We start from the raw sequence: 144,179 nt of genomic DNA on the forward strand, positions 1-144,179 counted from the left end.
GAGAATCCGAGAAACCCAGTATTACTGGTTTGTCCTTGTGCCTCAGGCTCTAACATGACTCTGCACAGCACCATTACTGATCGTGTCTTTATTTACAAATGTGATTATTTTGTACCTCATGGATTTTTGTATTAATTTTAATTTTAAAATACTGCATTAAATAAACATTTACCTTGCTCACTGAGTTTTTTTGGCACATACTGCAGATGGTTGTAATGCGGTGGTTGTAGAACCAAGGCTGTTGGATCCCCTGTCTGTGAGCTCCAGCCTCCCCTAACCTTTACCAGCTTTAGACAAATTTTAAAAATCTCAAAATTTGCCAAAGTGTTGCAAACGTTTTGCCCAAATTAAAAAGTGAAATATTTGTATTCCTAAAATATGATACCAATTATGGACCTCTCTCAAGAGAAAGAATCAAATTTCCCTGAGGGTGGGCGAGAGAGAAACCCATTAGCTCCCTCAGAGATGGAAGAATTTCCCATAAGCCTCTGCTGCTGAGGTTGGAAAACAGCCTGGGGATCTGGGTGTGCCCCTGAATTGGCAACATATGAAGTCTTTTACATTTAACATTTTACCTCTTAAAAATTTTGCAACTGTTTAAGTCCGTTTGATTATATGTTTCCCTTTAACATAAAAATTACAATTATTTAATTTGTAAATCCTAAAGTAAAACATGGATGCTTAAAAAAGCTCTTCCTTGTCTTGCCACACGGCCTCCCTTCACCCCCTCCCAAATCTCTTTGTGGTATGCGATGTTTTTATCTTTTTTAAAAATTTAAACAATTTATTTTATTTTTTCTTTTAGGAGGACTCAGCTCACAGTGGCCTATATGGGGATCGAATTGGCAACCTCGGTGTTATGAGCACCAGGCTCTAACCAACTGAGCTAACCGCCCACCCCGATGTCTTTTATCTTTTAACTTTCAGAAAATATCCGCAAACCATAGGTTAATTAAATGGAAGCAGGAGACTTTGGTCAGCTTCAGGCACAGCCCACCCAGCTGATATTTCTCGAGAGAAAAATGTCCCAAAAATGTCCCGATGGATTGGGGCTTAGATTGAGCCCTTGGGAGTAGCATGAGGATGCTGTTTAAATGCTTAGATTTCGGAACCAAGTTGGACCTGACCGGGTGAGGATCCCAGCCTTTCCCCAGCCTGTTTCCCAGTGTGTGAAATACAATAGGGAAGTGCCACCTTAATAGGGAACGTGAGAATTACATAAGGATACCTGTGCAAGCGATAACCTATTATAACCAGGGAGGCATAGAACGTCATTTGGGGGCTGGAAGGATTTGAAAAGCTCCCCCAAAATGGATACTTCCCGGCAGGGGCCATCGCACTAAGTTGCACGTGCTCAGCTCTTTGCAAAAACCGTTCTCCCAGAAACTCTTATTTTGTGCCTCTCAGTAGTCCTGTGAAGCCAGGCTAGAGTCCACAACATTCTCTCCATAGATCCGGGGAGAATCGCCCGAGTTTGCCTTGTCCGCAGATCATTAAATTGGAAACGGGCTCGGATCTAGTCAGGAAAATCTAGGAGGAAAAGAATTTCCTCTCTAGGGCAAGCGATGCTCTGGCCGCCAGCAAGCAGGAAACGCTGCGGGCTGCCAGACTCGAGGCCGCACGCGACGCCCCACCCCCGGCACAAGCCCCGGATGGGGAAGTGGCGCGGACACCGAGAGGAGGCGGAGGCCGGGCCAGAGAGGCCCGGAGCGGGTGGGCGGGAAAGGGGCGGGGCCCCGGGGCGGAGCCACTGGAGCCGCGCGGGTTCTCAGGTGAGCGCTCCTCGCTTGGGGCTGGCTGGTCGGCGCGTAGAGCTCCGGCACCAAAGCGGCACGGCCTGTGGGGGCGTAGGCAGGGCGTCCGGAGGAGGCGCGGGGGACCCAGCGAGGGTCCGGCCCTCGGGGCCCCGGCCTGAAGCGGGAAGGGGCTCCGGAGCTGCGGGTGAGTGGAGCTGCCAGCCGGGGCCCGGGTTTGGGGAACAGGAGGGAGGGGGCCCTGCCTGTGGTTCGAGTCCTGGCCCCACCCCCAACCCGCTGTGTGACCTTAGGGAGACAGGGTTCTTTACCTCTCTGAGCCTCAGGAACCTCAGCTGTGAAGTGCGATTCGAGGGGAGGAACCGCTGAGAGTTCGTGCATGAACCCTTGCCTTCCTCCCGTTTATACTCTGTTTGCTCAGGTTATTGACGGCGAAACGTCAACAGTGGGAGTGCCTCTCAGTGTCTGAGTGACCTTGGGCAAGTCTCGTACTCTGGCCCCCGCTTTCCTCATCTACAGAATGAGTGTACTTACCTCTTAACATCTCTTTGTGATTTGAGTGTTATTGGCTTAGACAGAGGCAAGGTGATGAGCGCCCCATTCACTACAAGCTTTCCCTTTAGGGGTGTCGATAGAGAGAGTGTCTTCTTGGAGGCTGGACTGGACCCTGGCCTGAATTCCCCTTAGTTCCCCAGATTCTGTGGTTCTAGTTGTTCTCCATCACTCCTTGTACTTGGAGGAGTGATTTCCTCCAAGGGGTGATGCTGAACAAAACCAGCTGAACAAAATCAGTATTTTCACTAGCCTGGAATCAAAGAGCAGTTGTAAGGAAAAGTCTGAGTTCCAGCCTTTTTATTTGTGTTTCAGTGGCAGGGACACAAGATGACTTCTCTCCCCCAAGCCTGGAACAGCTGAAGGAAACAACAGAACAAGATGAGAACAACAAAAGTCTACAAACTGGTCATCCACAAGAAGGGCTTTGGGGGCAGTGGTCAGTATCGACCGGTCTTTGGGGGTTGTGTAAGTTGGCTGAGGTTCTGGTGTGTCCAGTGCTTTGAAAATTAGACACTGACTTTATGTGACAATCGAGGCAACTTAACTGAGTGAAGCAGCAAGTTGAATACAGTAGCTGGAGGACAATATTATTGGATAGCACAAACCTCTTCTAAAAGCGTTTGCACTCTGACTTTTAAGGAACGTTATGAATATTGTCAATTTACTACCTACCCTTCATTTGTATTTCTTAATTATATATTTACTATATATGTTCCATAAAATTCCAGTCTGACACTGGGTTGGCAGGAAAAAAACTTACGTTCAGTGAGAAACAGCAGATGTGCGTAAGGCAGTTAGGATTAAAGCATGAACCTTTGTGTGGCTCCGCGACGTAGTGAGAAGGGGCAGGAGTAGTGTGCTGTCCTGCACTAAATCAGAATCCAGAGTATCAGCTCTGCCTCTAATTTTCCCTGTGACTTGGGGCAAGCCCCTAGTGTATCGTATCTACAAATTCAAGCCCTTTAAAATAGTTTCTCTGTTTCTCTTAGCACCTTGAGTCTATAAATGTGCGGAATAGGATGATAGTAACATGATTTTATTTCTTTTTTGTAAATGAATCATTTCCCCTTCTGTCCTAACAACCTTCCTTGTTTCAGAAATTGGAATTAACAACACGCGTCTTTTTGAAATTGTATTTTAGTGTGCATTTGCTCCAAAAGCAAGGATTGCCCGAAAGTGAAAACAATAGTTTTATAGCATACGGTGTTGTATGGATCAAGTTAGATGATGTATGTATTTAGCAGAGCACCAGGTTCGTTAGTGCTGCTCAATAAATGTAGCCATTTGTAATGACCAGGATGAGGATATACTAGGCATTGCTATATTTAAAACAATTTCTGCTAAAATGTACAATCTGTGGTTAATGCTGTACTTGGTATGCAGTTGATGGTGCCTAAACGTTCGTGGAGTAGAATTGAATAGACCGCAGAAATAACTTTGGCAGACGGAAGGATACAAAGATACAGCATATGCGGTGCATATACAATGTATCCAATTCTGCTTTTTCATGTGCACAAGACAAAGGTAGCGATGCTGTGCCCAGTCTCCAGAACTATGAATGAAAACACGTCCAACAAATATTAGCTGCATACCTGTGCCAAACATAAAGGTTACGAATATGACATGGTCTCTTGTCTCTAAGGGGCTTTCAGCTTGATGAGATAGATGTGCAAAAAAGGAAATGATAACATGAAGCAGAACAGAATACATGCTTGGAGCTTGATTCAGAGTATGGAAATTAGGGGAAGGCTTCACAGAGGATTTGGCATAAAACTATCAGTGGGAACCATAGACCAAAGAATTTTTTTTTCCCTAGGCTGAATTTTTGTTTTGATTGTATTTGAAACCTGTATATGCTTATTTGTCATGGTTTTAGCATAATTAAAGACCATGTCTTTCCCCCCAAATTAAAATAGAAATCACTCCATTTGTATGGTTCTGACTCAGTATGTTATATTTGAAAGAGCTCTCCACCCTCATTGAGGAGCAGGGGTAAATAAACAGATGAAACTATGTCCTCTCAACATTTTAAGGGTCTCTTTGGACCCTAATGTGAACTGGTATCTGAAGTTTTTTTCCTGATCAAGTGCTGCCCTTCAAAGTCCAGACTTTAATTTTTGATTTCATTTGGCTTGATTTTTGTGACATATGAGAGATGGTGGACTTTAGGTAGAAGGAACTCTGGACTAGTCATCAGTCCTAGCTTTGCTGTTACTAGCTGTCTGCCTTTCGGCAGGTTGCTTTATAGTCTAGGTTATTTCCTCGTTTCTGCTAGATCCAAAGATTTGTGAGAATCACAATCAGACAATATTTTGGGTAATTTTGGATAAACATAAGGGATTGTACTGTACACCAACCTGATGGGGTTATGAGGATTTACTGTGAGGCCATACTTGCTTGAGATTGCTGAATTTCTTGCAGATGATGAGCTGGTAATGAACCCCAAAGTCTTTCCTCACATCAAACTTGGAGACATTGTGGAGATTGCTCACCCCAACGATGAATACAGGTTAGTGTCAGACTAGGCTCAAGGGAATTAACTGGGTGATATTTTGCCTAAGGGGCTTGAATGGCAAGACAGCTTTTTGCCTTCAGATAAAAATGCTCCCTCCTGCCCTCTGGATTTGATAAACCAATAATCTTTTAAACAGTGGTCCATTCTTTCTGTTTTTAAAGCTGAGATGACAACTCTGAAAAATCTGGGACGTTTATCCATTTCCTTGAGCACAAGTGCAGAGTTTCTTTGTTTCTAAGGGAACTTTCTTCCATTGTCTTACTGCAGGTTACAATATGTCCAGAATGATCTCTCTGCCTTTTGTGGGGGGTGCAGAAAGCTAGTTAGTTACTGCTTAGAGCATCCCATCTCTTAGTGGCTTCTTTTTTTTCTTTCCAGCCCTCTGCTCTTGCAGGTCAAGTCACTTAAGGAAGATTTACAGAAAGGTAAGAATTCCATTGCTTTTCTCAAGATTTGTATACTTCACTGTCACAGAAACTGCAAGAAACCTTTCTCTACAATCTCAGGGAATGAGGGCACAGTATTTCTCTTCTTATCAAATTATGCTCCCTCTTAGAAAAATGGGCAGATATCAAAACTGCCAAGGAATCTCATGTGTCATCATCTGATACTGAAGAAACTAGAGTCAGGAGGAAAATTAATCCGAAGAGGTGAAGCTTTAAACTTAACTATAATGATAATAATAATAATAATAATAATAATAATAATAATAGTAATGGTAATAATAATAATAATGTCAGCAAAGCATACTTTCTTAAATATTATGTTTTTGCACAAAATATTTGTTAAGTGCCTACTCTGGATGAGGCTGGGAAAGAAACATGTTGATAGTTAATTACAACACATGCAAGGCACTGTCCTGAAAGTGTTTTGTAATCTGTTTATCTTCCCACCAACTCTTGAGGGAGGTGAATTGGCTTGCCTGAAGTCAGTGAGTGGAGGAGCCAGTGGTGATTCTGCGTACTTATTCTGGATGCGAGTCCTTTCTTTTTTCTTCTAATGACTTTACCATGTTGATCAAAGAATTAAAATGTTAATGGTAGTAAATAAGGTAATGCCCTAAATAGTACTTAAAGCAAAATAAACCTTCTAATTTACTCTAAAGGATTTGGTGTCAATTACTTTTTTATATTTCAACTTGATAGGAAACCATTCTATAAAACCCGAATCCTAAGAGTGTCCTTTCTACCCTCCCCGCCTCCCTCTCCTACCACCTGTTGTGTTTCTTATTTACCAGATTTAAAGGCTCATTGAGAAGTTTCTTTCTTCACCACCACCACCACTTTATTTTAAATAAGAAAGGATCTCTTCCTCTCTTCTTCTGAATTTTCACAGCTCTTGGACCTTTTCTTCTTCTTTTTTTTTTTTTTAAATTGGGGAACAGTGTATTTTTCCAGGATGTCAAGTTGTTGTTTTTTCAATCTAGTTGTAAGGGGCGCAGCTCAGCTCCAAATCAAATCGTTTTCCGTCTCGCTGTGGAGGGCGCAGCTTACTGGCCGATGTGGGACTCAAACCGGCGACCTTTGTGTTATGAGCACCGCACTCCAACCACTGAGCCAACCGGCTGGCCCATTTGACCTTTTTTTATGTTGCTTCTTAAATTTTGTATTTTCTCTCTGTGTCCTATTTCTGTCTCTCTTTCATTTTTTAATTGTTTGGGCTCAGGTAGAGGCAGAGAACGTGCCTTGTCCATGGCAAAGGGTCAATTGTGTTGCTTGTTGAATGTCTGAGTATTTATAGATTAGAATGTATTTACCTGCATTTTTGCAGAACGTATTATCTGATCCAGAATTCTTCTCTGTTCCAGAAACTATCAGTGTGGACCAGACCGTGACCCAAGTGTTCCGTCTAAGACCTTACCAAGATGTCTATGTGAATGTGGTAGATCCAAAGGTGTGACTTTGTTCTGGACTTGAGTGTCTTTTGGAGATGATTAGCACCCTTCCTCAAGTTTAGGTCTCTAAGGAAACAGTGAGTTACTTAAGTATAGTGTTAGAATATTAAATATGTGGTCATGTGTAGGTCATTTATTTTATAGGGAGTACCGTGTTTCCCCGAAAATAAGACCTAGCTGGACTATCAACTCATAAGACCGGGTCTTATATTAATTTTTGCTTCAAAAGACGCATTAGAGCTGATTGTCCGGCTAGGTCTTATTTTTGGGGAAACAGGGTGTGTAGGTTACATCTAAAACCCTCTTCACTTTTTTAAAAGCTTGTCCTAAAAAGATTTTGTGTATATCTATATATCTATGTATTTATATATCTATACATATATATGTATATATTTGTGTGAAGCTAAATGTAAAATTTCTGTTAAAATACTAAAATTTCTTTATTCTCATTTTTCTTGTAGATGATGCTATTATAGGTAAAAAATCATTGTCTAAAAGATATTATTGACATTATGGAGGGAAATAAAGACTAAAACACAGAATCAGTCCTGTGGTACTTTTTGAACTTAACCATGATACAGCTGCTGTAGCATCTATTACAGACTTACCATTTGTACTCGAAAGCCTTCTTGGGCAGGATAAAATTCTATTTGTCTGGGTTCTGCTATTGAATGGTCTTCCAGTAGTTCTTTTTTGCTAAAAGGTTTGTCCATAATGAGTGGGCATTATCCTATGACTATAAAGTGTGTAGAGAGATGTATTTGATTATCCCTTTCAGGATGTGACCCTTGACCTAGTGGAATTAACCTTTAAGGATCAGTATATTGGCCGTGGGGATATGTGGCGACTAAAGAAAAGTTTGGTAAGATATGATTTTGAAAAAGTCTGTTTTCCATTATATTAATAATCCTGTTCATCTTAAAAATGAGAAGAGCTAGTAGGGAGGAGTTTAAAATAATTCCAAATTCCAGCACCACAATCATTGTAAACACTTTGTGTATCTTCTTCCATTCTCTTTTTATAATTTTTTTGAGCTTTTTTTTTTTTTCTTGGCTTGGTGATTGTTGGTGATTTTTACTCTGCATTTTTAGTTTGAATATGAAATTATAATATTATTTTATATTTGAATGGGACTTTAGTTTTCAGATTTTCACTTGATCTCATTTGCCCCTCACATCTCCTTGTGGACAGGTATTTATTACCCCTAATTTATAGATGTGAAAACTGAGATTGAGAAGGTAAGTGATTAGACAAGACTGGAAAGGTAATAAGCAGTTGACACTGGGCTAGAATCCAGATATTGTCTCTTCCAAATTAGACTGCTTTTGCTGTACCCTCTTTCCATTTTCCTTATTTATTTACTTTTAATGAACATTTTCCACTTAAAATGATAAGTTCATCAGAACTGTGAGCTGGCGCTGAAAATTCTCCTTATTGGACTTTCTTAAGTATTGTAAAACAAAAAATTATAGGTAGAATTTCCAAACAGGATATTTTCAGAAAAAAAGTATCTTCGCTCATTTTTGGTGGTGGGAGGAGGATTCCATTTTCTAAAATGAGAGAGAAAATGAGAAATAAATGTTCTATATTTTAAATGAGTACATAAATGGAGATATATATGCAAACATATGTGAAGATAAGTATATTGGTGAAGCCAGGCACTTATCCACCTGATTTTTACCATTGTCTACACTTGCCAAACTCTTAAGAACTTACTGTTATACCTGTTATATGGAGTCAATCTGTTACTTCCACGTTAATTGAACTTCAGGTTGTTACAAGAGATTAGGAAGCCAGGGCAGTTTCTTTGTGACCGTTTATAGCCTTGATGTGTTGTTGAATCTCTCTCTCTCTTCCCTTAGGTCAGCACATGTGCCTATGTCACACAGAAGGTGGAATTTGCTGGCATCAGGTAGCTAGTACATCACTTTTGACTCACCTGCTACGTAGTAAATGGGTGTAGGATCTAATGCCGTCAGTGGGCTACAGACAGCATTTGAGGGGTATGAATGTCCATATAATCAAATGCCCAGTAGCTTAAAATGTTAGATTGTTGTCGCTAAAACAAACCAGAAAACCCCAAAGTACATTAGAGTAGTTTTAAGATGAGTGGGAGTTGCTGAAGCCTCCTGGTATTTTGTAGACTCAATAGTTTTAGAACTGTAAACTGCTTTGTTTATTTTTTAAGATTTTTATGAAACTATAACTTACATGTAGTATTATATTAGTTTCTGGTGTACACAGCCGTTATTCAATACTTCTGTGTCTAAAGAAGTGATCACCATAAGTCCAGCAACCATCTGACAGTATACCATGTTATCACAACATTATTGACTATATTTCCTATGATGTATGGTATATCCCCATGACTTACTTGTTTTATACCTGGAAATTTATAACTCTTATTCCTCTTCACATTTCCCCACTTTTTGATTTTTCAATTACAGTTGACATTTAATATTATTTATGTTAATTTCAGGTATGTTGCATAGTGGTTAGACATTTATATAATTTGAGAAATGATCCCCCTACCTGACGAGTCTAGTACCCACCTGGCACTATATATATTCCCTACTATATTCCGTATGCTCATAACTATTTTCTAACTACCAATTTGTGTTTCTTAATGCCTTCACCTTTTTCACCCTGCCCCAACCCCACTCCTAACTATCACCCTGATAGATCTAGTACCCATCTGACACTATACATAGATATTATAATATTATTGACTATATTCCTTATGCTATACCCTACATCCCTATGACTACTTTGTAACAACCGATTTGTACTTCTTAATCCCTTCCCCTTTTTCATCCACGCCCAACTCCCTCCCATTTGGCAACCGTCAAAATGATCTGAAGTGAGTCTCTTGTAGGCAGCATATGTAAGGGTCTTGTTTTCTTATCCATTCAGTCACTATGTTTTTTGATTGGAACATTTAATCCATGTACATTGAAAGTAATTATTGATAGATATGTAGTTATTTCCATTTTATTCATATTTTTTTAAAGATTTTATTGGGGAAGGGGAACAGGGCTTTATTGGGGAACAGTGTGTACTTCCAGGACTTTTTTCCAAGTCAAGTTGTTGTCCTTTCAGTCTTAGTTGTGGAGGGTGCCATTCAGCTTCAAGTTGTTGTCCTTTCAGTCTTAGCTGTGGAGGGCGCAGCTCAGCTCCAGGTCCAGTTGCCCTTGCTAGTTGCAGGTGGCGCAGCCCACCATCCCTTGCTGGAGTCGAACCGACAACCTTGTGGTTGAGAGACCGGGCTCCAACCAACTGAGCCATCCAGGAGCTCAGCTGCAGCTCAGCAGCAGCTCAGCTCAAGGTGCTGTATTCAATCTTAGTTGCAGGGGGCGCTGCCCACCATCCCTTTCGGTACTCGAGGAATTCAACTGGCAACTTTTTGGTTGAGAGCCCACTGGCCCATGTGGGAATCGAACCGGCAGCCTTCGGAAGTTAGGAGCATGGAGCTCTAACTGCCTGAGCCACTGAGCCAGCCCATTTTATTCATATTTTTTACCTTTTTTTTCCCCCTCATCTTAAAGAAGTCCCTCTAAGATTCTGTGTAATACTGGCTTAGTGGTGATGAATTCCTTTGGCTTTTTCTTGTCTGAGAGGCTCTTTTTCTGTCCTTTGATTCTAAATGATACCGTGTTTCCCCGAAAATAACACCTAGTCAGACAATCAGCTCTAATGCGTATTTTGGAGCAAAAATGAATAAAAGACTTGGTCTTATTTTGCTATAATACCGGGTCTAGTATAACATAATACAACATAATATAATATAATATAATATAATATAATATAATATAATATAATACTGGATTTTATATAATATAACATAAGACCCGGTCTTATATTCATTTTTGTTCCAAAAGACGCATTAGAGCTGATTGTCCGGCTAGGTCTTATTTTTGAGGAAACAAGGTAACTTTGCTGGTTAGAGTAATCTTGGTTGTAGTCCTGGCTTTTTATCACTTTGACTATTTCGTGCCAACCCCTCTGGTCTGGGAAATAGCTTTAAATTAACATTTAATCAAACCTCATTTTACAAATTGAGGAACAGGATTGGAGACATAAAATGACTAGCACAATAGTTCCTGATTTGCTGCCTTTTAAACTGCATTTCACTGTTCTTCATTAATAAAATTATTTGTGCGTGTCAGTTTGTGAAGAAGAGAGAAAAAGGGACTTTTGGAAACTCCCTTTAAATTAAAAAAGCATAACATCCACATAGTAAAGCCTTTAATACAGAGGTATATAGTGAAATATAAATCCTTCTCCTTAGAAGAAACTGTGTCTTTCCTGAAATTTGCTGTATACGTACAGTCATATTTGCATCTGGTTGACTCACCTTTAAAGATGCTAAGATTGACCAGTGTGTTTCAGTGATGCAGTCTGGTCTCCCATTCTGAAGTTCCCCATCAACTTTTCACCTAGTGAGCCTTTCACCTAATCATCCATTGATGATTGTTGCAAGATGATGATTTTCTAGTTCAGTCATTCCTTGTACTTTTATTAGCCAGAGTCCTTTTGAAAAGAATTTTCACCAGCAACTAACATTAGTTGGTTAGTCTGATCTACTTGATTATCAAAGAAAGGATGAAGGATTCACTTTCTCCAAAACAGGATGTTTTAAAAGTTGGAGAATCAAATTTTTTTGAAAAATCTTAGCAATAAAAGCACAGCCTGAAAAGTGACTAAAGTCTCAAGCGCAACAAGAAATGTGCCCTAGATATAAGCTAGTCTTATATAAGCCTTCTGATATAAGCTAGTCTCTCAGAGGTGGTGGGCCAGGAAACCTATGGGGGACTCCTTCAGTGCCAGTGATGAGCAGGGTGATGTTGGGCCGGTGGAGAGTCTCTGAGTCTATTCATCTGCATGAAATCGTTGGTTTAGAATCTTTCTCTGTAGAGGACCAGATAGTAAATATTTTAGAATTTGGGCCTCATGGGTTTCAGTCTGTGTTGTGAAGTATTTGCTTTTTTCCAACCATTTTTAAATGTAAAACTTGTTCTTAAGGCGGTACAAAAACAGGAGATGGGCTGGATTTGGCCTGCAACTGTCTTTTGCTGGGTCCTGGTTTAGAAGCCTCAGATTCCCTTCATTCGTAAATTCCTTGTTTCTCTGTGTAAATGTCCTCATATACATGGTGCTAGACATAGAAATGAAAACGCTGGCATAAAGGCAGTTTTAGACTTTTAAAGATCTGTCCTAATATTTTGCTCATTCATGGCTAAATGTAAACCACAAAGTCTTCTACCATTTTTTCCAGAAGATTTCTTTATAGTCTTCCTACACTGAATCAAAAGTCACTTCTACCTAGATAAGGCACGGAAAAGAAAAAATGATGCTCTGGGCCTCATATGACACTAAAAGTATAGTCATTATTTGTATAAAGTCATAATAAATTATTAAAGAATTTCTCTGTAGTTTAGCCTTTTTACCCTGGTAATTTAGTCAGTAATTAAGGATACATGAGAGTGTTTTATTACCTTGAGAACCTGCATTGTTTTTATTTTTTAAGATAAACATTTTGATTTTCTCTGAGCAAATTTCTAATGTATTCTTTAAAATGTTACAAAATGAGCATTTAAAATAAAATTTAAGAAAATTTTAAAAGAAGAATATTGCACCTAAATCTTATCTCCTAACAATTAGCATTTTGCTGTTTTAAAATATTGAACTTTGTTATGAAGAGATCTCTTTTTCCCAGATATAGTTTTTTTTTTTTAATTAAAGTTTATTGGGGGTGACAATTGTAAGTAAAGTTACATAGATTTCAGATGTACAAGTCTGTATTACATCATCTATATCTCACATTGTGTGTTCACCACCCAGAGTCAGTTCTTTTTCCATCACCATATATTGGACCCCGTTTACCCTGTTCTGGAGTCCCCCCCACAACTTACCCTCTGGTAACCCCTAAACTATTGTCTATGTCTATGAGTTTTTGTTCCTTCATTTGTTTGTCTTGTTCTTTTGTTGTTTCCAGTTTCAGATATAGTTTGTGGGACTGCTTGCTAGCTATGGTTTCTTTTTTTACTTAAAAAAACCTTTTTTTTCTGACTCATACACCAAAGGGAACAACACTGAATTGTTTCTGACCCCGACTTCTCAGCTCTCCAGAGGGAGACACAGCTGTGTGAAGTTACACTTAAAACCCTTTCAGTTGAGGGGTTTTCCTGCTAGTTCCCACTGCAGAGGATCTCCTGGGATCCTCCCTGATTTGAATTCTGATTCTATGGTGGCCATTCTCTTCAAATGGTTCCCTGATCATAGAATTGATATAGTTAGGTGCCACTTTTCTGCACATGCTATCTACCAGGCAATATGCTAAGTATGTTTATATACAATGTTTGCTCATTGTGGAGAATTTGAAAAACAGAAGAAGCAGGAATCAAATATTACTACTCAGAAGCAACCATGGTTAACATTTTGACATAGTTCTGTCAAAATGTTGTCTTTTCCCTTTTGACATGAGACCATATAATACGTACAATTTTATTTCCTGCTGAAAACAAAACCCAAAACTCTGATTTTAAAAAATACGTATTTATTCTAGAAAATTTGGATACTACAGAGCGTATAAAGAAGGAAATTTACGATATAAAGAAGGTATGGTATATAAGCCAACTACCATCAGATAACTACTATTAAATTTTGGTGTGACCTTCCAATATTTTATTTGCATACATACATGTATCTTTATTTAGGTGATGATACTGTGTGTACTGTTCTGTATCCTTTTCCACTTAAAAGCATATAAACATTTCTGGCGAAAACTTCCGGTAAACATTATTTAAATGGTTCTATGATATTCTGTTCTGTGGATACACTGTAATTTACTTAACTGGTCTGCCCTTACTGGCCATTTAGGTTGTTCAAAGATGTGTAATGCAATGACAGTACAGTGACCATACTTTGCATTTATTTAAACTTTTTATTCACAAAATAAAACTTAGATGTAAAGGATAGTAGAGATCACTGAACCCCAACAGGTCATTTGATGAAAAGGGAGGGCAGGTGACCTGCGGGAGATCCTAACCAGAGGCTAGTGCCCTCAGGTCCACTTCATTCTGGTCGAGGGCTTCTGCCTTTGTAGGGAAGCCACATTTGCTCCTGGGTTGTGTCCTGGGGGAAAGTGGATTTGGCATTTGCATCTGCCTGTGGAATTTCTCTGTTGAACCAGTAGAAAAGAGAAGAGATGCTGCCTCAGGGTGTTCTCAGTTCCTGTTTGAGTAAGGGCTTATTTAGGCTTAGCATCTCGTTTCTCTCTCTCTCATTAAAAAACCATTTCCATAGGAATAATAACTTGTGCAGTTTACCAAGTCCTCTCATTTACAATCTTTCATTGGGTCCTCCCAGAGGTCTAGATGATGGATAGGGCAAGGTTCTTAACCACATTTACGGAATTTTTCAAAAACCTGAGGCTTAAAAAGATTATGACTTGACCTCCACAGGGAGTGGAGGCACAAGAATCTAAGCCCAAATTTTGTAATACCATTTTGTCTATGAATACTAGTAGAAGGTGGTTGAGTGAGTGCACTGTCAATGAGCTTGTTTTAGAGGTTTGGTTAATTTGGGGTTCAGTAGCTTGTATGCAGGATACTTCCTGATAATAGATTTCATAGATCATGGGCACATTCAGTCCTTCCTTATGATGTGAAAGAAACAGAAGTCTGTGCTCAAGTCAGGCTTGCTGCAGTTGTCCACTCACAGACACACTTGGGCAAAGGAATAACAAGAGGCACTCTTCTTGGTGAAAGCAGAGCTAGAACCCTGAGAAGCATATTTGAAAAACACAGGCTTGGTCCAACCTTCTTTATTTTCCAGATGGGAGGGAGGCCCAGGGAGGCTAATTGATTGTCCAGCGTTTCCCAGGTAGCCTGAGCTGTGACTCATGGTACACAGCGTTTTCCTTGCTTTTATTTTGTCTTTTCCTCTTTATTTTTTTTAACGAGAACTGATTATTTAGGGCTAGGCAGGCAACTGTATTGGAGTTGGTAGAAGAGAAAGGCTTGCTTAATTGGTTGAAAGATGATTACAAGGTCCTTGGGTAGTAACAGCTATCACTTCTTCTCTGGGATAACATTTTGTGCTGCTATTTTCCTATTGTTATTGTTCTTGCTTATACAAATAGCAACTAGTGATCTTACCTGATTTTTTTTTTGCTGGGGGTATAACAGGGTCAGAAAGATTATGGCCTGCAAGCTAGACACTACATCTGTAGTGTCTCCTGCCCCAGCACTGCCCTGAGAAGCTTCCCTGAATTACCTAGTTTAATTCTCAAAACAGCTCTATAAAGTAGGTGTCATTATCTCATTTTTTTAGATAAGGACACTGAGTTATTTCCCCAAGGCCATTTAACTAGTCAGTGGCACTCAGAACTGAGATAGCTGCCTAGACTAATTTCAATCCAGATTGGTCAGCTCTGAAGGCCATGCTGTTTGTATCATCCATTTCACACCTTAAAAAGTTACAGAGTAGAAAACATCAAGCCCTCCAAATGCAATAGCAAGTTGCCACGAAAATTATTCAGGAGAATGGCCTCCATTGAATAGAGAGACCCTATCCCTTCATGCCTCCTGACTGCCTGTCTTCTAATCCTGATATTAAGGTGGATTTTATTTCTTTTGAAACTCGTTGTATCAAAGCTGGTATTAGCAAAATTGTTCCTGAGTACTTCTTAACTGGTTTTGTAACGTGGACTCTTTTAAGATTTGCCAAAAGCTATAATTCTCTACCCAGAAAAATTTGCATCATTTCAGAAGGTTCATGGGTTCTCTGAAGCCCTTCTTTGGAGCTGCATGGACTCCCCAGATTAAGAGCTCCCATTGTACACAATCGATATGCTTTAAGAATTCTTGATGTTGTATAATCTGTTCATGGTGCTGTCTGTGGAAGTCTATACCTGGCCAGGTCATTGGGGTATAAGTAAGAGAGTAGAGTAAGTACCTTGAAGTCACCCGTTTCTTCATGGTGTATGTAAGACTTGTAAATTGTGTATGTATTTCCTTTTAGGGCACAGGCTGGTGAGCTGTGGGTCAAGAATGAGAAGGTTATGTGTGGTTATATCAGTGAAGATACCAGGGTAAGACTGATAAAATGCTTTGTGGTTTTGTTTCCCCATACCATTATGTCTAAGTCCTAAAATCTGAAACAAAACAGACACAAGCAAAAACTTGATAATCTCATGATGGCTACTGTCTGTCTGCCCAAGTGGGCTATATTGTAATATTATCAGGGACCCCTGAAATGCTAATATTTTATAGTTGGAATTCTCTAGTTTGGGGATGATCTTGATTTTCTTCTTCTGAAGCAGGTCTGTTTAATATCAGACACAGATGTAATGTCAAGTGTGCAGACTTATGTGCCCGCTAATACATAGCAAAAGTTAGACTCAGTAGTAGATTGCATTGGAATCTCTGTTGCTCTCCATTCCTGTTGGAAAAATCCAAACTGAACAGCTGTGAATATTCCCCATGCTGGTGAAACCATCCACCTATTTTCCCTTGTTCTCATCCCCCTGCCTCCCTGGAGAGCAGTGTTTCTCAAATGGGGATAATAGTTCACCAGGAATTTTTTTGCCAGTATCTGGAGACATTTTTGGTTGTCACAACTGGGGTTGTGCGGAGGATGCTGCTAAACATGCTTCAATGTATAGGACAGCCAATAAAGAATTATCTGGCTCCAAATGACAGTAATGTTGTGGGGGGCTGTCTTGTGCATTGTGGGATGTTTAGCAGCATCCATGGCTTCTACCCACTAAAGGCCAGTAACACCCTCCAGCGCCCTGCTCATGAGAACCAGAAACGTCTCCAGACATCACCAGATGTCCCCTGAGGGAGCACAGTTGCTCCTATTGAGAACCAACGCCCCTAGAGGTAACCATACCTAATTTTTTTTTTGTAATTTCCTTGTTTACATAGTGGATATATATATATTAATATTAATATATATTATATAATATATTATATTATATTAACTATATTAATCACATTAATATATTATATCATATATATTGATTAGTGTATAATATAATGTATATTAACCTAAATAGCATATTATTTGTTTTGCTTAGTTCGAACTTTATTAAAGTGGAATAAAAATGTATGTAGTCCTTTTTTTTTTTAAGCTAGCCTGTTTGTACTAAATACTCTCTCTCTCTCTCTCTCTCTCTCTCTATATATATATATGTATATATATATATATATATATAAAATAATTTTTTTTTTTGAGGAATTTTGGGGAACACTGTATTTCTCCAGGGCCCATCAGTTCCTAGTCGTCCTTCAGTCTAGTTGTGGAGGGCGCAGCTCAGCTCCAAGTCCCGTCGCCATTTTGAATCCTTAGTTGCAGGGGGTGCAGCCCACCATCTCATGTGGGACTTAAACTGGTAACCTTGTTGTTGAGAGCTCGCGCTCTAACCAGCAGAGCCATACGGCCGCCCCTCGGCAGCTCAGCAGCAGCTTGTTGTCTTCAGTCTAGTTGTGGAGGGTACAGCTCACTGGCCCATGTGGGAATCGAACCGGCAACCCTGTTGTTCTGAGCTCGCGCGCTCCAACCTACTGAGCCATCCAGACGCCCCTCAATACTATATTTTTAATCTATAATTAGGAGTATGTCGGCTGGGTCATAGGTTCCACTTTGTAAGATAATGCCAAATTATTTTTCAAATTCTTTGTGTCAGTTTATATACTCCTAGTAGTAATATATATAAAGTCTCTTGGTCTCTTACAGTTTTTCACTTTTCCCAATACTTGGTCTTAAATTTTCAAAGTTTTTGCAACTCCAGTGGGCATAAATTGGTATTTTATAGTGATCTTAATTTGCTTTTCCCCAGTTTTCTAGAAATTCAGTCTTAAGCATGATTTACAGAGACCATGATCGTTTTGTGTATGCTTACCCCTTCAACCTCATTCATTCCTTTATTTAACAGATAATTTGGAAGCACCTCTTATGTGTCAGCTACTGTGCTTTTTTTTTTTTTTTTTTTTTTTGGATTTAGTACAGAACAGTATCAGTGAACAACCTTCATTCTAGAGGGGATTCAAAGAGGGGGAATCCCCATTCCTCGGGCCTCCATGGGTGAACAGTGCAGACCAGATCCCTCCTGGTCAGGAGTTTATAACCTAGTGAGGAGACAGATGTAACTAGACATCCAGTCCATGAATGTAATTACAGATTATGATGAGTACTTCAAAGGAAATTAACTGGGTAATGAGAAGGACTAACTGAGAGTGGTTGCCTTAGTAAACAAATGGGCTAAGTTAAAAATTCTGAGGAAAACAGGACATTGAGATAGACAATAACAGGAGACCCTTCTTTACAAAGATGGGCAGTAAAGGCTTCTGTGAGAAGGTGCCAGAAAGGTGAGAAACTTAGCAAGCGTATGGAAGTTGAAGCAACAAGTGTTTCAGGCAGAGGAAACAATTGCAAGAGGCCAGTGTGACGAGCACAGGAGAGGAGCAGGGAGAATATTAGTGAGGAGGTAGTCAGGTTCCCGCCAGTTCACACAGGGCCTTGGGGGCCATCTGTTCTAAGGACAGTTCGAATCCATTGAAGGATTTTAAGAGGGGGTGTGATACATGAAGTATGCTTTTTAAAGAGCACTTAATCATTTAGTTGGATTTTGTTGAACAAAAAACCCAAAGTAACAGTGGCAAATTGGTGCTTAAAGGTTAACTTTCATAGGTAGTCAATTCATGGCTGGTATCTCTGTCACAATTATTGGTGATTTAAGGCTCCTCTGTCTTCCTGTCTGGCCATCCTCAGGACTGGGCTTCCCTGATACAGCGAGAGCTGCTGTTACCACATCCATATTCCAGGCAGAGGAGGTAGAAAGGGAAGAAAGACAGGAGGGGCGCATCCTCCAGCCAAGTCAGCTTCCTTTAAGGATACAACACTTCCATTTACATCTTTCTGGCCAGAATTTAGTCACGTGCAGCTGCTCACAGACTGGGAAGTGTCTTTTTTTGGGTCTCTGGCCTCCCAGAATAGACAGCTTCCTGTTTTATAGGAAGAAAGGGCATTGGATAGGCATCCACAGGACTTGCTGTAGTCCCTCTGGCTCTGGTGTAGCGAGTTGGTTGTAGGGGCTAGAACAGAAGCAGAGACGAGTTAGGGAATTAACAGAAGTGGCATGGACTGGAGTGGGAGCTGTAACAATGGAGAGATGTGGGCAGATTTGAGCTACATTTTGGGTTAGAGTCCACAGAATTTACTGATAGATTAGATGTGAGGAGTGAAAGAAAGAGAAGAATTGAGCAGCTGGGTAGATAGATGTATCTTTTATGAAATGGGGAAGACTGGAGAGGAGACTTTTTGGGGAAATTAACAAGCTCAATTTGCGAGATGCCCGTTGGACACCTGAGTAGAGAAATCAGGGGTGGCAGTTGAGTCTGGAGCTCATTTTGTCACTTCTCCCATATATCGCCCCCACCATGTCCTCACCTTGGGAACCATTCGCTGTTCCTCAAACATGACGCAGTCTCTCTCACCTCCGTGTCTTTGCACAGGCTGCTCTTTCCTACTTGGGAAAGACCCTGCCTTCCCCTTTTCCCAAGCCACTCATCATCCTTCAGTGCTAGTCTCCGGTTTTCATGCTTCTGGAAAGCCTTTCTGGTTCCATCAGGCTGGAAGTGTACCCTGGACGTGTGCATATGTTGGCACATATCACACTGTGCTAGATGTTTGCTTGCATGCCTGCCAGCAGACGGCAGACACTTTGTCGGCAAGGAATTTATCTTTTGCCTCTCTGTTTCCAAGTTCTCTGGCATGGCTCCTGGTACTTAGCAGTCTTTCACATGTTTGTCGAATGAAATTTTAGACCTGCTTTCCTCACTCAATAATTCATGATCTGATTAGGAAAATAAGAGTTTAGTGTATGGAAAGAAATGAGCACTACAAAGTTTAATTAATGGCACAGGGTCCTCTTACTTTAGATAAACTTTATAACCAGTTCAATTACCTGGTTTTCTAGCCCACAAAAGATTAGAAGTAGCGAACATAACAGGAAAGAATATAGATGTCTACAACTTATTTTTATATAGAAAAAATAAGGCGGATTGATTGATACGTAAAGGGATGGCTAGGTGGCCATAGGTAAATGATAAAGCCAGTATCAGTCATTGTAGGATTTAGGTGGTGAGTGTGTGGGTGGGTGTTTGCTTTATGATTTTCTTCAACTCTTTCGTATGTTTGAAAACTTTCCTAATAAAATAATAAAAAGAACCCCCAATTTTAAATTAAGAATGGCGATATAAATTGTATTCTACAGATATAGCTGTATTTCTACATAAAAAATACAATAGAAAAAGTTCTAACCAGCATTATCGAGAATTTTTCAAGGTATCTTTGAAAAGCATTCAAATAAAGTAAATGATTGATTCACTTAAAAAAGAAGAAAGGCAAACAGCCCAATTGAAAATTGAGCAAATAGTTTGAATAGATATTTTTTCCAAAGAAGATATACAAATGGTCGGTCGATAAACACATGAAAGGATGCTCACTATCATCCATCATTAGGGAAATGTAAATCAAAACCACAATGAGATACCCACCTGAAACCCACTAGGATGGCAATAATAGAAATGAAATTTTTTAAAAAGAAAACTAACAAGTGTTGGAGAGGATGTGGAGAAATTGGAACCCGCATACACCCCTAATAGGAATGTAAAATGGTGCAGCCACTGCGGGACAGTTTGCTAATTCCTCAAAAGGTTAAATACAGAATTACCAAATGACCCAGCGATTCCACTCTTACATAGCACCATTATTCAAACTAGCCAAAAAGTAGAAACAACCCAAGATGTCCATCAGCTGATGAACAGATAAACATAATGTGGTATAGCCATACAGTGGACTGCTATTCAATAAAAAAAGAATGAAGTGATTCATGCAACACCATGGATGAACCTTGAAAACATGCTAAGTGAAAGAAACTAGTTACAAAAGACCACATGTTGTATGGATTCCATTTATGTGACGTTTTCATAGTAGACAGATCCATAGAAAGTCAATTAGTGCTTGCCATAAGAGAGGGTAGTAGGGAGTAACTGCTAATGCATATGGTGTTTCTTTTTGGAGTGATGAAAACGTTCTGGAATTAGATAGTAGTGATGGTTGCGTAACATTGTGCGTGAACTAAAAACCACTGAATTCATTAAAAATGGTGAATATTATGTGAATTTTATCTTTAAAAAAATCTGGACAAAATGAAAAAGAAAAAACCATTAGAAGGGTAATTTGAATATAACAATAATTGACACTTTTACAGTTTCAAAGTGAAGGACACATTTAAAATTCTAACCAGCGTCAAATGGAATTTTTTATAGTATCTCTGAAAGACATACTATACAGTAAATGATTTATATCTTATACAGTAAATGATTTAAAAAATGTAAAACAGACATAATAAAATATCACTGTATATATTTGTGTACACACACTTTATATATATGGAGTGTGTTAACCAGATCTAGAAAAGTATCTTTTAAATCAACTTAATAAAAAAAGTTTCCATACAATAAAACACATCCATTGTATGTGTATAGTTCCAATTTTGACAAATGTATATACCACAATCAAGTATAGGATATTTCCATCATCTCAGAAAATTCGTTCATGCCCCTTTGCTGTCAGAACCTGTCATACACAGTGGCAACCATTGATCGGCTTCTATCTCTAGAATTATTTTCCCTAAAAAGGTATTTTTTCAACAATAACTTCTTTAATTATAAGAGCATTGCACATTTATTCTAAATCATTTAGACTGTATATATTTCTGTTTGTTTCTTTGAAATATTTTGAAATTTAAAAGGTAAACGAAAAAAAGCAAAATCATTCATAATGCCCAGAGATGATTACAGTTAATATTTTGAAAGGTATATTTTCTCTGAGTTTTTGTGTTTCTGAGTGTTAGAGAGGGAGAGTGAATTTATCGAGTGTTGTCCGTTATATGCCAGAGACTATGGAAAGCCCTGGAAAGTGCATGGTGAATGTGCTTCTGTCTTTTAAGGAGCGAAGTCTCCAGTGAACTAATGGAGTGTCAGAGATTTACATTTTGCTTTCCCACCAAACATCTTTAGAGCTTGTGGAGGAGGGAAGTATGGGTAAGGAGCTTTGTGGTAAAGCACACAGGTCCAGAGAAACACTTACATTTTTCCTGCAAGCAGTCTGGGTATGGAGCTAGGGTACGATGTGAATTATTTATTAGACCCAGCAACTCACCAACTGTCATCAGCCTTAGCCCAAGTTCTACTTCCATAATGATGTTTCGTTGGCCTTCCCACGTAGATTTGCTGCCCCTTCTCCAATGTTTCTTATAAGAAGCTTCATGGAATGTTTATATATATTGCGGTACTTTGCAACCTTTACCCTCTACTATAAACTCATAGAGGGCAGGGACAGGATTTTCTCATGGCCAATGATGCCAGGGATTAAGCTTACCTTTAGCAGTCCCATGTCACAATTCCATCATTGCTCCTTTTGGTGGCGTTGGTGGTAAAACAACATAAAATTTGTCATCTTAACCATTTTTAAGTGCGCAGTTCCATAGTATTAAGTGTGCAGTTCCATAGGAGTGAAACAAATCTCCAGAACTGAAACTACATAGTGTTGCTGTTTTAATGCAATGATGTTTTTGTTTATTTCAGGTGGTGTTCCGTTCTACGTCGGCTATGGTTTACATATTTATTCAGATGAGCTGTGAAATGTGGGATTTTGATATTTATGGTACTGTTCCTAACTGCTGGTTGTAACTGCTAATGGGGAGAAGTTTCCGATTTCTCTTACGTTGTCATTTGCAGTAAGCTCTTGATGTTCTCTAAAGATGTGTCCTGAGATTTTTACAAATCCTCAAATGCTAAAACAAATATTTTACATATTTTACATATATAGTGAATTACATGAAATATAGTAAAATATTAATGAAAAATCTGAATTCTCAAATCTTTAATTCTATAATTCCAGGATCAAAAGTCATGGAGAGAGTGACTTTGTGGCCAGGAAACAACACTTTTTTTTTTTTTTTTAACATTTAATGAATGTTTATTAGGACCAGGCACTTTACTAAGATTATGTATATAATCTCATATAATTCTTAAAACAATTATTCTTGCAATCTCCTCTGTGTTCGTTCCATTTTGCTGTTGCAACACATTAGCACAAGCTATTGGCTTAAGACAATACTCATTTATTATCTTACATTCCTCAAAGTCAGAGGGGAAACAACACTTTTTCTGGTCTCTTTCATTTCTCGTCCTGTCGTTCACAGAAATCAAGTTTATCTCATTTTATTAAAATTACACAATAAGCGGAGAACAATAAAGCTGCTATGAGGCTGTAGGTACTGTGTCCAACACACCAGCCTCATGGTGCATGCAATTCACATTTGTGTTTATCAAAATTATAAATTAATTTTTATTGTGGTTCATCAAGCTCACTCAAAAACAGCAGGAACTGAAAATGGTAATTTAGTGAATGTCCAGGGTCTACCAAATCATCTAATAAACTGTAAGCATCATTATGAGAGTAATCATATTTAGAAGTTAGGTGGTTCTCTCATATTGAAGATACACCATATTTTTCAATCATCAAAGCTTTTTCAATCTTGCATTTTACCTTGAAGCCATGGCTTCTTACTGAGTGAGGTCAATATTAAATTTTGCTCCATAGAAAAATCTAGGTTGAAACCACTTTTATACATCTGGCTTTTGTGATCTTCTTTTGGGATATAGCAGAACCCACTTTCTCTGACTGTATTGAGAGACGGAATTGTAAGTAAGAAAGAAAGACAATCCTCGTCCTCTTATTGTTTCTTTTCAGGGGATCTGTATTTTGAGAAAGCTGTGAATGGTTTCCTTGCTGATCTCTTTACCAAGTGGAAGGTACGTTTCTTCTTATGCACTAAATCTCACCGAGTAAACATTATTCAATCCAGATTTTTGAAAAATGCACTATTTCTATTAAGCTGCATTTAAAATCTTAGCTAAAGCCTAAATTGATGAGACTCTAGATTTAAATTCCTTTAATCACCTCAACATGGTAAAAGGCATTTATGAAAAACCCATAGTTAATATCATACTTAATGATGAAAGACTGAAAACTTTCCCTCTTAAGATCAGGAAAAGGATAAAGATGCCTGCTTTCACTAGTATTCACCGTTGTACTGGAAGTTCTCACGAGGCCAGGAAAAGAAATAGAAGGCATCCATACTGTAAAAGAAGTAAACCTATATTAAAGCTAATAAATGAATTCAGGACAGTTGTAGGATAATGAATCAGCACACAAAATCAGCAGTGAGCAAGCAAACAGGAAATTTAAAAATAAGAAATTAAATTTTTAAAAAAGGGAAGTAAAAAAGAATTCCATTTACAAGAACATCGGAGAGAATAAAATACTTCTAATGCTTTACCGAAGGCGGTGTAAGACTTGTACACTAAAATCTCCAAACTTTGCTGAAAGAGATTAACAGAGGCCTAAATAAATGAAAAATAATCCATGTTCATAGATTGGAAGGCTTAATGTTGTTAAAATGGCAGTACTACCCAAGGTAAACTATAGCTCAATATAGTCCCTATCAAAATCCCGGTGGCCTTTTTTTGTTTACAGAAATGGGAAAGCTGATTCTAAAATTTATACGGGATAAATTGCAAGGGATCATGAATAGCCAAGACAGTTTTGGAAAAAAAAAGAACAAAGTTGAAGGACTGTCACTTCCTAATTTCAAAACTTATGACAAAGTCAAAGTAGCCAAAACTGTGGTACTGGAATAAAGATGGACGTATAATAGATCAATGGAACAGAGTTAAGAGTACAGAAATCAACCCATATATCTGTGCCCAGTTGATTTTAGATAAGGATGTCAAGTCCATTCAATGAGGGAAAGAATAGTCTCTTCAACAGTTGTTCTGAGATAACTGAATATCCATATGCAAAAGAATGAATTTGAACCCTCACCTCCTAGCATATAAAATAATTAACTCAAAATGAATCAAAGACCTATATATGAGAGCTAAAACCATAACACTCTGAAAACATAAGGGAAATCTTTGTAACATTGGATTTGGCAAGGGTTTCTTAGATATAACACCAAAAACGAGCATCCAAAGAAAAATAGATAAATTGAATAAACTCCATTAAAATTAAAAACTTTTGTGCATCAAAGGACACTGTCAAAAAAGTGAAAAGACATCACGCAGAATAGGAGGAAATATTTGCCAATTATCTATCTGGTAAGAGTCTAGTGTCCAGAATATATAAAGAACTTTTACAACTCACAACATGGATGAACCTTGAAAACATTATGCCAAGTGAGAGAAGCCAGACATAACACCATATATTATAAGATTCTGTTTATATGAATGTTCAGGATAGGCAAATCTATACAGACAAAAAATAGGGTAGTGGCTGCCAGGGGCTAGGGATGGGGAGTGACTGCTTAATCAATATGGGGTTTCCTTTTGGAAGGGTAAAAATGTTCTGGAACTAGATAGTGGTGGTCGTTGCACAACACTGTTAATGTACTGACACTAATGGCAATATTTATGTTGTATTTACCACAATTTTTAAAAAAACATCAAAACTTATTCTAATCAATTATCCTACCCTGATTTCACAAGGGGACATCATCCTCATCAAGAAGTGTTTAAGGTCACATAGGTAGTGGAAAAGAGCATGAGTTTGGATTAAAACAGATGGGTTTGAAATTATGGTTCTGCTCCAATTAGCTTTTCTAATCTTGGAGAGGTATTCAGTCTCTCTGAGTCTCTCTTATCTGCAAAATGGAGATAATAGTTCCTACCTCACAAGGTGTTTTATATTATCTGCACATAATTCTCAATAGGATCTAGGTCTCAATAGAACCTAAGTCTCATTCTCTTTCCTCAGCAATATAGATGCATATCCTTTAGCTCTTTAGGTTAGAAAAATAGAAATACTATATGTGCCCTCTGAACTTGCAGACCTGCTGGGGAGATTGGATATACCTATTTGAAACAACAGCTAGCCATACATTTTAGGGGTTGGAATTTTATTTACTTTTGAATTTGGACTTGGAAAGTTGACGAAGATGTGGATGGCTGGAAAGGAAGACAGAGAGGGTATTTCAGATGAAGAGAAGTGTACGGGCGAAAGGATGAAAATGGGCATGAGAGTGGGGGTGCGGGTCTTAGGCGACTCCACAGAGGTTTTATGAGGGGAATGAGCAAATAATAAGATTGGGTTAAAAGGATAGGGTCAGGTCAAGCCAGGCAGTTTGGATTTGATTTGATAAGTGGGAACTATTAAAGATTCTTAAGTAGGGGTGTCAATGTGAGTAAGGCTGGGGAGAATTTGAGGAAGAGCCGCCCAATGGTCAGGAGCCATTTGGTGAAGGCTTCTGTAGTCACGGCTTAAGGATGGTTAGGCTTTTGTGTCTTCCTGCGTAAGGGGTCTGAGGGGAACACAAACAGCAGGGGCTGTGGGAAGCCAGGCTTTCGAGGTGGGCTGATTAATGGTCCCCTTGGACCACCTCATGGCCATTTCAGTGTTGGCTCCACGAAAATCTCCATTTCAGGTCTGGCTCTGTGAAATTAGATGTAGGGACAAGATATGGCACAAGCCCAGTCATTGGTTTACAAGACTTTGTTCTTAGGATTTGTTTATTTTTTAAAATCGTGAACTTGGTTGTAAAGCAAGAACTTGAAAATGAATTAAAATAACTTTCTGTAAACACTTGATTTAATGAAGATTGGTGAAAGTTACTTATTTATATATGCTATTGAATAATCTAACGCTGACACGGTGGCTAGCAGGATCAAGCATGGGAATATATGAGTTTGTCTCTCAGCCCAAAATAGTGTGGTGGTGGTGGAGGTAAGAGCAGTAGTTAACGTTTATTGTGTATTTTGACATAGCAGGATTGTGGTGTTTTACCCATATTATCTCACTTAATTCTCTCCTCCCTATTACATAGGTAGGGAAAGTACAGCTCTAAGAGATTAGGTAACTTACCTATGATCAACAGCCTATAAAAGCAGAATAAGGATTCTAATACTGTTCCATCCACTCATCCAGAGCTAGCCTGAGATCGTAATCCCTGTCCTGTCTATGTTTCTGTAATCCCAGGCCATGTCACCACTGTTGTTTATTGTCTCCTCCATCAGTCATGAGTTGAGAGGCTCATATGCCCACACCAGCCTCTTTTTTTTATTGGAGATTATTGGGGAACAGTGTGTTTTTCCAGGACCCATCAGCTCGAAGTCAAGTCGTTGTCCTTCAATCTAGTAGTGGAGGGCGCAGCCATTTTCAATTTTAGTAGTAAGGGGCACAGCCCACCATCCCATGCAGGAATCAAACCGGCAACTTGTTGTTGAGAGCTCACGCTCTAACCAACTGAGCCATCCGGCCGACCCACCACACCAGCCTCTTATAAGGATTTTTTCCTCTACATCACTTACACCAAAATCAGATAAAGATGCCGAGTTTGGAGCACTGGGAGTCCAATAAATTAGGTGACTAATGAAGGTCTTTTTCATAGCACTCTGCTTTTGGTACTGTGGCTTGTATTTAGGAATTCCTGCCATGAAAGAAGATAGTGTGTCATACAATGTGCAGTATGTTGTGTGGCTTATTTGATGAATGCTGAATTGTGTAGTCAGTAAGTACTGTATGAGTGGGTTAGAGATGGGGTTGGTCAGTATAGGCTGTTGTCTCAAAGACCCAGGAGGAACTGAAATGGAGTTTGCTGGCTCACTGGTGCAAGCCGAATTGCATGCCATCAGTAAACACCTGCTTCCAGAACATTGATCTCTAGACTCCATGGAAGTGTTTATTCTCACTAGTTTTCATCTCAGTCCAAAGGTAATTCATTGCAGCGGCTGTGACTCCTGCATCTCAAGCAGATTCTAGTCCTCATCCTGTGACATTGATAGGATGTGGGTGTGTCTTTGATTGTTACACCTACCACCATCAGTTCTGTTCATTCCCTGAACCACAGTTCTGAAGAAATGATAAAACACTGTGAAGCAGCTACAAATACCATGATCCTCTGACACTGGGCTGGTCTATTTCATGCCAAATCAAGAGCCGGGAGACTGGGGCCCATACCTTTTGGTGATTTGCTGTTTTCACTTGCCCCATTCCTGGGACTTTAGGTAACTTGTCCAAGGTCACGTAGTGGTAAGTTTCAGAGCCAGGACTCAATCCAGGTCTGACTCCCAGCAGTGCAGTGTCCACTGCATTATGCGACCTGTGATTACCTGATGTTATCCAATACTGTACTGCCATGAAGCCTCCTAGAACTGAGAATATTATGTTCATGCTGGGCTGCTTCATGGTGAAGTAAATGGAATAAACTTAAGTCCTCTTTTTCTCTACTCATGCCTAGGAGAAGAACTGTAGTCATGAAGTGACAGTGGTCCTATTTTCTAGAACTTTCTATGATGCAAAATCTGTTGGTAAGTCTTTCTCCTAGTTATTTTTTGTTAAGCTTCTCACACCCTTATCCCCATCCATTCCTTATTCTTTCCCTTTGCACTGTTCTGTTATGAGGACTGAACTCAACAGAAAATAGCACAGTGTATGCAAGAAGTCTGTGGGATGTGATTCATCATAACACCAACTTAATAGATATATAATTATATTCATTCATTCATTCATATGATGCAAATGTTCAGTCCAGAAGAGGGAACAGAGAAACTGTGAGTTTCTCTTTTCAATCTACATACTTTGTTTTCTCTATTTCAGATGAATTTCCTGAAGTAAACCGACCCTCAATTCGACAGGATCACAAGGGGCGATTCTATGAAGACTTTTATAAGTATGTTTTGGGTGCTTCACTATGCCGCTTACCCCCACTTTTTTCGGTTGTTTCTTTCCTAACTTAAAAAAAATGACCATAATTTTACATTTACAGAGAAGTTACAGAGATAATTCAGAGATCCCATATACCTGTCACCCAGTTTCCCCTGTTAACCTTTCATAACCAAGGTACATTTGTCAAAACTGCAAGAACAGCATTGGTACTTTACTATTCACTAAAGTTCAGACTTTTCGCAGATTTCACGAGTTTTTCCACTTACGCATTTTTTTTTTTTGATTCCAGGAATTTGTCTAGGCTACCACATTGAATTTAGATTTTGCAAACTTTTTATTGTGAAAAATTTCAATCTTGCAGGAAAGAAAAATAATATACCCAACATTTGGATTTAACAGCGGCTATCATGCCATATTTGCTTCATCTGTTTTTTTGGCTAAATTTTGTTTTAGAGTAAATTACAGATATTATGGTATTTTGTTCCTGTGCATATCTAAAGAATAAGGGCATTTTCATATGTAATCACAATATAACCACATAAGTTTTTATTTTCAATCTCTGTGACTGTTGATGTGATTACATTTCTTTGTTAATGTTTGTTAAATGCATTTGACTTTATAGCTTATTATTGCATGATAAATTCTCCTAACTTTGGCAATCCCACCTTATCCTTTCCTTAAAACCCTGTAGTAGGGTTTCCAGGCGGGAATTCCTGTCCATTCTCAGGAATTTTTTTCGCTTTCTTGTTCCCAGATCCCGAGCTATAAACTGTTTTTTGTTCTCCACAATGAATCGTTTCCACAAAGTGATGGCTGATACTACCAACCACCTGGGTTCAAGGAGCTGATTTTCCCGATTTCCCAACCAACTTTTCTAGGGATTCGGGAACTGAAAAGTGAAAACAATTCCCCGAGAACGGGCGGGAATTCCCGTCTGGAAACCCTACCTGTAAGGGACCTGACGTCCTGTACGCAATAGTTGTTCGATAACTATTTATGATAATACTTCTTTCAGAGTGGTGGTACAAAATGAGAGGAGAGAAGAGTGGACTTCACTCCTTGTGACCATTAAAAAACTCTTCATCCAGTATCCAGTGTTGGTTCGACTGGAACAGGCAGGTACTGCATCCATGTGATAGAAGGTACAGCAGGGAAAGGTTTAGGATGCAGGCTAGGAGATAGAGAGGTTCATGTTGTGTCTCCTCCAGCGCCGTGTATAGTTAGTTTCTGCTTCCGGTCAGGTTTCTATTTCTGGGCAGGTCCCATTATTCTTTATGTGTACAATAAAGTTCAATAATGTCCCTACCTCAGGGTGGGAGGCCCTATGGAGCCAGACACCTTCCACTTGTTTTTTAAGAGTTCATCTTTCATGAGATGTTTTTTCTTCTTTTGTGTCTTTTGCTTCAGAGGGCTTTCCTCAAGGAAACAATTCTACCTCAGCACAAGGAAACTACCTAGAGGCCATTAATCTGTCATTCAATGGTAAGGACGCCAGCCACAGTGATTAGGCATCCTGCTTACCTCATGGCTATGAACTTCTCTTTACTAATGTCCAAAAACCCAGATGATGTCCCCACCCCCCTATCCACCCAAATTAATTGAAAGCAATAACTTTTATTATTATTATTATTAGTTTCAGGTATACAAAACAATGTAATAGTTAGACATTTACACCTCTCACAAAGTGACAACCCTCCTCCCCAAACCTACCACCCCTCTGACATCACACACAGCCCCCATGGTTCCACTAACCCCATGCCCTGCGCTACACTCCACATTCCATGAGTTTGTATATGTATGTTAAGCCACATTCGACACTCATCACGATTCAGCTTCAGCTTCAGGTGCATACCGCAGCGGTTAGGCCCCTACACCGTCCATGAAGTGGTCTCCCCAATAAGACAAGTGTCCATCAGATACCCTACAGAATCTTTACACCGGTACTGATTATACTCCCCAAACTGTCCTTCATGTCCCCGTGGCAATTTTGTGGTTAACGATTGTTCCTTCTAATCCCCTCACCCTCTCCCCCATCCCCACCCCACTCCCATCTAGCAGCCCTCAGTTTTTTCTCTATATCTCTGAGACTGTGAAGGCAATAACTTCTTATGGTCAACATTTAGCTATTAGGTCTTCTGTGGGGAAATTAACTTGCTATTCTCATCTGCTTCTCCTGGGAACCTAAGAGGAAAGAGCTGGAGGGATCTTCTTTGGCCTCTTTGTTGTACTAAACTATGTTCTTACTATTTTTTGCCCCATCCCTCTACTGTTTCTAGGTAATTTTTTTTTCAATCTACTTTTTTCATTTTGGAATTATACAAGTGACACATGTGCCTAGAATTCAAGAAATGGAGACGTATATGAAGTAAAAATGAATATCTCCCTTCTCCCTCCACTGTTAGAATCCTTCTAAGAGGGACCGTTTTTAAGAATGTGGTGCAATTTCTTCCGAATGTTTGTCCCTGCATTTATGTGTTGGCTGAGATACTACTTTGTTTGCAAATCACAGGAATCTACTGAATTCATTTAAACAGAAAGGAAAATTTACTCTTGAGGATGCAGGGTCTCAGTGGGTCAGCCAGGAAAGATGTGAACACCATGCTGAGGGAGGTGGGGACGAGGATGGCTCTGGGGACCGCAGCTGCAGGAATTCTTAGAGCTGTGTTCATCTCCTAGTAGCCCCGTCTCTGCGCTGTTTAGAATTCCACATTCCTGGCGGAGAGCATATCATCAGCTCAGCACCGGTTAGGCCTCTGTCCTGCCCTGGCCAGTGCCTGGAAGTGATGATGAGTGGTCCCTTCACTGTGTGTGTCACCTTCCCATGTGTCTGTACTCAGGTGCTAGAGATTCTACAGCACGGAGTCTTTTGTTAGTAAATCTTTCTGTCATATTTGAATGTTGCTGATTTTCCAAAGTAAGAATTATAGGCCAGAAACAAAATTAACTTGTCCAATTTACAAAGTCATCAAAGATTGTGGTCTCCTAAGTACTGTCTGAAATTAATATTTGATTCTTACAAGTTGCAACACAGATTCATTTATGGGTGGAAATTAATTACATGAGATTTGCGCATTTGAGGCTCCACGAGGCAAGTATCGATGGAGAGAGATTAACAAAGGTGACAGTGACATAGTCTTGTGATCAAGCAGTTCTTAGTGTAGAGGGGGAAAGACAAACATGCACACCACTAACTAGAAAACAGGTCAGAATGTGGCAATTGCTGTAATCGAAATGTGGATCAAATCCTCCGAGAGCGTGGAGACGCTTGCCAGTGGCTGGTTTCTGAAAAGCTGTAACATCTTCATTAGAAGACTTTATGCTTTTGTTCAAGTGTTTGACAAGCACTACATCAACCGCAACTTTGACCGAACTGGGCAGATGTCCGTGGTGATCACACCTGGGGTGGGTGTGTTTGAAGTAGACCGGCTACTCATGATCTTGACCAAGCAGCGGATGATAGATAACGGTAATGCTCCCGGTCCATGCTGTCCCCGAACTTACCTGAGGGTACAGCCTGGCTTACGCTTGGAACTCTGAGCTTCCCCTGGCTCTGTGCATGGGGATACGGGGATGTGAATAATGTTAGGTGGTAAAAGAGTCACCTAAGATCATTCAAAAAAAGGAGTTCCATGGTCAACTCTGTTTGGGAAATGCTGGATTGTTACACACCTAGGCCCATTCCGTAACGGCAGCTTTTACTGTGTTAGTGTATCTTGATTATCTCTAAGGGGCACAGCTGGTACTGAGTTTCCCAAACATATTTGACACTGGAGAACCCTTTGTGTGTGTGTGTGTGGTGGCGGAGGTGTCAAGGAATCAGTGTCCATCAGCCCATCTTGGGAAGTACCAGCAAATCATCTAGTCCAGACCTCCTTCGGTGATGTGCCATGTTTTCCCAACTCGCATCCCCAAACCCCCATTTAATTTGTGTTTCAACAACAAATGGAGTTGGGAAAGTAAATCCTGATTGCCAATAAAGAAGCTCTGTTTAGTGATGTGGATTGTTTTGCTCTTTACCGAGATGGCAAGGTTTCTCTTCTGGCCTTGACTCTTCAGTCATGGAGGCCTGGTTGTCTTTTTGACAAATCATGACCTGCAAGGCAGTCAGACGCTTATTATCAGGCACTGAATAATGGCAGGTGTGATGGGACTTAGGAAAGAGAAAACATAAAATACATCTATTTATTTCTTTGCTGCCTAGGCAGCACTGTGGAAGTTATAAATCGTAGGATGGTAGTAAGTTGGCCTTGCCTCAGACCCTGACCCAATGAAATAACATCAAAAATAGAAGGAGCACTTATTTCTGCCTCTCCCTTCTTACTCACCCCCGAACTACTTTTGTCTTTTCTGTTTTTAGGAATTGGTGTCGACTTGGTATGCATGGGGGAGCAGCCATTACATGCTGTCCCATTGTTCAAGGTAATTAGATTTTAGATTGCTTACTGAAGTCCTGCTTCTAGCACCAGGGTGATATTGAGAATAGTGAAAAACAGGAGCAGTCCCATGTCCTACTTGTTTTTTTGTTTGTTTGCATTTTTATTTTCAACATTTTGTATTAGAGTTGTTTAATTGCAAACTGAAATAGAAAAAACACATAGCATAACATAAAATACAGCATGACATACAATGGTATGATCAAACAATATGGTGAATGTTTAAATAAAAGGTATGATCAAACAATATGGTGAATTTTTAAATTTAAAAAAGTTACTTGATTACAATAAAAGACATATTGCCATTAATCCCCCTCAAAATACTCACCCTTCAAACACACTTACCCCATCGTTCTTGCCACTTTCTGAAGCAGTTCTGGAAGTCCTCTTTCATGAATGTCTTTAATGTGCTGTTGTGGCTGCCTCGATGTCCTGAATCATTTTGACTTTGGGGAAGAGCCAGAAGTTGCAAGGTGCCAGATCCAGTGAATAAGGTGGATGAGGACACACCATAATGTTTTTATTTGACAGAAATTGCCATATACCAGAAGTAGTGTGTGACACAGAGCGTTGTCATGGTGGAGGATGATTTACAGCACATTTTAAAACACACCTTCTCTCAACCATAGCTTACACGTGACTGACTGCACCGAACAAGTTGAAACTTGTCACACACTGTTACTAAGGTTTGTCACGCTGCTTCCCATATTGAAGATCCCTACTTTTCTGTTTGATGGCACTTGGCAGCAGCATTCACTGTATTTTATTTGCCCAGATCACAACAGAAAGGCTCTGTGTCACATTGCTTCCGGTATGGCAATTTCTGTCAGATAAAAACATTACAGAGTGTTCACATCCACCTTATTCACTGGATCTGGCACCGTGCGACTTATGGCTCTTCCTCAAAGTCAAAATGAGCATGAAAGGTAAACATTTTGACTCTATTCAGGGCATCGAGGCAGCCATGACTGCAACTAAAGATACTCATGAAAGAGAACTTCCAGAACTGCTTTAGAAAGTATCAAGAACGATGGGGTAAGTGTTTAAAGTGAGGGGGAGTATTTTGTGGGGGATTAATGGCAGTGTGTCTTTTACTGTAATAAATTTTTTTAATTTAAACATTCACTGTATGTTTTGATCACACCTTGTATATATGGTCTTCACAATAACGTTTTTTGACATTCAGTTTTATTTTATATTAGTTTCAGGTGTGCAGTATACTGGTTAGACATTTATATAATTTAAGAAGCGATCCCTCTAACTAGTCTAGTACCCACCCGGCACTATACATAATTATTACCATAATATTGACTATATTTCTCATGCTTTACATCCCCATGACTATTTTTAACTATCACTTTGTACTTCTTAATCCTTTCACCTTCTTTACCCAGTCCCCAAACCCCCCTCCCATCTATCACCCAATAAATCTAGTACCCATCTGACACCATACATATTTATTACAATATTATTGACTATATTCCTTATGCTGTACCCTACATCCCCATGATTACTTTGTAATAAGCAATTTGTACTATTTAATACCCCTTTTTCACACAGCCCCACAACCCCCTCCCATCTGGCAACCATCAGAATGTTCTCTGATCTATGAGTTTGTTTCTGGTCTGCTTTTTTGTTTATTTTGTTCTTTAGATTGTACATGTAAGTGAGATCATACAGCATTTTATCTTTATCTGTCTGACTTATTTCACTTAGCATAATGCTTTCTAGGTCCATCAATGTTGATGCACTGCTTGTTTTTTAGCTGATCTGTGCCTGGCTTTTACCCTTTCAGCTGCATAATAGGAGTGTTCCTCGCGATTCTTGTCTGGGTGATGACTATAATATTCCTCACTGGATAAACCACAGGTGGGTGTGATCATGACTCATAGTAGATGATAAGAATTTTGAGTAAGTTTCTTGCCATTTTCTCTTCAAATCGGTTCCATTTTTACTATCAGATCTTTTGTCAAGAAAATATATAAACCAAAATTCCAACATTTGCTTAAAGCTTCTCTACATATAATGCGGTAGCAGTAACATGAGAACAGTCTCTGATGAAAAAACTAAATAAAATTTTGAAGGACTTATTTTCTGCTATTCCCAACTCTTACCATTCCCCCCACCCACAGACTATTATCAGACCAGCATCGTGCCTGGTCTCCTCCATTTGTAGAAAAATCCCCATGCCTCTTCTTCACATGGGACGAGGCCTCAGAGTTCCTGCGATTCTAGCTCAGGGATGGTGTCTCTCGTGCCTCTGCCAGTGCCACTACCCTCCCTATCCCTGTCCTCATCCTTTGGAACAACTACAATAATCTTATCAGTGTGTGTATTTCTAGTCTCTCTCCTTCAGTCCATCCTCTAGACCAGGGTTCCTCAACCTTGACACTACTGATATTTTGGCTAGGTCATTCTTTGTTGTGGGGGCGGGGGGGCTGTCCTGTGCACTGTAGGATGTTGAGCAGCATCCCTGGTCTCTCCCCACTACATGCCAGCAGTACACAGTCGCAGTTGGAACAACCAAAAATGTTTGCAGAAACAGTGGCTAAGTGAATCTGCCCATCAGAAAGGCTGGAGAAAGTTAAACTGTTTCTTTGAAGCACTGCTGGTGGAGCTCAGACCTCTGGAAACTATAAGAACTACATGTCCTCAAATAAACTGGCCAAAAGTGAAAAGACGGGCTATTTTAATGTTTTATGATTTTTTAAAATGATTGCAGGTTTATGGAGAATGCAGGCGAAACCATTGGAAATGAGGCAGGGAAATCATTTAGACTAAAAAAAAAATCTTTTTGAATGTCTGCAGTCATTGCCGCATGTCCCCTGGTTGGCAAAATGCCCTCCCCGCCCATTGAGAATCACTTCTTTACAGCAGACCTTTTGTTTTCTCTTAAAAAAATTATTTTTTCTTCAGCAACAGGGCCTTTAAAAGTCTTACTTGGAACCAAGCATATAAAAGCAAAAAGTATTATTGTTCTTCTGTGTCCTCACATAGCAGGTCCTTATGTAGCTCCAAGGCATCCTGGGAGTCTGGGAGCGGTGTCTGTCAAACACTGCTGTACCTGGTTGCCAGAGTCATTTTTGTGAAAACCCAATCCTATGGCTCTTTTCCTCCGATGTCTCATGCCAGCTTGGTAAAGATTTAAGTGTTTGACACCTGAGGCCTTCTCTCTCCCCACTTGCCCTCTTTCATTCTATGTGGCAGACACCCACATCTCACTCTTGCTTCTGAGCCTTTCTACCTAGAGGGCTTCTCCATCTATCCTTTCCCTCTCAGATGCCTATTTATCTTCTAACAAACAACCTCAGCATCTCTCTTCTGTGAGTTCTGCTGCTGCCCTGAAAGCCAATAGCCGCTTACATTTTAGTACTTCCAGAACTCTCTACCCTTCTCTGGGTTGTCTGTCGTAAGACAGGACTCATGAGGGGCAGAAGACCACTTGGCTCATGCCTCAAGCGCAACAGAACCTTCAACATCGGCTCCTGTTTAGTTGCAAGTGCAGGAGACCAGCTGGAAAATTCATCCTAAATGTTGGTTTCAGCCTGTAATATTTTCCTTATCTTTGTTATGGGCCACATTGCCCTTGCTGGTTAGTTGTAATTATTCATAAGTGAAGAACCAGTTTCATGAGCAAGGAATGGTCCTTTGGCTGGCTCATAAGGGTAGATTGGTCACACTGTAATTACCCTGTTCTGAGTATGCCTTGCTCTTCTCAGGGAGCCCAGTGAGATGCTCTCTGGCTGGTCATCCATGTTATTCATTTACATGTATATATATGTATATGTGGTTATTTAATGATGCTCAATTTTGTACGCTGTCATAGTATTGCCTGACGAAGTTACTTTAGAACAAGTGACTGCCTCATGATATGCCTTCAGAATCTTCCTGAACGAAGATTCTGTTTATGTTATTGTTATTTTAAAAACTTGGTTCAGGTAAAATAGGAAATATTTTGAACTTACTGCTTCTTCACTTCAGAGACAAATGTATCTTCTTTTTTTTTGTCAGCCCTCCTAATTATTTTTGGATTTGTTATGTTAAATAGACACTCAGATTCTTTTTTTTTTTTTTTTTAAGATTTTATTGGGGAAGGGGAACAGGACTTTATTGGGGAACAGTGTGTACTTCCAGGACTTTTTTCCAAGTCAAGTTGTTGTCCTTTTCAGTCTTAGCTGTGAAGGGCGCAGCTCAGCTCCAGGTCCAGTTGCCGTTGCTAGTTGCAGGGGGCACAGCCCACCACCCCTTGCGGGAGTCGAAACCGGCAACCTTGTGGTTGAGAGGCCGCACTCCAACCAACTGAGCCATCCGGGAGCTCAGCGGAAGCTCAGCTCAAGGTGCCGTGTTCAATTTTAGTTGCAGGGGACGGAGCCCACCATCCCTTGAGGGAGTCGAGGAATTGAGCTGGCAACCTTGTGGTTGAGAGCCCACTGGCCCGTGTGGGAATCGAACCGGCAGGGCCGGCCCCTACACTCAGATTCTTTTGTCAATAAGAATATAGCTGCTGTTTAATTATATGTTATATATTCCATGGTTTTACGTTTAGGAAATAATTAGGGGACGAAGGAGCTAGAGCATGCACAAAATTGTATAGGAATTTAACTATTGCAATTTCCTCAAAGTTTACTTCATATTAACTTGAAAGTGTGCTGATTTATCACTTTATTTTTTATCCTAAATTGGCTCTCTGATGCCAATTAAGATGGAGGTTGGAAACATGGGTGAGACTCAGGATCTGAGAGCTGGGAGGGCAGAGGCGTGCTTTTCACATCTTACGAGCCTTGTTTGCATTGCGAGCCTTGTTTGCTTGAGCCACTCGTGGCCTGAGGAGGATAGCTGCTCACAAGGGCCATTGTTCTCATTCTGTCAGCAAAGCCTCTTCTGAAGCGGGCAAAATGTTCCCACTGAGCATAATTAAATTGTCTTCAGTGAGAACTTATTACTCCCAAAATATTACTGGTTAACAATGAAAATGATTCAAAAAGTAAATTAATACTAGATCCATAAGAATTCTAAACCTGAGATTTGGGGGATATGACAGAATATAACTGGAATCTGTCTTGGAGATCATAGAGAGCATCTAACCACATTGTACAGGTGAGGAACATAAGTTCCAGAGAGGTTAAGTGGCTTGCCTAGGGTTGAACAGCTAGTTCATGGCAAAGCTGCAGCAATTGGTATGAACCATTTGAAATTATGATATTAGACTGTTTTTCACCTTCAAACAGCAATTTCATACGGTTCAATCTAATAGAAACCCATTCTTCTGGCTATGTCACTTTGCCACTCAGATCTTTTACAATTAATGTCTCGAAAGAGAGGAGCCTCCTCTACCTGGTACTTTCCTTGGTAGCACTCTGAGAGGCCGAGTCCCAGGGGCTGGTTGGACTCCAGGTCTCAGTGCGGCAGTATTCTTATGTTCTTTCGCACTTAATGTGTCACTAGGATTGCCCCACACCTCACTGGTTACTATTGACAGACACTGCCGTTTTTCCCCCCCTTATGATCAGAGTTATGATGGAAGGTGGGGATTGGTCAATATTCAAAACATTTTTAGCACAAATTAATTGTAGATTGAAAAAAGGAATTCAGAGATACCTAAGGAATAGAAAACGGTTCACAGCCTCTGTTCACTCATTCATTCAACATACCCAGGGCAAGGTTGGTTCTCCATTTTTCTTGTGTGCCTGTCATGGCTGCAGTAAGGTATGATTTTCAGAGGGATTTGGACTTAATGGTTTCTGCCATCGTTTCTCGAATGCCACCTTTTTCTTTTCTTGCGTGATTTGTTCTTGCTTAGTAAGTGCTGATCAATCAAGGAATGATAAGGACCTCCCTTGGTCCCCCAGTATCATGCCAAGTATCTAGGTGAAAAGTATTGTGATGTAAATAGATTTATCTCTGCCATAAGGAGGAGATTCTAATCCAGTTAGGAATCAGGACTGGCATGAAACAATTTATGGGGGAAAAAAGAATAGAACACAATTGAAAACATAATAAAAAAAGGAAGCATAATTAATGTTTTATAGTGTTACAAAAGAAGTTAGAATTAAAGACCAGTGAAGCCTGAGATAAAGGCATTCACGAGAGAGCTGATCCATGGCTGGGATTTCAACTGTTGAGGTTTAAAATGAAAGGGGTTTAGGTTAATAACCTTGTGTGTTTCCTTTACAGCTTCTACACATCCAAAAGCCAGCTCTTTTGTAACAGTTTTACCCCACGGATAAAACTGGCAGGAAAGAAGGTAGGTGTCACCAATCAGCAGAGCCTTCAGACACTGTCACATACCCATGTGGTTAATTTGGTCCTGAGATCCTCTCTTCCCCTGCAGGGTGATTAAATGAGTTTAAGAAACTGTCTAAGAACTTTATGATTTTCCATGTTAAATAAATAACAAGGCAAACCCCCCAGATATAAGAAATACCTTTGGCAAAAATATGACAAAGAACTACTTTAAGTTCTTTAATAATAAAAGATCTATTTTTACTATGATGTGATTGGTTTGTTCAGATACTGAGACCTCTTAGATAGTGATAGGAACAAACACATGGACACGTTGCAGCAAAGTGGAAATACGATAAAAAGGTCACATCTTAGCAGTACTTAAAGAATGGCAAATTCAAACAAGCATGGGGATTCAGTTTTTGCTTACCAAACAAATTTCAGACTCATTACTAATTATATCAAATGCAGGAAATAAGTGTGGCGAAATTGGTGCTTGAGTACCTGGTTGGTATTCAATACTTAACAGAAAGCAATTCAACCATGTGTATCAAGAGCAGTGTAGACGGTCATGCCATTTGACCAGATAATTACATTTTTGGCCATGTGGCCTAAGGAAATAATTGAGGATATTGAATATGAATAGATCTTGGTCTAGTTTTATTCCTAATAGTGACAAGTTGAAAATAATAGGGAAATGGCTAAATAAACCATGAAATATCCACTTGATAAGAAACGTTTGCAGCCAATAGAAATGCTACTTTTAAGAATCGGAAAAGGCCTTTTTAATGTTATATGAAGATAAAAATGGGCTGTTAGGTATATCAGCCCCACACTAGGGTGCTCTCACCCATCTGCCTATTTCTAGCAGAGCTGAACTCTGAAAGTTGCCCATTGTGACTGTTATGTTAGTAGTTTCAGGGCCACTTCTTCCCTCTTTGGCGGTGTGTGGCTAATGTTATTATTTGAATAGGGAAAATATTAATTTAGTGGAATAGGCCATGTCAAGTAGAGGAGTGCTGGGAGAATGGGACTCTGCCCAGAAAGGTCCTTCTCTTGCTTTCTGAAGTTTATGCCATCACCACAATCATTCTTGGCAACGTGGGACGTGGAAGATCGTCTGCAACATGATCATTTGGAAAGTTAAAATGTTATGAAAGGTTAAAGGGGCCTGAAAAGGATTTATTTTATTAGAAAACAGTAATTCTTCTCTCTACCGTCATACTCCATTTCGGCAAATTGGGCGATGTGTCTAGTGCTCGGCTCTTACAGGTGTAGGCAGACAGGTGAGCTCACCATAGTGAAGCGAAGGAAGCATACAGGGTTAGGGGTCAGGTGGAACCTAGTCATGGTAGGACACACACCACCAGTGGATTGGCCAAGAGTCTGAAGAGCTGGGCTTGGACTTTGGCTCTGCCACCTAGTAATTGTGTGACTTTGAGCAAGTCCCTATTCTTTCTAAAATTGAATATCCTCACCTGTGAAGTAGGGTCCTTGCCCCCACTGGATAGAGTTGTGAGAGTGAACAAGATGTGAGGTGGGAAATAAAGGACGTAGCAGGGCTTGACACCATGCTAGGTAGATGTCTGGTGTTAGCTCCTGTTTTTCCACTCGTTACAGTGAGGGGTAAGATACGGTCTCTGCCCTGGGGAGCAGCTGCTTGCATTATTGTGCCTTGTGATAAGTTCTATTCCAGCAGAGAAGGGAATGATTGATTCTCTAACATTTCATTTTACAGCCTGCCTCTGAGAAAGCAAAAAATGGCCGTGATACGTGTGAGTATTTTTCTCCTTTCATCTTTCTTTGCCAAGAGTCAGTTAACTCATGGCAACAAGATTATGTGAGGCTGCATAAAAAGTTCACAGCCAAGTTGGGAGACCTCAGTTTTTCTTGTGTGATCTTTGAAAGGTCCCTTAACCACCTTGTAAAGTTTTGTCTTGTCAACTGCAGAATGGATAATGATAAAACCTTGTTTTCTTTCTCATACGTAGGTCAATGGTAGGGGTCAGATAGAAAGTTTCAAAGCCCTAAGCATACATATTAAGATCATATTTTAAAAGTGGGATTACAGAAGGATAAACTACTGCCATCACCTTGGCTTTACTGAGTGCTCTATACTATTTCTACTTCCTTTGACGTATATGTCATTAAATCTCAACCCGATGAAGGGTTATTATCTCATTTTTTTCAGGGGAGATGACGACAATCACCTGTGCTTTGCAGAGTTTGAGGAAGACCCTCTGAAGACATCTGGTTGAAGTGTGTTTTGATGACAATTTGTATTTATGTATTTCAGCTCTTGGGACGCCGAAAGAATCTGAGAATGCCCTTCCCATCCAAGTAGATTATGATGCCTACGACGCTCAAGTGTTCAGGCTGCCAGGCCCATCCCGGGCTCAGCGCCTCGCCACCTGCAGGTTTCCTGCCACATTCATTTTGGGGTGCATATAAAATTTGCTTAAGGAAAATCTGAGGTCATGAGAGCAACATTGAGAATGTTTTCAATTAAAATTAGCCAAATGGAAGCTATACCATGTAGATCATTAGAGATTCTGTTCTCAGATTCTCTGGATCAGCCATTTTGTTGGCTATGTTTGCTATGAAGTATTGTCCTCAAATAAAGGAGAGCGCTCTGCTTTTTCTAGCCAAGAGAAGCAATTCACAGTTACCGGAATCTTCTGGAATCACTGGGCTATCACTAATGTATATAGGTCCTAGGGCTCAGAGTTTATTTTAGGTTTATTATTCCCAAAGGGCAAGAGAATTTTGTTTTCCTTTCATTCCTGCTTGTTAGATTTGCTCCATGGTGTTTTGGTCATATAGTAATTGTGACATAGCCAGGTTTACCAATATATTCATTTCTGGGTTTTGTATAAGAAAGCTCTACCCCAAAGTTAGAGATATATATATTTTCTTCCAATACTTTATAGTCTTGGATGTTATGCTTAGTTCATTACATAGAAATTTGTTATTAATGTGTGAAACAATTCTAGTTTATTTTTTTCCTAGTTGACCAAATTTACCAGATTTCTTAAATATGCAAGTTTATCTAAGCACAACTGATTGAAACAATATTCTGTCTCTTCACATTGTGACAAATAAGCTCATAATGGCTACGTGATCGTTTTCTGTCCTTTTCCCTCATCCCATCCTAATGTTTCGTCTTGACACATGTTTGTAATGTTTGGAGCTCAGAATAAGTACTATTAACAGCAGCTCCGGTACACAGACTCTGCTAAGGGGCTCAGGAGTGTTGATCTTAAAATGCTTTCATAGTTCGAGATTCTTGGTTTTCTTTTTTCTAATCAAAGATGACAAGACCTGGTGTTTTAGACACCCAGGTTGTGTGTTGAGGGCCCAGACCATGTCTCAATCGGTGCTTTGTCCCTGGGGCAGGGTTGAGCCTATACTGTGCTCAAATATTTACTGTTGAAATAATGAACATGTATTCAGCCTTTGGGATCTATTTTCAGGCTCTATTTAAGCTCCCACTTAAAACAAACTCCTTCCAGGTGGAAAGAGAACAGCTGTGATGTGAGAAGGGCAACCCTATCGGTAGTTGCTGACTCTTTCATTCTGGATTTTTCCTACCCATTGGGCTTCTCGCCTTCTAATCCTTCTTCCTACTGCTTTCAGAAGTTTTCCGCTAAGGGAGTTTTGTATTTTAATGAGGATGTACTCTTTTTTAAACTTTTATTATGGAAATGTGCAAGTATGTTCAAATAGAGAGACCAGTGTAATGAATAGTTATCAGTGTGTTGTCAGTTTTATTTCATCACTTCCCAAACATTTTATATATTTTTATTTAATTGTTTAGATTTTTAAAAATTTATTTTCAGTTGTACAAAAACAGCATAGTGATTAGACATTTACACACCTCACAAAGTGATAACCTCAACAAGTGTACTAACCCTAACACTGTACATAGCTATTACAATACCATTGACTACATTCTCTGTGCTGTACGTTACATCCCATGATTATACATATATTTTTAAATTATAGTTGAAATTAAATGTTATTTTATATTAGTTTCAGGTGTACAGTGTAGTGGTTAGGTATTTATATAATTTAAGAAATGACCCCCTGCCCCAGTAAGTCAGGTACCCATCTGATACTATGCAGTTTTTACACTATGATTGATTGTATTCCCCATACTGTATTTCACATCCCCATGACTATTTTGTGATTACCAATTTGAACTTACTAATCCTTTTACCTTTCTTACCCATCTCCCCAACCCCACTTCCTTCTAGCAACCATCAGTTTGTGCTCTGTACCTATGAGTCTATTTCTGTTTTGTTTGTTCATTTATTCTGTTCTTTAGATTCCACCTATAAGTGGAATCATATGGTATTTGTCTTTCTCCATCTGACTTGTTTCACTAAGCAAAATACCCTCTAGGTCCATCCATGTTGTTGAAAATGGTAAGATTTCATTCTCTTTTATGGCAGAATAATATTCCATTGTATACATGTACCACATCTTCTTTATCCAATCGTCTATTGATGGACATTTTGGTTGTTTCCATATCTTAGCTATTGTGAATAGTGCTGCAGTAAACATAGGAGTGCATATATCATTTTGAATTAGTGTTTTGGAATAGAATTGCTGGGCCATTTGGAGTAGAATTGCTGGGCCATACGATAGTTCTATTTTTAATTTTTTGAGGACCTTCCATACTATTTTCTATAGTGGCTGCACCAATTTGCAATCCCAACAGTGCACAAGGGTTTCCTTTTCTCCGCATCCTCGCCAGTACTTGTGTGTTGATTTATTGATGATGGCCATTCTGACAGGTGTGAGGTAATATCTCATTGTGGTTTTTATTTGCAATTCTCTGATGATTAGTGACATTGAGCATCTTTTCACGTCTGTTGGCCATGTGTGTGTCCTCTTGTCTCTAACAAATAAGAATTTTTTAAAAATCCCATTATCACGTTACCCTATTACTGGTAACGAAATTAACACTAATTCCTTAATATCTTCTGATACCCAGGCCATATTCAGATTTCCCAATTGTTTCAAAAATGTGTTTTTCCAGTTGTTTTGTTTGAACTGGGGTCTAAAGAAGATGCATATGTTGCATTTGTTTGTAATGTCTTTTTTCAATGAGTGGTGAACGTCTTGCTTTCTTCATTTGACTGATTGTTTCCTTATAAAGTTTAACGTGTCCTCTGTACTCTGAATTTCCTGTAAACTGGCAATTATCTCTAGAGGTTTGATTAGATTTAGGTTTGGTTGTTGTTACAAGAAGACTCTTCAGATGGCACTTTGTACTTTCTCTTGCTTCATGTCATAGCATGTCTGGTTACCTCATTTTCAGTGATGTGAGATTTATCGCTGGGGTCAGACCATTGCAATCGTTTCTTTACAGCTATTATCCCAGGACTTCAGCCATTTGAGAACTGTCCATCATTTCTCCCCTTTTTTACAAGCTGCTCAGGCCAAAGTACCTCCTATATTATTTCCCACTCATAGATCTTTTGGGGGATTTTTGTTAATCGGTTTCCCAAGTAGCTTGGGCTGGTGACGGGTTTTATAGTTTTGACTCTAGGTGGGGCAGTGTCCCTTACTTGGTGGTAACTTGTCCCTCTCCGGTCAGGTCTGTGCGAGAAAGGGAAAGTCACAGTCGAAAGAGTGCCAGCTCCTGTGACGTCTCATCCAGCCCTTCAATGCCCAACCGTGTGCTGCCCAGTGAGGATGTGAGGAGCCAGGCTTCTGATGACAGCTCCCTGGGCAGGAGTGCCAACATCCTGATGATCCCACACCCCCACCTGCACCAGTATGAAGTCAGCAGCTCCTTGGGCTACACCAGCACTCGAGGTCAGACAGCTGAAGCGTGGGCGGGGGGCACAGCTGATCAGAGCGGGGCACAACTTCTTGTAGTAAGGGATGGGGGTGTGTAGCCAGGTGTGGAGTGTAAGTCCCACATTTTACTTATTTCTATGCCAGTGTAATGAATACGAATCGCCTTAGCTGTATATATTACACTAGTTTTGTCTGTACCCTTTCTTCCCCTGTCGTATAACTACATACCTTTCCATATGTTAATGTAGAGCTTTTCTTAGGTCCAGGGTCAAAGGTGTTTGCTTATTTCCTTATCATTTACATTTGTGCTATTCTTAAAACAGCCTCTGTCCTATATTCCACTATAAGATTTCTCCTGGAGTTACCTGTTTACCTGGCTTGCACTAAGGAGCACAGGTGCTGCTTTTCCTGTGTCTTATCTTTCCCATCCAACAGCACCTACAATTAGATTGTACAGGCCCCTCCTGACTTTTTAAGCTTTTTATTTTGAAATAATTGTGGATATATGGGAAATCGTGAAAAATATACAGGGAGGTCCTGTGTACCTTTTGCTTATTTTCCCCAGTGGTGACCTCCTAACTCGAGTACAGTATCAAAACCAGGAAAATGACATAGGTAAAATCCACAGAACTTATTTAGGTTTCATCAGTTTTTATGCAGTCTGTGTGTGTGTGTGTGTGTGTGTGTGTGTATGTATGTGTGTATGTGCAGTTTTATCACATGTATAGATTTCTGTAGCCACTACCACAGTTAAAATCCAGAATTATTTCATCACAGCCAGGCTCCCTTGTGCCACACCCTCCCACTAATTACTCCTCCATAATTTCGTTATTTCAAGAATGTTATCTAAATGGAAGCATAACCCTCCTGACTTGATCACTGACTTAGGAATGTTATGTATACACAACTGCCTTCTGTTGCCTGGGAAGGATTCCCAAAGGGCAGAGAGTGTTTTCCATGACCCAGCACGTTGAAGTGACAGCCATTGGCAGGGCCTCAGGACAGAGGAGCAGGGCATCCGTTAGGTACCATACACACTGTGCCAAGGACCTAGGAAAATTTTTGACTGCTGAGAGAAAGGTTTTTTGTTTGTTTTTTTTTTACTGGTTCAAAGTATAGAAAGGAAATTCTGAAAGAGAAAGGAACAGATATTTAATTACATGACTGTAGTAAACCATCTATGTTACTTAAATTAATTAGAGTTAGTATTCAAAAGAATTTTAAGACATATGGGAATTTCTAGGTTAGCTTTTTCCCACCTTCTGGGAATTTCTAAGTTTACATGATGGTTACTCCCATTTTGCTGAAAATATTCTTAGAAGGGTCTGTCTCAAAAGCTGAATTAAACTAAACAATCCTTTAAAAATCTTTAAAAGCCAGATCTCTGCGGAGATAATGTTGATCTTAATCCAAGTAGCTTTGAAAACAGTTTTCTTAAAACTCATCTGAATAGTAGAGTTGATTTCAATTTGGGAGTTTATTAGGACAGCCGATAAGCAATTAACTGGAATATTATAAGGCAATAACATCTATAGGCCTTTAGTTTCCTGTTTTTTTAGGAATTCTCACCCACCTACCCACTCAGTGTAACATAGGAAACATACCTCCTTTCCTCTACATATATTTTTGACCCACTTTGTCTCTCGTCCTGTTTTTCATCCCTTTCAAAGTATGTACTCATATATTTTAATTGGGTTTTCTCCTTTTATTTCCATGATAACAAACTAGACCACATTCTTTTTTATTTGGTACACTGGAGCATCAATTCAGTAATTTACAATGAAAAATACAGCTTTCATGGAGATCTGAATGTTCTATTCTTGCATGTAAATCAGCTTGAGGAATTAAATATTACTACATATGACATTCTTGTTGGACAGATGATGGAGGACAAGACAGAGTCCTTGATGCCATGGAATTTGCATCTGCTGGACCCACAGCCTAGGTGGTAACTTAGTGAACATGGGATGTGCACAAGGGGAGTTGGTTGTGAATTTTAGCTCTTTTATCCACGCAGGTTAGCAGGCTGCCTCCACCTCCATAATATGGACCTGTCTGCCATTGGACGGGTCAGGTCAAGTCTAACTGCCATGTCATTGCTGTGCCTGGTCAAGGCTGGATACATTTCCTTATTCTTTTCTCCCAGGATTTTTTTTTTTTTAACAACAAAAACATTTGATTGCTTACTTATATTCCAGGACACTGAGTCAGTGGGACGGGTTTCTGATCCACCCGGTCATTCAGGGTCCCAGACTTCTTTCATCCTGGGATGCCATGATCATCAACACTGGTCTCCAAAGTGGCCACAGCAGGGGAAAAGGAGTGGACATCATATGCAGAGATATTTGTAATCTAGGTTTTCATTGGGAGCATGTCATTTCCACCTGTGTTCAATTGGCTGGAAGTTGGCTGGGTTAGTTGGCTCCAGTGCAGAGGGGCTAGAAACTATAGTGTGTGTGTGTGTGTGTGTGTGTGTGCGCGCGCGCGCACCAAAAATGAAAATCAAACAGGTTTAGTAGCGAACACATGGACTATGGACTATCTCTGCCGGGGTCTGCCCTCTAGTCACCAATATACTATATTTTTATTGTCCTTTCCACATACAGAATATACCCACTCCATCTAAAAGTGAGGCAACTCAAGTCCCACCATTCATTCGTTGTACGTAGCTTCCAGTCCAGGGGCTCCAGGGGCTATGTTGTCCTCCCCATTTAGGTTTGGGTGTGGCTTCATTGGGCCACTAGTTTGGGAACCAGAACTCCCTTCTCCTAAGTATTTAAGAAGTAAATTAGCCCAATGTTTCATTTTCTAGTTTGGCAATTTTGCTTATTTCCCTCCCTGCCTAACATATGTGATGGCCAAGGTTCCCGTCAGCCTTGGCCAATCAGTCTGCCTAGTCTAGGTTTCATTGTGGCTCTGTGCTCTCTCTTCGTGCCTCAACTCTACGATCACTGGCAGACATCCTGGAGAACATGATGGAGCCATCACAGCGAGACTCCAGCGCCCCGGGGAGGTTCCACGTAGGCAGCGCAGAGTCCATGCTGCATGTTCGACCTGGGGGATACACACCCCAGCGGGCGCTCATCAACCCCTTTGCCCCCTCTCGAATGCCCATGAAGCTCACGTCCAACAGAAGGCGCTGGATGCACACTTTTCCTGTGGGTAAGTTGGTGGCTCCGGCAAGAGTCCTGCACTGGGAGCTGCCAGTCCTGGTCCTTAGCACTAATCAACCACAGGGCCTTGGTCAAGTATCTAAACTTCTCTGTACCTCTGGTGCCCTGCCTGTAAGGTGGGGATAACCACGCCCATTTTGCCTGCCCCAGAGGTTCTTGTGAGGGTCCTGAGGGCGCACTTGGGAAGGGGCTTTGTAACTGGAATTAGCTGTATCAGCCGGAGGGCTTCTGTTTTTCTACTTGAAAAGACTGTGCTTTACCACCTGCTTTCTTTCCTAAGACTAATGTCTGGCCTTCTTGTTCATTCCTTCCTCTCCTGTCTCGCTCTGAATCCTGATAGTACTGTTTTGGTTACACAGTTGCGTTCCTTTGTTCTGCCTCAGGGGTCTCTGACAACTGGGAAAAAAATGGTTTTTCCTCCAAATTCACTGTATTTCCTAGCCTGTCCTTTTTGATCTGTATTCTCTCCTAAAGGTGACAGTAAGGTTTTATAAAGCTATTGCTAAAATTAAACTTCAGCTTAATGGGCTCTTACTGGGCTGGGAAGGAACAGATGCATAAAACTCCAGAGTTTTTTCATGGAAGCCATCCTGCTGAATGCTTGGAAATGTCTAGTTATTATTATTTTTTGTGCTTGTTTTTAGTGTTAAAAGTTAAGTGAGTGAGCAATGAATCTAGCTAGTTCTTTTGGCTGTAATTGGGGGTCCTTCCCAAACCCCTCTCCCCCATCTCTGCCATAATCAGTGACACAGCTTGTTACTTTCTGGTGTCTTTCTCTTTCTGTTGTGATTCCTACTGGCTCTCTTCAAGTTCTCTTACAAGAACTATTCATTTTTCTTCCGATATCCTCAGCTCTTCTTGCTTTTGTGCTTTTCCTCCCAATGCAATTTGCTGCTTTTCAACTTCGTTACTAAAACAACATTCTCCAAACGTGCATCCTCCTGCCCGCCTGGCCCTCTGATTGCTGAGGCCCTCCTTTGCCAGGCTCCCCAGTGTTCCATCTCCTCACTCCCACCCTCAGAGGTTCTTTTCTTTCCCAAGCTAATCTGGTCTCCTGCATATGTCTTCCCTCTTCCACGTTTGGGGTTTTGCATGGATTGTTTCTTCTACCCAGATAGCCTCTCCTTCAGGGCCTACTAACTTTAACACTCAGCTCTGACACTTTTCTTTCTCCAGGAAGCAATTAGACTTGACTAGTTCTCATTTATCTCTTATCCGATGTCTTGTTTTGCACCTTTGCAGCCTCTGCTTCTTAAAGTCACGGTTGTTATCTTATGTATGAACAGAGTCATTGATGTTTCACTTGTATGTTCCTTTTTGTTTCGTTTGTGTTATCTCTCCTGGGAAGGGCCCTTGCCTCCTGGACGTCTGTATTTCTCTGTGGCGTCTCAGTTGACATGCACAAGACAGAGGATCTTAAATATGATGAACATGAGGCCCCACAGGAGGATGAGTCCTGCTCAGAAGAGGAGTCGTCCTGTGTGGGAGCCAGAGGGTCATGTGTATAACATTCCTCTCTGTGTGTCGTCTGTGGGGTGCTCTCTCCAACACCTGTATCCCAGCAGCTGGAAAGGAGGGAGATTGAAGCCAAGTGCACAGAACTAGTTGGGTGGGAATGATGCTCAGTGGATCTTTATCTGGGTAGGACCGTCCGGAGAGGCCATCCAGATCCATCACCAGACCCGACAGAATATGGAGGAGCTGCAGGGCAGCGGGCAGAGAGAACCAACTCACTCCTCTGCAGAGCTGCTGGAGTTAGCATATCATGAAGCTGCTGGAAGGTGAGAATGTGCATAGGGCTCTGGATGGTACTTGGAGAACACTCTCCAGCAGCCAGGACAATATGCAGAGCAGACCACTGACAAATGTCATGTGTAGAAGACTTGCAGATGAGGTCAAGGCCTTCCTTTGTCAGTCCGCGTCATTCCCGTCATTGGGCCAAGTGCAAAGCAAACAGGCTGACAATTTTGCCAGAGATGTTACCTAGGCCCTCCTCTAGCTTTAGATTTAATTCAGAGCATGCTTTGTGAACTTCAAACATGAGTGTTTTCTAATCCTCAGTCAAAGGTGAAAATGGGTGCTGAGATAGGTGATTTATGCTCTGTGGTTTTTTTTTTCAGTCAGGCTACGACCTTTGTCATTTTGGTCATTGAGAAATTCTACCGTTGAGTTTAGAAGAAGTTAATGCGGAAAGCAATGGAAGTCAAGGCCTGTGTTTATAGAAACAACTTCTTGAACCAGAGTTCTGAATGTGTTACAGGCATCCAAAGAGAGTCAGTGTGGGAAGAGAGTCATTTAAGTCTTGACAAGCATGAACCCCGGTGACACCTAGACTCACTGTGATGCTTTAGGAAACACTTTGCAAAGAGCAGTCTTTGGCCCCTTTTCACCCATCTCAACGTCCAATGGGATGGATGAGGGATACAGACAGGGTGTGACCATCGTTACCAGAATAACTTGGTACCTCTATTCAAGCACTTCATATTCTCCTGTCAGAGTTAGCAGGAGGAGGCTTAGGACAGAAAGGTCAGGCGATCTAGTGTGGCAATGGCAGCTGAGGTTCTAGGGCAGGAGGAGCCTGTCACAGGAGGCCAGAGCTAGCGCACAAACCAAGTGCTGTGGCCTATGATAGGAATCCCAGTGGTTGCCAGCCTACGCGGCTGAATATTCAGGCCTGTTTTTGATGAAAACCCCTGGGACACAGGGTGAGCAGGATAGAAGAGGTGATGCTGTGCATTAAGCCAGGTGGCTGGGCTCTGTTCTCTGCAGGCACAGCACCTCCCGCCAGCCTGGTGACGGCATGTCCTTCTTGAACTTCAGCGGAACTGAAGAACTTTCTGTCAACCTGCTTAGCAACAGTGGTTCAGGTAACCGATCCAAGAGGTAACAGAGCGGCCGGTTAGCTCAGTTGTTTGGAGCGCAGTGCTCTTAACAACAGGGTTGCCGGTTCGATCCCCACATGGGCCACTGTGAGCTGCAACCTCCACAACTAGATTGAAACAACTACTTGACTTGGAGCTGATGGGTCCTGGAAAAACACACTTAAATAAAAGTTAAAAAAAAGAGGTAGCAGAGTTGGGATGCCCAGAGCAGGCTTACATCTAGAAATGACACGGGGACCAGAAAAGCAGGACCATGTCTATTTTGGGATCATTTCAGACACAATTTTGGGTGACCTATTTAGAAGCAGTGCTTTATAATGCATGGCATTATAAATGGGCTGCACATTACATTTTTAGCCAAGAACATGTTGGTCAAGCCACATTTATCAGTATGTCAAGGAGTCGTGATTGAGGGCGGCTTATGAGCTTGGTGTTGAGGGCAGCAGCACCAGGGCCAGAGCAGGAGTAGTTTCTGCTGTAGAAGAGCTTTCAACTGTGTGTGAGGTGGGCAAACCCACCCCCATAAATATAATCAGGAGAGGCCCTGAGGGGAACAGTGTGGTTGGTTCCCTGCCCTCATATCTTTGCATAGACTAGTCCCTCTGTATAGAATATTCTCCTCCCCTGTCTTCATCCCTTGGCTCTGCCTGGGAAATGTCAGCTCAGTCTTTATGAATCTGCTCCAACAGTAGCTCCTCTTTGAAGCCCTCCCTGGTGCTTCTCACTCTTCCTGAAGCCCTCCAGGAGATGTCGGGCATGTTTCCACATAGTTTCACACGCATAAGCCAATTGTACCACTTGACACGTGATACCACGGTTTGTTTCCATGTTTGTCTCTCCACTAGACTGAAAGAGCTTAGCACATTTATTGACAGATGAACCTATACTTCTAAGACCAAGCTGCTGTATGTGAGAAGCATTTGAATGATCCACAAAATTATGCTAGTTGGTGTGCGAGTGTTCATTTACATAAGTATGTTCTAGAATGTTTAGCTTCTTAAAGAAGGGGAGGGCACCTTGGGTTTTTTTTTTCTAGTTAGGGTGTTACAGTTAAATAGGGTCATCTTTACTCTTGCCCAGTCCTTTTATGACCAGTAGCATGTTTTCAAAGGGGCCAGAGGTCTTCTGGAGGTGGGCTGTAGCATAGGTCTCATGTGGCAATTGAACTCCCATCTTTGATCTTGTGCTTCCTGATCAATTATGCTAGCTAGCCACAGAAAGAAATGAGATAAAGTCATTCTCATCTTTGTTACCATATGCAATAACCAATTAATGTCAGATTTACCTTTAGGACATAACTAGAATCTTACCATCGCTCATCACCTCCACCAGTCCTAGCCCAGTACAAGATACCATCTTTTGCCTCGATTGTCTCAGAAGCCTGCTGACTGATCTCTCAGCTTCTTCCCTTTGCTCTTCTGTATAGTTTATTTCCAGCACAGCAATTGAGAGTCATGCTTCAAAAACAGAAGTCAGATCATGAAACATCTGCACAAAAGCCTCTGCGGGCTTCCTATTGCACTCGGAGTAAAAGCCAAAGGCATTGCAGTAGCTGACAGAGCCCCTGCTTCCTGTGGCCTCTTGTTACTCAGGCCTCCTCTCCTGCTTTCCCCTCTTACTTCACATTCATGATTCCCCAAATATATCAGGCACATCTGACTCTCAGGTCCTTTCTCTTGCTCTCTCCTCTGCTATGCCCTTACACTGGAGATCTTCATGGCTGAGGTCCATATCTCTGAGTTTGCCCACTACAGTCCTGATTTGTATTCATTGACCTATATGATGATTATTAGTGTCCCCTTTCACCGTCAAAGGTGGGTTGGATGATAACTTATATGACCACCTACCCGCAGCTTGCTCTCTTTCTTCAGGTCTTCCCTGAATTGCCACTGTCTACTCTGGCACTCATCTTCTCACCTGTCTTCTCCCTGCCTAATGTTTCTCTACAGGACCACTTGACATAGTAGATCTTTTAATTTTGTTATATATTTTTATTATAAGCTCTACGAGCACAGGGATTTTTGTTCTTGTTTTTCATGGCTGTATCTCTAGAACTTAAAACAGTTCTGGCACTTATCAGGTTGTTGAATGAATGCTAAAAGCCTTCTGAGGTTAGCTTTCTCTTTTCTGAAGAATATCTTTCTTCATTCTCTGATATCCTTGTTGAACAATTAACTGATTCCTTTCCTCAAAGAATCGGTCTTTTTGTGCCTTGCTTGGTTTTGAATTGACTACTTTCAAGCCATCCTCAATCCTCATGGAATATGGTTTGCTTCCTTCATACTCATTAAACTCTTATCCATTCCAGAAATGTTTCTTGGACTCCAGGCACCGTGCTAAGGCCTGAGAAGAAACAAAATAATTAAGACACCGATTCTCCTCACCTTAGAGAGCTCTGGCTTGTCATTCACTTGGGATTCTATTTGAAGCACTTTCATGTGGGGTAACAACCATGAAAGGAAAGCCATCTCACAGGGAGCTGGTCTCTGAGTGGTTCCAGTGATACCGTGTGCCTTGAACATGTGAGCTAAATTATGACATGGTTAGATGAGGGAGCGTGCTATGATGAAAACGATCAGAACAAAGTCCCAGCCCTGCTTCTCTTGCCTTTGGAGTTTAGCCTTTAACCTTTGCTGAGCCTCAGGTTCTTCATCTGTATAATGGGGACAAAGATCTTCTCCTGCCTGCCTCACAGAGTTGTAAGGATCAAGAGTAGATCTGATTCCTTCAGGGCAAAATGTCACATTGGGTCCAAGGTGGGGTCTAAACAACTAGCTAGCATTTCATTAAAAAAAATATTAATAGAAAAGAAACAGGAAGATCTTATCTGTGACCCCACCCTTGCCTCCTGGGCTTGACAGTTTGTACCATCTGCAGGCACTCAGTCATGACTCAGATTTTCTCCTGCATTTGGACTTGATTCATACGCGAGTCACGATTCACAGGAGGGATGTCTCTGTGGGTTTCCGTCCTGGCCTCCTGGCCCGTTGAAGTTCATTTTGAGCACTGTTAGCTGGGGCCTCACCTGTACTATTCACTTGTTTTTCACATGGTGCCCAGCAGGGACCAGGTAGTTGGTGGGATCAAGCAGATAGATTTTATCCCTCTATTTCTTTAACTGGGCACCAGTTTATAAGACTAGTTAGTCAGTGTCCTTCCCTTTGTTGGGGTAAGTGCTCCAGAGAATTTTGAAAAAGAAAATAAATGGTGCCATGTTTTCTTTCTCTGGTATTGGGACTCAGAATCTGCAACTCGGTGTTTCTGTTGAGCATTAGGTCCATGCAGCAGATTTGACCTAAGAGCTAAAGTAAAAAGTAAGTCGTAGCACACTGAGGCCACGAGAAGGCCTCGGAGTCACTTATCCAGCCCAGGTTGGATTTTTATGGCTAAGTGCCACCTCTGTGACCCAGAGAAGAGAAATGACTTGCCCGAGGCACAGGCTTGCAGATGTCCCCAGGAATCAGCCCTGAAGGCTCCACACTGATTTCCCTATTTTGGCCTTAGGTTAATAACCAGAAAACAGGTTGAGACTTCTTGACTCTGAACAGATGTCAGAAAAGACAGAACTGAGATGACTGTTCTCAGCTTTGGCTCCCACGTTGTGTGTCTGGCTTGGAACTCTGTGAGGTTCGTTCCCAAATGTCAGGTTGGAGCATAGCTGACTGACCAGGAGGTCTCACCTGTGTCCTCTCAGGTTGTTGGGGCTCTTCACATGCTAACATCACATCTGTGACTGAAAATAAGCTTCCAAGGCAGAGCTGGTGGGCGGGACAGTGAATTGGAATGCAAGGAAGCTGTGTGGAAGCTTTGCAGAAGCCCTTAAAATACTTATTTCTTTACACTTTTTTCATTGCTGTTTATTTAAAATAAGTTTGTGTGTGTAGCATAAGAGGCTGGTTGCCTTGAATGTGCTTGTATCTACTAGAAATGGCCCAAATCTGCTTTTGGCCTGGGAGCCAAAGCTGTTCTGAGTACCCTTTGCTCGTGCAATTGTAAGTATAAGAACTTTATTTCTTATACACCAAGTCTAGATTGGGTTTTCTTCCCCCCTCCCAACAAAGGGGGTGATCTAATGACCAAAGTTAGCGTCCAAACCTGTGAGGTGATGTATTTAATAATTTAATAATTCTCCTATTGCTCAGAATGTTTTGAGATTGCCAATTTTGTCATTTCTTTCATACCAGTTCTTAGACTGAACTTAAATCCACCTTGTTCCTTCTTTATAGTCATGCTTTGTGTTTTTGTGAAAATGGATATAATCAGCCAAGGTAGCTTTTTCAGAAAATTTGGCTCCAAATAGCTTTTGTCTGTTGACAAAGAACAGATAACATTTCCAGTAGCTGAAAACTGATACTCAGATGGATAGTCAGGTTTTACCTTAGTGTGTGATCTTCAGTAAGTTACTTAACAGTGCTGGGGACAGTTCCAAAAAAGAGGTGCTAAAACTGTTTTGGCCAAATTACATCATCTTTTTAAATTTAAAAAAAAATTATTAATTTTTAAATTTACTTGCAGTAAAATTCACTGTTTAGTGTGCAGTCATATGAGATTTGACAATTTCATAGATTCATAACTACCAACAAACACATCAAGATACAGAACATTTTGTTACCCCCAAATTCCTTTGTGCTGCCCCTTTGTATTCAACCCCTCCCCACCTCTTTGCACCCACTGATATCTGTTCTCTCTCCCTCTAGTTTTGCCTTTCCCAGCATGTCATGCACTTGGAATCATACAGTAGGTAGCTTTTTGAGTCTAGTTTCTTTCACTCGGCATAATGCTCTTGAGATTCATGTAAGTTGTTGCATGCACACGTAGTAATATTCATTACTTTTTATTGTCGAGTCATATTTGATCGTGTGAATGTACTAGTTTGTTTGCCCCTTCACCTGTTGAAAGACGTTTGGGTTGTTTCCAGATTGTGGCAACTGAATAAAGCCACTTTAAACATTTACAGGTTTTTGTGTGAACATAAATTTTCATTTCTCTTTGGTCAATTCTTATAAGTGGAATTGCTGGGTCAAATGATAAATAGACGTTTAACTTTTAAAGGAACTGCAAAACTGTTTTCCAAAGTGATGTGCCATTTTGCATTTCTCTCCCATCACTGGATAAGGGTTTCTGTTATTCCACACCCTTGCCAGCACTTGGTGTGACCTGTCATTTTAGCCATTCAAAAAGGTTTGTAGAGGTATGTCACTGCTTTTAATGTGCCATTTCCCTAATGACTAATGATGTTGAGCATCTTCTCATGTGCTCATTTGCCTTCTGTATATGTTGTTCGGTGAAATGTCTGTTCAAATCTTTTGCCTGTTTTCTCATCGAGTTGTTTGTTTTGTTTCTCCTGAGTTTTCAGAGTTCTTTATATGTTCTGGATACAAGGCCTATGTCAGATGTGTGATTTGTAACTACGTTCTCCCAGTTTGTAGCTTGTCTTCTCGAAGATTTTACAAGGGATTTATAAATGTTTGTTCTTGTTATAAAACATTCAGATGACACAGAATAAAAAGCACAAGTTCTCATTTACCTTCTGCCACCTCCTCCAGCTTTCTTCTCAAAGATAGCCACTGTTGACAGTTTGGTGAGGATCTTTCCAATCCTTTATATAGTATCATAATTTTCTGGTAAATATATATATTTTGAAAGGGACATTTAAATGTTGGAATGTGTGTTTTAAAATCAGTTCTATTACTTTTCAGTCAATAAGTGGCATTTCAAAGAATCTTTGTTTTCCTGTCAGCCCAGTAGGTAAAATCACTGTTTTTTTTCCTCTTAAAGTAGTGAGTTTTGATGTTATACTTCAGACAGCCATGATTTGGGGGAGAAAATTCCAGAAGATGACTGTTGAGTGGACTGAGTTTAAATGGGTCATTTTATGTTTGCTATAGATTCCTCTAATTAGTTGAAATGATTTTGAAATACATTCCTTTTCTTAATATAAGTGGTAAGTTGCTTTTTGCTTGTGTGTGTGTATGTGTTTGTGCATATGCCAACGGTCTCATTGGGCAAAGACTAGTATTGATAACCTCAGAGTGAAGTTCTGGCTCATTCCCAAATTTTAGATTGCTCATTTTTCTTTGATTCATTTGTGCTGTTGGAAATACTCAGCACAGATTTTGTACTTGGTTCACAATTTTATTTTTAGCTACAGTTTTTTTTTTTGTTTGTTTGTTTGTTTTTTTGTTGAGAGCCCACTGGGCCATGTGGGAATCGAACCGGCAGCCTTCGGAGTTAGGAGCATGGAGCTCTAACCGCCTGCGCCACCGGGCCGGCCCTTTAGCTACAGTTTTGATCTTTTTTTTAACCACAACTGGTCAGAACTTTTTTGAAGAATGAGCCTCATTGAAAACAAGTTGTTTTCGTCTTTCCATAGGTATGAATCCTAGGACCCAGAATAAGGATTCTCTAGAGGACAATGTTTCTACCTCTCCAGACCCAAGTAAGTGGGGCGGCTGACTGGGGAAGGTGGAAAGGTGGTGGGGGTGTGGAGTGGTCCAAGCATGAGAAAGCAAGAGGGGGAGCCCTGTGGGAAGAGAGTGGTCTGGAAGTCCACATGGCTCTGGGGTTCCAGAAGGCAGTGTAAGTGGCAAGGGAAGACTCTTCAGCCTATCCGATGGAAAGTGAGAGAGAAGGGAGTAGCCAAATAACCTGGTCTGCAATGTAATTCAGAGGATCATGGGAAGGGTAATGGAATTCCCATGAAACCTTTGTGGCAGTCCAGAGTTAGCCTTAGCCCTTAATGATGGCTTTGGGGAAAAGTTGGGAAAAAGTAATAAGAACTGGAACTGTTTACATACTTGGAGCTGAAAATGTTTGGGTTGTATTTGTTTTTTTCATCCTTGTCTATTGAAGTAGCTGAACATCTAAATACAACTGACACTTGAACCGTGTGGGGGTTGGAGCGCCGACCCCCATGTAGTTGAAAATCTGCATATAACTTTTGACTCCCGCAGAACTTAACAGCCCATAGCCTACTGTTGTACAGAATCCATACCGATAACATAAACATTAACACATATTTTTATGTTATATGTGTGTATATACTGTATTCTTACAGTAAGGTAAGCTAGAGAAAAGAAAAGAAAATGTAATTAAGAAAACCATAAGGAAAATACATTTATAGTATTTGTTGAAAAGAACCCACGTGTAAGTGGACCCAGTGCAGTTCAAATCTTTGTTGTTCAAGGGTGGACTGTATTGAAGAGAATATCTAAATATCTATAATAGCGAAATACCAGAAAAAAAGTCCTACCACCTAATAGACTTTATTTTTCTTAGCTGTGACCAGTAGATATACATCACGGAGTTTTTTGTTCCCATTTATGATTTATTATTAACTTACTATTCCTTTCGTGACTTCTTCAGGTCCCTCATATTACTCATTTTTATTGTATTTTTTTATTATTTTTTTATTACTCATTTTTAGTGGCAAGATCAAACAAATTACTGTATCATAGTTCGAATAATAATTTCTTATTGGTGGCCATTTGCGTGGTTTCTAGTTTTTTTGCTATAGCATATAAAGCAGATACAATGTATGGTGCAGTTGGTGTATTTTTTTCTTTTGGTTCAGATCCTTGGAATATATTCCCCAAAGTATAGTTGGCAGATTGATTATTTTCTAGGAAGCTGCCAGCAATGAATAGATAAGCCTGTTTCTTCTATACAACCCCAGCACTGGATTTTGTAATCTGTATATATTGTTAATTTAATGGTTCTGAAGTGGAACCTCGTGAGAGGTCTTTGTAGGGCTGAAGCTACTAGAGTAGGAAAGAGGCCACACACTCATCCCAGTGAAAGAACATCATTAAACTAAGAATTGGGAACCTTTCTCACCGTGGGATTTTGGACCAGGCATTTCAATTCTCTGTATCTTGGTATATGCCAGCAGAAAACATTTCTGAAAGGTTTTATAATCCTGAGATCGGGAAGCTGACGAGGACCAGAACAATCTAAGAGGGCATAAAGATCTAACTATCTTCTGTTTCTGGCTTCACCCCGGTGGCTTTGATCAGGTGTCTTCCTTCTGGTACTGGTTTTAACTAGGAGGTAGGAATGAGCTCACTCCCTCCTTTGCCGTATAGAGAAATTGGGGGTGATTAATTAGGCTGTTCTGAATTCTTGAAGTGTTAGTGAGTTAACAAGACTTGTGTATAGTCAAACTCATAGAATGAGAGAGTGGAATGATAGTTGCCAGGAGCTTGGGGGGGAAGTGGAAATGGGGTGTTGTTAATCAATGGACATAAAGTTTCAGTTATGCAAAATGAGTAAGTTCTAGAGATCTGCTTTACGACATTGTGCCTAAGTTAATGACACTGTGTTGTACGTACACTTGAAAAATCGTTAAGAGGGTAAGTTGCATGTTAAGTCCTCTTAACAGACAAACTAAAACCCACGCCACGACCTGTTATATGTACCATGTAGCTGGGCCTGTTGTAGGTCAGGTCATCTTCCCCAAAGCAATGGTGCTACATAGGACATGTTTCCTGCTGTGACTTAGCACACAAGTCCTCTTCTTGTCCTCTAACTCCGAATTCAGTGGGACCCTGTTGTACTGGGCAGTGTGTGTCTGTCACGATACGGTGGAGATATTCATGCACAGAGACTGTTGGTCCTGTAAACTCTGAGAGGTTCGGCTTGGCTAAGTGTTGAAAGGGGTTGATGATGTCACCATACCTGCTCCGAAGAGCAGTGTGAGCGCAGAGGAGATAACAGGTATACCAGCCTGAGAGCCACGTAGCACTGTGCAAAGATAAGGTGTATGCGGGTGCCCCTCGGGACTCAGAGGCAAAGGCACGGAGTGTTTCTGCTTCACATGGTTCCCTCGTATAGAGATTTGAAAAACATTCTTCACTTAAATAACTTAAAGAGGTAACTGCCCTATTCCTTTAACTCAGTGATTTTCAACTGGTGATGAGTTTTGTCCCTCCAGGGGACATGTGGCAGTGTCTGCAGACATTTTTGGTTTTCACAGCCAGGAGATGCCACTGGCATCTAGTGCGGAGAGTCCAGGAATGCTGCTCAACATCCTGCAATGCACGGGACAGCTCCCCACAACAAAGAATAATCTGGTCTAAAATCTCACTAGTGCTGAGGTGGAGAGACCATGCTTTAACCAAAGAGCAGGCAATTTGGGGCAGACCCACGTGGTCAGGCCCACTCTACCAACTGAAGCTTTCATTTCTGGATTGCTAAACTCTGTCGCCTAAAGTTCTGGCCTTGATTTCTCCTCCTACCCTTTTGGATCTGTGACTTATTTTTGCAATTCTGAAAGTATTCCTGAATTCTGCCACCGTGTGCTGTTCGCTCCAAAATCTGGCTGAGCTCCCTTCTTTTCCCCACCCAGCCACTCTGCAGTCCTCAGGAGAGGCTCCGGCTTGAGTTCTCTTCCACTCTTGGAATGTTGATTTGCTTCCATGTATAACCGCCTGCCCTGCCCTGCGGTAACCTCCCTGGCATTGCAGCTTGTAGCTTACGAGCAGCAGAAAATGAAAAGTATCAGCTGTGAATCCCATTTGCATGATGGGATTGAATAAGCACGCGCACTGCATTGTCTAACAAACTGTTTCTTTCTCTTTCTCCCTCCCCATCCCTTGCCTGGCAATTTTACCACCTTTCACCATGAACTTTTCCTCCCACCCCCTCTTCTCCTCTCTTTACCCCCCAATTCCCACACCCATCCAACGCCTGCCATGGTGACCACACGTACCTTTTCCCCCATTTACACGAGGCAGTTCTGACACTGTCTGCTCCCCCTGTAGTGCCAGGCTTCTGTTGCACAGTGGGAGTGGACTGGAAGTCTCTCACTACTCCGGCGTGCCTCCCGCTCACCACCGACTACTTCCCCGACCGCCAGGGCTTGCAGAACGACTATACAGAGGGCTGTTATGACCTCCTCCCAGAAGCGGATATGGACAGGTCGGTGTTAGAGGAAAGGCTTTGTTTGTGGGTGCCGGGATGGGGGGATGTCTGGGAATGGTCAGCTGTACGTCAAAACACTGAATTTTCAAACCTGTGTCCCCTTAAGTTGAGGAAATTTTACGAGGCTAGAACAGTTAGTTTTTTCTTTAGAGTTCTACTGACCTGCCTCCTTTAACCATGTCTCCTCATTCATCCTTTCCCATATTTTCTATTGCAGTTGTTCTGGACACACTACCTCTGATCTTTTCTAAGATTACCCATTTGGGCATCAAATTACCTGCCTTCTCTTTTCACCTCTTGAACTGATCATTTTCCCCCAAACTGTTTACAAATTGTTTGTTTTGTGAACCACTGTAGAATAGTTGTCAGGGCTGCCTTGTGGGGTTGAAGCAAAGGAGAGAATGGAACTGTGTGGGCTCTGAGTGTCACTCTGCCCTGGGCCAAGCATATTCATGTGAACAATCGTTTGCTTTTTTTAGGAGGGACGAGGAGGGTGTGCAGATGACGGCTCAGCAGGTGTTTGAAGAGTTCATTTGCCAGCGTCTCATGCAGGGCTATCAAATCATAGTGCAGCCCAAGGCCCAGAAAGCCAACCCTGCCGTCCCGCCCCCATTGAGCAGCAGCCCCCTCTATAGCCGAGGTGAGTGTTTCTCCTGGGGCTCACATTTTTTCCTTTTCTATTAAATGTATGTAAGTCGGCTCTCAGAATGCTAGGAAATAGATACATTTAGGAGTAATTCTTTTTCAGCGCAAAATTTTTCTAAATTTTACATTACATGAGGAATAGAGCCTCCACAGGGCACAGATTTATCTTAAAATTGTCTTTCATCTACAACTCTCCTTTTAAGGAAGAGAATATGATCAAGTTCAGGAATGTTGCAGCCTGGCATGGGCAACACCTAGGAATAGCAGGCAGCTGAGCCAGGACTGGTCTGTCAAAGCACATAGTGAATATTCCAGACTGAGAAACCTATATTTATGTACACCACAGTACCTGACACACAGCAGGTTCTCAGATGGTACCCTAAACCTGAAGTTTATACTTGTTCGTTTTTTTTCCTATTCTGGATTTCTTTTCTCTTGTTTCTCACTGAAGCTTAGTGACTTGAAGCAAGAGTCATCTGTGAGTGACAGAGGCCCAGTGATGCCAACTGAGTTAGAGCCAGGCTCTGGAAAGCTTTTCTAAAATAAGTCAGGCAGAGAAAAATTAAGTGTGGGCTCCTAGAATCCAAAAGCAGCGTTCACGTACTGGAATAATCAGTGAGCAGCCATTAGTGTCTTGCTTTCTCCTTGTAGCTGACTAGACCTCCCACTCTCCTCACCACGCAGCTCAAAACCTCAGATCATGTTTGGCTCCGTGAAAGCGCCTCTGGCCAGACGATCAGAGAAGCGTGGTCCTGTTAGAGGGAGCTTAGTGGTCAGCAGGTCCAGGCCCCATTGCTTATGATGGAGCTTTGATTCCCTCTGGATTTTCTTTGAAAGCCCCTTGTGCTACTTATCACATGTTGCCTTCTTTTCATTTTCTAGACTCTACTAAATAGTAACCTTTCTGAATGCCGGGACTATTTTAGCTTCATCTTTTTATCCTCTACAATGGAAACCACTGTGCCTGCTATACAATAATATGGGTCAATAAATATATGAATTCATTCATTCAACAGTATTTTTCTACCTCCTGCTCTTTGGGGGGGATTTATAACCCAGTGGGGATAAGTCAAACGTTAGTCAAACGTTGAAATGTAAGTTCCTGTTGTGATAAAGACTATGAAGGAAAAGTCAGGGGACCTGATCCGGTCTGGAGGGTCGGGGATGGCTTCCTGGAGAAGGTGGTGTTTGAGCTGAGACGTGAAGCATTGCGGGAGTTATAGTAAGAGAAGCAGGTTGGAGGCGGAGGGCAGGAGTAGGTAGGAAGAGCATACCAGGCAAAGGTATGAGTATGTGCAAAGGCCCTGAGGCAGGAGGCATTGTGACACTTTCTGGGCACCAAAAAAGGAGCCTGGTGTGGTGGAGCATACAGAGTAAGCTAGAGATGTGGCCAGAAATGTCAGGAGACTCAGGCTTCACGGGACCTGGGAAGGATTTTGTTCTTTATCCCTGGAGTAGTGGAATGAATTCGCCTTTAATGTCAATGGCCCCATTCAGGCTGCCTACTTGCTTTTCTCTGGACTAGCTGATCGGTGTCCCTTAGTGGTCCATAATTCCTCGAGCATACAGTTCTGTTCTGGTTGATTCATGAGCCTCATGTCATGGCTGGTTGGCTAGGGGCTACTCACCTGACTGTACCCTTTTTGGCTATTTTTCTCCTTTGGTAAATGTAATCCCTTTTATTTCTGTAGTAACAGAAATGGTACCATTGTATAATTACTAGAAAAGGAGCCATCATCAGTGAGTGTGTGCTACTCACTAATTACAGATTTACTGAATACTGATTGTCGGACCCTGTTCCAGTTGTGAGTAGAACAGCATCGGACCTGTCCTTGGAGTTTACAGTCTACTGGGGGAGACTGACGTTAAACTAATAAAGCACAAGTATGTATTAGATCCCAGGTTGTGATGAGTGCTCTGCAGGATAAAAACAGGAATAACTCTGGTTGTACCTAATTTAGAATGGGGTATAGGAACCATGCTAGATGCTCATGAATGTTATCCCGTGACAATGTCTTCCTGACAATCGGTAGGGTGCTTACTGCACGCATAAAAGAATTCTGGGATGGGGACAAGCCCTCTTTCTAGTTGCAGAGAGCGAGACTCAGAGAGATGTGGTACCCAAGATCACACAGCTGGCAAGTAAAAGCGCTGGGTTTCATCTGCGGTCCTGAGTCAAAGCCGCTCCCTCACCATCATTGGATTCTGCATTCCTGGTGAAGATCCTTTCAGCCTCTGCCATCCTTTCTTCTGACAAGTCCCATGCTGCCCTCCACTAAATGAGGGATCTGTGTTTCATTTCTATCGTGTTTCCTTGAAAATAAGACCTCGCTGGACAGTCAGCTCTAATGTGTCTTTTGGAGTCAAAATTAATATAGGACCCGGTCTTATTTTAATATAAGCCTGGGTATAATATAACAATTAATATGTAATATAATACTGGGTTTTATGTTAATTTTTGCTCCAAAAGATGCATTAGAGCTGATGGTCTGGCTAGGTCTTATTTTCGGGGAAACATGGTAGATCATGGGAATCTTATGGCTCAGTTGTTCATTGAAGTACTATTTTTACTTTCTTAAAAGCTTGTAGTTTCCTTGAGTCTTCATCATTTTCCTTTTTCCAATGTTCAAGTCAATTCAACTAACGTATTTTGAATACCTGCTGTGGGCATGGCACCTTATCAGGTGCCACTGAAAATATAAAGACTTGGACCCTGGCCTCCTGGAACTTTTAGTTTGTAAGTGTGTGAGACACACACATAAAGAGCTACATACAGCGTAGAATTCAGGCTGCTGATGGGGTCTGATAGCTTTCTGGAGGGAGTGGCATTTCATGGTGACCTTAAATGATCTGTAGGATTTTGATGGTGGCCCAGGAAGAGAAGGCAGAAGAAACAACGGAAGCAAATGTTTGGAGATGGAAATTACAACAAATAAATATGTGATCCTTTAAGACAGGAACACAGTGCAGCAGTGTGGGAGCCATGGGAGCTAAGTCCAGACAGCTCAGTTGGTTGCCACCCTGGGGTAAAGGCCTCAAATGCCAGGGTGGCAGCTTGTGCGTGAGTGGAGTGGAGTTCCACTTTGTCCCACAGTCATCACTCAGCCTGTTACCATCTCTAGAACTTTCCAGAACAGCACTGGACTGTTCAGCTTTGAGTGTCATCTAGGTGCTATCAGCAGCCCCGGCCTCTGATCTGCTGCTGGTTAGTTCAGTAACAGAAAAATCTGCCAACTTTGGGACTTTTTGTGTTGCCTCTTTTGTGTCTCCTTTTCTGAATCCCTATGGAAGAGAAGCAATTGCCTGTTACCAAGTGTCGGAAATGATTTTTTTTCTCTGTTAGGCCTTGTGTCCCGAAACCGCCCTGAGGAAGAGGACCAGTACTGGTTGAGTATGGGCAGAACTTTCCACAAAGTGACACTGAAGGATAAGATGATCACAGTGACACGGTACCTTCCCAAGTGAGTCCTTGGATATTTAAGGTTTTCAGCTACTGTCCTGAGTTGTGTCCACCTGCTGTCCACATACTGAATTATGTGTGTCACACGTAATTGAAACTGAGGAGGTTGAGTGGTTAATTTTTCTTCTGGAGTTACTGTTTTGTTTTCTAGGGTTATTTTATGGGCATTGCTCCCCTACTTTCAAAAGGGATTTGATTAAGCTTATGTTCGGCCTGATTCTTAACAAGCCAAGTGAAAATAAAGAAGGTGGGGCGAGAAGAATGGGAAAGTAAAGAAGGTCTGAGAAGTCGCCATTACCAGCCCATGGGGACGAGTTGGTTACCGTGGTTGGGGGTAGAATGCCAAGGATGGTGCTCAGTATATTGAGACGGAAAAGGTGGTGAAGAATCAGGGGACTCTCCTTTGGACTTCTGGGCATGTCCTTTTTTCCCCAGGTACCCTTATGAGTCTGCCCAGATCCACTACACCTACAGCCTCTGCCCTTCCCACTCAGACTCGGAGTTTGTCTCCTGTTGGGTGGAATTCTCCCACGAGCGGCTGGAAGAGTACAAGTGGAATTACTTAGATCAGTATATCTGTTCCACCGGCTCTGAGGATTTCAGGTCAGAGAACATGCTTCGGCTTTCCAGCCTGGGTGTGTCCATATTTTAACACTTCCGGCCTTTTTTTTCTGATTACCAAAGGATGTCTGTTTTGGCGGTGGGGGGAGAAGGAACAAAAGCACATTTGTATTGGGTTAAAAACTCATTGAGGAGATGGATGGTGGTGATGGTTGCACAACAGTGTGAAGGTACTTAATGCTGCTGAAATGTACACTTTTTCTCCCATATTGAGGTTTTATTTTTTTATCTTTTTTAAATAATTTTTTTTTCAACTACTCTGCCGTCTTGACTGGAAATCCCGTTGAAATGTACACTTAAAGATCTTTAAAGTGGTAAACTTAGTTGTGTATATTTTCCACATAAAAACAAACAACAAAACCTTGGTGATGATGACCTCTTTGATGGAATATCAGTGCAGATCATGTTCTTAACATTTTCCTGACTACTTGTGTTTTGTTTTGAATTTTTATGCATGATTTATGATCACGATGATAAAAAGCCATAACTCCAATGGGCCCAAGTGCACAGAAGCATTCTGGCATCTCTGGGGTGTAAACACAGCATTTGAGTTCTTCCTTCTGAGCTTGTGGTGGTTGTGTTTCTTTCCTCCATTTTTTAAACATTTATTTTTAAATGATAGTTGACATGGAATGAGCTTGTGCTTTCAATGAAGCCCTGAAATATGGCACATCATGGGGAGAGGGACCCTCATGCCCCAACTCCAAGGGGAAGGTCGAGCTGTCGTGTCCATTGGGAGTGATTTCTTTATCTACTTTTGCTCACCACCACCCCATTTTTCTCATTTGGTCCTCCGTAGCTTAATTGAGTCTCTGAAGTTCTGGAGGACCCGATTCCTGCTGCTGCCAGCCTGTGTCACTGCCACCAAGCGCATCACAGAGGGGGAGGCCCACTGCGACATCTACGGGGACAGGCCTCGGGCAGACGAGGAGGAGTGGCAGCTCCTGGATGGCTTTATCCGCTTTGTGGAGGGCTTGAACCGGATCCGCAGGCGCCATCGCTCCGATCGCATGATGCGGGTGAGGGCTCTGTGGGGACTGTTCCTGGTCCCGGGTGCAGGAGCTGTCTCCTATCTTGGGGACCTCCACGGGCAGGTGCATTTATTCCACAACCGTCCAGCATTTGTCGTAAATCCAAAACAGTGTGTTCCTCTCCAGGGCAGGGTGTAAGAGGGAGGAATTGGGTACATACAGCCACTGGGCAGTATTCTGTGGCACAGGGCAACCTGAGGACACAGCTTCCTCACGTGCACCCCAAGTGGGACCTGTTGTTGAGCACAGCTGCTTGTGTAATACTGTTAGATTGCAGCAACAATATCACTTATACCACTTTTAAAGTTCCCAGCGCCTGTGGACATTCATTCAACCATACATTCCCTGGTGGGGACACTGCGGCTCATGGGGGTTATGGGATATGTCTGAAGACACCCAGCTCTGTGTGTGTGTGTGTGTGTGTGTGTGTATGGGTCTATGAATTTTACAAATATACAGATTCATGTAATCACCACCACCACCACAATCAGGATACAGAAGTTTTTGTCACTCCAAAAACTCTCCCTCTAGCTACCCTTTATAGCTATACTCCACTATGGCAGCAGCTGGTCTGTTCTCCATCAGTGTACTTTTGTCTTTTCCAAATGTCATATAAACTGGACTGTAGAATATGTCAATTTTTGAGGCTGCCTTCTGTCACTCAGCATCATGCCTCTGGGATTCATCCAACTTGTCCCTTCCATCAGTGGTTCATTCCTTTTCGTTGCTGGGTTGTGCTCCATCATCAGCCATGGTTTAACTTCAAGGTCAGGATTCTTCACCCACCCGGCTTCTGTACACAGCATCACTTATGGTTGTGCACCGCCTCATTTCCAGGAGGGCTTGTTTAGTGGAAGGAACCTTGGCTTTGAAGTCAGGTAACTAGTTTGAATTCCAGCTCCAGTGGGATTTGCAGTGAGTTCCTTAACTTCTCTGAGATTCAGTTTCTTCTATAAATTAGATATAATGTTATTTACTTCCTAGAGTTATGATGAGAATAAAATGAGATAATATGCGTAAACCCCCTCAAAGAGGCAGGTTTTTATGAGTCAATGGGCATTTGGGGCCTTCAGTTCAAGTGGAAAGCAGTTTTGGGGCATTTACTGAATGCTGAGAACCCGTGTTCCTCAGTGAATGGGCAGCAGCACAACAGCTGTGACAGCATATGCTGAGCTGTGCAGGGTGTTCACTGAGGGGTCCCCTTGGGCTGATGGCCTTGTTTCTTCTTCTCTGCTTTAGAAAGGGACCTCCATGAAAGGCTTGCAGGTGACCGGACCCATTTCCACGCACTCCCTCGGGGAGTCAGCCGGCCCCCCGGTTGGGAAGAAGGGAACCTCAGCTCTGTCTGCCCTGTTGGAGATGGAGGCCAGTCAGAAGTAAGTGCCTGGTCGGAGAGTCGCGTCCGCATCCCACATCCCCGAGGGTTTTCAGTGCGCCACTCTTGTGGTTGGGGTGAAATATGATTTCTATCTGCAAGGAGCCTGTAATGACAAAAAGACACATCCATGAAAAGAAAGCTGGGTTAATACTTGGTAAATGTCATGTAACACGAAATAGGCCAGAAGTTATAAACTTGCAGCTGTGGCTTAATTGCAACTATAGATACATTTGTTTTGGCCTACAAAGTGCTTTTTTTTGTTGTTAGTTTTTTTTTGTTTTTTTTTTTTTTCTTAACAGACTGTTTTTTGGAGCAGTTTTAGTTCAAAGCAAAATTGAGTGGAAGGAACAGAGACTTCCCAGACGTACCCTGGCTCCACACATGCACAGCGTGCCCTGTTATCAACATCCCCACCAGAGTGGGACGTTTGTTACAATTACAGCTGAGAAATGTACACCGACACATCATAATCACTCAAGTCCATAGTTCATTTACATCAGGGTTCACGCTCACTTGGCGGTATACATTCTGTGGGGTTAGACTAATTTATAATGACATGTAGCCACCATTACAGGGCAGCTTCACTGCCCAAAAACACAAAATATTGTTTTAAATATTTGAGCCAAAGATTTTTTTTTGTTTGAAGATTTCATATAAAAATCCAGACTTCAAAAAAAAAAAAATCCAGACTTCATATTCTAATATGAAAAAATATTAATATTTTAGTAACATGATGCATGGTTATATGATATAATATATAAAACAATACATCATCAATAATATAATGCAAAATTGTATTATAGACAATATATAAAATCCAGCTTTGCTTGAAATAGCAGAGGCTCAGTGAATACTGGGTCCACAGTCATACCTAGCCATGATGAGCTGGCACTCTAGAATGGACATGTGCCCTCTGGTTTTCCATGAACCAGCACGCCCTCTGGTCTTGGACTTGTCTTACACCCTCAGTCGTGCTACCTGACCAGCTTCTCTAAGGCATTGGAGTGTGTGGTCCTTTTATAAACATTAAGTGCTACAGTTCTCAGGATGCTGGTGGGACTACATCTTGCTTGGGAGAGTAGGGACAGTGTCACAGGAGGTAGATTTAAGTTGGCCTTGTAGGAAGGGAAGCATTTACATGGAGAGAAGGTGGGACTTGGGGAAGAGGAGGAAGCATTGCCATGAGTAGGTGGGCCCTCCTCTGGTGCACGTTCCATGCCTCCTTCATCCTCCCAGGCAGATCCAGTGCCCTTTGCGCCTCTCAGCATCCTGGGCCTACGTCCATAGAGCACTTGTGAGGCTGCAGCTGAGTTACTCATCTTCCCCCTGACTTGTCTCTGCTCTGATGGCAGAGGCTGTGTGCTGTGCCTGGCACATAGTAGGTGTGCAGTAGATGTGAATGATGGAGAAAGGGATGCAGTGGGTCCCTGTACAAGATGTTAGAGGAGACTAGACCTTGTCTGTCTGGTGTGAGGGTCCGTGTCGTACCCAGCAGGAGCCTGCAGACATTCGGCTTTCTGAAAGTAATACGGAGTAAGCATGAGGCACGGTGGGAGATGCAATTACAGACTGCTTGGGAAATTGGATTCAGGCTGTCCCTTTGAATGTTTTTTTCATTTTAATGGAAAATTTCAAACAGATTTAAAAAAAAGTAGACTAGTGTAATAAATCCCTGTTTACCCATCACCCAGCTTCAATGATTTTCATCTCATGGCCAGTCTGTTTCATTTATATCCCACTTGCTTTCATCTTCTTTTTTATGTCTTATTAACTCCCAGACATCATATCCCTTCATCTGTAATATTTCAGTATGTATCTCTGAAAGATAAGTACTCTTTAAAAACAAACAAACCATAATACCATCATTTATCTAAAAAGTTATAGCAATTCCTTAACATCGTGAAATATCCATTCAGTGTCTTTGCCTGAAGTGGTGTTTTCAGAGATAAGCCCCATGTACTGGAAGGCCCATGGGATGGGCCCCAAGAGGCAGACACCCACTGATAGACTCCCACTAGTCCAGGCAAGAGGCAACAGAGGCTGGATGGAGGGTGATGATGACATGGAAAGGACGTGATACAGGGAGAGAAGTGAAGAACACAGTGGGGCGACTGGGGGACAAATGAGAGGAGGAGAGCTGGAGTGGGTTGGGCTCATTACCGAGGACTCTGAGTCCTCTTCAGAAAATACCTTCATCTGCCCAAGGAAAGACCCCAGAGCTCTGCCTGGCAGGTTCTCACTATGACTAATCATAGACCCTTCCTGCTGAAAAAAAGAACAAGGAACATGTTTCTGGGAGGCATGTGAAGATGGGAATGGGGGAATCTTATTTTAATTTGTTAGTGAGTCATCATTTAGTATGCTCCTAGGAGCCTGTTTCTGCTCACATTGGAAGAGGAAAGATAGCTTGGGGTGGTGGTGTCCCCTTGTGAGGGGTGAGACTCTCAGCTAACACCGGAGCAAGAGGCGGGACAGAGACCGAGATTTGTTCCTTGCCCCAATGCCCGTTCCTGGGTGACATGGTATGTTTCCTCAGTGCTGGAGACGGAGCAAAGGGAGCTTGACCTTTATATGATATTTGCACACACAGCATATTTTTGTGTGCCTTTCTTTTTCTTTTGCTGCACCAAGCAGATCCAGTTTTATTTATTACGAAAAGCAGTGACAGCAACATGAGGAAGAATGAATGAAATGTTACCCATGGTCCTGCCATCTTACCATAACCGTTTATCTCTTCCACTTCCCTTCCAGTCTTTCTCTGTAGACATGGTATGTTTAGTCATGCTCTCGTGGAAGATACAGACCCCTGGAATCTTGGTCCTGGGTTGACTAGCAGCATGGCTGTGAGCAGTCTGGACAGCAGGTACCAGTCGGCAGGCTCTGCTGCTCCTGTTAGATGACAGCTGAGTCAGAGCAGAGAGACCCCCACATGATGACCGACCCCCTCCCAGCAGAAGGCAGCGTGCCCTCATGTGTGTTCTCATATATACGTATCCGTGTACAATACGTAAAACCGGCTATTTGTGGCAGTCCCCTCCCCTGAGCCATTAGACAAGGAACCTCCAAGGGCAAGAAAAGGGTGTTTTTCGTCTCTGAATCCCTAATTCCACAGGTCAGCACGTAGATGGCAGCTCAGTAGATTGGGATTGTCATGGGCATTGGACGATGCATCTGAGTGGACACTTGGGGGTTACCACAGCTTCCTGCCACTGCTGTCCCAGTCATGGCCTGCCATTGCAGCCCTCAGGAAGTACAAGAGTACGTCATAGCGTGTGTTTGTGTATGAGGCTCAGAGGAAAACACATTGCAATGTGGCAGAGAGAGAGAGAGGAGAGACCGTGTCAGGCAGTGAAATAGGGAAGAATCAAGCACTTAAACTCTGCTTCTCCTGTATGAATTATACCTCAGAGTCACCAAGTAATTGGTGTAGGGAACTTTCTCTTTTTTCAATATTCTAGCTAATAGGTACAGTACCTAAAGGAATGATAGAACATTACCATGTGTGGTTTCTAATGAACTTAATGGGTTCAGCAGAGCTCATCAGTGGCAACTAACATCACACAAGAGAGACTGCAAGACACTGTGGGTCTCGAAGCAGAAGTACACAACATACTTACGGAGAATTCTTGCCCCAAGTTGAACCTAAAACTGCTCAAACTTTTAGATACAATTTCTAGTTGTCAGGAAGTGCCGGCCGCAGAGGAACATGATAAACAATAAAAGGATATAATCGGCTCATCCAGACAGTAAATGTACAGGATGAAGGAGCTACTTTCTTCAACAAATAAGTTGCAAGGAAAAGGAGAGACGAAAAGAGTTTATAGCTTAAAAAAGACTGAAGAGACACAACTTATTGTAATGTAGGGGCTTTGTTAAATCCTGTTTTGAACAAACTAAAGAAATTTTTGGAGATAATTGGAGAAATATTAGATACTAGAAAATGTTTTTTAAATTTTGAGTGTTGCGCAAGGCTCATAACACCAGCATGGGCCAGGGAGCTGTGTCCTACACAACTAGACTGAGAAACAGCGGCTTGAACCGGAGTGGGGGGGGGCAGAAGAAGGGGGGAAAAAATTTTTGAGTGTGGTGATAGAATTGTGGTTGTGTCTTTTAAAAACATTTTCTTTGAGAGATACAGTATGTGCTGAAGTGTTTATGGATGAAATATCATGTCTGAGTTTTGCTTCAAAATAATTGGGGTGGATAGGTAGGGTGTACAGATGAAACAATATTGGCTCTAAATGAATAATTTTGGGGTCTGAGAAGATGGGGTTCGATTATATCTTCCTCTTTACTTTTGTATATGTTTGAAATGTTTCCATAATAAAAACTAAAAATGAGAGAGTGTATGTAACAGATTACTGTGGAAACTGGTTTTTAATCTATGGGATGAGATTACTTTACCGTCAATAACAAACAGATTGGATTCCTAGGGAGGCAGGTGGAGTTTAAAGTGTAGGATGTTTATTAAGGAGAGTCTTGGGCTCAACACCTGTGGAAGGGAGAGGGAAGAAGAAACAGGAGTGGGCAGAGGGAAAAGCCGAGATGTGATGAAAGCCTAGCGACAGCCTCAGGCCACCTCACTCGAGGTCTGGAGCTAGAACCACCTTCAGAGATGACCCAGGTTGGACCCACATGGCCCGCCCAGGCCTTTCCACTCCCTCACTGATCATTCATTATCTGTGGCAGCCCAGGGAGGGGTGAGAGCTTGCATGAGTCTGCTCTGCAGCTGGGGCTGTCCCTGACGGGCCGACAGCTGAGCCAACTGGACAATGTGTCCAGCTACTGTGGCGACAAGGCAGCAGCAGAGGGTTCTGGGTGGCACCTCGCACTGTCGTTACAATAATGAAGCATTTAAGGCTATAATGTGACCCTTCTGAAACTTAGCAAATAAAATATTTAGTAATAAAACAATCTAATTTGGAGGAGCATTTAAGTTACAATAGTTCATAGTTAATTTTAGTATGGAAAGAATTAGGAAAATAAACATGAAAGTATGTATATATATCAGAACCAGGATGGGATGGGATGGGATGTCATAAGAAAGCCATATCTTGTTATGAGATGATATCTGTTAGATTTGTGTGGGGTTTTCTTTTGGGGGAAATATAAGTATGTACATTGAAATATTAACATACCGTGGTTCCCCGAAGATAAGACCTAGCCGGACCATCAGCTCTAATGTGTCTTTTGGAGCAAAAATTAATAAAATTAAAATTTTAAAATAAGACCGGGTCTTATTTTACTATAATATAAGATTGGGTCTTATATAATATAATATACAATAATACTGGGTCTTATATTAATTTTTGCTCCAAAAGATGCATTAGAGCTGATGGTCCGGCTAGGTCTCATTTTCGGGGAAACACGGTATAAACCTTCAAGATGTATATAGAGTGTCAACCCATTTCCCCCTATTAAGTTTATGCCAGAGGTTAATGCAGCCCTAATTTTCAGAATGTGTTTCTGCTGGTATATTTAATAAAAACAGAAAAAGTCTTTTCCAGAGGATTAAAAATATGGTGTTCATGGATGGAGTCACTCAAAACATGTCACTCGTCTTTTTAAAGTAATAGGGAAGCACCAGATGCTGCCAAGATGCTTTTTAAAGTGGGCTGTTTTCTGATTTACCATAGAGGGCAGGTGATTGTTCAGGACAACGAATGAAATTAAGGGTATCATGTAAGGCCTGAAGGACAAACAAAGCAGAAATGTCTGTTTCAAAAGATGACAGCAACATAGCTGTCTTCATTCCATCTTGGCTAATGTGGGTCTTTCACCAGGGGTCTCTGAGCAAGCCGCAGTCATGTGTTTTTCCTCCTTTCAGGTGCCTGGGAGAACAGCAGGCAGCTGTGCATGGTGGCAAGAGCTCCGCCCAGCCCACCGAGAGCAGCAGCGTTGCCATGACTCCCACCTACGTGGACAGCCCACGAAAGGTAAAGGAGGCCACTGCAGCAGGGAGCATGCTCTCAGAGATGCGATGTGGAGGGGAGAATGGGGAGCCATTCGAGTCCAGGATTGAATGTGCTGAGGATGAATTAAGTCTACCCTGGGCACTTTTAAGCATTCCTGTTTTTATTGAGGAACTTTCCTGCTCACAGTTGTAAGGAAGCGAACAGCTAGCTAAATGCAGATATTCAGCAGTCAAGCTAAACAGTATTGGTCAAGGCCCAAGCTCTGAAACTGGCCATCTGGTTTTCCTTCAGCTGCATCTTTGGCTCTCCTGGTGTGGTGGGGTCTGTGGGGGAACGTAGAAAGCTACTGAAGCAGCTTCCATGAAAGCTCACTTTTTTTTTTTTTTAACTCGCTACAAACAAAAGTCCAGGACCAGAGTGCTCACTCTTTGATAATGAAATTTCCATCAGTTTGCTTAGACTCCTGAGAAATACAGTCAAATGGAAGCAGGACCAAAAAACAAGAGTAAAAAACAATACCTGAGGCTTTGGGCCTTTGTATGGAACAGCAAGTACAGCAGAGGGGCCAAAAATTCACTAGGTCAGGATTTTTATACCTTTTACAACCCATGGCCTTGGCTCTGTCCACTCCTGGGAAATTCAGAATCTGGTATCATTCTGATGTAGGGTGAGCTGACTGTATGTTTTTTCATCTGGTCTCTATCACTAGGAAACAAATAAGATTTAATAGATATATTTTCTTTTCAAAATTGTGGTCTGATTGTATATCTACCTATGTGTTTATTTTACTTCCATATCATGAAAATTTCCCCACATCATTAAATATTTTTCAAAAGCATGATTTAGATAACCATATAATATTTCATCATGGTGAATAGACCTTAATTTATAACTCACTTTTTTTGTTCAAAATGTAGATGGTATCTGATTTTTAAAAATAATTTTTGATAATTATTCCATAAATTTTTATAATTATTCTACAAGGTATCATAATTATAAATAACATGGCAAATAACCTCTTTGCATATAATTATTTGACCATATGTCTGATTGTTTCTTTAGGATAAATTACTAGAATTAGACTACTAGGATGGAGGGGTTAAAATCTGAGAAAAAGTATAACTGGGGCTTTAGGCAGCTTATATAATACAGAGATCAGAGACTGGCAAACCTACATAAATATGGGCTTTGGGGGCCAAGAGGCAAGATCAAGGCTTTTGCGTAGGTACTTCCATAACCATTTACAAACTACTCTTAGGTGCTATGAGAGCCAAAGTGAAGAGCCGTGGCTGATATACTCAGAAATGCCCGACGTCTCCAATCAGATTCTTGTGTTAGGATGTGTGGAGGGATACCTGAATTTGCATCTCCTCAGCCACATATTTCCACGCTTGGTTCCTTGAGTTCAGAATGACTTGTGGAAAATAGCAGCAGTGTTAAAATGGATAGCCAAATATTGCAGTGATTCCACTTTTAAAAATGAAGAAAAGTTGTAGGAAAACAGAGACCTTCAGATGTATCAAGTGCCATTTCTGAATTTCAGTGATAATGCATCAAAAGTAAACAGATTTGGAAGGGACAACAGGACACTTCTTGACCTTAAGAAAGATGGAAAGAGGGGTCTTTGGAAAAATGCTTTATGTCATTTTTGTTTCAAATACATGGCTTGAACCCCAGCAGAATCGGGTGGGGAGGGGAAGACAGCTTCAGGAAGCTCCCCCCACTCCCCCTAGTGAGTGCATATGTATCTGACATTATGTATGGCTCAGCTTCTTGGTGATTTTGTTACACAAACAGTGGAGGAGAAGGTATTGCTGCTTTTGTATCCTGTTTGCTCAGAAAATTAAGTACGTAAAACTTCTCCTGCATTGAGTCTTCTTCTTCCATCTGGCTGCCATGTTTAGTAACAGGCAGAATTGAAAACCTCAGGCCTCTGCCTATCTCTTCAAGAGGTCTGCTGATCACCTAGCCAGGCAGGAGGCCAGGAAGAAACCACCGAAGCCTCTCCCCTGCCACCCCCTGCAAGTTGCTCTTTGGCCTCTTCCCTTCCCCTTGGCATTGGTCTGAAGGAAGTTTAGAGCTTTGCAGGAGGGTGCAAGCATCCAAGCCAGGCTCTGAGGAGACCTGAGGGAGCTTGGACACACCTTCTAACCCAGGTGCTTGCTCCCACACGGGTGGGATAGTCTGCCCAAGAAGGTGTGAGTTCCTGCTAATGCTTTGCCTTCCTGGGTGGATGGATCTCTCTCTCTCTCTCTCTCTCTCTCTCCCCCTCCCCCTCTCCCTCTCTCCTCCCCACCCTCCTTCCTTCCCTCCCTCCTTCTTTCCCTCCCCCCACTCCCCACCCCCATCCCTTTATGTGCCCTTATTTCTCTCCTTCCCTCCTTGTTTTTATTTTTATTTTTTTCTCTCATACCCCTCTTCTTCCCTTGATGGTTCACCACTGGTCCACAATCTGTTCCTTCGCTCCCTTGCACCTGCTGCTGCGGCCACTGCTTCCTCCTCCTCTGACTTCAGGACGGGGCCTTCTTTATGGAGTTTGTCCGCAGCCCGCGCACAGCGTCATCCGCCTCCTACTCTCAGGTCAGTCCAACTCTGCAGCCCATGCATGCCTGTCCTGTCAGCAGAAGCCTTCTGCTTGGCTCTCAACAGTTGGAATTGGGCTGCAACTGAGTTGCAAGGGCTGGTGAAATTGAATTTGGTCTCAAAGGTGTGCATTCTCACCCGTAGATTTGGCAGCTGGAAATGCTTAATGTAAGAGAACAAACAATCACACTCATGTTAACTCACGTGTTTCGTGTCTCCGCCTGTTTCACATAGTTGCCATGGATTCTCCGCCACATGGCAGCATCTTTCCTTTAAGGTGTTCATGTCCACACAATGTAAGCAACATGAAGTATACTTACTTAAGGAGTAAACAGTTTTTTTTTCTTCCCAGTATAAGTAGATGCATTTATAACAGCGGGGAATAAAGTGGTGGAAAACATTTATTGATAGGCGTGTGCTTTGTCAGAGGCTAATGGTGTGCGACCCTGGGCAGCTCATCTAGGCTGTGGACTTCCCCTAACCAGATCTCTAAGGACCTTCTCAGCCTTAACGTTCTCGTTATTATCCGCTATGCACATGGTGTCGTCTCATTTCATCCTTACAACATAGTCTAGGAGTTAAATAGAAATTTTATCACAGTTTTACAGATGGACAAAGAAGTTGTGTTTTACACAGTATGGGCTTGAGCGGGGGTTTCAATGCAGGACCAACAGGCTTGACTCATGACACACACACCCATCCCACTGTGTAATTAGCGTTAGTAATTGCTGTTCTGAAAGGTCTTAGGTGAAGAGAGACTGGGTTCCATGCCCTGTATCAAGACTCCTAAGTATATAAAATTGGCTTAAATACAGAGATTTGAAAGGGTTGAGGGGGTTTATACAGAGCAGGACAGGCCAAGGAGGACAGGACTCGGGGGCGGTTCAAGAGCAAAGGTTGAGGAATCCTTATTTGGTGCAAGTCAGAAAACCGACACTGATTGAGTACCGGCTCTGCCAGCTACTGTGCAAGGGACTCTGCAACCATCATGTTCACAACACTGTATGAGGTGCAGGTACTATCACCCCACTTTCCAGATGAGGAAACAGGCTTAAAGATGTTACCTGGTCAAAGAGCAAACAGCTAGTGAGTGGCTGAGCTCCTGCACTGTCCTGCTCACCGTGCTGGGAGGGAAAGGGGTTAGTTAACATTGGAGCCTTCCCTTTCTGCGAGGTGCAGAGGGCGCCACGCCTGTCAGTGCAGTTCTTCAGAGGTCTGCGCCTGCCTCTTTCCAGTGAGCTGCATGACCCTGGGCAAACCCCGTCAGGGCCTAAGTCCTAATCCAAGAATCCTGATCTCTGAGTGTAGGAAGCACACTGCGTTTTTGGTGTAAAACAGACTCAGGTCGGACTTTTTAACCTTTTACTGTTTAAAAAGAGACCTTCTTGTGACAAGTTTTGGATTTAGATTAGAATAACATAAAAAAAAATAAACAGTCGAAAGAAGAGACTTGTTTTATAAATCCTATAATAGTCCACACATCTTCTCATGATGGAATTTGCCAGTAGAACAAAAATGGACAAGTTCTGCAATTGGAAATAGAAAATAGAGATGAGATGTTAGGAGAAGCACATGAATAAAGATTATATTACATACCAGGTGTATTGTTAAGAAGATACATAATTTAAAAAAGTTATCTCTAATCATATCAGATACAGTAAGGGAACTCACAAAATTACTCACAAAAATACTTACACAAAATTAAATTGTACTTTATTTTTGTTTTATTTATTGTGTTAAAAATTTACATAACATAGAATTTGCTTTTTTTTCTAACACGTAGCCTAGAGAGTGGAGGGGCCAGTAGAGTCAGACAGCTTCTTTCAGATCTTGACTTCAGCACTGTCCCAGGGAACTGCTTTAGACATGTTAGTTAACCTCCTAAACCTCAGTTTCTTCATTTGTAAAAGGAAATAAAAATAACTTCCTTATAGGGTTGTTTTGAGGATTAGGAATAATATGTATTTCTCAACATATTTCAAGGGAATGAAGTCACATAGAGCATGTGTACAATTAAGTTACATGTCAGTGACACGATAACTAGAAGAGCCCCACCTGTTTGGAAAGTAACACACTTCTAGTAATGCATGAGGCAAGAACAATACATGTAAGGCCACTAGCATGGTGTGTAGTATGTGGTGGCCACACAGTAAAATGTTAGCTAGGATCAGGGTTAGGAGTGCTATGATGCCAGGTTTCGATGTCAGTTTGGCACATATTTTTTAGTGTCTACTCCCCATTCCTGCTGCCTCTGCTCTCTCCATCCTCGTTCCACGACCAGAAAGTACAGAGGGTGCAGTGAGCTCCTTAGGAGAATGGGACTACTTGTTAAAAGACGGTCAGCATGAAGGCCCTGGCATCAAGCTGCCAGCGACCACGGATTGTCTGTGAGCCTTTCAGCAACTGCACTAACCTCGCTGTAACTGGGGTTTCTCACCTGCATAGTGAGACTCATAACTGTGTTCTCCTTATAGAGTCGCTGTGAGAGCGAAATGGGATGAAGCATCTTTGTGGTTAGCTCAGACCCTGGCACATAGTAAATTCCCCATACATGTGTGTATGTGGGAGAGAGAGAGAGGAAAGAGGGGAGGGAGAAGGAAGAAGGATGGGGGAGGGCACAAGCTCGTGAATGAGCTTGATTGGGCCAGGCAGCTCTCTCTCTTAAGTGTGTGTGTGTAAAAATGCGCTTAGATTAGGTGACTTCTCCTATGCCTTTTATCTTCGAAATTCTGGAATGACCCTATTGGACCTTGAAAAGTAAGTCCTCTAGCTCTGGCTGAGTCACAAATGTATAGCCTGTGGGTTTTGCTACCTCAGCACAGCTCTCTGGAAAGAGGATCCTGTTAGCCAAGGGGTGCAGGGGGCGTCACCTCAGACTCTGATTCTTCTAAGGGAAGAAAGCTCCTGTGAAATTAAAACAGACAGCAGTGCACAGAGCGTTCCAGGTACCAGGGCTGTGCACGAGTCTTAGAAAATCGTTCTTTGTTCCACCAGTTCATCATTCTAACGATAATGAATGTGTCACTCTCTGATAATCAGAACAGATTTCCTCTCCATATTCTGCTCTCTGGAAATGAAATTTCATCATCACAAACTTACATAAGAATTTGGAGGGCGTGAGAAACACTTGGTTATGGGATTTTCCTCACAACTCAGCCTCATGATGTCTTTTGTCTGCATCGTGGAGCCTGAAGGAACATTTTGGTCAAGGAGACAGACTCCTGCTACCTAAAGCCTGAGCCAGTGTTGGGGTCTCTTCCCCCCCATCTCCTGACCCCCCAGCAGTTCCTCTCACAAGGAGGCTTGGCTCTTAGCAGCCTAGCCCTGCATGTCTTCTTGGATTTGCGTGGTAAATGTGTCTGAAGTCATCTACTTCTCTCTGTCACTTCTATCACCACCACCACACCCCCCAGTACAAGGGGCCATTTCTCACCCTGATCTTGCAGCAGCCTCTGGCATGGTCTCCCTGCTTCCTTCCTGGCCCTCTCCTAACCTGCCTCCAGGGTTTACCTTTTGAAATGAAAATCTGATTGTGTCACCCCTGATTAAACCTTTCCATGGTGTATTAGCTTGGGCTGCTATAACAAAATACTGCAGACTGAGTGGCTTTAAACAACACATTTACTTCTCATAGTTCTGGAGGCTGATAAGTCCAAGATCAAAGTGCCGACACATTCAGTTCATTGTAAGGGCCCTCTTCTGGCTTGCAGGTGCCCACCTTCTCACTGTGTCCTCACATGGCAGAGAGAGCTCTGGTGTCTCTTCTTCCTGTAAGGGCACTAATCCTCATGATCTCATGTAAACCTAACTACCTCCCAAAGGTCCCACCGCCATATACCATCACATCAGGGGGATAGGATTTCAGCATATGAATTGGGGGAGGGGGAGGGCATACATTCAGTCCACATCACATGGCTTCCCTTCCTTTAGGATGAAGGCCGAAACGCTTGTGATGACCTGAGAGGTCCCATGTGAGCCAGATCCTGCTTCCGTTTCTGGCCTTGTCTGCTGCCATCCTCTTCCTCACTCTTGCACTCCAGTGACAGGCCTTTCCCCGGCGACACCAGGTTTCTTGCTGCCCGTGCCTTGGCACTTGCTCTTCCCGCTGACTGTGCCTAGTTAATTCCTACTTATCTCGTCAGATCCCACATCTTGGACTTGCATAGCTCCAGTGCCTGTCCTTTCAGCACTTCTCACAGTTCTGCTCTTGCGTTTGTATGACTGGCATTAATTAACGTTCATCTCCGCGAGACTGTAAACTCCGAGAGGGCAGCTGCTGTGTGTGTGTTGCTGACCGTTGATTCTTCAGCATCTAGTCTGGCACCTAGGAGGGACTCAGTAATTTTCTAACCATGCCTCCAAGATGCTGGTGCAGGAGACAGACGTAAAAAAGTTTATGCAGTGGAATCCCTTCTTTCTCTTTGATAATGTACACAAAACCCTGAACTATATACCGGGATGCCAAAAAAATGTATACACATTTTAAGAGACGTTAAAGGAGTTTTCTGGGGAGTCAGAGGCGATGTGACCAAAAGTGCACTTTTCACTCTTGGATCTATTTGCTCTCTTCGGAGACATGAATAAACAAAAGGCTCCTGTTCCCTGGGGCTCAGTTCCCCATGAGACCCCAGGGACATACTAATCGCCCACTGCCATAACTGCAGCCCTATACTGTCAGTCAGGTTCTTATCAAAGGTCTACATGCAAGACTTTTACAAGGAGCACGATGGGTCATTCTGTTCCCAACTCCTGAAAACATGTTCAGCCTTTCTGTGTTTTTAGTATTTTCAAATTGATTGGAAATATTTAAAAATTAGGAGATTTTTTACAAAACTCCAGATTTCTTTGGTGAAAAGAAGCCAGACACCAAGCCTGGGTTCCTTCTTGGTACTAGTCACACGGCCAGAGGAGCCGGCGGCCTTTCTTTTTTGTTTTTTTCATGCTTAGCCAGCTGTGCCAGTACATATCTAATGGCCCCTGGACACGTGTTTTGTTTGCTCCCTTTGCTGTAGAACAGTGTTGTCCAATAGAACTTGCTGCCATGGTGGAAATGTTCTCTGTCTGTGCTGTTCAGTACAGAAGCCATGAGTCACACGTGGCTGATGAACATTTGAAAAGTGGCTGGTGCAACTGAGAACTGAATTTTACATTTTATTTTAATTAATTTATAGTCAAATGGCCACATAGGGCTAGTATCTACTGTATTGTATGGCTCCACTCTAGACATTTAAAATGTTATGACTAAAGTACTTATTTATACCCTAGAATTTCACACTTGTCCTAGGCTTGTTTTCTGGTTTTTTCTCACACTTTTTCTATCCTTGGTTATTGGATTTGCTCATGTATTTATTTTATCTTATTTGTTTATTTATTGACAGACTCATCTTTTTTGGAGTGATAGGAAATATAAACCTACAAATAACCATTCAGAATAAGGGGTTAGAATGAACAGAAGGAAGAAGGCTGTACCTGTGGAGAAATTTCAGTTCAATTGCGATTGCAAATGCTGAGCGCCTGCTGGGTGTGGAGCTGTGCCAAGTGCCATGGGAGATACAGGGATGAATAAAACACTTTACAGAACTGACTTATCTAATGTCTGTTCTCCCTCCCCATCCCCAAATGGTTAGCTCCAAGAGCGCGCGGGGAGGGTTTTCATTTGGGATGATATTCCTTCCCTGATACCATAAACCTTGGAAAATGTCCTGGCTATCTGGCTGGGAGTTATTCCTGAGCTCTCCATGTCTAAAAGGTATATGGAATTCTTTCATGAGTCCTTTTACCATTTATTACTACTTACCTATGAGCCTCAAGGCACAGAGAGCTGGGCTGATACATACGGCTTCCTGGTGGCTGATTGTCCTCCAACATAAGAAAGTGGGGCTCTGATGGGCACATAGGTTGGAGGCCTGTGGGGGCACCTGTTACGGTTGATGCTAATCTCAGAGACATCCCTGGCAGAGCTCCCTCTCCTATCTTCTTCCACAGCTTTGAGTGTATGGGAAAGTGGGAGGAGACTGGTGATTGGTATTGCTGATGAGGGTATGTTTGTTTAACAAATAAATGCCAGACTTTATTTGGATTTCACCAGTTCGTCTACTAATGTCGTGTTTTTTTTTTGTTCCAGGATCTAATCCAGGGCACCACATTGCATTTAGTGGTCATGTCACCCCAGTCTCTTCTGGTCTGTGACAGCTTCTCATCTTTTTTATGGCCCCAATAGCTTTGAGGAATCCTAGCCACATATGAGGTGTGATCAAACAATAGAGTGAATGTTTAAATTAAAAAAAATTTATTACAGTAAAAGATACTGCCATTAATCCCCCTTAAAATACACCCCCTCACTTTGAACACCTTTAACCCATCATTCTTGCCACTTTCTGAAGCTGTTCTGGAAGGCCTCTTTTGTGAGTGTCTTTAGTTGCGCTGTCATGGCTGCCTCAATATCCTGAATCAATTCAAAACGTTTACCTTTCATGGTTATTTTGACTTTGGGGAAGAGGCAGAAATCGCACGGTGCCAGATCTGGTGAATAAGGTGGATGAGGAGACACCGTAATGTTTTTGACAGAAATTGCCGTACCAGAAGCGATGTGTGACATGGAGTCTTTCCATTGTGATCTCCAAATATGGTGAATGCTGCTGCCGAGAGTCATCCAACGAAAAGGCAGGGATCTTCAATACGGGAAGGGGCGCATCAAACCTTAGTAACAGTGTGTGACAAGTTTCAGCTTGTTTGGTGCAGTCAGTTGGGTGTAAGCTACGGTTGAGAGAAGGTGTGTTTTCAAATGTGCCATAAATCATCCTCCATCATGACAACACTCTGTGTCACACATTGCTTCTGGTATATGACAATTTCTGTCAAATAAAAACATTATGATGTGTCTTCATCCACCTTATTCACTGGATCTGGCACCATGCAACTTCTGGCTCTTCCCCAAAGTCAAAATGATTCAGGACACCAAGACAGCCACAACAGCACAACTAGAGACACTCTTGAAAGAGGACTTCCAGAACTGCTTCAGAAAGTGGCAAGAACGATGGGATAAGTGTGTTCGAAGCAAGGGGGAGTATTTTGAGAGCTATTAATGGCAATGTGTCTTTTACTATAATAATTTTTTTAAAAAATTTAAACATTCACCATATTTGTTTGATCATACCTTGTATACCACAGAATGTCTCCAAATCTGAATTGGTCTGATGCTTTCCTGGAGTTATGGTTAGGCTGGAGTTACGTGGTTTTGAAAAGAATACAACAGAGGTGAAGTATGTTTCTCATCACATCATATCAGGGAGTACACGAGACTCACACAGCATCACTGATGACATAAATCTTCATCACTTGGTGGTGTAGTATTTGCCAGCTGTCTCCACTATGAAGTTACTATTTTTCCCTTTCTATGTTCTTCAGAAGCAAGTCACTAAAATTAGCTCACTCAAAAGAGGAGGGGGAGATTAAACTCCACCTCATGGAAGGGGGAGTATCTGCGTAAGTTAAATGGAATCCTCTGTGAGGAAGATTTTGAATGAGGTTCCTAAGATGAAACGCATCCGAGACCAAGCACTTCCCTCCATTTGGCTGTTTCCAGGCCTCTGTGTGAAAAGACTGCTGTTCTGTCCATCTAGCCTTCCTTGTCTTTCTGTTTTCCACTGGTCTCATTCTAAAAAGTTCCTTTGGGTGGCTTATGAAAGTAAATGCAACCTTCAAAATAAGAATGTGACTAGATTTTCACATTCAGGGGAAATACAGGAAATGAAAAAATAAGATAACATATAACATGAGGCCTTATGAAGTACCTAGAGTTTCATGCTAAATTCAGCCCTGAACTTTTTGGTAACCAAAGAAAAGTGGGAAACATCTGTTGCAGGATTCACAGTGCTTGTAAGATAAAGACAAACGAGTTGCTCAGGAGAAGCACGACTTTTCCTGGTATTGAGATCTGAGCAGAATGCCTTTCTGTGCAGCCTCTTGAAAGACATTGTGATATAGAGCAGGGGTCAGGAAACCAGGACAAATCTGGCCCACCATCGGCTTTTATAAATAAAGTTTTATTGGAAGAGAGCCATGCCTATTCATTTACATTGTCCATGGCTGCTTTTGTGCTTTTCCGTAGAGTTGAGTAGTTGCGACAGGCCATTTGGCCCACAAAGCCTAAATATACTATCTGGTGCTTCACAGAAAATGTTTGCCAATTTCTGATTTAGAGGATAACTCCTTAACCACATCTCTACTAAAAAAAAAAACAAACAGCAAGGATCATATAAATTTTGGTAACATCCTGCAGTTTAGGCTGGTGGGGCAGTTCTTACCAGTATAGGACAGAAAACCTTAGTATAGGGACCTACAAGGAAGCTCTTCTGTGCCTAAGAGCTGGGTCTTAGGCACAGAAGATTAGTGTCTAATTTTCAATTACAGTGTACTACCTGTTCTTAAATCTTGCTGGTTAGAGGCAGATGGTGATTGGTAATTGCAAGCTGCCTCTGACTGCATTTCTCCTATGTATTTATGGTGCTGGCAGAGTCTCTGTGGTCCTTTTTTGCAAATCACTGAGCCTGCAACAGGGTTCCTTCAGAACCAGGGGTGATTTTGCTTCCCAAGGGACATTTGGTGATATCTGGAGACATTTTTATTTGTCATAGCTGGAGTGGGGGGAGGTGATAAGAGTGGATATTACTGGCACCCTGCGGGTACAAGCTAGGGATGCTTCCCCGTGTCCCACATAGGACAGCCCCCCACAACAGCCTTACCTGACCCCAAGTAGCAATAGTATCAAGGTTGAGACTCCCTGTCTTAGAAGGAGTGATTTTTACATCATCTAACAAAATACCTGATAATATAAGGCTCCTTTCTGGAAGTACTCAAGTACTCCCTAGTCCCATGTCAGAGGGACTAGGAGTCTTAAATTTTTCCAGAAATGTTCTGGAAAGCTTACCATTCTCGATAGATACTTGCTATGGGGTGCAGCCTTTCCAGATGAGCAGGTCATAATCCTGCTCCCCAGGACGTTTAAAGGGAATGAGAGATATGACACCAAAATCCGGCAGCTACCAGGAGAGGGTTATAGAGATCCAAAGCAGAGAGACAGATGGCTTCGGTTTGGGGCCTAGGGCAGAGCGATTCAGGAAACATTTTACTAAGGGAGTGGTGTTTGAAACGGGCCTTGGAGTCTGATGGGTTTTTACCTTATGATTGTGGGGAAAGGAATCTCAGGGTTGTGGGGAAGGGAATCTCATGGTGGTGGGGCACCCAGACAGGGTTTGGTTTGGCTAGAAACGTGCACATGGGTGGTGGTACAGTGGGGTCACAGGTTGGAGCTATTGTGCTGGACCTTCAGTGTCCTTCAAGTCCTTTCTCATGAGGAGACTTGAGAGATTTCAGAGTAACAGTGCTGGGATTGGAACTGTCCTTTAGGAAGATGAAAGTGGAGGTGACTCATTTTTGGAGGAGAGGCTGTAGTCAGAGTAGTCAGTTAGGAGACTGGTACAGCCCTCTGGGGTGGGAGGAAGTGTGGGCCTGATACGAGTGGTGGAATGGGCATGACATCGAGAGGCATGTGAGTTGGCAGACGGGAGGCCACAGGACAAGGCTTTTCTTCATAGTGAAGCTGGAGAAGGAAGCTATCAGATGCCTCTGAGGTTTGAGCCTGGACACTTAGAAGACTGATTGTACTGCTGACAGACATAGGAAAGGAGGATTGGGTGGGAAGGGGTGAGCCACGGTAAGTGGAAGGTGCCTGCTGCAATACTCAACCATTTGTCTCTAATTGTGTTTTCTCTCCCTCTTCCAAATCTCATTGTAAGGAATGAGTTTGCCTTCTTTACTTTCTTTCCATGGAGGTTTTTCTTTCGTGTAAATCTTGTGGTTTGAGTCAGGTGCTGGAACCATTTCTCTGGTCCTGGGGATTTCCTGTGAATGGCAGCCTCCTGGCAACCTTGGTTTGGAGCACAGCAGTTCCTATTGCTCTGCTGGAAGCAGTGCACACAGACTGGGTATGGTCCCTAGATTCCTTCAGCTCTTCCACCAGGGACCAGCAGGACTGAGAGTGAGAGAGGAACGGAAAGGTCCACAAATATAAATAGCCTTAAAGAATTTTTTGTTTCTTTGGTGTTAATTGTAAAATCTCCTGCAGGTGTCTGTGGACCAGACGGCTGTCCCCATGTTGGACGGCACCAGTTTGGGGGTAAGCGCAGGTCAATCCGTGGACAGAGGCAACAGCCAGACGTTTGGGAACTCTCAGAACTCAGGGGAACAGGGCTTCACCTCCGCAAACCCCAGTGACAGCAGGTGAGATTCGGAACAGCCAAACTTATGCTCCTGGGCCGTTGGGATGGTCTAACCTCAGAGGCTGGGTCACACATTCTGTGCTGGGTTTTCCCATGTCTCATGCACTGCAGCTTATTCACTCTGACCAGAGGCACAAGCAGGCCTGGGCTTCTCTAGTCTCTGTCGTCTCCCCAGGCCCAAATCTCCACCAAGCCTGGGTGACTTTTCAACACTGGCCATGGGGGAGGATGGAGGGACTGCCTGGTGCATTGGAAGGGAGTGATTTTCTGCTGCTTTTGGAAGAAAAGAGGAACTGGGGGTTGATTAGGCTGGAGATGAGGAGACCAAAAATGATACAAATCGGGATGATGACTGAAAAGAACAGAGAACAGATTCCATTTCATGATAAACAACTTCCTAGCAGTTGGTACTGCCCCAGGGAAATGGTCCGCCTTAGAGGAGCTGAGGTCTGTGCCATTGAAGATGTTCACAGAGATGAGACAGCCTCCTGTTCAGACTTTCGTAGCAGGGTCTTGGGCATTAAAAGGAAGTTCACTTCCAGGGTCTTTTAAAGGCTTTTTCTTTTTTTAACTTTGAGATTTTGAAATGTTGCAGTGGGTCCTGGACCCTCCAAATAGGAAGAGGAAGCCAGGCCTGAGAAAAGGGAGAGGTTTAAGGAGCTCGAGGAGCTTCCGGAAAAGCCCCAGATTTGGTATGGTAGGTGGCCATGGATGTCCCATGCCCAGTGATCTGGGATCAATTGCTAAGTATTAAGCTTGTTTAAGCATACCACTGAGGAAGAACTCGGGTATCACGTGCTAGAAAGATCTGGGCTCTAGAATCGATCAGACCTGGATTCAAATGTGGATCCCGGGTCTTTGACCTTCACCAGCTCCTGTAACCTGAGTTTCCAAGGGTTCCTGCTATGATTATGTTTAGTATTGTTTACCATTGTGGACTCTGTCTGTATTAGTCCTTTGCTCAGTATTTTACACACGTTAACCTCAGAGTAACCCTGACAGGCGCGAATACTATCACCCCAGATTTTCAGATGAGGAAACTAAAGCTAGTAAAACTAGAGGACATGCAGCTGGTAGGTCCCGATACTGGGATTCTGTCCCCAGTGTTCTCATGATGTTACCTAGTGCTCTCTGGTGAGGTTAAATGATGTGACCCGTCAAAGGCCTTTGGTGCAAAACCAGAGCGGTCCAGTGATCCAGGGGGATTTTTTGGAAGTGGTCAGGCCTGAGGCAGATTGTTAAAAAGCTAGGAGAGATGCCTTTTTTTTCTTTTTCTCTCTTTTTTTTTTTAAGATTTTATTGGGGAAGGGGAACAGGACTTTATTGGGGAACAGTGTGTACTTCCAGGATTTTTTCCAAGTCAAGTTGTTGTCCTTTCAGTCTTAGTTGTGGAGGGCGCTGTTCAGCTTCAAGTTGTTGTCCTTTCGGTCTTAATTGTGGAGGGCGCAGCTCAGCTCCAAGTCCAGTTGCCATTGTTAGTTGCAGGGGGAACAGCCCACCATCCCTTGCGGGAGTTGAACCAGCAACCTTGTGGTTGACAGGACACACTCCAACCAACTGAGCCATCCGGGAGGCAGCTCAGCTCAAGGTGCCGTGTTCAATCTTAGTTGCAGGGGGTGCTGCCCATCATCCCTTGCAACAGTCGAGGAGTCGAACCAGCAACTTAGTGGTTGAGAGCCCACTGGCCCATGTGGGAATTGAACCAGCAGCCTTTAGCGTTAGGAGCACGGAGCTCCAACCGCCTGAGCTCCACCAGGCCTGCCCGGAAATGCCTATTAAGGATAAGCAGCTGTGGACACAAAACCACTTGGAATTTTTTTTTTTTAATGTGCGCACTTTGGAAATAGAACCCCCTGTGAGGTATCCCCAAGATGGAGCTATCCAGAATTTGCTGGAATGCATTCACTGTCAATGTCGTCCTGGTTTCTAGCTCTGTAAGAAGTGGAATGAAGTTGCTAAGAGTCATGCTCTTGACCATGTGTGTGCCCCCTTACCTTGCTGACCAGACCCTCTGTGTTACAGCTCTCAGCAGCTGACAGCAAGCTCCTTGACGTCGTCCTCCCCCCTGGCGGAGATCCTGGAAGCCATGAAGCACCCCTCGTAAGTGGTTCTGCGCACGTATGAGTGCAGGAGTGGGAAGACCCCACAGGCCCGGGCTGGGGCGATGCTCAGGCAGTATGGTTTGGTGGATTCATAACCTGACTCAGTGCTCACCAGCTGTGAGACCTTGAGCAAGTTAGTTTTTGACCTCTCTGAGCCTCTGTTGCCTTGTTTGTGAAATGGGATAATGTAAAGCGGTTAAGTCACAGGGTTGATAAAGGGATTAAATGAAATAGTTACATAAATTACCTAGTGTAATGCCTGACAAGTATAGCCTCTAAATGTCAGATCCTTTTTCCTTCCCCTTCTCCCTTTCCCCTGATTACATATTTTTTGTTCTGTCATGAGAATTTCTGTGGGTCTGGAAATAGTGTAGAGAAATTGCACTGTGGGGATCCTCACTTCAGATATGAAATGCTTTAGTGGGAGTCCCTTCTTTGTCATCTTCTCTTTCTGCTTGTTGCCACCGTGCCCACACATACCCTGCTCCCTGCCCGCCATGTTGGAACTCAGGACAGGAGTCCAGCTGCTCTCCGAGCAGAAGGGTCTCGCACCGTGCTGCTTCATCAGTGCAGAGGTGGTGCACTGGATGGTGAACAGCGTGGAGGGGGTCCAGACGCCGGCCATGGCCATCGACATCATGCAGGTGAGACAGTAGGGCAGGGCCCGCAGAATCGCCTGCGCAGGTCCCTGTGAAACCAGAGCCTGTCTCTGAAGCAGCCGCCCTTCGCTGTAATGATCATGTAGAATATTTTCTTTGAAACCGAAGAATGAAAGCACGGACCAAGGAGAGGCGAGGAGTTGTAAAAGAGGATGGTTTATTAAAAGTAAAGAGTAAAGAGTCGCAGCTCTTGGAACGAGAGGAGGTCCCAACAGGGTTGCCCAACGTGGGACAGAGGCTCTGGTTTTTGTACCTTCCCTTGCTTGGAGAAGGGGGGCTGGCGCCTTCTAATGGAATTCGTCTATCAGGTTTGTCCTGTTTGCCCACCCTAAAGGGATTAACGAACCCATCCCTGTCTATCAGATCTGCTCCTTTATCCGGCCAAAAGGGATTTATGAGATAATTTATTAACCTCAAGGAGCATTCTCATATCTTTGTCCTGGAGTGAAGGAGACATTCCAGAACCTGAAGTTTCAGGATATGGCTGCTTTTGTTTGTTCCACCAGGGACCTTCCTGTCTACCTAACTGACAACATGCTAACTAACCTGTCTCAAGGAGGTCTGCAGGTTGGGGGTGAGGATCTATTTTTAATAAACGTGAGGCCTGTCTAGAATTGATGAAAGTCTTTCTTTGAAAGACATGATACTTTGACTTTGACTTAAATACTTTGACTTAAAAATCTGGCAGAATTTATTGTCTGAACTGAAATATTCTGAAAGGAATCTGCACTTTTGAACCTCGGAGGAATCTCTGTGAAAGATTCCCAGGGAGGGTCTGCCCTCCGACCTTGAGCCCCCATTTTCCCCTGTTCACTCAAGACGGAAGGCTGGATTCAAGGCTCTGCCTCAGGGACCTTCTGGTGCCCTGTATTTACTCTGTCAGAGCACTTAACACAACAGAGTGAAGATTCTGCATATATCTCAGTCATCTGTCATCTCAACCAGGCTCCTTGAGGACAGGGCCACCTCTCACAATGTTTCCATATCACCGGTGCCTGGCTTGTTTGGCACACAGTAGGTATTTAGCAAACGCTTACTGAATTTAATTACACTGTTCAGAGCTGGAATGAAACTAGAGGAGAAGAATGGAAAGGTCAAGTTGGTTGGCTGAGGCAGTTCACACCATTCCGTCCACACAGATCCCGCCCCCCAAGAAATCGGTACTGTTTGCTGACCAGCTGGGTTGTCATCACTGAAATGTAAAATCAGTAACTGATTTGAATAAGCGTGAAATCCTCAGTTCTCTGAGGGTCTTAGTAGGCTGTTTGCATGGCCTTTGCCTGACTGTGTGCCCAAATTCCTGATAATTGTAGTTGTTCATACAGTGAATGCCACTATCACAGTTAAAATGAACGAAATGAAAGTACACGCATCAACATGGGTAAATGTCAGAAGCATTAAAATCCAATTTACAAAATGATACAAGTATTGTTCCCTTTATGTAGAATTTTAAATCCCACAAAAATACCTCTTATTCTTTATCAATACATGTCTATGTAATAAAATTATTAAAAACGTGCCTGAGAGTAACATTATACTCACTATTTGTTTCTGGAGAGAGAGGAAGAGGATTGGGATTTTGAAGAGTCCATAGAGATTTTTTTAAAATGAAAAGATCAGAGGTCAATGTAGCAAAATGTTCAATTTGTTAAAGTCAGATGGTGGTATGCTTAGACTTTCTTTATACTTTTCTGTATGTTTGAAATATTTGATGATGTTATAATAAGCATTTATACTTTATAAAGTCATTTACACCAGGTACATTTAACAGGCAGTCGTCGTGGCTGATGGGGTGGAGGGGAAGGTCTCCTCAATGCCCCTGTCATTCCCTTGACTCCAGTGCATAACTGAGGGCGGTACCTGTAAGATAGCCCTCTGCAGACATTTCAGAGTCTCAACGTCTCTCCCTCCAGAAAATGCTGGAAGAGCAGCTCATCACGCACGCATCTGGGGAAGTCTGGCGGACCTTCATCTACGGCTTCTATTTCTACAAGATAGTCATGGACAAAGAGCCCGACCGAGGTCAGAGATGAGGCGCATTGTGTTGCCCACAGGGGCTGGTGTTTTGCCTGGTGACTTGCTCTTTCAAATGACGCTGCTTCTTGAGCTCCTTATGTCACTTTGTATCCTAAGTTGACGGATCTGTCAACTTCCTTGAGCATTTGTACTTAATTTTTAAGCATAACCAATGTGACAAGGTTTTTTTTAAAGCTGTAGTATGTCTTTGGGGAGAACAGTGTGGATGGAAGATAAAGAGGCCAGGGGCCTGGTGTGAAGAAATTCCCAGGGGTCATTTTTTTGGTAGCTCTTTAACTGTAGTGCCCCCCACCCAGTGTGGGTCGTTCTGAGTCTGACATGATGGGCTCTAATCTATAACATCTAGCACGTTTTACTTACTAGGCCTGCAGACTCCATTTCTTCCCCCAAGAAGACTATCAAGTCCTAGCAAGTTTTCCAAGATATATGTTGAGGTTTTTGTTTTTTTAAATGAGAAAAAGGAATCCCCAAGAGGGAAGCAATTTCTAGCATGGTCAGAGCTGGCTCGCATAGCGCTGTAAGCAGCCGGGATTCAGGCCAGCGTCTCCAGTGCACCCAGAGCACGCGGAGCCTTGGCTGGATGACTCTCATCCTGCAGACAAATGGCTTCTCAGCCTCCGGGTTTCAGGAATCGTCCATCAGATGAAGCAACTAGTACCACGCCTGTGTTCCCTTATCTGAGGATGTGTCAGAAGTGGATCTGCACGGGTTTTTTTCCTTTACCACTAGCGTGTCCGTTGCTACCTCCTCCCTTAAATTCTGAGTTTGACCAGGACATACTTTACCTTCAAGTTGAAGAAATTCCAGTTACTGTTACATGCTGTGAAATGAAAGATCTGAAACCGAGGATAAAGTATTTTTTTAAAATTGAAGTAAAGTTCATGTAGTGTAACATTAACCATTTTAAAGTGAACAATTCACGGACGTTTAGTACATTCTTAGTGTTGTGCAACCACCACTCCTTTCTAGTTCCAGACCATTTCCATCACCCTGATAGGAAACCTTGTACCCATTAGCAGTCACTTCTAAACTCCTCCTCCCCCAGTCCCTGGCCACCGCCAGTCTGCCTTTTGTCTCTAAAGATTGGCCTGTTTTGGACATTTCATTTAAGTGGCATCATATACTATGTGGCTTTTTGTGTCAGACTTCTTTTATTTAGCCTAATATTTTCAAAGTTCAGCCATGTTGTAGCGTGTTTCAGTACGAAAATAAGTATTTGTGCTGAAGGTGCTTTCTCTCCGCTCTGCCTTTCCCAGTGGCCATGCAGCAGCCTACCACCTGGCACACGACAGCGGTGGACGACTTTGCCAGCTTCCAGCGCAAGTGGTTCGAGGTGGCCTTTGTGGCTGAAGAGCTCTTGCACTCTGAGATTCCTGCCTTCCTCCTGCCCTGGCTGCCCAGCCGGCCAGCCTCCTATGCAAGCAGGCACAGCTCCTTCAGCCGCAGCTTTGGAGGACGGAGCCAGGCAGCTGCCCTTTTAGGTACGTGTCCAACCCAGATGGGGCCTGGGGATGTGCTGGCAGCGAGTCGAAGGTACGATGCCATGGGACCCAGGATTAGAGCTGCAGGGGCCACTCTGCCTGCACTGTGGGCTCTTGGGCTGGCTTCTCCTTGCTGAATGGGGCAAGCTCATTATTCTCCCATCTAAGCAACAATGTTCAGCAGTTCTCAAATCAAGGCACAGTGCAAAATCTGCATGGAGAGGAGAGAATACACAATGTGCCCACTTTTCCCAAAAGACTCAGGATTCAGGGGACATGAGCTAGTGCTCAGTGCTGGCTTAGTTCCTGCCAGAGGCCTTCCCTAGGACTGTAGTGTCCTAGGACCTCAGAAGAGGAAAGGACCTCAAAGGTGGCCTGTTCCAAACACTCGTACGGAGCATGAATCTCCCTCTGACCTTCCTCCCCAAATGTGCTTACCCCATCGAGGGGTGTAAACAAGGACTTGTCCCTCCTTTCCTCGGTGTCTGCAGCTCTAAGATACGGGTGAGCACCTGCTTATTGAATGGTGGTGACCTCTGATGGAAATAGGGACCACTACATTGGAGATGGAATGACGGGTTGAGATGTGAGTGTCTTTAGAAAATGTATGACCTAGGCAAGGAAACATGAGATTTATCCCTTAGGTAGGTTAGAGAGAGCCTGAAAAACCTCTGGAAGGAAGGAAGCAAAAATTAAGTAGACCAAACTCTAGTGAAATTCCACCACCTAGTTAGTTAGCTTACAACTGCTCAGCTAATTGGAATGCTAACCTAGCTGGTAGAATGGATGACGTTAAGAGTCATCACAGTTTTAGATCCTCTTGGATCTGGCTGTGGCTTTGACCTTGCTTTAGACCCTCCCCCCAGCATACCCAGCACTGTGTGTGAGAAGTGAAGAGGGGTAGAGAGGACAGACCCTTGAGACGAGCTGCTCCTCCTTCCCCACAGGCAGTCACCACTTGCCCTTTTCCCTGTGTTGTATTTCTAACTCTACCTCCTTGAGGCCTTTTGGAACAAAGAGGCCACATGCTCCCTGTTGGCCTGGGATGTTCATGTCCCACAACCTAAGCCACCTGGAGCACCACCAGAGCTTGGTACCAAAGGCAGTTGGGCACCTGAAAGAGCAAGTAGTAAGCGCATGTATTTTATGCCAAGGACGGACCTAGCAGCCCATTAGAAGCAGCAAATAAAAGGGCAGATACTCTGATGCCAGTGGGAAGCAAAAGCCAACAGCCTAACAATGAGGGTGGAGTCAGGAAAACCTATTACAAAATATAACAAGCCCAAGAACTTGTAAGTGCAGCATTAATCATTCATTTATAATGCTGGGTCCCGTATGAAAAGCTTCTTAAGAAATTAAGTTTCATACCATTTCTGCGCCCTCCCCCCCCCGCCCCCCGCAGCCCCAAATCAAGCTTATTTTTACTAGCCAAGTTTTAAAGTCTACTTTCTCCTTACAGGTAAAAGTTAAGGATTTTCATCTTCTCCAAGGAACAAGGAGATAAGCCTGAAAGCTAGGTGCTTTTACATACGTACTGAAGAGAGAGCTGAAAAGTCAGCATCCCACTCTCTTCAAGCTCATTTTCTGAGATGAAGACACAATGAGTTACTTTAAATAAATATTGGATAGAGTATGGTAATACTTTATGTATCTTGAGAGCTGAAGGAAGCAAAAAGATTTCTGAAGAACCCAAATAAATGCTACAAACTGAGGTGTCTCCTCTTATAGGGAGAGTCCCTCAGACTAGCACATAGAGCTGCTTGCTCGTTCTAGGTTCTTACAAGTCTGGTTACACGTCACTCAGTAACACCCCAGATTAGAGGCAGAGAATGAAGGGTACCCGGTGGCAGCAAGTGTGCTACCACATCATAGAAAAATGTCTTACAAAACAAATCGGTTAGATTTGGGCTCCTTTAAGTCACGGGGTAACATTAGAGAAATTCCTTTTTTTTTACAGTGTTCGATAAAAGGGCTTAATCTAATGTGAGTGTTCTCCTACGGAATGCACAAAACCACAGAGCAGGGTTTCTCAACCTCGGCACGATGCATGTTTGGACCAGATCGTTCTTTGTGGTGGGGGGCTGTCCTGTGCATCGTAACACGCTTAGCAACATCTCAGACCTCTGCTCACTAGATGCCAGTATCACTCCCCACCCCCACCCAACGTGACAAAATGTATCTGGACATTGCCCAGTGTCCCCAGGGGAGAGCAGAACTGCCCCCAGTTGAGAACCACTGCCTGAGAGGGACTCGAAGGATTCCAGTGAGGAACCCACATCTGGGAGCTCAGCAAAACCTGAGAGGCCCTGAAGCTCATCAGTAACTTCCCTACACAGTTGTCAGGCTAAGGAAGTGAGCATTTTTAGGGTTGGGGGCGGAAGGAATAGTGCAAACCAGAGCTGGGCATTTAGAAGGAAGCGCTGTTCTCTGCTCTGTCCTGGCCCTGGGCTCTCCTTGTGCTTTCCGTGGGGACATTTGTGGTGGCGTTAGCTCTGCCTGATGTGGTGCAGAGGTGATGACAACGTTCATGCCGTGATTTCTAGATCGTTTATGTGTCAGGCGTTGTACCAAGCAGAAAATTACCTCATTTACTCCTTGTCTCCATCCTGGGATTGATGCTATGATTTATGTTTTAGAGTTCATGAAACCGAGGCTCACAGAGGTAAAGTCATTTGCCAGAGGCTCTGCTTCTACTAAATGTTACAACTGGAATTTCTTCTCAGGACTGCCTGTTCCTGGAGCCTGAGCCCTAACCATATTGCACTCTGGCCTCAGGAAGATGAAAGTCAAAGCCGGTCAGGACATCACAGGATTTGCGTGATGGCCCAGGTCCAGGGGCAGCGGCTATCCTGAGTGATGAGGGACACTTATGTCCCCGCCCCTTGCTACAGAACCATAGCTCTTACCGAAAGGGTGGCTTTTGTTCCTCTCTCTGCTACTCTCTGTGGTCTTTCCAGCACACTCACTCTGCTCCCCACTCCAGCAGCTCCAACCCCACCAGGACCCACAAGTAGTTGATCTTGCCATATTGTCCACTGTCCCCACCCACCTCCTGTCTTCATTTCCCTTGCTGCACAGCTCACAGCCATCAAACCTCTAGCCCCGGCTTCCCCACCCTCAGCTTTCTGTGTCACTGAGAAAACTGAAGCACTTGGAAGTAAACTCCAGATTCCCACCTGCCATCTGCCCTCCCTGTAGCCATATCTGCCCACCGTGAATGAGCCACCGTGCTCCTCTCTATGGCCAGTGTTGCCACTTGTGCACAAGACCCCATGCCGCCGCACTCAGGGCAGAATTCCAATAGTTATCCCCCCTCTCTCTGAACTCTCCTTCTCTACAAAACCATCCTCATCAATCTACAGACACTCGCCCTCTCCTTTTGTCAAAAGCAAAGCAAAACAAAACCATAGCAAAAAAATCTCCAGTCAGATTTCTGCCCATTTGCTCCGCAGTTACTGCGGTCCTCCCGTCGCTCAGGCTATGGTCAGTCCTCAGTCCTGGCCCTCCTTGCCCCTTCAGCAGTTTGTCAGATACTCCCGACTCCTCCCTGAAGTGCTTCTTCTACTTGGCTATCGGACTCTGTGGCTTTCCTTCTCTTTTATCTGCCTCCTTTGTTGATTTCTCCTTAGCTCCCTGGTTTTTAGCCTGGCAGCACCCGGGCCTCCATCTGCACCCCCATATCTGTACCCCATGGCATCTCATCCATCCTATTGGCCTTCATGACCCCTCAGATCTGGTCATCCCCAAATCTGTCTATCCCAGACTATACCTTCCAGTTTGAGACTCATCCACCCACCTACTTCCTGGACATGTCCACTTAAATAATGAATAGAAAGTGTGCAGAGTTCCTGCTGTCCTCCCGCTCACACACACACACCTGCTTCTCCTTTAGTCTTCCTTTCTCATTCTTGTTACTTAGGCTGGAGAATTCGCTCAGCTTCACACTCCTGCTCTCCTACCCTACATCCAGTCCATTAGCAAATTGTGTCTTCCTTCTCTACCCACCTTCGATGTGGATCTGAAATCGACCGCTTGTTACTATCTCTTCTACGACCGCTGGTGCAAACCACCATCATCTGCATTATTGCAGTCACCTCTGATGGGCCTCCCAACTTCCACACTTGCTCTCCATAACCCACTCTCCATAGGATCCAGAGAGACCCTTTTGATGTAAGTCGGCTCCTGTTCATCGTCTGGGCAGGATCCTATCAGGGCTCCCAACTCACTCGGAATAAAAGCGAGTTTTAGCAGCCCACTGGCCCTCCGTGATATGGCCCGCCGCTCAGCTCACTGCCTCGTGCTTGCTTGGCTTCACCATGCGGGCTTCTGTGCACTGCAGTGATCACACCAGGCACCCTTCTGCTTCAGGCCCTTTCCTGCTCCTCCTGGGGCCCTGTCCCCCCAGGTGCCCTCAAGGCTCCCTCACTTGCTCAGGTCTCTGCTCCCAGGTGACCATATGAATGAAGCCTTCCTTGACCACCCCCAACCTGCGCTCTGGGCCCCTGACCCTGCAGCTTAGTCTCCTTTGCTCTTCTCTCTTCTGCCCTTGTGTGTGTTTGCACAGGTCGTGTTTTCTCTGCTTCCACAAGGACCTAAGTTGGGTGATGAATTTTATTTCATTTGCTGGCTGTCTCAGCACCTACAACAGTACTTGACACATAGTAGGCTGCAATAAATGTTAGCTGAATGTTTGAAAAAATATGAATGAATGTAGTTTGGCAGAATTGGGGAAAGTTGAATTTGGGACATCTGGTCAGACTCCAGACCAGATGTCCCAAATTCAACTTTTTGGAGGCTAAGCAGTTAATTGTCGAATTGTCGATAAAATGATAATTTTATCTTTCACTCAGGGAACAGACAAGCCCTGTACCGGCCCCAACCCGTTGGCTGCACTTAGGCCATAGCAGTTAGAGTTACTGCTGGAAAGTGCTTCAGGAGCTGTCCCTTTTGTAACATCATTTTGGTCCTAGAGGCGGTCTTGACAATTTCTGTATGAAGTCCTTATTTTGAAAGTCCCTCAGCGGGCTGCAATAATCGTAAGCTCAAAACGAGATTCAGATCATTTCAGTTTAGCTTTTGTTCTTCAAAAATTGCACTTACAAAGAGGAGCAGCATATGGAAAAATAAGTCGTAATTCCCAAAATGAGGGAGAGTAAGGGAGAAGAGAGGACTTGTCTTCAGGTAGTTTATTTGTTAGCAGGCGGTCTTCACCTGGGCCCTACGCATGGGCATTAGAGGGTCAGTGATTCTGCAATTAGGCAGAATCTTGCCTGTGCTCATGATTTCCAGGAAGACATATTTCTATTAGCTTCTCAGTGGCTCCATGATTGTTATAATGGAATTTCACTCCATCCGCTTCCTTTCCAATCACCCCTCCCACGGAAAGTGGGTTTCTTTTCCTTTTAAACCTGGCATGCCTATTACAGCTAATTCTATCCATTACCATCCCCCAGACCTTTGTGTTAGGATAGGAGATACTTCTTCCCAGCATTTATTCAGATTAGAATATAGACTTTTGCTATGTCATTTATTTAAGCAAGAAAGATTAGTTGTCTTTAAATTGGACTCTTTGGTGTTGGTTTTTTCCTCAAAAAACAAAAAAAGTGACATGATTTACAGAGGGAAGAAGGCCTGTGTATCACTTATGACCTCCTACTTTTTATTTATTCATTCTGACATGAGAAACATGTCTAATTCCCAATTGGAGTTTAGCAGAGGAAAGCCATTTTGAAATGCCTGACAGCGGCACAAGCTCCTGCCTGGCTGGGCCCATGGTGGCTCCCACTTCCGTGTCCTTGTCGTTGTGTCGCTGGGCTGCAAAGCTGCAGGGGCATCTGCAACCCTGGAAGGAGCAGCACCGCATCCCTTAAGCCCACGCACACACCTTGTCCTCTTCGGCCTTTTCTTGACAACCCGCTGGATCTCAGGGTCAGAAGGGGCTGTAGAGCACCGTGGTCCAAACCCTGACGCTTGCACATTTTCTCTAACACTGATAAGTGAGGAGCCATCTGGTCTTTGAAAATTCCTGCCAACAGAGCACTCACTCCTGAGACCACTCAGTTCCATCACTGGGCAGCTCTGGTGGTTTCGCTGAGTTTCAGTCCCCCTCCCTGATTTCGTTATTTCTCCTCTCGGGACACTAACCCCCCACTCCGCTCATTAATAGCCCCCTCCCTGTGACTCAGGTGAAGGTTGCCCAGCCTGCCCCTCCTCTGGGTTTGCAGGTGTTAATTGGATTCACGGATGTCCCTGTCTCAAGGTGAGTGAGTCAGTTCTCATGGAACTCAAGTAGTGATTCAGAGAACTCACTGAAAACTGCTCCTCACCTGGGCTCACATCTTGGTCCACATCATAAGCCTGCTGGCAGCATCTATGCTGTCCAATCTGACTCCTGAAGTAGGAAGCCAGTGGTATCTTGAGAATTCGGCCGAACCATGCACTTCCTTGGGCTTTCTTAGATCAGCCTGTTCTGAACTTGATATGCCAGATGTGAGGTCACTGCTGGTGTTTATCGAGTGCCCTTTCTTTTGTGACCAGGGGCTTTTCAGCTGGGGAGAAATACACAGTGTCCAAGATCAGCAGACAAAGCATCCTTCCTGTTAAGTAAAGAGTTACTCTGGTGGTGTCACGGATCAGGAACACAGGCAGAGACAAACTAATTTTAATGAAACTTTAGCATCGGAGCCACCAAGTTCTTTAGCCTTAAGTATCAGTGTCCATGGGCATCATGGACCAGCCTCAGACTGAGCATCGGTGAGCTCGTGGCTTAAACCGGGAGGAAGGAATAACAGGAACAGGAGGAAAGGGAGGAGAGTTACAAGTGAGGGTGGTCAGCAGAGAAGGAAACAGAGTCTGTGACTCATCCACGTTTCACGGATCCTCATTTCACCTCTGAAGTAGCTGGGTGGCACTGCCTCGTTCTGCAGACAAGAAACTAAACCAGGGGAGGTAAGGCAACATTCTCGGGCACATGGCCAGTAAGTGGCAGAGCTTAGCACTTCCGACTCCGAGTGAAGAACGTTTCCCATTTTGCATGTTCTGGTTTTGAGAGAATGGTAAGCCGTCCACCGGGCAGCTGGATATCTTCTGCCTGGGTGCCATTCAATGTCCTAGCGTTAGAGCCTCTGCCTCCCAGAGACGTTCCTTAAAATTCCTGACTCAGGAGCCATTTTCTCCTTGTCAGTGATAAAAGCCACTCGGGGCTTCTACCTGCAGAACCCAGAACTAAGCTGACTCCTTCAGATAAAGAAATGTCGTTGGACTCGGGTGCAGGGGAGAAGGAGGGGCTGATAATGGTTTATAGAAACTCGAGGTCTGGCAGTGCCCTCCAGGCCTGATCTTTTTTCACTTCTGAGCCTGTTTCAGGCCTTTAGTCTGTTCAGGAACTTGATCGTCTGACCCGTCTCTAAAACATTCCTCTCTTGGTTGTATAGGATTTGTGAGCAGGAATCCCAGATAGGATGGTGAGCTAGTTGGATACTGACCTGGAATTTTCGAGCAACACGTAGTTGATGGAACTGGGCATTAAGCTTCATTATTAGGTTTTATTTCTTGAGGAAAGATTATAGAACTATTGGCTGCCTGGGTCGAAACCAGAAAAGCAGGACCCCCTCACTGTGGTCTGCGTCACTGGTCCAATTGTGTCCCTTCGTGGGTCACTGGACTCAGAAGATCAGTTCAGTCCAGCTGAGGTTCTGACTCTGATCTTGGCCAAGGCATTTCCCCTCCTTGGGCTATCATGTATTTCCTCATCTGTGAATGAAGGCATTGGGTTAGGTTAAGGGGAGGCACACTGTGTTTTAATCAGCCAAATCTGGCCTACTGTCTATCGGCTGGTTGGTTGGTTTTATAATAAACTTCATTTCTAGAGCACTTTTAGGTTCAGAGCAAAATTGAACAGAAAGCACAGTTTCTATTTACTCTCTGCCCCAACACACACAGCCTCCCCTACTGTCAACATCTTGCACCGGAGTGGGACATTTCATTACTATTGATGAACCTGCAGTGATACATCATGACCCAGAGTCCATGGCTTGCATTAACCTTCACTCTTGGTGTTGTGCATTTTATGCTTTTGACAAAAGTATAATGACACGTGTCCACCATTATAGTATCACACACAGTAGTTTCAGTGCCCTAACATATCCACCTATTTCTGTTAATAAAGTTTTATTGGAACACAGCCGAACCCATCCATTTACGGAGTAAAGTCAGTGGCTGCTTTTGCACTCATGGCAAAGTTGAGTAGTTGAAACACAGACCATATAGCCTGCAAACCTTAAAATAGTTATTATCTAGACTTTTACAGGAAACGTTTGCCGACCCCTGGAGTAGATGATTTCTAGGAAGCTCCTAGAATCTACGATTTTCTATTAGGTGATTCTGCATTTTCATATCTGGACACTTAGTTATTTGGTCTTTCTCCTCATCCCATTCTTTTTCCCTCTTGGGAACCCTCCTATGTGCTGACATAGCGGCTACAGTCCCGGAACAGAGGACTGTGACCCTGGACGTGGACGTGAACAACCGCACAGACCGGCTGGAGTGGTGCAGCTGTTATTACCATGGCAACTTCTCCTTGAATACAGCCTTCGAGATCAAGCTCCACTGGATGGCGGTGACCGCTGCGGTCCTCTTCGAGATGGTGAGAACCTCCTCTCGCTGTGGACCTGACTTTGGCTCACCTTCAGAGGGGCACAGTGGATGTTTAATATTTATGTCACACTTTTTTTATTTTTTTCCTAGTTCAGGCTCCTTTTTCCTTTCACTTGGATTATTGAAATAGCCTCTCAAAGAAAATGTTAAACACAGGAAAAAATTCAAACAGTCAAAAAGGGTGTAGTTCAGTATTTCTAAACCTTTGCACTACTGACGTCTGGAACCGGATAATTCTCTGTTGCAGGGGGCTGTCCTGTGCATTATAGGATGTGGCCTCTACCCACTAAATGCCAATAGTACACCCACCTCGTGACAACCAAAAATGTCTCCAGATATTGCCACACGTCCCCAGGAAAGGGATGGAATAGGGCCCCCAGTTGAGAATCACTGAATGAAAAGGAAATCTCTCTCCCCTCACCCTGCTCCCTGGGGCTTCCATCTAAAAGCAGCTCCCTACCACTTTGTTGAGTGTTTCCAGAGAGATTCTAGGCATATACAGAGCCATGTGTAGCTTTTTTTTTTTTTAAACAAATTTGGTTGCCTGTGATATATACTATTTACATTGTGTTTTTCCTATTACCTATACATCTTCCATACCAGTGTAAATAAGTTGGCCTCATTGTTGTTTGTTTTGCTTCATTATTTTTAAAGGCTGCAGAATATTCTGTTATTTGTTTGTATCATAGTTTACTTGATCAATCCCTGGTGAATGAACATCACTGCTTTTAACTCTGGTTCTCATTGGGAATGGTGTGGGGTGTGATTTTGCCCCTATCGGGACATTTGGCAATATCTGGAAACATTTTTACTTGTCACAAATGGTGGGGGAGTGTGCCTGGCATCTAGTGGTTAGAGACTAAGGATCTTCCTCAGCATTCTACAATGCATAGCATAGGACAGCCTCTACGACAAAGAATTAACCAGCCCAAAATGTCACAAGTGCTGAAACTGAGAAACCCTGTTTTAATTGGTCTTCTGCCTGTCTTTCCTCTCTCTAATTAGGTCATTCATTGCTCCTGCACTAACAAGCTACCCCTGCCCTCCCCCTAGCCCCAGTTCCCGTGTCTGTAGAATAAACTCTCTTTGGCCAAACTGTCAGGAGCCCTTTTTAACCATCCTTACAGTCTGCTACTCTATATACTCTGTCCTTCAAAAAGAATATTTTTCTGTGGTTTCAACCAAGTCCCATTCCCCTCCAACACTGGCCCCAAGCATCTATCTCATAGCACAGCTGAAAGCAGCCAGAAAGTTCAAAAAGAATTTATGAAAAACTAAGGAGGTAGCCACAGAGAAATCAGCACAGCGTCAGCACAGCAATGTGGAGTCTCTGTCCAGGACTCATAGGCCCAGTTTTGTCCCACCAGCCATGGTATCGTGGGGAAGAGACTTGTCTAGGTTTCTGTCTGCCCAGCCCCCGTCCACCTCCACGTGGCGTTAGCACCATTGAGGACCCCTCCCCTGGAGAGTCTCTCAGGGGAACATTCTTAAGGTCCAAATTTAAAAAGATGCCCAGCTCCCCATCCTGCTCAGTTTGCAGAGGACACCAGCTCTTCCCCAGCTGGTTGGCACCGGGATGACCACTCCCTCCGGCAGAAGTAACCCTCTGCCCCAGTAGGCTAAGCCTCCTCCTTGGAAGCCCTGTCAGATAATCCTATCTCAAAACAACACAACCATAACATTAACACACACATATAGTTACCATTTGGCCAGAAGAAGAGTATTTCCTCAGAGAAATTTATTAGGTTGGTGCAAAAGTAATTGCGGTTTAAAAGGTTAAAAATAATTGTGAAAACTGCAATTACTTTTGCACCAACCTAATAGCAACTATTTATTAAAAATACTCTTTTCACATCGATTTGTATAAAATCCATTGAAAGCTACTAATCCTTTTATCATTATTTTGTTAAGTTTTTATAAATCTCTATTGCATGTTTATTTTAAGGCAATGTTCAAAATTGTTATAAATCAGATTTTATTAGGATAAATATTTATATAAAATAAAAAGATCATTGACTAAGCTTTAGAGATTACTTTGGTCAAACAGAAAGCTTGGCTTTTGTGTTGTTGTTGTACTGTTGTTATGAGTGTGTCTGGAAAAACTAAGTGGACCCCTTCATTTTTAACATAATTGTATTTGTTTAAGTCAAGGTGTGGCCCAAACTGTAGTTTTTTTGAAATAGTATTTGACACAAATCTTATCTGTATGCCAGAGCCACATGCACCAATCAGCTTTTTAAAAAAAAACACAAAACAAAAACAAAGAAACAAACTAAAAACATACATGAGTTTTATGGTTAGAAAAGTATCGTAAGACTTAGAAAACAGCCACTGCTCCCTAAGAAAATGTTATTAATGGGAAGGCTTGTCTTTACGCCCCAGTAACTTTCCTGTCCTGTCAGTCTTCAGACAGACAGCTTTTGGGAGTTTGCCGGAGAGCGGCTCTCATTCTGCCAGGTTAGGGCTTATCGCTTTTGGACAGAGGCCACCACAGTCATCTTGCACCCTGCGTCATGTCCCACTCAGCCATCCTTAAGTGGCTTGTTTTTCTATTCGATACTTTGGCCTTAGTAAATTTTTGATAAAGGACAAAATTGGAAGGACTTAACCTATGTCCTATGTCTTTCCTCCAACAGTCTATAGAATGAGAAGCGTTTTTAGGAGACAAGAAATAGCTCTCTCCAATCTCTTCCTCCCAAAAGAAACGCTGAAGTTGCAGGACCTTGGACTATAAAGAGGAAGTGTGTGCTTAACTCAGTTTTTCGAGTGTTCGTCGGGAGGTTAGACTGTGCATTTTCCTGCCCGGGACTGGTTTGGAGCCAGCGAACATCAATAAATGAGCATGCCAACCAATGTGTATGACGTCACCAGTATATGAACCTGCCAACCAATGTGCACGATGCCACCCCAGTGGCTTCACTCCTCGTGCAGTAATTTCTGTTGTCTGAACAAACTTAGAGATGACACTGTTTCTGTGCTTTCCACCAGGTCCAAGGTTGGCATCGAAAAGCCACCTCTTGTGGCTTTTTATTGGTCCCGGTTTTGGAAGGTCCCTTTGCTCTGCCCAGTTACCTGTATGGCGATCCGCTCCGAGCCCAGCTCTTCATCCCACTCAACATCAGCTGTCTGCTCAAGGAGGGCAGTGAGCACCTGTTCGACAGTAAGAGATACTCCTCTCTGGGGGTTCTGTCTCCATGAGGAAAATCCCCTCTTTCCCCCAAGGACACCTCTGTAGGTTATTTAATCCATCCAGGCTGACGCATAGAGGCCGAAAGGATCTGGGTTTTCATCCTCATCCCTCACTTAGTGGCTGGGAAATCCTGGACAAGTCACTTAATGTCTCTGTGTCTCAAATTCCTTATTCCTCAAGTGGGGGCGTTTAGAGCTGCTTTGCAACTCAGGAAGACCCTTGGCAAGGCCTGGAGCAGAATGGTGGTTGGAAGAGGGTGTGATACTCCGTAAATCACAAGCAGCCCTGGTATTTTCCCCACACTGTCCTTCCTTTCTGTGCTCCAGCCTAACTGGTTTAGGCTGCGGGAATTTGAACCTCACAGGAGGCTTGAATCTGCCATTCCATGCGAAAAAGCTGAGAAAGGGAGGCAATGAAAGCAAAACAGGAAACAGTGTCCTATTGTGCAAATCTGTGGTGTGTCAGCACCTGGAACACTACACATGGCTGGAGCCCTGCATCTCAAGGAAGACAGAGCAGGAGAGGCTCGTAGGAGGACGGCAGGCAGAGCCCTTCCCTAGGAACACTGTTGTCAGTCTGAAAGGGAGAGCCCAGGGGGCCAACACCACCCGCTGTGCCACCCTCGTCCACCGTAACTCTGAGGGCATGTGTAGGACAGTGCAAACATGTATGTCACTTCACGCAGCGTGGAACTGCTTATCACCAAGTGCTCATTGCGCTGCATTGGCTGTCAGTGCACTCACAGGTGAACTTTATTAAAAATGGAAAGCTAGAGTTGCTGCTAATACATTAGGAGTCCCTTTAGTTTCTCAGATACAGACATTATCAATGTGAAAGGAAAAACTTTGGATGGAAGGGAGATGCTTTCTTCCGTGCCCTTGGAAGTCTGTCGTGGTTGGTGGCAGAGGACCGGCCCAGAGGGTGAGAGGTTTCACCAGGTCGGGGAGGCCAAGCAGTGTTCCTCTGCTTTGCCTGAGACAGGCTGTCCCCAGGGTACAAGCAGTTTTGTTCCAAAGGCCCATTTGTATATTCTTTGTTTACATCTTAGAAAACATTTTTGTATAGAAGCAATATTTTAAGTGATAGCTGAGGTTCCAGGGAAGCCCCACAGTGATCCTTAGAACTTACAAAGTGTGCCCTCTCTCTCTCTCTCTCTCTCTCTCTCTCTCTCTCTCTCTTCCTCCCTCCTTCCCTCCCTCCTTCCCTCACTCTTTCTCCTGTGCCCTCACTGTGTGGCTGAGACAGGACCATTTTTACAGTTCTGAAATACCAGATGATTATGTTCGTATCTGATGATTGTAAGGCAGGCATTACCTCATGCTGCTGTTTTTAATATGTTGAGGGGACAGACTGATCGTCCCCCACACCATCCAAAGACTCTTCTGGGGTTTTCCACCTTGACAGTGACAGCACAGTATTGCTCGCGGGACATTTTTATGTGAGCTGATGGTTTTCCCTGCCAGTTGTAACCCAGTCTTCAAGGCCAGCATCCTCTGTTGGTTGCCATGGTTACAGGGAACGAAAGTCCTAGCTTCAAGGAATCAGGGCTTGAATCTAAAAATCGATTTTCTTGCTTCTGTGCCGCTTCTTCCTGTTATCGCCCCTTCTGATAACAGTGAATTCAAAACCCTTAAAAATTTGCCAAGAATCTGCTGTGTATGTGTCTTTTCCTATTAAAGCCAGTCTTTCTTCTCTCTTGCTCTTTAGTTGCCCAGAATCCTCAAAGCTATCCTAGATAGAAGATTTCAAATGTGGAAAGAGTAATGGCCACCGCAGGCACCCCTTGCCTTAGGGATGTCTTGTGCCATTGCTGCTTCAGCCCACGGCACCTCAGTCCTGAGCGCAGCCCCACCCGTTGCCAGTTGCTGTGTGACAGGCTGCCCAGCCCTCTTGGTCCTCACACCAGCCCTGAAGGAAGAGCAAGGCTGGACCAAGGACATGGGTGATGGGGGAGGGCAGCGGTCTGCCTTGCTCCCGTCCGGAGCTGATCACTTGTCCCCAAATCATTTTTATGTTTATTTGCTTCAATTTCCCTACCCCTAAAATGGAGCTTATTATATTGCCTTTCCTGGTAGGGAAATGGAAGATTGGCAATAAAAATAAAAACCTTTTTTTTTATTCTTTAGAAGCAAGTAACATTCATTTAAAGCTTATCTTCTCTTTTCACTTCAATATCATGCTCCTTTCCGCTTGTGGCATAGGAGGTCATTAGAATGAGTCATATATTGAGTTCTGATAGCTCACACTGGTTGCTGAGGACTCATATTCATCCCCTTTCTAGATCCTGATAGAGCTTGGGGGAAGGGATGCTGAGAATACACTGCTGTCATTTTCTTTTGGATGTTCCACCTTGGGATGGAGGCTGGTCTTTCTGAAAGTAGGTGGTGTGGAAAAGCAGAGCCTGGGCTCCAGGGGGAAGAGCTGTCAAGAGTAGTGAGAAGGCCAGACCCAGGGAGAATTACAAACCTTGGGGGCAGAACTCAGCATTTATTCTTTTCCTTTCAGGCTTTGAACCGGAGACATACTGGGATCGAATGCACCTTTTCCAGGAAGCCATCGCCCACAGGTTTGTCCCTTAGCAAGAGAGAATGGTGGGAAGGCATCCTTATTTGTCTTGAATAGCAAGTTACCAAAGCCAAACCCAGTTTGTTTCATTTCTGGGTAAACGGATGTAGTCCACCAATGACAAATTTGCTGCTTACCTCTGATAGGACCCTGGCTTTGGTTTCAAAGGTAAGCACTACCTCTTCTGTGGCTGTTGCTTTTCAGAATGCATTGCTTTCTTCTTCCAGCTGAGAGGAGAGCAGAGAGCTCCCTTCTTAGCTTCCAATAAAACCCTAAGCCAAGCTATCCAGGCGATGACATGAGGTGAAAAATGATGAAATTTGTCAAGAGCCCCTTGACACACGTTAAAAGGACAATCAGTGGTTTAAAAGCAATAGATAAGTCGGGTATTTACTGGCACCTAATATGTGTTCCAGGGAAAGCCTTTCCTAGGCTCAGCTGTCCCCCCCTCAGGACAGTCCAGCTTTGTCTCCAGAACACCACTAAGTCAGTGTCCGATTGCTGCTGCTTGTTAATCATGGTGTAAATGAAGCCTCCTGTTCCTGCATCACTAATCCTCCTGCTGCACCTTCTTATTCAAGTGTCTTTAGCTGTTACCACCCCCGCTGTGCACACCGCCCCCTCCACAGACACACACAGTCGCAGGCTGAAGTCCAAACTCTGCAGCATCTCCTCTCCCAAGTTGGCACCAGCCTGCCTTAGACCTTACACTGCCCTTCTCTTCACAGGCCTGGCTCTGGTGCTCAGTCACGGCTGAGGAGTGAATGCCAGGGCATCTAATTTCCTCCTTCCAGAGGGAGGGATGCGCTTTGGGGCAGAAGGTAGGGAGTGCAGTGGTCAGTGGAACGGGCATTGATGCGGGAAGCGGACAGGCCTGGCTCAGCTCCGCCTCCACCAGCATCTGGCTGAGGAAACTTGAGCGAGTCCTGGATCTTCGCCTTTATCTTCTCACCCCTCAGGGGGTTGTTGGGAGGCTTCTCTGATGTTCCTGGCACCTAGTAAGCCATCAGTAGACAGAAATTCCTATGAGGAAGACCCCAGCCAACCGACCAGTTGATAAGCAGCTGTGACACTGCTCCCCTCATACTGTCACCAGGCAGTCGCTGCACCTTGCAGGCTGGATACCCCTCGGGACGTGGCCTTGGTTTATGAAATCCGCTTTGTTCTTCACAGCATCCTCCTCCAGCTCCCAGTCATGACTTCTTTCCACTATTGCCCTTTCCTCTTCAGCCTGCTTTTCCAGCCTTCCATTTCCTCATACATCTCCTGCCCTGTCCCTGTGTATCACTGCTCAGGACCCTGCTGTGTGTCCCTTCACCTAAACCTGCTCCCCTTTCTCACCTAGACCCCTTCCTAGACCCCCAACCCTCTATACCTGTCAGTCTTGTTCTATCAGGGATCCCAGGTCCTTCCACTCTGACTCCCTCCTTCCCTTTGGCCCAGTACCCTCTGTCCATCCATCACACTAACTTGGGGGCCTCTGGAGAACAAGGGCAAGGGCGTTCATTTTTCTCATGTTCATATCCTTCCATAAGGCCTAGCAAAGTGTGAGCAAAAATGTTCACCATGTAGCTTTCTGCATAGAGTGGAACTCTAGGTGGCACGTGGCTCTGAAATGAAACAGCCCAACTCCACCTCCATCTGGGCAGTTGGCATGAAATGAGTACAGACCTTTCCAGGAACTGGAGCTCCTACCCTCGTGGTCGTCCTGCATGGTGTGTTCCCCAGATTGACAGCGAGGGGGCCGAGGACCATGTGGTCAGATCTTTTTTTTTTTAATTAAAGGTTCTTCCTGGTGACCTAAGGAAGAGATAAGGCGAGAATCTGATTAGGCTGATCCACACTGAGTAAATACATGGCTTTGATTGAAAGTAGAGAGGAAGAAAGGCCAAACCCAAAGCCCTTCCTGCAAGTGATGGAAATAGCCTGTAGGTGATGGGGCTTGCAGTGTAGGTTAGCCTGTCCATTTCATTTGTATACCTGACTTCACATGTTCTCAGTCTATAATCATCAAATGCTAGGATAAAGCGGACATCTTATACAGGGGCTACAGCATAGCACCTCCCTGAGGAACTCAGTCCAGGAAAAAAGACAGGCATTTTACCTCCTTTAGTTCTGCTGACATCCCTGCCTTCATTCCATAAAGCCCTCAGACTCAGGGCAGGAGCCATATCTATTAACACATTCTTTACAGCACTCCTCAGATAGACCTGTAATAAATGTTCTCTGTGGAAATAGCAAAACCAGGAACAGAATAGGCCATAGACAAGAGGTGAACTAGAATAGCCATAGATGAAAAATGGCCCCTCCTGCCCGTTCCCAGAGCACAGCGAAGCAGAGAGCCCCAGAGTAGTGTTTCTCGGTTTTAAGAAAAGAATTTCAATTAAGACACTTCATTTCACTACAAAGTCTTTATTGAGAACCTACTGTGTGCTTTGGATCATTTTCACTTCAAAGTCTTTATTAAGAACCTACTGTGTGCTTTGGATCATTTTCACTTCAAAGTCTATTGAGAACCTACTGTGTGCTTTGTGTGGAAGCCATTGAGAAAAGGAAGAGAGGTGTGGCTAAAGTAAATAAAGATAAGGATCATTTTCTGGAGGACCTGACAGTCTCAAGTATGTGGGTAGGCACAGTGGGGAGATCTGATGGGACAGCTGGGGGTACACAGGAGGGAGAAGGTGGCTGGGCAGAGATGAAGGCTGGATGAGGAAGAGTATGGCCGGTGAGAGGGCTTTCAGCCACCATGGAGATGAAAAGAAGCTGGGCGGGAAAAGATCTGGTGAGCCACTGAAAAAGTAGAGGTTGTGACTTGGTGAGGACAAAAATAAGCAGCCTGAATGTTCCATTTCAAAAGAGATCTTTCCAGATCCCTTTAGCCCAGGCTATCAGAGAGTTCTATTAGTCACACACTCCCCTTGTCCCTTTAGCTAAGTCCACCCTAATCGGTATCTTCCTGTCCTTCCCTTAGGTTTGGGTTTGTACAAGATAAATATTCTGCGTCTGCTTTTAACTTTCCAGCTGAGAACAAGCCTCAGTACATCCACGTTACAGGTGAGGCACTCGGGGAAAACATGGGCATGTGGGCCCCTGTGGCAGGAGTGTGAGCCCTGGGAGGGGCCTGGCCATGAGCACAGGATTCTTCCCTCATACCAAGCCTATGGCCGCAGAATCACCCCAGCTGACCCCAGGCGCCCTCCTGGTGGCTGCCACTCACATCCCCCGCCTCTCCCCTTAGGAACAGTGTTCCTGCAGCTGCCCTACTCCAAGCGCAAGTTCTCCGGGCAGCAGCGGCGACGGCGGAACTCCACCAGTTCCACCAACCAGAACATGTTCTGTGAGGAGCGGGTCGGCTATAACTGGGCCTACAACACCATGCTGACCAAGACGTGGCGCTCCAGCGCCACAGGGGATGAGAAGTTTGCCGATCGGTTGCTGAAGGACTTCACGGATTTCTGCATCAACCGCGACAACCGGCTGGTCATGTTCTGGACGAGCTGCCTGGAGAAGATGCATGCCAGCGCCCCGTGAAGCCCACGGACGGGGAGGATTCCCGTCTTGCTGCGGATACTCAGCAGTAGTCAGGCTCTGGGCGGCAGATGTCAGTTTGCCACTGTCGGCAAGTGGGGGCCCCCGCTGCTGCTGCTTCCCCACAAGTGTTGTTCCACTCGAGGAGGAAGATTTGGGAAGCAGCTAGCACCCAGATCCCGTGGGAGGCCCACATAGCCCGTGGGAGGGCTTCAGTGCTGGGGGAGGGAGCAGGCAGCCCCAGTGAATGTCCTCGGAGAGGGGGCGGCTCCTCTGAGCGTCCTTTTCCTACACCATCCGTGGGCTATTCGGAGCAGAATCTGTGCTTCCTGCCCAAAAGTATGCACAGGATGTAAGATAATTTTGTGAAATAATGTACCATAGGCTCACACCAACTGTATATACCTGTACATAGCGGAAGCAGGAATAAAGTGCCACGTGCAGCATCTCTGTCCCCAGCCTGGTTCCACAGCAGCAGTTCCACCCTCAGCTGACAGTCGTGCCCTGTTGCCAGGGCTATCATGGTCAGGGAGGCAGCCGCAGATGGTGAGGACGGCTTTAAGATTCACTGTCTTGGAGAGTCTGGCTCTGAGTTTACTAAAAGGTGTCTGTTCACAGTCCCATGGGCCAAAGCAAGGAAAATTTCGGTCAGGCCTAGAGAGCAGGCGGTACAACCTACTAGGAAACTGCTGGCTTGTTCTCTGGTGCCTGCTGCTAAATGGGGGAGCCCAGCTGTGGCACGCAGAACTCATGGCGTTCTGAAAAAACAAAAATCAAAGGAAAAGCCTCAATTCTAACTAAGGTTTATGAGCCCATCCAGCATGATGCCTCAATCTTAGCGCCCCGCCCTAACCTGCTGGGGGTGTAGGGGATACTGTAGGCCAGAGGGGGACCTGACAGTTACTGCCACTTCTTCCCCCTCCCCCTGTTGACTTACCTCCTCAAGTGCTTGCACATCCATCCACAGCCCGCTGCTGCCACTCTCAGCCTTGCCCTCTTGCCTGGCTAGGAGGGCCTCCTATCTCGGCTCTGCTTTCACGCTATGCCATCCTCCACTGTATTTAAAAACCACTCTGACGGTGCCTGCCACTTACTTAGACCCTTTGTGACTTGAACTTCACAAATCTTAGACGTGGCCCTGCACGGTTTGGTCCCAGGCTGTTTCTCCAGCCACCTGGAGCATCGCAGACTCTTTAGCGGCTTCGCTCCTTGTACCTGCTGTTCCATGTGCCTAGAACACTCCTCTCCACACCCACTGGCTCCCGGTCATCATCCATCAGCTCTTAGATCCTGTCTCTTCTCCAGAGAAGTGCTATAGGACACCCTGTGACATCTTCCCACCGCCACTGTGCTTCTCTGGCAACACTCGGCTCACTGACGCTCTAGCATGGCAGGAGTTTGCCTCTTACGCCCATCTCTTTACTCCTAAATGTGCAGCATAATTGTAGGTGCTGGAGAAATGGTTGTTGGCTGAAGGCAGGGATTGAATGAATGAACTCTGGGCTCCCTGGCTGGGCAGCTGGGTGTTGCATCTAAATCTCTCCCCCTCCAGCCCAGTTCCCAGGTTACTTAGTGGAGTAAGTAACCTCGTGTAAAATGCAGCTATTGATGCTGCATGTAGAGTTTTTTGAGAGGACAGCTCTGTTAATATATGTGAAAATGTACTGGTGGATTCCTGGCATGGAGCAGGTGCTTGATAAAAATCCATCTTTTTTTCCGCCTTCCCTTCCCTCAGACAAACCTTTGCTCCTTTCTAAGCATCAATATCCTTCAATTATAAAATGGGAGGCTGTCTCCCAAGGTGGTTGGACGATCAAAACACAGATATATGTGAAAGGACTTGCTGACCAGGCAATAAACAAACGTGGGCTGCTCTCACATCCCCAGGCCAGAAGCCCTCTTTGTAATCATCTGTGGTCCTCAGTATCCACTGTAAGGCCAGCAATCAGCCCTGCCCTCTTTCCTCTTGCAAAGATGACCCAGGAGAAGAAGGCCCAGAGAGTGCTTTGGTGGAAGAAGAGGTGGCTGACAAGTTAAAATGCCGAGTCATTTCAGAGCCACATCTGAAACACATGCCCTTGAGCCCCACTCCTCCAACTGGCTGCTCCCCCTGCCTCGCTCCTTTCTCTGACCAGCACCTCCTTCCACCCACCTGTCCAAGCCAGAATCTGGAAGTCGAACTCAATCCTTCTCCTTCTCCATCATCATCTGGTCCTTCCACCTAGCCTGCCTGCTTGTCCCTCAGGCCCACCCAACCCCCTCCATCCCTGGGCCAGAGGGCAGAACCCAGCCCTTGGGCGTGTGTGGTTTCATTATAGAGGATGTGTCCGTGCTGACTATAAGAACACCTCCAGGTGTAGACATGTGAATAACCATTTCTTGGTAGAGAGAAAAAAGCACTACGCTTGGGCCCAAGAGGACCTGGGTTTAAACTCCAGCCCAGCCGTTTAGCTGTCAGAGATAGTTCTGACGCTTGAGCCTGTTTCCTCACCTATTAAATTGAGATGATGTGGCCTCACCTTTCTCCCCAACCCCCATAGACACACGCACCTGCACATACACGCCTCTGAGTATTGCTCTTCCTGTGCTTGTGACACTAATCATTTGCTGACCCCTTTCGGCTCACTAGGCTGACAAATTCTTCCGGCATGCTCCAGTCAGTCAATGAGAGTTGAATGAGTGATTTGTTGAAATCAAGAAAGCATAGGGCGTGGCACATGAGAGGGACGCATGAATTGTAAGAAATGCCTTGACAGGATCACCCAATCTCGCTCCCTAAATCAAACCGTGGAAGGTACTTATTCATGTTGAGAAATGAGCCCACTAAGGCCAAGATGTGTTACAGGCCTTGGGTCACCCCAGTGCAGGCGCAGATGAGGGCGGTCCAATACGACAAGATTCTTAGAGCAGAGGGGTTCTCGGAGATATGGTCCAACCTCTTCATTTTCTCCCAGATAAGGAAACAGAGTGACCTGCCCCCTGCTCTAGCCGGAAACAGCACAAGGACTCAGGTCCTCTAGCTCCCAGCCCAGTGCTTTTCTAGGCTTTTGGTTACAGTCAGTAGCATGGTGGTTGAGAGGACAGGCTCAGCAGACAGGTGGCTGGATTCAGACTCCAGCAGCGCCACTTGCCAGCATGTGAACCAACTAAGTTACTGCACCTCTCAGAGCCTTGGTTTTCCTATCTGTAAAATGAGACAATAATACCACCTCATGGGGCCATGAAAATCACAGGAGAGCCAAGCCAATTCCTGGAAGGTTGTGACCCCGTCCCTAAACATTAGCTGTTAGGATGACGATGATGGCCCTGGACTCTGAGCCACAGGAGTTTAGAGAAGGGACTAACCACAGAGGGCCAGAGTGGACAGCGTAGTCTTTAAAGAGAAAGTAGCCTTGGGCCTTGTGGGCTGTGTAGGAGTCAGCGGTCAAGAGGCGGAGCCCATTTTTCTGACTTGGGCTGAAGGGTCTGCTCTCTGGCTGCTGTGGTTGTTCTGCCTTATCTGGGCCCTAAGAACCTCTTCTCAAAGTTTTTTTCTGTTGGCAGAAGTGCCACGTTGCCAAGAGCAGGAAGAAGGAACTCCTGACCACGCTGCCCCGGCTTCCTTCCCTTGTGAACAGGGTTGTTCCCCAAGGCTGGGCAGCTCTGGAGACATTTCTCAGCCTCGTAGTTGTGTTCGGGGGAACACACAGGCCCCGGTACACCTGGGGCAGCACCAGTTGGCCTCCTAGACTTAGAAATGAATCTGGGGTGAGGAAACACACACAGTACAGGATGCAGAAAAACAAGATGGGAAAAGAAATGTGATAGGGTAACACATCCCTTTACCAAAGGAACTAGAAGAAATCGTGGTTCTCCAATGCTACTGTGCGGGAGAGCCCGCTTAAATCGCAGCTTCCAGAGCCTTCTCCTGAGATTCTGATTTAGGAGGCCTGGGACTCTGCATGTAAACAAACATTCCAAGTGATTCTGCTATCAGTGGTCCATGTGAGAAACCCTGGCTCAGGTTCCTTCTCTGGGCTTCTTCCTGCCTGCTTTACACGCAGTTCTAACCAGCCTGGAAATCTGATTCTCAGACCAAAGCAGATGAGAAGCCGCACACTACAGGCAGCATAGTAGAGGCAGAGAACTCTACAGCAAAGTGAAATGACAACTGACAGCTCAATGGAGAGCTATAAGAACCGCCGAAGGCACATGACCTCCAAAGGCTGAGCAGTTGGACTAGGAACTGCCAAGTACTATATTGGATAGGCATAAGCCTGTATGAAGTGACCTATCAAAATAATTTAAATGGGAGCTTCAGGTAGTAGAAGGAAGAAGTACAGTTGACCCTTGAACAATGTAGTAGGTGTTAGGGGAACCGATCCCCCATGCAGTCAAAAACTGTGTAATTTAAGTCGACCCACTGTGCACACAGATTCCTAGCAACGGTCAAATCCATGGACGCGAAACCCAGAAAGGATATGGAGGGCTGAACATATATTGAAAAAAAATCTGCACATAAGTGGCCCCGTGCAGTTCAAACATGTGTTAAGGGTCAACTGTGCATGATATACAGCTGAGATAGCTGAGGCTTTGCTAACGTGGTTAGAAACTGGTGGGAGAGAGAGCTGAATGGAAGCCAATTGACAGGCCTCCTCGGTTACCCAGAAATTTTCAGATACATGAAATAACGGTTACTCCATGTCTTGAATGTTTCCTGTACACGGCATGTAGCCTACTTTCCATGCCTTTTCATTGTGTAGACTTACCAACCACTATCATACCAGGTGAGAGGCAGGGTGGAGCCCCGACCCCACAGCCAACAGTGGGGCTGGGAATAGACAGCACACCAGTTCCCACCCGGTGTGCTGGCTCCCTCACCTTCGTGATGCTGGGTCAGTGAGGCATTGCCTGCTGCTCTTTCCTGGGGCCCCGGCTGGGGGCTCTGTATTCCTGTCAGCGGATTGTGTTCCGTGTGTGGTGCCGCCCTGTTAGGGTGCAGATGTGGCGTTACGTGGACGGGGCCTCACATACAGACCCTCTGGTAGGGAAGAGCCAGTGACTCTGAGTGGGGACCCGGGGCCTTTCCTCTCCCCCAGGCTCCTCTCTGGAAGGCACTGTCTGCTCTTTCCCTTCTGGCCCCCAGCCCCTGACTTCAGCCTGCAGTGCTTCGGGCAGCTCCTGGCCTTCACACTTGCCCTAAGTCTTTGTGGGAGCAAAGCAGACGCCAAGAACTCAGCCTTTAAAGTTGACCTCCCTCTGTTCCTCACGAATCGCACACAGTCCTTCCAAGAAGAAAATCTCATTCCCATGGCGGCAATGGCAGGTGGGGAGTCCCCGTGTGTTCCCCAGCGAGCTCCTTTCTCTCTGAGCCCCAGCATTTTCATCTGAACTCAACTGGCAATGAGTCTGGGAGAAACCTTGGGGGCCACAAGATCTCAGACTTGGCCTTCCCAACAGGAGAGTCCTGGTCAGTCTCTCAGGCTGCTCACGGCAGTTGTGACTGGAACTGAGTCTGGGAACTTCGAGCTGGACCAGATTGCTTATCCAGGTTCAATTCCCACCTCCCCTTTCATCCTTAAGTGTCTTTTTTTTAAGAGACAGGAAAATTTGTTTTTAAGCCCACAGCATCCTGGGAGAGGAACTTTTCCTAGTGCCTTTGATATTCACCCAAGCCTAGTAGCTCCCATCCTTCCCACCGTCTGAGAGCATCTGGTTGGCTTAGCAGGTTCTGTCTTGAGAGAGAGACCCCTTTCAAAGCGTCATAGTTACCTCCTCAAGCTGTGTGTCCTCAGAACCTGAGTGACACAGCTTGAGAGGGTGGGCAGGACTCTGCCAGAGGCAAGCCTGTGGAACTTCTGTCCTCTCGCTGTTTCAAAACACCCCCCTCTCCTTTTCCAGGCCCCTGGGTAGTCCTGGAGGAGAAGCAGGAGTTGGCGGGGTTTCTCAACCCGGGGGGATTTGGATCCCCATTTGAAGGACATTTGGCAATGTCTGGAGACACTTGGCAATGTCTGGAGACACCTGTCACAACTGTGGGAGGTGCCACTGGCATCTAATGGGTCCTCTTAAACACTACAATACACCGGACAGCCTCACGACAGAGCATTTGTCAGCCCCAAATGTCAGTAGTGTTGATGTTGATACACCCTGAACTAAATTCTGATCAGGTAAGACATTCCCTTTCCTCCTGTGACCTGCCACTTGCCCCTGACTGGAACTCTGCACTCTTTCTCGATGGTGCCCAATCCCCGATCTCCTGTAGCAATTACTCTTGGTAGGTTCCAAGGTCAGAGTGGCTGAGAGACCTGCTTAGAGCCCCCAAGCAAGTTATGGGCAGAAGCAGGATTCGAATGCTGGTTGTGTTTAGCACTCACACGCTATGGCGTGGCTGTTGTGTTTCTTTCCTTGTGTACATTGCATGCCTTTTCAATTGCATGTAAGCTCCTTGTGGACAGAGAGCACAGCTTGCTCATCCTTGTTCCCTGCCCTGTAAGTGCCCATCACACACAGGTGCTCATTTAGAATGGGCGGAATTCATTCATTCAGCCAACATTTATGCAAGGCTGAACCACCGCGGCGCTGCTCTCTTGGTGAAGGGAAACAGACGTGCAGAGCAGCACCTGTGCGCTCTGGGCAAGGCCTCGTGTGGGCTGTGTGTGAAGCACTGTAGAAATAGAGGAGGGGGCTTACTGCGGCATGAGGGAGCTGGAGAAGCCTGGGGAAAGGGGCGTTTGGGCTAGGATTTGAAGGCTGTGTAGGAGTTCTGGCTGGTGAAGAGGAGGGGCTGGGGAAGGGGATTCTGGAGGGCTAAAGGGCTTTGGCACCAAACCAAACATGAGAAGGTGACGGCCTGAAAACGGCAGAAAACGGGGGAGAGATATCTCCAAACCTACCCCACCCGCCTGCACTTTCACCAACTGATTTCCAGAGGAAGGTGAATGTTGTGAAGTTGCAGAATGCAGAGGGACAAATGAGCGATAGTTTGGGAGCCCTGATCCAGCCTGAGCCTTGGGGTCACGTCACCGGGAGGGGGGACCTTGCCCACCTGTCAGGCTTTGCTCATCCTGGCTGCAGCTCTGGGTAGAACATGCCGAGGCTCTGAGGGGCTGGCCGGCATCTCCGCTGGGAATGATCCTCTTTCCTCATCCCCTCTCTCTTCAGGGAGCCCGAAACCCTGCTCCCATTCACCCTCCATTGCCCCCATTGATCCCCAATTGGAACCCCTGGCCAATTCTTCCGTGTGTGACCCTGCCCAGGCTCCTGAAATGATGCTGAGCCTGGGGGGTCGGTGTGAGAATGGGGTGATAAGGGCTTTGAACTGTTTTGAGAACTGAACCCCTTCACGATCAGGTGGAGTCTCTGCTATTCTTGTCCAATTTCAGCACCGACTACCGGTGTGATCCTCTGCAAGTCTGTGTACCTCACTGGACCTCAAGTGTGGGGGGGGTCATAAAAGTGTTTCTTCTGCCTCCTTCAAGGGCTCACAAGGAGGATCCGATGACACTAGCTTTGCACCGGTGTCTGGGTGGCACAAAGTACCCCATAACTCGAAGGCAGCCCTGTAAACACCCCCTTAATGGAGGCCATCTGAACTTCTGTTTTGAATGTGCCTGGAGGTCCGCCAAGAACCTGGTACACTGCCAACTAGTCAGAAGCTTGGGAAGGGAGGGAAAGAGAGCAGAAGAAAGGTACCTTTATATTTCTATTCCTGTTATACTGAACCCCAAGCCAGTGTGCGCCCATTGCCCTGCTAGAGTCTGAGGACAGCCCCGTGGGAGGCAAGTGGGTGGTGATGCCCCTGCTTCTCAGAGGAGAAACCGAGTTGCAGGGAAGTAGAGAGACTTACCCAGAGTAACTGAGCACACATATGGCAGAGGAAGAATTGAACTCAAGGATTCTCCACCCCAGGGCTCTTCCCTTGGAGAGAAGGAGTTGGGGCGTAGGAGAAAGAAGCCCACCACGAGTGGCTTCCACAGTGGGGCAGCCACATCTGGGAAGAAGGGAGGGCAGGCCTTGGGGCCAGGGCTCCCTGCAACATGATGAAGGCCATGTCCACAGGCCCTGCAGTGGCTGCTGACCACACTGGCTACCGTTGGTGGCCAGCACAGGAGCACTCCCTGGGTGGTCTGACACACAGGATATGTCTCACCTCAAAGCAGAAGTGAAACAGGGCACACTTCCTCTTGCAAGACAGGAGGCAAGTCTGACCATCCTCTCACCACTGTTTCCTGCAGGAACCAGGAAGACTGGCTGCCACTGCTGGGGTCTGACATTGGGGGATGACAGAGAGAGACCGGCCTGGTCTGGGGACCCACCCCATGTCCACCTCCCACCACACACCTCTTGGGATCTCATTGCACATGCTTCTCTGGGCAGCATCTGTGTGATTGGAAGGTACAGTTTCTATCAGGTTTTACGATTCAGACGCAATGGGAGATGGCCCTTTATAGTCCCCTGTCTCCCAGCAGAATCGCAGCCAGCCTGTCAGTGCAAGAGGGAGATCCATTTATGGTTTATTCGCTCATTCATTCTCCCACCAACAAATAATATTAAGAACACTCTATGCACCCGGCATTATGTGGATACATGAGAAAGGCTATAAACACAAAATGACACAGACCACTATTGTTCTGGTTGTGAAATGATACCTATGGTTGTAAAAAGTGCTTCCAAGGCTGAAAAGGTTGCTGTGAGGGGTTTCATGGGGCCCCCAACCTAGTGTAGGACTCAGGGAAGGTTTTCTGGGCATTTCCATGGAGACCTGATGAATGACGGGGCTTGCAAAGGGCAGAGACGGAGGGGAAGAGGGGAGAGCTCCTGGCTCTGAAGACCCTGAGGCTCTGAGTTGGGGAAAAACTTGGTGGAACCAAGGGAGAAGGCAGAGACCGGTGCAGGGGAGAAGGAAGCAAAGGCCAGGTCACGCAGAGCCTTGCAGGCTTCTGTTTGACACGTCTTCAAGAGAAGGAGAGTCTGGAAGGCTGGGTGACCTTGAGCAAGACTTTCTCTTCTCTCGGCCTCAGTTTCCACGTCTTTTTGAAAGGAACATGTTCACTGTCCTTGCTGGGTTGTTGAAGAGCCTTCAGGTAAAATGCTAGCACCGCAGCTGGCATAGTGCAGACACCCGAGAAACAGAGCCATTAGTCTGATTGTTGTGACCGAGCCAGACCAGGAATCCGGGCTCCTGGCCCGGCTCTCCCTCCAGTGGCTGTTGCCGCAGCTCCTGCCTTTCCCCCAGGGCTGCTTCTAGGAGACATGGAGCCGGGTGCCGTCATCAGGGCTCAACACATTGGCCCCAGCTCCAACTTGCTCTCTGCGGAAGCATTTCTCTGCTGTCATCACTGCCCTTTGCCAGCCAAGTTAATGCAGCCCGGGAAAGGCTCCAGTCTACAGCTGTGGTCAGCACTAGAAGCTGATGCCCCCACCGCTCCTGCCAGCCCCCACAGTGTCCCTGGCTCCAGCTAGATGACCTAGTCAGTCTTTGCAGACTCCTGATTCCTGCAATGGCAGCCATGTGTCATGCAGATGAGGGGCAGAGTGGCACAGAGCTGGCAGCCCTGAGGTTGACCGACAGCAGGAATGCACTATGCTGAAAGAGTAGAGCCACCCCTGACTCTTCTGATTTGGGGAAGAAATCCTAAAGGAGAAAGAAGCTGACACTGACCATGCACGCGCCTGGGGCTGTGCCAGGTGCTTTGCTACCTGGCTTACTCCTAGCAACAACCCCTCATGGGGGGTTGCCTTTTACAGATAGGTAACTGAGGATCGAGGTTACCAAAGGTCACCCAGCTGACAAGCGGCAAAGTCTGGATTCTAGTCTGGGTTACTATCCCATTGTCCTGCCCATGATCGTTAGTGGTAGGCCTTTGGGCTGTGTTTTTTTGTATTTTTGCATTTCATCCAGTGACAGTTGATTGTAGGAGGCCTGGAAACGAGGTGGGTGAGCCTGAGAGTTGATTTCTTTATCGGGCAAGTGGCCGCAGGAGTGTCACAGAATGATCAATCTGGAGCCACCCCTGTTGACAGAAAGGAAACTGAGGCCTCAAGAGGGGAAGCCACTTGCCTGAGGTTACAAGGTTGGTCAGCGGGAGCTGGGCCAGGCTGGACTCTCTTGCGGCCTCCTTTGTTGGTCTTTCCCGCCCTCCCTTGCTGGCCTCTATGCCTCGGTCCAGTCTTCACACATCGGAGGATCCCAGCCTGTGGCCCCTGGACCTCTTTTCTGCATCTCGTTCCCCAAATGACCCAGTCCCATGATTCTTTTTTTTTTTTTAATTAAAGTTTATTGGGGTGACAATTGTTAGTAAAATTACATAGATTTCAGGTGTACAATTCTGTATTACACCATCTATAAATCCCATTGTGTGTTTACCACCCAGAGTCAGTCCTCCTTCCATCACCATGTATTTGATCCCCTTTACCCTCATCTCCCACCCCCCACCCCCCTTACCCTCTGGTAACCACCAAACTATTGTCTGTGTCAATGAGTTTTTGTTTCTCATTTGTTTGTCTTGTTTTTTGTTGTTTTTGGTTTATGTACCACATATCAGTGAAATCATAGGGTTCTCTGATTTTTCAGTCTGACTTACTTCACTTAGCACAGTCCCATGATTCTAATTACTGTCTACATGTTTGTGAGTCTCAACCTGATATCTCCAGCCCTGACCCCACCTATGAACTCCAACTTGTTTGTCCAGCTGCCTTCTTGGCCTCTCCTTAGAAATCTAAGAGGTTAGGGACAGGGTGGAAAAGGGGAAGGCATTAAGAAGTACAGATTGGTAATTAAAAAATGCTCGTGGAGATGTAAAACAGAGCATAGGGAATATAGTCAATTATATGGTAATAACTATGTATAGTACCCAGTGGGTTCTAGACTAGTCAGGGGGATCACTTCTTCAAATATATAAATGTCTAACCACGATGCTGTACACCTAAATTTATACAAAATAATATTGAATGTAGCTGTAATTGAAAATGTAAAAAGGGGGGGAGGTGAAGGGGAATAAGAGATCTGAATTTCCAGGTATAAAACAAATACGTCACGGGACGTAATGTACACAGTATGATGTCACATAGACATACCATGGTGATCAGTTCTTTAGGTATATAAAAGTTGAATAACTATGGTGTATACTGGGAACTAGTATTATATGTTAGCTATAATTTAATAAAAATCTTTTAAAAATAAAATTTAAATTAACAACAAACAAAAGAACTTAAGAGGTGAACAACCTGTCTAAAACACAACTCTTGATTTAGCTGGGTCTTCCCGACTCCTACCCAAACCTGCTCCTCCCACAGTCTTCCCCATTTTAGTCACTGTGCCATCATCTACCTAGTTTATCAGGCTGAAAGTCTTGGAGTTATCCTATGTTTCCTTCCCTCAACCTTCGCATTTAATCCATTAGCAAAAATACTTGCAACCTGACCTTTCTCCTCCCATCTCGACTGTCACATGATGCAACAGCCTCACTGGTTCTCTTTTGCTTTCAAGAATTTATTCTCCTCACAGCAACCAACACGCTCTCTTTTCCATATAGAATATGTCACATCTTTCCCTTGCTTGAAAACCTTTCAGTTATTTCCCATCAGTTTAGGATGAAACCCCAGCTCCTTGCCAGGGCCCACAAGGGCTTCTGGAAGTCTCCATCTCCATTCTCATCTCCTCCTGCTCATTCAGAATGATGCATTGTCTTCTCTTTCTGTTCTATAAACACCCCCAAGGTTGCCCCGGCCTCCGGGCCTTTGCACGACTCTTCCCTCTTCTTGGAACCCTCTTCCCAAATCACGGCTCAGTTGCTTCCTCATTGCTGGTGTCACTTGTTGCCTTCCCTGACCACCCCATCTAGAGAAGCACCACCCCTCTGCCCGTCACTGCCCATCACACTGCCCTGTTAGCTCTCCCCTGTTCCCTGAAACCATTGGCATTATTTGCCCACTTGTGCATTGTCTTTTCTCCTCACTGGAAGGTAAGTTCCGGGACTGTTTTTTGTCCCTGCCATGTCCTCAATACTTACAACGGTGTGCCTAACATGGGAGGTGCTCAACAAGTGCGTGCTGATAGAATCATCACACGGACCAAGGGCCTAAGTTACCAGTCAGGTTTATTCTAGGTTGCTGTCCCCAGACTCTCTTTTGTAGGACAGCATTTCCGTGTCCTATAGCTTCTTTAAGACAGTAATTTCTTTAAGCCTCTCACTTACCTGCAGCTCTCCCACCTACAAGTTGTGTGACCTTAGACAAGTTACCTAATTATTCTGTGCCTCAGTTTTGTCAACTGTAAAATGGGGATAATAACAATGCCCGCGGGCCGGCCCGGTGGCTCAGGCGGTTAGAGCTCCATGCTCCAAACTCCGAAGGCTGCCGGTTCGATTCCTACATGGGCCAGTAGGCTCTCAACCACAAGGTTGCCAGTTCAATGGCAACTGGACCTGGAGCTGAGCTGCGCCCTCCACAACTAAGACTGAAAGGACAACAACTTGAAGCTGAACGGCTCCCTCCACAACTAAGATTGAAAGGACAACAACTTGACTTGGAAAAAAGTCCTGGAAGTACACACTGTTCCCCAATAAAGTCCTGTTCCGTTCCCCATCCCCAATAAAATCTTTAAAAAAAAACCAAAAAACAAAAAAAACAAAAAAACAATGCCCGCCTCAGAGAGTGAATGTGAGGATTAAATGAATGAATGAATGAATGCATAAAGAATGCTTAAAACAGTGAGTGGGACATACCATTCATTAATGTTAGCTCTATTATTATTTTCATCATGGTTATCACCACCACCATCATCATCACCACTTTTTTGTTTTTTTTATTATTGAAATATACTTGACAGATAACATCATATTAGTTTCAGGTGTACAACCCAATGATTCGATATTTGTATATATTGTAAAATGGTGGATGTTTACTAGACCACAATAAGTCTAGTTATATCCATCAAAAGTCTGACTCCTGGAAGAGGCAATTGTTGTTTTCTCTCTACCTTCAAGTAATCCTAGTTATATTGGCCACCTTGCCTGCTCAGTACCCCTTAGCGGCTTCCTATTTCACTTAAAAAAAAAAGACCAAACCCCTTTAAGTAGCCGCAGGCCCGCACCTACTTCTCCAGCCACATCTTTCATGTCTTTCCCTGTTGCCTGACCCCCTGCAGTCACACCGGCCTCACTTCTGTTCTTCACGTGTTCATTCCACACCAGGCACTTTGCCTGGAATTGGCTTTCCCTGTGTCTTCGCCTGATCATTGCCTGTTCGTCTTCCTGATCTCGGCTTGGTTATTACTGTCTCAGCCACCCATGACCACTGTCTGAGGAGACTTCCCTTATTCCACGCTCTTAGGACACGTGCCTTGGTTGTAGCCCTTAGCACGGTCGTAAATTGCATTTAGTCCGTCTATTTGGATTACTGTCTGATTTTTCTCATCGAGTCTAAGCTCCATGAGAACAGAGACCAAGTCATTCTTTGCTCACCTTTGTACTCCCAATGCTAGCAGAGTGTGTGCACATAGGAACATTCAATAAACATTAAGTGAACGAGGGAATGAATGAATGGTGAGAACACCTTTGAATTGGAGGGTAGCCCTTCAGATCAAGCACAGAACTTCCCCAAGAGAAAATCTGCCGCCTTTGAGCAAACAGCCTCCATACCTGGAGCCAGAACAGCCCTCCTGGCTTCCGGTAGGTGGCCTAGTAATGTGGTCGCTGCTTTCGTAGGGTGCCCACAGCCACGCAAGTAGGAAACGCTTGTGCTCATCAAAGCCGAGATAGAAACTGGATATGAAGCTGGGACACGATGGAGAAGTCTGTCTCACTTCCTGACCTTGACTGTCTCTTGGTCAGACACTTTCAGTCTTTCCTTCCCTCTCAAAACAAAACTCCGGTGTCCCGAAGGCGGAGTGCTCTGTTCTGGTTATTCTAGCTGATGGTGCTTCCTTTAATTGGAACAGAGGTTGGAGCAGAGGTCCTTGCAGGCTGCAGGCCTGGGCTAGTGCCCCACAGTCCTCATTGGGACACGGCAAAATGAGAGAAATCGGGACAATGCAGGGAGTATTCATAAAGCTCAATTAATTCTCAGATTGTCTGCCCTACTTTTTGTGTGTCAGGATGCCCTTTCTTTTGTGAAACGAGGCTGATGGGAGGTGGTGATAGGGGTTTTTCGTTTTGTTTTGTTTTGTTTTGTTTTAATGTCCTTGCTTGTCATATCACGTACTTATTTTCTTTTGAAATGTACTGGTCTGTGGACAGCAGCTGAGCCAGAATGAGAACCCGGGTTTTCTAGCTCCAGGTTGATATTCTCTCTGCTCTGTGGCCCTCCCTGGAGGGAATAACATGGAGGGTAGACATGAGAGCTGGTTGTAAATTATTGATGGGCTGCCATGTGGAAGAGGGGACACGCTTGTTCTCGTTGCACCCAAGGGACAGCATTGGGGTCACTAGGTGACAGGCACATTTCAATTGGTTTAGAATAAAGTTTCTGACAGGCAGGTATTCAGTAACAGACTGGCTGCCCCACCCCCACAGTGTTCAGGCAGAGGAGGGGGGTGGTTACATTCAGGCCTGGTGGAGACACTATGGGGCCTGGGCGACCAATGAAGGATTTTGGTCTTAGAGTCAACCTGGTTTCAGCACCAGGTTCACCATTTACCATCTGTATGACCTTGGCCAAATCCAGTTCCTCTTAGTTAAAATGGGGGTCATCATGCCTCCCTCATTCTCCTGTGAGGATTAAAGGAGTGTGTGTACAATGCCCGGCCCACAGATAGCCCTTCCGTGAGCTGTGAATCCTGTCCTCAGGAAGCTGCCTTAGAGTCTGGTAGAGAGTGAGAAACTCAGAGAAAGGATACCAGGCAGCAATTTATGATCAAAGAGCAGCGAGAGTGGCCCAGATTACGTCTGGAACATTTCTGAGGATGGGAGATAAGGCATGGGCTGATCAGGGAAGAATTCCTGGAGGAGGTGACACCTAAAGTGAAACTTGAGACACTGCTAGGCTCTGGATACATAGAGACGAAGGAGTGGGGAACTTCCCAGGGAAAGAGCGTGCAGTGGTCTCTGGCACGTAGTACAGGCGACCCTTGAGCAACACAGTTTGAACTATATGGGTCCACTTAGACATGGATTTTTTGTTGTTGTTAATGACTGCCGTTTATTTGAGCTGCGTAGTTCAAACCCGTATTGTTAAAGAGTCAACTCTGGGAATCCGTGTATGCGGAGGGCTGACTGTAGTTATACAGGGATTTTTGACTGCACAGGAGGTCAGCAACCCTAATGCCTCCTTTGTTCAAGGGTCAACAGTAGTAAGTGTTAACTGGAAGTAGCTAATATTATCTAAGTTTTAAGGACATCTCTCTTTCTTTGGGCTCCCACAGCTCTGTGGGCACATTCCTGGCACAGGAGATGCTTGGTGCATGTTGAATGAACAGAGGGAAGATAGGTTAACCACAGAATAGAGTGAGACAGGATTAGATCTAAGTAAGATGGGAAAAATGAGAGCATCCATCCATATATTCATATGTCCATCCATATACACATCTGTCTATCACCCAACAACACCTATACATGGTCCATATATACACATATCCATCCATCCATCCGTCCTTCCGTCCGTCCGTCCGTCCATCCTGCATTCATCCATATGTTTCAGGCAGAAAACAAGACAAAGTTACTGCCCTTACAAAACTTACATCCCATAGAGCAGGGCTTCCAGATATGAATCAAATCATTGCATGAATAAGTGTAAAATTGTAACTGTGGTAAGTGCTACATACAAAGGGGCACATGGTGCCAGGAGAGCCGGAAATGGAGATCTGATCTCTTCAGGGAGGTCAGGAAAGGCTCCCAAGGCAGCGACCATTGAACTGAAAGCTAAAGGGTTGGTGGGAGTAGCTAGAGTAACTGGGGAGGGGGATGGAGAATGTTCCAGGCAGAGAGGGCAGAGCACATGCAAAGGCAAGGTGAAGTGTGGGTATCAGCATGACAAGGCAGGGCCTCCTGGGCTTGTTAAGAATTTTGATTTTTATCCTTAGAGGTTCTAAGCAAGCATCAGGTGACTTGATCAGATTTGTATTTTTAAAAGATTGTCTGGCTGTGGTTATAGAAAATGGAAGCGGGGGATGGGATGAGCAAGTGTAAAACCAGGAAGCCTGTGAGAAGCTAGAGTGATTGTCCAGGAAATCCATGATGGAACCTCCGACTGGGGAAGTAGTGGAGTGGGGGTGGGGGAGGAGTAGATGACCTGAGGGCCATTTAGGAAATAAAATGGACATAACTGGGCAATGGGTTTGGTGGGAAGGGTGAGGGCGAGGAAGTTGTCTAGGATGACACCTAGGTTTCTGGGTAGAACTGTTGCCAGGACAGAGTGAAGGAAGGAGTGGGACACACTTTCCCTTGCAGTTGTTATGATGCCCATGTTTGCAAAATAAGGGGTGTTGGGAAAATTGGCATGCACAGCTCCCTGATTGCCTGCCAGAGGGTGAGAAAACTGGTTGAAGGAACTTGCACATTGGACCTCGACCTGGAAGCTGGGGCTTCTAGTCTTGTCTCTGCATCCACATTGCTGTGTGACCTTGAGGGACCAGCTTCACCCCTCGGGGCCTCAGTTCTAAAATTGGTAGCCCTGCTGGTCTGACATTTTAAGGGCACAAACCTGTCTTATTTGTGTTCATTGGCATTATTCACAGGGCTCCCTCTTAGAAAGTTATTCGTTGTACATCCATTTCATCCAGAGCCTGAAGGTGAAAACAGAATTAAGTCTAGAATGTGAGATCTGAAAGGAATCTCAGAGCCCATTGGTTCCATTTTCTAATCTTACAGAAAGGGGCAATACCTGTGTGTGACCCTGATTTCTGTCCTCAGCGCTACGCTGCACGTAGGAAAAGAGGTGGAGCACTTTGTGCAAAGCCACAAAGCTATAGTGCGAAGAGGACTATTTGGGGGATGAGCCCCACGGTCCTTTTCTTACTTTGGGGGTTGGGATTTTTTCTGCAGCCTACGGCTATTTCTTATGACAGATGGGGCTGGATAGAGCTATGGGGATGGCCTAAGATCACAGACACAGGTGACACTGAGTGCCTGGCAAGGAACACTGATTCAGGGGCCATCTGCCGCTGGGTCCTTTCTGGCTCTTTGAAGATGCCTGTTACACACTCCTGCTGTGACTCCTACATGTTCTCCCTGGGATGCAAGATGTTCTTTGAAAGAAAAAATTGCAGAAACCCTAGCCTACCCCTTGCAAACAACGGAAACCTGGTTGGAACCTCGGGGCTGAGGTTTCCATGGTGGCTCCACTTTGCCACCCTTCCCATTGGCCAGGCATCTTGCTTTGGCTTTAGCAACAGAGGCTCAGATACCCATCTCCTTCCTGATTGGCCAGGCTGTGCTACGGTACCATGGCAACAGGGGCAGAGGGACCAGTCTCTGCAGAAAACTTGAGTCACCATCCACCTGGGGTGAATCTGAGAGCCAGATGCAAAGGGAATAGGTAGCCCCCACCTCTGCTCACAGTCAGGTGGGGGACCTTCCTCCTTGGTTGCTCAGGGGTTTGGGCGGCTAGTGAGCTTCTCCTCCTCATTGTGCCTATCCTATATCTTGCAGCATCTTCCCAGCCCTTCTCTTGCCCCACGTTTCCTGTCCGCAGAAGAAAAACCAAATCTCTGGCAGTGCCAGAGGTTAACTTATTTGTCCAAAGTCACGCAAGTTGCAAGCCAGCATTTGAACCCATATTATATTGCCTGACTTAAGGGCTTTAGAGGGTTTTCCTAGAGAATCCAGTGGTCCTTAAAAAAAAGAGACTATTTTTAGAGCAGTTTTAGGTTCACAGTAAAATTCAGCAGAAGGTAGAGATTTCTAACTGATTGTTTTCAGTTTTTTTTTGTTGGTAATATGTGTTCCTTTATACACACACACACACACACACACACACACACATATATATTTAAATTTATTGGGGTGACAATTGTTAGTAAAATTACATAGATTTCAGGTGTACAATTCTGTATTACATCATCTATAAATCCCATTGTGTGTTCACCACCCAGAGTCAGTTCTCCTTCCATCACTGTATATTTGATCCTGTTTTCAGTTTTAACAGCAATCTCCCTTTTATTTATCAGACAGCGAATGCTTTCCAAAGCACTATCCCATTTGAATTGTTATCTGATCCTCCCAACAACCTTATGAGTTCAGTAAATCAGGGATGAATGACCCATTTTATAGATGAGGACACTAGAGCCCAGAGAGGGCAAGTGATATATTCCATGTCACACAGCATATTGGTGCCAGAGCTGGATCGCCAACACCAGCCTCCTGAATTCTAACTACAAACTGTTGACTTACCCATACCAGGGGGCCTCCAGGAGGGTTGGAGGGGTGCTCTGAGGGATCCTCTCATCTGTTTACAGAGCAATGCTGAGTAAAATCAGGCATTCCAATGTGGACCAAGGGTTTCACACCATAACCCTAGTCCCTGCCAGGCAATTCCTAGGTGTGGTTCCAGTCCCCAGGAAGGATCTGTGCTTCGCTGCAAACCTTGCTCTCCACCACCCTCCCCATACACCGACAGACCAAGAAATACTCATAAGCGTAACTACAATCAACTTAGCTACGTGCTTGGAGCTGTGCTGAGCATGGAGGGTCTCACTGAGTTCTTGTCACAACCTTAGGTGTTAGGTCTTCATTGTCTACTGTTTATAGATGCAGGAACTGGTGCTAAGGATATTTAGGCCACAGTCCAAGGTCGCATAGGTAGGCAGCTGTGCAGCCTGAATTCCAACACGAGACTGCCTGACTTGAAAGCAGCCTGCCTTGAACAGCGGCGATGTGCTCTCTGCTCCCACAGGATGCAGAATGTCGCTTGAAGAGGCATCTGAGAGCAGATCCTTTTGCTCTTGCGTTAACATTTTGTCCTCAGTTGAGGCTGTGGCTAGACCTATTTTTTGGCACTGGAAAGAAAGCAGGCTAAGAGGATCTGCTGTGTGTTAGGGATTTAGAAATCCTTGGCCTTGAGGAGTGACTCAATGTCCCCAACGCTATCTCCCATTGCCTAGTTTCTCAGCTTTGCGGTCCTTCGGGAAGGTGTGGCTGGGCTGCTGGTAATCAGCAGGCACGAAGGAGAGAAAACCCAGTGACTTCCTTGCTTTGAACCTGAGCCCCTGCTGAAAATGAATATTTTGGCACTGTCCTTTCCTTCCTGCTCAACTCGGGCTCCCAGAAGCCCTTGCCCCTGAAACACAGCTCCCAAGGCCACTGGTTTTGGAGGATGTGGCAAGGTGGGAGCTCACGCCTGCCTCACTTCTCCCCTAAGTGCCACACCAGCAAGGGGCAGGCACACAGTTTCACCACCAACATTCACAGCATCTTCCCTGTACCAGACATCAAATAGGCTCTAAGGAGAAGGCAGGGAAGAAACGATTATAATGACCCCTGCCCTCATGGAACCTGCTGCCTAATGGAGGAAATAGACACTAAGTCCGCAAGTGAATAAATCATGATTTCAGAGAGCAATAAGTGCTCTGGACAGAATGAAACAGGATAATGCGATGGAGAGTGGCTGGTGGTACAGGCTGTGGGCTGTGCTGTTTTAGCCCGGATGGTCAGGAAAGGATGCTCTGAGGAGGTAACATCTGAGCAGACACCTGAATCAGGGAGAAGCAGCTGTATCAGTTATCTATGGCTGTGTAACAAGCCCAAACTGCACAACAAACGCCCAAACTTAGCTGCTTACAACAACCACTTATTCTTCATGAGTCTGTGGTTGGCCTGGGTGGTTCCTCTGTCCATTTCTCCTGGTCACGTATGTGGCGACATGCAGCTGGAGGCACAGCTGGGCTGGAAGGTCCAAGGCCTCACTCTCCCATCTAGTAGATAATGCCGGTTACTGGCGGGAGCGCCTCCGCTCCCGGTCACAGGCCTCTCATCCTCCAGGCAGCTGCCTTACATGGCGGTCCAGGGGCAGCATTCTAAGAGGGTGAAAGCAGAATCTGCAAAGCCTCTTGAGGCCTGTTGTCAAAGTGAGTCACAGGGCCAGCCTGGATTCAAGGAGTGGGGAAAGGAACACTACATTTTGATGGGGGAGGTGGCAAAGTATTTGTGGCCATCATCTGTGGGAGGATCTTTGGGTAGAGTATTCCAGGCAGAGGGAAAAGTAGGTGCAAAGGCCCTGAGGTAGGATGCGGTCCAGAGACCTGAGCCTTGACCAGTGGATTCCTCCACTTCTTCAGTTTCCTCTTCTGTCAAGTGGGAACTAAGGATGCTTCCCTGCCCTCTTTATAGGCATATAGGATATGGAAGACATTGCTTCAGGGCAGGGTTAGGATTTGGGTTATTGGCCATGGAGTGTGAGGAGAATCAAACACAGGAACTTGGTTTGGCATCCTCCAAGCTCACCAGAGTTTGTGGACCACCATTGGCCAGAAGGCACAGTACTGGGCACTACAGATCACGGAGGAGTCTGAGGGGTGCTGATTTGCTGAGCTTATGGAGTGAAAAGACTGCTCACTGAGCAAGAGGGTGACTGAGCTGGAAGGATTGTGGGTCCCAGGGAAGGCCTAGAGGTGGTGCGATTCCAGCAAGGGCCTTGCAGGGCAGGTAGGATTTGGCTGAATGAGGGGAAACTTATCAGGGGAAGTGCGGAGGGCTGTGAAATGTAGCAGTTCAATGTAACAAATGTTTGCTGAACTCCTACTCTGCACTAAGTGAGCAGGACAGACAGAGGAGTTGCCCGAGGAATCATGGGAACCCAGAGGAGGCACCACTCAGCCCTGGAGAGCCAGGAAGGCTTCCAGGAGGAGACAACACTTCAGAGGCCTGAAGGATGAGTCAGGTCAAGCACAGTGGGGCAGGAGGAGGAGTAGAACGTACCAAGAGGGTCCCAGTGGAAGGAACAGCATCTCCAAAGGTCAGAGGGGAGGCAGGGCTTGGGAATTTTGTGTAAAGGCAAAGAGCTGTGTCCGAAGCAGAGAGTTCATGTGGAAGAGAAGGAAAGGAGGACCTTGGATCCCCCAGCAGCCTTGTGGACCAATGAAAGACTCCAACCTTTTACTTGAAGGCAGTTTGTGTATGATTGCCAGATTTAGCAAATACAAACACAGGTTGTCCTGTTAACTTTGAATTGCAGATAAACAACGAATAATATTTTTGGTATAATTATGTGCATGCAATATTTGGAACATTCTTATACTAAAAAATGACTCTCTGTTTATCTCAAATTCAGTTTTAACTGGGTCTCCTGTGTTTTCTCTGGCAGCCCTAAGTGTGGTACCACAGAAGGGTTTTAAGCTGGGGATGACATGGTTGGGTTTATGTTTTGGGAAGATTCCAGAATTTGTGGGAAACGTGCTGGAGGGAGACAGAAAGGGGTGGAAGATGGGGGTCCCGCTTTGTCCAGGCCAGAGAAGCGGAGGTCCCCACCAGGGAATGGGAACATCTCATCATGTCACCTGCCTCCCAGACCAGGCAGGCAGCCTTGGACAAATCCCTCAGCTGATGCAGTCTCGGGTGGGTGACTGCAGACCAGGTCACACCCCAGCTCTGTTGTGTGAGCCTCTGGGCTGGTCTGCTCCCACCTGGGCCCTCATCATCTTCATCTGTTGAATGAAAGGGTCACACAACCAGAAGAGATGGTCCATAAGGGCTCTTCTGTTCCTGGCCTCCTGGGCTCTCTGCTCCTCTTCTCTCTGACATCTCTCCTGGGTGTTGCCCCACCATGATGACAAGTCCAAACTTGAGACGGTTGGCTCCAAGGTCATTGTTTCTGTGCCCCCTCGCTCCTTTTTCCTCTCTGCTGTCACTCTGGACAATGAAAGTATGAAGCAACCCACATCTCTCTCCAACCTCAGGCCCCACACCTGGTTTGGGAGAAGGGACTCAGCATTTGCTGAGATCCTCCTATGTGCTGAGCTGGGTCCTCTACATCATGTACCTCACTTAATCCTCACAATAGCTCCTCAAGGAAGGTATTATTATGCCCATTTCACAGATCAGAGAACTGAGGCTCAGTGGTATAGTTGCGGCCCAGGCCACACAGCTGCACAGTACAAACCTGCAGTGGTGTCCAGGTCTGGCTGGCGCCAGCGCTCTGCCCTCCTACTGTCTCCAGGAAGTGTCCCCAGGGAGCCCCTAATCCCCCATATATTTATCACTTGGGCTCAGTCAGCAGTCTCCTGTCCCACTGTAGACACATGCTGCTCTGGCATTTTCCGAGTTAAGCCAGGGACTAAAATGGGCCCATGTAATGCTTATCCGCTGGGGGCTTTTGGGTTTATGAAGCCCTTTCCCAGCAGTGCCCTCCTCACAACCCCGACCCCACGGAGACTCTGCATGGCCCCCTGCAGTTCTTCTAGCCAGCAGCTCTGTGGCAGTGAAGGCTGCATTAAATATTAACAGGGCAGCTCCTGGCACTGCTGTGACGTCAATTACTGGGCTGCCTTTGCAAGGTGAAGCAGTGACCGGAATTCAGCTGGCTCAAATGGCATCCCTGGGGGCTGGCTGTCAGGACTCAGACAAGATACTGCTAATGTAAGGCGTGGCAGGAGCTCTAAAGCTTTCTTCCCATCTCCAGGCTCCCTCAGGGCCCAGTGGATTCCTGATGCTGACGCAATATACTCAGTTATTGGGAAGTATTTATCAATCACGTGCTGTATGCGAAGCACAGTGCTAGGCTCTGGAGATAACGCTATGAGCCTGAGAAGGTCCCTGCATCATGGGACTCCCTGTTTGTGGAGGAGATGAAGAAACAGTCTCAATGCAGAGGGGAAAACCCAGCATCGTGCCAGCCCAGCCTGAGGCAGAGGGGTCCTTCCAAGGGAAGCTAGCATTGTGTTGAAACCTGAAGAAGGGGCTCAAGTTAGGTATGGAAAAAGTAGAGGGGAGTGTTTCAGGCAGAGGGAACAGGATCAGAGCTCAGATCCTGGTTCGAACCCTTCCTAGCCATTTATCTTCAAATTGGGCCCCCACCTCCCAGGGTGGCTATGAGGACTATGTGAAGCCATGACTAGTGAAAACACTAGGGCTTGGTGCATAGTGAGAGCTCAGGGGGGTCTATGATGAAAAGAGCTCTGTGCCTCTTTATAATTCCTTCATCCTGCCAGGAATTCCTTCCCCCATTTGGTGAGCAGAGCAACTGAGGCTCAGAGAAGTGACTTGACATGCCCAGGGTTCTGCTGTGGATTACTCCCCAGACTGGACCATGACCCCATGCTCTGACTTGGGCATTTTTGGCCTTTCTCTATCCATAGGTGACCCAAGCAGTTGTCTCTGTTCAATGAGACACAGAATCTCACCAGTGAGCCCAATATGAGGTCCTCGGCTGCATTTCCAAGGCTGGTCTCTGCCTTTTTCGAGGTAATGCTGCAGCTGTCCAAGGACAAGCCCAGGCCTTGGCTTTGGAGGGCCTGGGCACAGACCTGGTTCTGCTGCTAACCTGCTGTGTGACCGTAAGTGAGTTACTTTCTGTCTCTGAGCCTCAGTTCCACATAGTTAATACCAGCTGTCATTGCCTGGGTCTCTGATCCTTCCAACAGAGCTGTGGCAAAGGAGCAATTTTTGATTCCATATTAAAGATGAGGAACCAATCTGAGAGGGGCAAAGTGACACGCACAAGGTGACACAGCAAGTGGGGGGCCGGATTTGGGGCCAGGCCTGGCTGCCAGCAGAACTCGCTATTGGTGCACTGTGCTGTGCTCTCTCTCAGAGTAGGAAAGCCAATCTGAGTTGTCTCCAAGATCCTTATGAGTCTGTGATTCTGTGAGTTCCCTGCGCTCCCCAGGCCTTCAGGGCCCAGTGATTTCATGGGAAGGGCATTTCAGGTTGGGCTGATCCTCCAAATGTCCCCATTTAAGGGAGGTAATGGCACTGTCACAAGTGCCTGCTAGGTAGCTCCCAGGCTGTCCGTCGTCTTGGCGCAGCTTGCCCTGGCTGGAATAGAAAGCACTGTTGCAGGGTGCCCATTGGATGGATGAGGAAACTGAAGCTCAGAGAGGTGCAGCCACTGACCCAGGCTTCCCCAGCTACTGTGGGAAAACTGGGATTTGGGGAGGGTCTGAGTACCTGCAAGGCAGCCAAATTCAACCTGGAGCCCTCCTCGTCTTTTCAGCCCCCTCCTGGCTCCTGCAGTCTTGCCTTCCTCTCCCTTGCTCCCTTCCTTGTCTTAGCTTCCACTCAGCTGTCAATCAGTTAGATGTTAGCTGATTTAAAGTGTTCCCCTAAAACACCTGGGCCACCCACCAAGCGGGCTCTAGTGAGGGCATTTCTGCAATATGCACAAGGTGTGATCAGATTCAGTTCAGGTGCACCTCAGGGGCCCAGACGATGAATGAAACACAGGCCCTATCCTCTGGTGTTTATATTCTGCAAGGGAAATGTCAACTTCCCAAGGAAGCGGGGAACAGGTGGTATAAGTGACACAGTGCATGAACTTTATAGTCAGAAAGACCGGGGTTCAAATCCTGATGACTCTGCCTCTTCTAGCTATGTGACCTTGGGTAAGTGAGCTTTAGTTTAACGGGTATGAGAGAAATGCCTACTGCATGGTTTTCATGAGGATTAAACGAGATTACCTATTAGATTAACTTGCTTAGCATAGTGCTCGATGCCTGGTTGCTGGCCAGTAAACACCAATCCTACCGAAAGGACTCTATGCAGATGGTGGATACCAGAGTCACGGTGGGCATGGGCAGAGGGGAGAGTGCTTCTTGATGGAGAACTGGGAAGGCTTCTTAGAGGAGGTACGATTTCAGCTGTGCATTAAAGGATTTAGGAAGCAGAATAAGAGGTGGCGGAATCAGAAGGGACATTCTGGTTGGCAGAAACCTGTAGGCAGCATCTGGGAACCTGGTAGGCCTAGGGTGTCCAGGGAGTGCGTGATGAATTTGGAAAGGGGGGCCAGGTCAGGTTACGAAGGACAAGGTGAAGCCGCATGTACCTTTTAAGGGGGAAGAGGTCTTACCTATGGCCCCAGCGCCAGCTCAGTGCTGTGTCTGCTGAGGCCAGCGCCCTGGAGTCAGCCTTCTCCCGTGGCTCTAGTACTCTCATATCCCTTTGTTTCACGAGTTGGGGCCAGCCTGCCACTGTTGTCTGGAAGAAGACAGAAGGCTGTAGCAATCTGCTCACCTCCTACTAACATACTGGGAGGAAAAGATGTTTTTTCACACAGGTGCCTGGCAAGGAACCTCGGTGAAAACTCAGCGACCCTCTCTCTTACTCCCCAGGGTACTGTTTCGGCAGCAGGTGATGACAGTTATGTTCACAGCTCTCAGACTCTCAGAAGGTTAGGGGCAGCATTGGAAAGAATGGTAAAGGTGGAGTGGGCCTGGATCCTGGTTCCTGCCCCTGCTCTCTGTGCTTCAGTTAGGCAAGACTCTTAACCTCTCTGTGCCTCAGTTTTCTCATCTGTAAAATTGGAACAATAATACTGACCTTACCCTAACCAAGAGGGAGCTCACTGGCAAATTGCTGCCCTGTGATCTGTTATGGAGTAGGTACTTGTTACCTTCCTCCACTCCGTGTACATGGTCCAAACACGGGTCCTATGCAGCACCTCTGTTCATCCTCGAGTTTGCTGAACTGCCAATAGTGAAACACCTTACACTTTCAGAGCTGGAAAAAAGAAAGAACTCTGCCATCCACCTGTGCAGCCTCCCATTTCACAGATCAGAAATCCAACACTCAGAGAGAGGAAGTCATGACACTCTCGGCCAGGTCCTCCAGCTTTCCCAGACCACACAACCCCTCCCACCTGAACCCACCTTGTGGGAACCACTCAGAAGCTTGAGGCAATTATCAAGATGGTTCCAGCCAAAGGATCTAGAAAATTCTGACTAAGAAAACACAAACTCCTTGACCATCTGCAGAACTAAAGCAAAAGCCTTTTCCACCCTTGTTTTAACTGAGATTCCACAGCTTCTTCTCCCCCAGAACTGAGCTCCTCTGAACAAGCTTGAGGGGGGTGGGTGCTGAGAATGGGGCTCCAAGCTCCACCAGCTCACAGATTGCAGCTACCAGGACATTTTCACACTTCTTAATGCCAAAAGCTGCCTTGGGAGCTGATCTGCTCCCAAAGCAGGCTTTGCAAGAGTGGCAGAAGGCTCTGGATGATCCTGAAATCTGTGTGTTCAGGCTGATCTTAGACACAGGGGTGGAATTTGGTATCAACAAAAGGACACTGGGGCAGGAAGTGGGCATGAGTGGGGGCCTGCAGGTGACTGCCTTGACCACTGAGCAAGCTCCTAATCCTTCTAGGTCTCATTTTCCTCATCTGTATAATGGGGATCACAACCTCCTTCTGAGAGTTGTGAGGCTTTGGTGAGATAATGTATGGGGGTAAAGTGTTTACCCTCAGCCAGGCAGAGAGCCAGAGATTGATCAGCTAGAGTTGTGGTTGATGGTGGTATCATAACTGGCTCGGGATCAGCAAAGTCGCTGGCAGCAGGGGACCTGTGTTTAGGGGGAAAAAAATTAAAATCCTATCTGGGTGACACCAATCTGTGGGCAGGAGGCCCCTCCCGCTCAAGATGGTAACCATGCCAACGGTGTGAACGCCATCTCTTCCAGAACAATACCAGGTCTTCTTTGTAATACGTCCCTTGGTGTCCAGGCTTCTCAGGGAGCTCAGAGTGTCCCAGAGTACCTGAGAGAAAAAAACAGGACGTGCCTTTTCTGGGTCACCTACCTATTCATTGGGTCCGGCAGAGGGTTCTGGCAATGCTTGGGAAATCCAGTCCCGCGCGAGGAGCAGTCATTACCACTGTTTCACGGTGGGACACAGCAAAGAATTGTCATATCGCTGTGATGGCTGGTGCCCCCTGTGTGCCAGCACCATGCGGGTGTGGTGCAAACATGCTCCTGCTGATCCCCAACCCTAAGAAACAGGTGTGGTGAGTCCTGTTTTACAAGTGGCTTGCACAAGGGTAGCAGCTGGTAACTGGCAGAGCAGGATTCGAACCCAAGTCCAGATCCTTCTCCCTCATCACCCCGCACACATGTCCTCAGGTAGCCAGGGGAGTTTGCTCTATTCCCCGAGTGAGACCTGAAGACACAACAGACCTGGCCCTGGTGTGGGGACGTGCTCTGAGCTTTGGGGCAACACAGCATGTTTAACCTTAATCATTAGCCCCCTTCACCTGGCTCACGGGCTCTCCTTGGAGTTGTCCAAAGGCCATGTCTCTTGGTGGGACTTAGAAGCCTGGGGGTAAGTGACCTGTCCAAGGTGGTTGTCCTGGTATTTATTTAAGAAGCTCTGGAGAGTTGGCAGCTCTCTCCCAAGAGTGAAGATGGGTGCTGCTAGAAGTGTGTCGGCTACAAGCGGGGAGGCTTGTGTGTGCTTTTCACAATGTGAATGACAGCCCCCCCCCAAGAAGAGTCACCCCTTGACCCCTTCTCAGTTAACACCACAGGGCACCATGGAGCCATCAGGCTTGGGAGTCTGACAGACCCGAGTTGACATCCTGGCTCTACTGATGACCAACTGTGTGACTTTATCCAAGTCATGGAACATTTTCACGCCCGTTTCATCTGTGAAATGGGAATGGAAATGGTGCCTACTTTGTGAGGGTATCTTGAGGGAAAAAACACCTAATTTCTGGAAATCTTCTTGCTCAATGCTGGGAATGTGGTAGATGTTCCTTTCCTTTCAAGAGTGGGTGTGGATGAGGTCATCCAGAGTGAGAAGAGGGCCCGCGGCAGAACCCTGAGGAACCCTAGCATTTCAGGGTAGGCTGAGAAGACAAGCCCACATAGGAGACTGAAGAAGAGTGGCCAGAGCAGCAGAAGGAAGCCAGTAGAATGCAGGGTCACGAAAACTAAGAGGGCTAGGAAGGTGAGGACGATGAATGACCTTGGATTTGACAACAGGAGGCCACTGGTGGCCACAGGGAGGGCCATCCAAGTGGAGGAGTTGGGGCAGAGCCAGAGTACACTGGGCTGAAGATTGGTCGGAGGTGAGGAAGTGGAGACAGTGAGGCTTGGTGAGAAGGAAAGAAAGGAAATCAATTAGAATTGAATTTAATTAGAATGTTCCAGTCTACCTAATTTTTACTGTTTTGAAATCCACCTTAGTTCAACATGATCAGAAAAGCTGGAAGGGCTCTAACCCCTCGAAGAGTTGGAAAGAACCATGGAGTTACTGCCAGCGCTGGCCTTCTTCCCAGCTCTCACTGGAACCCTATCCTCATGGAGGGCAAGGTTGGTGCAGAACAGTTATTATCTGTCAGACTCTTTAAAAATATTCACAAGGGGAAATATCAGCCTGGTTTGTAAACCTTGATTCCATTTGTAGTTAGCAAAGGTGACTTTTTTTTAAATTAAAGTTTATTGGGGTGACAATTGTTAGTAAAGTTACATAGATTTCAGGTGTACAATTCTGTAATACATTATCTATAAATCACATTGTGTGTTCACCACCCAGAGTCAGTTCTCTTTCCATTACCATATATTAGACTCTGTTTACCCTCTGCTAGAATCCCGCCCCCCTTACCCTCTGGTAACCACTAAACTATTGTCTGTGTCTATGAGTTTTTGTTCCTTCATTTGTTTGTCTTGTTCTTTTGCTGTTTTCAGTTTTATATACCACATATCAGTGAAATCATATGGTTCTCTGCTTTTTCTGTCTGACTTATTTCGCTTAGCATTATACTCTCAAGATCCATCCATGTTGTCACAAATGTTCCTATATCATCTTTTCTTACCGCCGAATAGTATTCCATTGTGTATATATACCACAACTTCTTTATCCATTCATCTATCGAAGGACATTTTGGTTATTTCCATGTCTTGGCCACCGTAAATAAAGCTGCAATGAACATTGGAGCACACGTGTCTTTATGGATAAAAGTTTTCAAATTTTTTGGGTAGACATCCAGGAGAGGGGTTGCTGGGTCATATGGTAATTCTATTCATAATGTTTTGAGGAACCTTCACACTGCCTTCCATAATGGCTGCACCAGTCTGCATTCCCACCAACAGGGTATGAGGGTTCCTTTTTCTCCACAGCCTCTCCAACACTTGTTACTATTTGTCTTGTTGATGATGGCCATTCTGACTGGGGTGAGGTGATATCTCATTGTGGTTTTTATTTGCATTTCTCTGATGATTAGTGATGTTGAGCATTTTTTCATATGTCTATTTGCCATTTGTATGTCCTCTTTGGAGAAATGTCTCTTCAGTTTCTCTGCCCATTTTTCAATTGGGTTGTATTTTTGTTGTTGTTGAGTTGCATGAGTTCCTTGTATATTTTGGATATTAGCCTCTTATCGGAGATGCTGTTTGCAAAAATCTCTTCCCATTCAGTTGGTTGCCTCTTTATTTTTTGATGGTTTCTTTTATTTTTATTTTTTTTTTAAGATTTTATTGGGGAAGGGGAACAGGGCTTTATTGGGGAACAGTGTGTATTTCCAGGACTTTATTTTCCAAGTCAAGTTGTCCTTTCAGTCTTAGTTGTGGAGGGCGCAGCTCAGCTCCAGGTCCAGTTGCCGTTGCTAGTTGCAGGGGGCACAGCCCACCATCCCTTGTGGGACTCGAGGAATCGAACTGGCAACCTTGTGGTTGAGAGCCCACTGGCCCATGTGGGAATCGAACCGGCAGCCTTCGAAGTTAGGAACATAGAGCTCTAACTGCCTGAGCCACCGGGCCGGCCCCTTTTGATGGTTTCTTTTGCTGTGCAGAAGCTTTTAAGTTTGACATAGTCTCATTCAATTTTGGCTTTTACTTCTCTTGCCTTTGGAGTCAAATTCATAAAATGCTCTTTGAACCCACGGTCCATAAGATTAGTACCTATGTTTTCTTCTATGCTGTTTATTGTTTCAGGTGCAAAGGTGACTCTTCAAAGCATAGTGAAACCTGGGGCCTCCCCACAGACCTACACTCAAATCCTGTTTCATGGGTCCTCATTTTAGCATCACGGTGGGGAGAAAAAGGCCGGGCAGGCAGGAGATGTGGTTTGGATGCCTCAGCTCTGCTCACTCACTGAGCAAACTGGGGCCAGCCTCTCCTCCCGCTTAGATCTGTTTCCCCTTATGCAGGATAATGAGTTGGACAGCGGTGACTTCTATGTGTCCTGCCGGCTTTTACATTCCAGGATTTCTATTCTACAGTGCTTTAACAGTCCTTCAAGTCCAATTTCCAGATGGTAAAACTAAGGTCCAGAAAAATTCCACTCTCCAGTTTCTCCCTTCTCCTTTCTAATGCATCTTACTCACCAGAGCAAGATTCCTGAAATAATGGCTTCCACACCTCTGGTGGTTCCCCATTACCTAAGGACAATGCCTCAGATCTTTAGTCTGTCATTTAAAACACTCCATAATCTTGTTTTACCCAACCTCATTTCCCACTGCCAGGCTTCTCTTACCATTTGGTTTCTATCCTCATTGACAAGCCTTTGCCCATACTGAACCCCAATCCCTAATACTTTTTTCCCTGACTGTCATCTCCTTCAGGGTCCAGCTTACCTGCTTACCTTGTGTATTTAGATCTCAGCTTCTGAGGCAGTGGGAGTGACTGGCGGGGCACGGGGAGTGGGGGCGAACAGTGAGAGTGGGAGGGGGAAAGGGTTGTATCTTACTTATTCTGGAGCTACTCCTACCCCAAGTGCTGAGCGTGCAGTAGGCACTCAACAAAATTCTCAGAGAGCCTAAGGCCCCTTGTCCCGTGCTGCCCCTGACTTGCTGTATTGAAGTCAGAGCCTGTTTTAGCCACTGGGATTTTCCCAGCTTGTCCCTGCCCCAACCCAGGGCCTGGCACAAAATACCCTCACCATTGAATGCCAGGACTGGGATGGGCTTAGTGACCAGCCAGGCGCTCCATCCCCCTTTCTGCCACAGCAAGTCTATCCTGGGTTTGAACTCAAATCGTAGCCCCACCACTTACAGGCTGTGTAACCTTGAGCAAGTCACTAACCTGGCTTTGAAAAATGGGGAGACCAGCCGTGCCCACCTGCTGGGTGGGTTGTGAGGATTAAATAGTATTATACCTGTAAAGACATAGCACTGGGCCGGCTGCTAGTAGGTGTGCCTGAGTTACTCGTCCCAGCAGGGCCACCCAGTCCATCCTCTCAAGGAAAGCACAGCATGCCCAACGGCCACTTATCAGGATGGGGGGCAGGAGCGAATGTGTGTGTGCGCGCGCGTGGCGGGGGGGCGGGGGGTGGTCGGTCCTCAAAGGCCGGACCCGATCTTGCCCGGGCCAGTGCAGACCCAAGTGCAGGGCGTGGCCCAGCGGAGCCCATCCGAGGGGGGAGCGGGGCTCGGGGCGGGCGAGACCGAAGGGCGGGTTCAACCCGCCCCTCTGGGCACGCAGCCTCCCGGATTCTCCAAGCACTAGGTTTATTTGCTTTATGGGCCCTTCTCAAGCGAGACCTCTAACCCGGATTCAGAGGCGCTTTTCAGGGTGGGACTGTGCCAAAGCGCTGCCCGCGCAGCCGCCATCACCGCGCCCCCACCTCTGGCCCGCAGTACCCACTCCACGCTTTTCTCTCCCACCTCCACCTATGCGGCGGTAAAATGCAGCACCCGCAGGGCGCCTGCGCGGCTCTGGGGCGGGGCGGTGGCGGCAGCTATTTATAGTAGGTGACGTCACCTTGAAATAGACCGTTAGGGCCGACCCGCCCTTCCCCCCTCCCACTCCCGCCGCTCGCGGCTGCCCGGCCGAGCCCCTCTCACTGCGCAGGCGTCCTCCAGTCCTCCCATCCCCCACGCGCGCCCGCCTCTCCTCCTTTCGCGGCGTCAGCGGCGCCAGCCACAGCGCACGCGGCGAGCCAGAGAGAGGGCGCGAGCGGCTGCGCTGCTGCTGCCTGAGCCTTGGGCCGGCCGGCGAGCCAGTGCGCGTGCGCGGCGGCGGCCTCCGCGGCGACCGGGGAGCGGACGGGAGGGCGGGCGAGCAAACGAGCAGGGCGCGAGGCGAGGCCGAGCCACGAGCGACATGGGGGACCGGGAGCAGCTGCTGCAGCGGGCGCGGCTGGCCGAGCAGGCGGAGCGCTACGACGACATGGCCTCCGCCATGAAGGCGGTGAGCGCCCCGGGAGCTCGGGCAGCCGGCCGGGGGGCCCGGCGTAGGGGAGGGATGGGAAGCCGGGCGTCGTCTCCCTCCAGGCCCGGGGCGACCCCGCGACCCCGCTGGGCGCGGCCGCCAGACTGCAGCCCGCACTTCCCGCGCGCGCTGGGCGTCCGGCCATTTCCTGCAGCCTGGCACGGCCGGGGTCTCTGCGGAGGGAGCCGCTCGCGGTCGCGCGTGCGGCCCCGCGGGGACTGGCGGGTGAGGGTCGCCATATGCCAGCTCCGAGCCCTGCGTGGGGCGGATGGGTGCCCGAGGAAACGGGAAGCAGCCACGTTCTTCCTCCTAGAGCGTTCTTCCCGTCTTGGGGGCTTCTCGCCTTCCTCCACATCCCAACTTGGATTAAAGAATCACCTAATGAGTGGCGCCCTGTCTCCTGGTTTTCGTTGCCACGACCTGAAGTCTGTAATTCCAGTCTGTTTTACCGTGCTCGCCCGAATCGTGCTCGTCCCATCTTACTATGCTCGGGGGTCAGGCTTTGTGTGCGAAGACCCCCATCCTGCAGTCTGGGCGTGGATTCGGGTGGGAGGGCGGCGGGCGTGGGGCCCCCCTCCCAGGTTTGATGCTGTGCCCATCTGCCTGGTGATGAAAAGGAGACGTGACTTTTAAGCGAGAAGAGCCAGTGTGCCTTTGCATTCCCGAGACCCTCGCACATCGGTTCTGCAGTTTGATTCTCGGCGAAGGAGTCGGTGGCCAGCCACACCCTAGCAAATTCCTTGGATTAGATACCACCTGCATTTCCAAGACTTAGAGTTCCGGTTATTCTCTCACTTACCCTGTCTCTTTAACCTCACTTTACGTTTTCTCTAAATGAACATTACTTGTTTCTGCGTCAAGGTCACCCAGTGGTAGAACTACACCTGCCGCCGCCAACGTGCTATGTTCATCCCGTACACAACCTTCTGAGACTTGGAAGGATGATGGGCCTGGGCCCGACCTTAGACCTAAAGATTCTGGAACTCTGGGGGTGGGATTCCGCAATCTGCACTTGAACTAGCTCTCGTGGCAAATTTTAGCGGGAAGTTCGAGAGCTAGTTCCCTGGTTTATAGCTCATTGGCCCTTTGGCTGGCTTTGTGAG

At 44.7% G+C, this 144,179-nt stretch overlaps 2 protein-coding genes across 16 annotated transcripts in view; both read left to right on the plus strand.

Annotated features, from left to right (window-relative positions):
* Positions 1 to 1,730: 1,730 nt before the first annotated feature.
* DEPDC5 (DEP domain containing 5, GATOR1 subcomplex subunit) lies at positions 1,731 to 111,920 on the plus strand. 15 transcript variants are annotated; one of them, XM_081037150.1, is made up of 43 exons: positions 1,731 to 1,772; positions 2,622 to 2,745; positions 4,731 to 4,818; positions 5,203 to 5,249; positions 6,632 to 6,717; positions 7,497 to 7,580; positions 8,581 to 8,630; positions 15,743 to 15,812; positions 22,378 to 22,456; positions 23,549 to 23,610; positions 28,092 to 28,161; positions 28,451 to 28,523; positions 29,535 to 29,638; positions 29,927 to 30,001; positions 31,851 to 31,985; positions 32,877 to 32,938; positions 34,748 to 34,821; positions 39,127 to 39,196; positions 40,913 to 40,949; positions 41,471 to 41,615; positions 44,780 to 45,000; positions 47,944 to 48,147; positions 49,804 to 49,939; positions 50,928 to 51,025; positions 57,414 to 57,479; positions 60,775 to 60,958; positions 61,441 to 61,601; positions 64,950 to 65,067; positions 65,502 to 65,669; positions 66,487 to 66,706; positions 67,958 to 68,094; positions 73,924 to 74,032; positions 76,526 to 76,591; positions 86,721 to 86,875; positions 88,897 to 88,974; positions 89,488 to 89,620; positions 91,549 to 91,657; positions 92,929 to 93,153; positions 101,628 to 101,797; positions 104,797 to 104,968; positions 107,504 to 107,564; positions 110,535 to 110,617; positions 110,802 to 111,920. In XM_081037150.1, the coding sequence occupies exons 2-43, from the start codon at positions 2,688 to 2,690 to the stop codon at positions 111,092 to 111,094; spliced, it is 4,836 nt and encodes a 1,611-aa protein (XP_080893276.1). In that variant the 5' UTR covers positions 1,731 to 1,772; positions 2,622 to 2,687; the 3' UTR covers positions 111,095 to 111,920. The 15 variants fall into 15 exon arrangements, with proteins under 15 accessions (XP_080893276.1, XP_080893270.1, XP_080893283.1 ...); XM_081037143.1 differs by having other exon boundaries at positions 1,750 to 1,941; XM_081037152.1 differs by having other exon boundaries at positions 1,750 to 1,941; positions 60,802 to 60,958.
* Positions 111,921 to 142,764: 30,844 nt separating this feature from the next.
* YWHAH (tyrosine 3-monooxygenase/tryptophan 5-monooxygenase activation protein eta) overlaps positions 142,765 to 144,179 on the plus strand; it is an 11,126-nt gene continuing 9,711 nt past the window's right edge. The window contains exon 1 of the mRNA XM_081037623.1: positions 142,765 to 143,055. Coding sequence (XP_080893749.1) covers positions 142,969 to 143,055 — 87 coding nt within the window. The 5' untranslated portion in view covers positions 142,765 to 142,968. The remainder of the gene's footprint in view (positions 143,056 to 144,179) is intronic.

This window comes from Rhinolophus hipposideros (assembly GCF_964194185.1).
Source record: "Rhinolophus hipposideros genome assembly, chromosome: 24".
Classification (NCBI taxonomy): Eukaryota; Metazoa; Chordata; class Mammalia; order Chiroptera; family Rhinolophidae; genus Rhinolophus; species Rhinolophus hipposideros.

Excerpts from the sequence above, each read along its gene's own strand:
- DEPDC5 (XM_081037150.1), top strand. The coding sequence starts at position 2,688 with ATGAGAACAACAAAAGTCTACAAACTGGTCATCCACAAGAAGGGCTTT. Across the intron at positions 15,813-22,377 it reads ATATCAGTGAAGATACCAGG|GTGGTGTTCCGTTCTACGTC; the intron begins GTAAGACTGATA and ends TGTTTATTTCAG. Across the intron at positions 57,480-60,774 it reads TTCTACCTCTCCAGACCCAA|TTCTGACACTGTCTGCTCCC; the intron begins GTAAGTGGGGCG and ends TACACGAGGCAG.